At 36.0% G+C, this 144,179-nt stretch overlaps 1 protein-coding gene and 1 non-coding gene across 2 annotated transcripts; both read left to right on the top strand.

Moving 5' to 3' along the window:
* The first annotated feature begins 2,499 nt into the window (after positions 1-2,499).
* LOC131159056 (small nucleolar RNA R71) lies at positions 2,500-2,605 on the top strand. The gene has a single exon (XR_009137670.1). It is a non-coding gene; the product is annotated as a small nucleolar RNA R71 (small nucleolar RNA).
* A 24,462-nt stretch (positions 2,606-27,067) lies between these two features.
* Positions 27,068-85,947, top strand: LOC131158290 (putative clathrin assembly protein At5g35200). Its single transcript, XM_058113050.1, has 16 exons — positions 27,068-27,316; positions 40,263-40,365; positions 40,445-40,514; positions 41,203-41,300; positions 45,394-45,535; positions 45,621-45,721; positions 60,426-60,509; positions 60,604-60,654; positions 60,742-60,807; positions 60,898-60,963; positions 61,099-61,179; positions 61,297-61,374; positions 62,811-63,008; positions 63,093-63,168; positions 63,262-63,377; positions 85,238-85,947. Exons 2-16 carry the CDS (start codon positions 40,264-40,266, stop codon positions 85,562-85,564), a joined length of 1,656 nt encoding a protein of 551 aa, XP_057969033.1. The 5' UTR covers positions 27,068-27,316; position 40,263; the 3' UTR covers positions 85,565-85,947.
* The last annotated feature ends 58,232 nt before the right edge of the window (positions 85,948-144,179 follow it).

The raw sequence follows: 144,179 nt of genomic DNA, 5'->3' as shown, positions 1-144,179 counted from the left end.
CAAGAAGGAAGTGCGAAGGAACAAGAGAAAATGGGGTTTGAGCTTCAGGGGAAGAGAAGTTTAAACATGATTTTTAACAGGTTCAATTAGGTCACACCAGCTTTGTGCTGGTCACGCCCTGGTCGCACCCCCAATTGAATTTGGAGGACAAGTTGTCAACCAGGTCATGCTAAAGAGGATTGGTGGTTGTGCCTTTGTCGAACTCCTCGATATTTTTGGAAGTTCAGAAGATTTGGTTGCTCAACTAGGTCGCTCCAAGGAAGTGTTGGTCACACGCTGGTCGAGCTTCTTGGTAATTTGAAAGCTCAATAGATTTAGAGTTTTGAATTGGTTGCCCCAAGGTAGTGCTGGTCGTGCCCCTAGTCAAGTTTCTTGGGACTTTGAAAGTTTAGAAGACTTTTAGGTCTTCGACCTGGTTGCACCCCATCTAACTAAGGACCTACTCTAAGGATCCTAAACCCTATCTACTCTACAATGTACAACCTATGGCCTTAAAGAAGAAAGAAAAAGAAGGGATACAACTGGGTTGCCTCCCAGGAGCGTTAAGTTTACCATCTTCAACTATATACAATGAATGCTTATTTCAAACTCACCCCGGTTCAAAGATAGGAGTTTCTTCCACCATTTCCTCATTAAACCACTTTTCACTTACCCAAAGCCCTCCCTCTTGACTAGAGACCACGTCATAAAAGGCAAGGATTTGCTTATACGGGTCCTCTAGGCTAGAGATAGAGGGGCTATCGAGCTGAAGCATATCCTCTAGAGGTTCCCTCCACAAAATTGAGGGAGCCACTTCCTCAACACATTCATTAATCATGTAAACGTCCACAACTTGGACGTCATCGAGTGGATATTAGGAAGCATGAATTACATTCAACCGGAGTTGCATGTTACCAAAGGACACATCCATGATCTTATTCATAAACTGAATGTAGACATTAGTCGTAGCTAAGAATGGTCATCCTAATAGGACAAGGATCAGATCCTTGGTTGGGGCGGAAGGTTCCTTATCCAAGACAACGAAGTCAACAGGATAATAGAACTCATTGACTTTGACCAATATATCCTCTATCACACCCTAGCACCTTTTCATCAATCATTCGGTGAAACTCAAGGTGATCGGGGTGGGCTTTAACTCTCCTAAATTGAATTTCTTGTAAACCAAGTAAGGAAGTAAGTTCACACTCACTCCTAAATCTAAAAGAGCCCTATTGATAGTGTAATCGCCAATTACACATGAGATGGTGGTAGCGCTGGGGTCTTTAAGTTTTGGAGGAATGTGACCTAAAAGAATTGAGTTCATATGCTCGATCATCCTCACTTTCTTGTTCATGTGCACCCTTGACTTGCGCTTTTGTGTGCACAAGTCGTTAAAGAACTTGGCATACATAGGCACTTGATTGATAGCATTTTAGAGAGGAATATTGACATTGACTTGCCAAAAATGTGTCTATGATGGACTCAGTATTGGTTTCTTTATTAGATTTAGAGGGTGTGTGAAGAGCTGTAGGGAATGGCACTGCAGGGACATAATGGGGAAGTGCTCCATCATTGGAGAGGGTAGGTGTCTCAGTATCAGCTACCGGATTAGGAGAAAGAGGATTACATGGTTCATCATCGGCTTCTTCCCTCATCTTCTCCCTACCCTTTCCTTGGTCTAACTTCTCCCCAACGCTATTGTTTACCTCCCTACCACTTGAAATAGTGTTACAACCTAGGCTTACTCATGATATGTTGAAGGACTAGTAGCCGGCTCACACTCTACCCCGTATTGGCCCTTAGGGTTTACTAGAGGTTGACTTGGCAACTTACCGTCATCTCTCATACTCAAAGACATAGCTAGTTGGCCCATGTTGGCTTCTATCTTGGTAATAGACTGGGAGTAAGAGTGGAGTAATTGCTGATCAACTTAGCGATCAGCCTCAATGCCCTTAAGGGCTTTCAACATTTTCTCTTGAAAAGATCTATCTTTAGTGGGGTTGAGGAGGAGATGGTGGTTAAAATATTGATTGTCTAGGAGCAGATGTAGGAGGACTCTAAGAGTTTTGGAATGAGCAAGAAGGTGGAGTAGTGGGTGATTGCTGAGGTTTTTAAGCTTGGAAATCCATAGCTTGTGGCCTTCAGGAGAAGTTAGGATGTTTACTCCACCTAGTATTGTATTTGTTAGAATAAAGGTTATTGGACAGCATGTCATACCAATTATAGGTGGCCTAAACTTCCTTCTACACAAACTCAGGTGGGGGAGGCGCATGGGGGCAATTATAACAAGTGCACGACGGATCATAGGAGATGACTCCCTTAGGATAGGAAAAGGAAGGTTGAAACGGTCTACGAGCAGCAACAACATGTTGCTAAGAATTCTTAACGAGGTTCTCAAAGAGAGCCTAGGCTTCATTCTCGTGTTTCATGAGGAAAGTATCTCCACAAGATGCCTTTACCATGATTCTATCACACTTAACTAATCCTTCATAAAAGGTCTGAACTAATTGCCACCATGGGACTTAATGGTGAGGGCATTTACGCGAGAGTTCCCTAAAGAGCTCCCATGTCTCGAAAAAATTTTTCTCGTCCAATTGGGAGAAACTGGTGATTGCCTTTCTCAGCTGGTTAGTCTTCCCAATGAGGAAGCACTTTTTCAGGAATTCATGTTACATGGTGGCCCAGTTGGTCATCGAGTTTGGTTCTAAGGAGTTCAGCCAATATTTGGCTTTATCCTTCAAAGAGAACATGAATAGCCTCAATCGGAGGGCATCATCACCAAAGTGAGAAAAACAGATGGTGGAACATATTTTAGGAAACTCATCTAGATGCTTGTATGGATTTTCTGTCAAATTCCCAAAGAAATTGGGAAGCATCGAGATGATAGAAGTCTTAATTTCAAATTGTGATGACTCGACCTTAAGAAAGCGGATGTAAGATGGCGAGGTGTATATGTTGGGTGTAAAGTAGTCTCTAAGAGACCGAAAAGATTGCTTTTCCACCACAAGTTGGTGGGGATCTTGGGGTTCTGGGCTTTAAAAGGCAGGAACTAGTTAACATATAGCCATGAATTTGGGTTCTAAAGACTCAGCTAACTCGGGACTAGAGTGTTGACCTTATAGGTCACACCCGATTTTGATAATGACAAATACTTAGATATTTGATGGTTGTCAAGTGTTTGTGCAGGCTTAGATGAACATATCAAAGAATGACACTTGAAGCAACATGAAGACCCTGAAGATTTTAATTTGTATTGTCAATCAAAATTATTGTAATATGGGTCTGTAATAGTAACCTAGGATAATTATTGTAATATGGGTCTGTAATAGTAACCTAGGATATGGTCTGTATTTTCTTACCTGCATTTCATGCATATATGATATATGGTAAGCTCAGTATGACCACAGTATGACTTTAGGTCCCAACACTCACACACATATCATATAATATAAAAGAGTGTTGAAAATGTGCTTCAATTGAACATTATTAGATAAACTAAGAGAGCTCGGGCGACCGAACCACAGGGGTTCAAAACTCCTCAAGCGCCCGAACTGTTGATAATTCGACAGTTGACTTAGGCTCTCGGGTGACTGAAAATATTTATACACACTGTCCTTGGGCACCCGAACCCTTTGAAAGGGACATTCCACCAACTCGGGCGATCGAGTTATTTAGTTCAAATTGAGCCTCGAGCGATCGAACACTCGAGTTCGGGCCAACAAATATATGACCGGGCACCCAAAGTTATGAAGCAATGCTACTGACTTTGATTCGGGCCACCGAACTTGAATTCGGGCGACCGAACTGATTTAAATGACTTTTATTGTTGTGTTTGATTGGGTGACCGAACCACGGTTCAGCCACCGAAACCTCAGCGGGTTAAAATTATTTTAATCGCGGTAAAATTAGATTAAGTTGGGTTAATGGTTTAACTATTTGAAATTTTTTTAATAATTCCCAACAAGTCTCAAATGGTTATATTTTTCACCTTGCCTATAAATATAGGCTCATTTGTGGGGATTAGTAATAATTAGCAAGTTGATTAGACAAAGAATCCTCTCTTTTCAAAAATACACTCTTTGTCCAAATACTCTTAAAAGTGCCTGTGATTGCTACACCTTACTAGAAACTCCCATTTAATTGATTAAGTGTGATATTATTTTTGGAGAGTTTAGCTTAGGTTTATCCCACAGATTTTGATATTATAAATCTTGTTCTGGGATAAACCAATTGAGCTTAGGATATTTGCATTATTATTGCAAGTGTCCAATAGCTTGAATTTTTGTTGTGCAAAGATTTTTCAAACAGGTAAAATATTTTCAAACTAGTATTATGCTTATTTCATTGAGGAAATTCTTCTTGAACTAGTTTGATTATTTGATTCATATCTTTGAAATATTGATTTGCTATTGAACTGTGCTTTGTTAGATTCCAAGATATTGCTTGTATTGAACACTCTTGAGCATTTCACTGATTATACCATATTGAGTGTTGATAGCACAATTATTTGCATCACTGAGCTTACACTATATCCATATCATTGATGTGTATGTAACTGCGCGTATTGGGTACATGTCTGCTTTACATAAAAGCATAATCACTATACTATTTGATTTAGATAATACTTGTTGTATTCCAAGTGTGGCATGAGGGAGCGGTAATTTAGCCCGGTAAGGATTGTCTAAAGGTTGAAGTCAGCCTTGTGCTAATTGACCTGGTTGTTTAGGTGCCGCTCCACCCATTTAAGTGAGCATTATAGTGGTAATTCTTGTACTTATTAGCCAAGGTGGGGACATATGCAATTTACCGAACCTTGATAACACTTCTGGGTGTCACTTCCTTTACTGCTTTCTGGTGCATGCTTAGTTGATTAACTTGTGCTATTTAATTTCTACTGCGTATTACAGTTGATTTACTTTACTTGCACAAGATTGACTTTAGGGTTGTGAATATACTGGTGTTAGGATATTTTCCTAGAGCTTTAATTTTAAAAATACCAGTTCACCCCCCTCTTGGGATCACGGTAAAGCTAACAATTGGTATCAGAGCCACGTAACATAGAATAGTAGTTATTTTGCAAAAGATCTTATATGGCTCATAGCTTCGTGATCCCTTTCCCTGAGGGACCATCTTCCACACGACCTCCGATTTTCAGTGGTGTTAATTACACCTTATGGAAACAGAGGATGCATATCTACCTTCAAAATATTGATTGGAAGGTGTGGAGGATCGTCTCTAAGGGAAATTATGTTCCTATGAAAACAGAGGGTGCAACTAGAGTTCCTAAAACTGAGGAAGAATATGATGATGATGATGATATGGAAGCTGTTAGTTTGAATGACATTGCTATGAACATTCTGTATTTTAGTCTTGATGTAAATGAATTTAATAGAATAATGGCATGTTCTATTGTAAAAGAAATCTGGGATAAGTTAGAAGTCACATATGAGGGTACTAGGGATGTGAAAGATAGTAGAATATATATATTGACTAGTGAGTATGAGGCCTTTAGGATGAATGTAGGTGAGTCCATTCAAAGCATGTACACTAGATTCACACACCTTATAAAATCACTACATGCATTAGGTAAGACCTATCCCACATATGAGATGATTAGGAAGATTCTTAGAGGCTTACCTCCTATTTGGGAAGCTAAGGCTACAACCATTTATGAGGGTAGAGACCTTAAGGCCATGACTTTACATGAATTAATAGGTTCCATGATCACCTATGAACTAGTTATAAATGAGAGAGCTAATGAACACAATAAGGCAAAGAAAGTGACTGCATTGAAAACCTCCACTAACACATCTAGTGAATGCAGCAAATCTGACACTGATGATGATATGGCCATGCTAACTAGAAAGTTTAGCAGATTCTTCAGGAAGAATAGAAAGCCATACAAAAGATATAGGGAGTTTGCATCTGAGAAGGGAGAGCCTAAAAACAGAAAAGAAAAATCAAATGCTCCCACATGTTACAATTGCAACAAAGTTGGGCATATCAAGCCAGACTGCCCACTACTGAAAAAGGAGGCTAAAAAAAAGAAGAATAGCCATGAAGGCAGGCACCTCATGGGATAAATTAAGCAGCATTGACTCAGGTTCAAACCATAGCGACTCAGAGGTTGCTAATATGTTCCTAATGGCACATGGTGATGAGGTATCGTCCTCTTGTTCTTTATCTTCATATTATTCATCTAATGATTGTGCTTCTAATTGCATGCCTACGTTTAGAGAATTACAATGTGAATATATTCGTGTATCTAAACTGTGGAGTAAAATGACCAAAGAAAATGATGAGTTGAAAAAAAAATGTTAAATTTGGTCAAAATTGTTTGGAATTGCAAAAACCTCTCATGCTTCTATTTTGAAAGAAAAAGATATGACTATTGCTGAACTTGAGAGGAAATTGGAGGATAGCTCCAAAGTTATTTTTAAATTCACCGAGGGAAAATGCAATTTTGAAAAACTACTTGGTGCCCAAAGAAGTTCTCTAAGTAAAAAGGGTCTAGGTTTTAATGGTATTGAAAATGTTAGACGATATAATCTCTACTTGGGACATTTCACGCGTGAATCAAAATCTCAAGTCCCTCCTAAAGATCCTAAGTGTAGAATGAAATGTTTTAAATGCAAACAAATTGGACATATTCAATTTGATTGTTCACTTAGGAATAAGCATGCAAAAATTAGAAAAGTATGGGTAGTTAAGGGTGATCTAACTACTAACCCCCGTGGACCCAAAAAAATTTGGGGACCAACATCAGTTACTTAGCCTATTTTGCAGGAATGCTTGAGATCGTCTTCCTCTAAGGGCAGGTGGTACCTGAATAGCGGGTGCTCACGGCACATGACTGGCGACAAGGCAAAATTTGCCTCAATCATTCCCAAGGATGGAGGATATATGACGTTCAGCGACAATGCATAGGGATGCATCATCGGCGTAGGTAAGGTTGGTAAGGATCCTTCCCTCGTAATTGATAATGTTTTATTAGTTGATGGGCTAAATTATAATTTGTTGAGCATAAGTCAATTGTGTGATAAAGGATATAAGGTATCATTTGAAAATGATAAATGCATAGTTGAAAGTAAAATAGATCATAAAGTGCTCTTTATTGCAGATCACCATGAAAATGTGTACACTACCAATTTTGATAACTTAGCTTCAAAACAAGTAACTTTTTTTTATGCAATAAATGAAGCTTATTGGTTATAGCATAGGCACTTAGGACACGCTAGCATGGACTTATTGTCAAAACTAGTAAGAAAAGAATTGGTAAAAGGCTTGCCTAAAATGTCATTTGTAAAAGATAAAATTTGTGATGCATGTAAAATGGGTAAGTAAACAAAATCTAGTTTTAAGAAAAAGAAATTCATATCTACCACTAGACGACTCAAAATGCTTCACTTGGATTTGTTTAGTCCTAATTCTGTGCAAAGTATTGGTGGTAAATCATATGTTTTTGTTATTGTTGATGATTTTTCTAGATTCACATGGGTGTCATTTCTTTCACATAAAAATGAATCATGTGAACAATTTACCAAGCTTTGTAGGAGAATTCAGAATGAAAAAGGCTACAAGATAACTCATATAAGAAGTGATAGAGGCACTAAATTTAAAAATGAAGGCATAGAAAATTATTGTGACCTAAAGGAGATATCACATAACTTTTTTGCACCTAGGACCCCTTAACAAAACGGTGTGGTAAAAAGAAAGAATAGGTCATTACAAGAAATGGGTAGAACTATGCTAAATGAACATAATTTACCTAAATATTTTTGGGTCGAGGCCATAAATACTGCTTGTTATGTCATGAATAAGGTATTGATTAGACCATCATTTGACAAAACCCCTTATGAATTGTGGAACAACCATAAACCTAATGTTTACTATTTTCATGTTTTTGGTTGTAAATGTTTTGTGCTTAGGGATAATGAACATTTAGGGAAATTTGACTCTAAATCTGATGAAGGCATTTTCCTAGGCTACGCTCTTAATAGTAAAGCATATAGGGTTTTCAATAAAAGAACATTAACTGTCATTGAATCTATCCATGTTGTATTTGATGAATCTAATCCATTTTCTAAGAAAGATGATGAAGATGATATTGATATTAGAAAATGCTTAGACAAATTATCTATTGAAAACAATGCAAGTAAAAGTTCAGAAGTAAATGATAAATCATCTGAAGATAATGAGAATGAAAATGAAATTCAGGATTTACCTAGAGATTGGAAATTTATTAGGAACCACCCTGTAGATCAAATCATAGGTGAACCATCCCGTGGTGTAGCCACAAGATCTTCCTTGAAGAACCTAGTGAGTCATTCTGCTTTCTTGTCTCAAGAAGAACCTAAAAATATTAAAGAAGCTATAGAGGATGAGTCTTGGGTGATGTCCATGCAAGAAGAACATAATCAATTTGAAAAAAAGTAGAGTATGGACCCTAGTTCCTAGGCCTAATGGTCATACCATTATTGGAACCAAATGGGTATATAGAAATAAGAAAGATGAGAATGGGGTAGTAACTAGAAATAAAGCTAGACTAGTTGCCCAAGGTTATAATTGAGAAGAGGGAATAGATTTTGATGAAACATATGCTCCTGTTGCTAGGTTAGAAGCCATTCGTATGCTACTTGCTTATGCCACTTTTAAAAATTTTAAATTGTTTCAAATGGATGTTAAAAGTGCTTTCCTAAATGGCTATATTAATGAAGAAGTATATGCAGAACAATCACCCGGTTTTGAAAATCATAAATATCCAAATCATGTTTACTGGTTTTCTAAGGTCTTGTATGGATTGAAACAAGCTCCTAGAGCTTGGTATGAGAGGTTTAGTGGTTTTCTGCTAGAAAATGGGTTTATCTGTGGCAAGATTGACACTACACTCTTCATCAAATCCAAAAATGATGATATGCTTCTTGTTTAAATTTATGTTGACGATATCATTTTTGGAGCAACTAATGATGAGTTGTGTAATGAGTTTGCCAAATGCATGCAAAGTGAATTTGAACTGAGCATGATGGGTGAGCTTAGTTTCTTTTTAGGGCTGCAAATTAAACAAGCTGAATATGGAACTTTCATATGCCAATCTAATTATGTTAGGGACTTGCTAAAGAAATTTAATATGAAAGATTGTAAAATTCTTGGTACTCCTATAAGTTCTTCCATTAAACTTGATAAATATGAGCAAGGGATCCCTGTTGAAGTGAAATTGTATCGTGGCTTGATTGGGAGTCTTCTATATCTCACTGCTAGTAGGTCTGACATTATGTTTAGTGTGTGTATGTGATCTAGGTTTCATGCTGCTCCTAAGGAATCTCATCTATTAGTTGTTAAAAAAATACTTAGGTATCAAGTTGGAACCACAAAGTTAGGCTTATGGTACCCTAAGCATACTACCTTTGAGATTGTGAGCTATACTGATGCTGATTTTACCGGTAGTAAGGTTGGTAGAAAGAGCACCAACGACACTTGTCACTATTTAGGACAATCTCTTGGTTCTTGGTTTTCCAAGAAACAAAACTTAGTTACCTTATCCATAGCTGAAGCAGAATATATTGTGGCTGGAAGTTGTTGTGCTCAAACTCTTTATATGAAACAATAACTTATGGATTTTGGATAGCACTATGATACAATACCAATTAAATGTGATAATACTAACGCAATCAACATCTCTAAAAATCCTATCTCACATTAATGAACTAAACACATTGAAATTAGACATAACTTCCTTCGTGATCATGTGCAGAAAGGAGATATGGCTCTTGAGTTTGTATGCACTAACGAACAGTAGGCGGACATTTTCACTAAACCACTTCTAGAAGATAGGTTCATACAAATTAGATGTGAATTAGGTCTCATACATAGTAGAGATGCTTCCTAGATATTTCATAGTTTGCATAAATTCAAGGGGAGCTTAGATACCTAGCCTGACAATAGTTTACCATGACTTTCCTGAAATCGTCACCCCAAGAAAATCACAAAAACCATCACTAAAATCCTGCATCTAGATCACAAAACTAGACCTCAAATTCCTTTATCCTATACTCTGGTATTATTATTGCTGCAGTCTAAAGTCTACATAACCTAACATCCTAGGCTATGATACCAAACTGTAACGACCTGCTCCATTTACTATATAATTAATTACATTAACACCCTAATACCACTAAATAGCCATAACATCAACTTGAACCCATGGGTAGCGGGGATACACATGTCATACACAGCGGAAACCTAAGCAACAATAAAAATAAAATAACATTCTCCAAACCATAAAGTGCATAATACCAAAGTTATCAATAGTCCACCATAATACTACCTGTATACACATATACAATCCCCAAAAACATCAAAAGATACATCTAGGATCTAATATCACAACCCATTGACCCTAGTACAAAAGACTCACCTTCCTAGTGGAGTGATAAATACTGCCTCAGCGGCGACCTCGGTCAGCCGGTATATCTGGGTTCCCTAAAATGATTAAAGCTAGGTGAGACACCTCTCAGTAAGGGAAATAAATTAAATACAATTGTGTGGCAACATGAATATTTAATGCTATAATAGATATACAGTACATGTCACATACTTAAAAACACTATTAATAACATAACTGAGTAAACATATAAGTTCATAATTCGACTAAATCATATAGTTCATAAATCGTCTAATATAACTAGTAATTCTGAAATTTACCCAGGATGAATAGCTAGCTGATGTCATGTATTACCCCTCATGACGGGTTGTGCAGCCCAAAGGCGAGGCCCAACAATGGCTGGCTGACCACTGCTGAGTCAAAAAGTTTGTAAGTACGATAGGCCTGCCACACCCTGGTTCAGACTACTAGGTGGACGTCTACAACTCTACACTGGAAGTCACATCAACTATCTATCTCCCACCCCCTCTACTAGCAGGGGTGGTTAGCACAAGTCTGAACTGAACTGAACTTTCATATATAACTATGGTACCATGCTCCTGTAACTGATCTGAACTATCATCCGGGTTCTGCTAACATATAATACATGATAATATACTATTTAACGTAAATAGATTGATAACATGTTCTTATTTCTGTAATAACATAAATAAATGCGGCCTTGCGCCGTTTACATTCACATCTGCGGCCTTGCGTCGAAACATTCACAATTACGACCTTGCGCCAAAAACATACATAATTACAGTCTTGCGCTGAAAACATACATAATCCACGACCTTGCGCCGACTATCAATTACAGCCTTGTGCTGAACATAACATACATACTGATTTGAATAAATATATTATTTATCATGTATTCTGAAATCATAATGTGTTGTATTATACTGAAATAACTGCAAATATGCTTTTCCTTTAAACTTGATTAACATAATACAATTTGAGTAAAATATTATTCATGTCACACAATGCTGAATAAAACCATAACTTCCATTCTAAAAATCATATTTCTTGTATAACAACAGTATTTTCCCAAATATGCATTTTCAACCAATATACTCGTACATATAATACATGCTTTCTGAAAATTAATTTGCTAATAAGTAATAATAATTTTCATGGAAAATAGCTGCTTTAGTTTATTCCCTTACCTGACTTCTGAAAAGCCCTGTAAAGTAAACTAGTCCTACACCTGTAGGGTTCCCCGTTTAATACCTTAAAATCAACATCTTCCCAAACAAAACTTCATTATTTTCTTGATTATTACAATTTCTACAACTATAGGAAAGCCAAATACTGAATATAAAGTCTTACCCTAAACTTGGGATGAAATCCAAGGCAGTCCCACCAACGATCCACTCCAGTCGATTTGTAGAGAACTTTCCCAAGAGTGTTGTGGTGGCCCCGGATGGTCAAATCGACAAGAATCCAGCCTGAAAACTTAAAGAGAAGGAAGATGGGTCAAACATGAGAGAGAGAGAGAGAGAGAGAGAGAGAAGTTTGTGTGTGAGATTTCAGCTGAAAATGAAGTTTAGGCTATTTATACACTGACCTTCGTCGACGAGCCACGTCACTTCGTCGACGAGGTCAAGAAGGAAATTCGTCGATGAATGGTCGCTCCTCGTCGATGAAATTCAGAATTGAGATATATCCTCTCGGTATATTCTCATCGATGTGACATGTCCTTGTCGATGAGCCCCTCATGTGTACTCATCGATGAATCCCCTGTGTTCGTCGATGAGACCCTGTTTAATTTCCTTCTTTAATTCCTTCTTTCCTCTCCTCCTCCTACTATTAAATTACGATAATCATTCGGGTCTCCACATAACTATTTATTATACACCTAGTTGATTGTTTTTTTTAAAAAAAAATAGTATTCAGAGATCCCAATGGAGTGAGGGTTTTCTTTCTAACTAAAAAGAACTCATACTTGACATCTTGAGTGCTTGGGAAAGGATAGAATTTGGGCAAATGTTTGGGGTTGTAGCAGTGATGGAAGAAACATATGAGTTAACGAATCTCAAGCTTCTTTACCTATAGGTGATGAATTTTTAGATATTCTTTCCAGATGACTTATCGGGACTATCTTCAAGAGAGATTGAATTTAATATTGATTTGGTGTTAGGAGCGGAGCCTATGTCAATTGCTTCCTATATAATGACATCAACTGAACTAAGGCAACTTAAGGTGTAGCTAGAAGATTTCCTTAACAAGGAATCTGTTCGACCTAGTATATCATTATAGGTTGCTCCTATGTTATTCACTAAGAGACATAATGGGGTCTTGAGGTTATGCATTAATCATTGGAAGTTGGAGCACGTTACAGTGGGAATCGGTATTGACTTCCAGGGAATGGAGGATTATTGGAATAATTGATAAATCCCAAAATTTTTGAAGATTGATTTGTAATTAAATTATCACTAATTAAGAATTGGAAATTATACACCCCAAAGACAGAATTGAGTACACAGTAAGATCACTATAAGTTTCTAGTGTTACCAATTGAGGGTTATCAATGCACCTTACATTTTCATAGATATAATGAATCAAGTCATTCAACCATACTTGGATTAGTGTATTGTAATATTTATGAATGATTTTTGGGGTATTCAAAGACTCAAGAAGAGAATGAACAACATTTGTGATTAATTTTACAAACATTATGAGAGCATCAGTTACATGCTAAATAGGAAATGTGGGTTCTGGACAACTAATATGGAAATTTTAGGTCATATCATAATCAAAGGATAGTTATCTATTGATTCTTCTAAGGTTATGTTAGTGTTAGACTTTTGGAAGAATCGAAGTAAAAATTGAAGTTGTTGAGTGTTGGAGCTGAAGCAAGGTGTATTAGGATAAGATGAATACCTATCGATTTATGTTAGTTACCAATTCTAATAGGGCAGTTTACAAGATTAACTCAAAACTTGTTAGGTTAACGATGGGTTTTACTTGAGTTCTATTCAACAAATTTCGAGGACGAAATTTTTATAAGAATGGGAGAATGTAACGCCCCAGAAAATGATATGTTTGGGAATATAAAATAAAAAAAAAATAAAAAAATTTAAGATTTCAAATTAAATTGAATAATAAATTAATTAATTAAATAATAAGAATTATGAATTAAGTAATATAATATATATAGATATATATATGTTAAAAGTTATTACTATTATATATATATATATATATATATGTATATGTAAAGGTTAAAAGTTATTATTATTATTATATTATTTACATATATAAGTTTACCTGAAGCTTCTTGATTTCAAAATTTTGAAGGAAGTAGAACGCCACCCCCCACCTTGCTTCTCACGCTCTCCTTTCGTCTCCTTTGTTCTCTTTCCCACTCTCCTCAATTTTTAGGCTGATATTCACCTTATCAAAAGTAAAAAAATACCGCTGGACTTCATTCTCTGCCACCGACATTTCTACATGAGCGGATGTCTCATAAAAATGACATAGGCATTTCTCCTGGGGTAACTCCATTCTCACTTTTACCTCTATTTCTCGTAAATCTTAAGCGCAATTGACGATTAGACACCACCATGAGAATCTAGGGATGATTCTCTACAAGTCTAGTAGAGCAGATTTTTCGTGGAGTCGTCGTAGGCATAACTCCAAAATTAGGCTAAAGGGATTATTAAGGGGCTAATTATTATTTAATTATTGTAGATTTGGAAATGTTAAATATTGAACATTCTGAGGTTGAATTAGGGTTATTGAATTCAGGGCTCGGGTAAGGGCCGCGGTGCAATTTCGGGACCTTGCAGGCATGGTTCACAGAAATGGAGGTGTTGGCCTTACAAGGCTTAAAATCTTATTTTGATGCTAACAAACAAGTGGAACTTAACATATTTGTTTAGTGATGTCTTTTCAGGACTCAATGATGAATGCAAGGTTAAAGAATTCATGGAAACTTGTACTTCAAAGAAGGATGATTATATCAAGCTTAAGGCATGGATTAAAACTTGAAGATCATGAGAGCATTGATATTAAAGAAAAAGCTTCAAGAATGAAAGCTCAAGTGATCAACATGGAAAGCTCAAAGAACAATGAAGCTTAAAATCTAAAGCAATATTAAAAGATCATAAGTTTTGAAAGCTCACATCAAATTCAGGATCATTGAAGCTCAGCAATAAAGAGAACTCAAAACAAAGAAGATTCAAATGAGTCTTTAGGACAAGCTTTGTAAGTACTTCAAGTACATTTCAAGTATGAATCTTCTTTTTGAAGCTCTTAGGAAAAACAAGAGTTAGAGACCTTATTTTTAAATCTTGGGGCATATTTTGAAAAGAAAACAAATTGATATTCCAAGAAATAAGTAGACAAAGAGAGAAAGAACAAAACTAAGTTTGAAACTAGATTTTTTACTTGCTAGATGACTGACTCTAGATGGACAGCCTACTGTCTAGGACTTGATAGGCGACTGATAGTGTATTTTGAGATGACTGACTGAGCTTTGTTAGTCAACTGTCACCCTTCTATTTGTTTTTAAAAACTGAGTTATTTAGTGACAAGCACCTGACCCCATATTGATAGGCGACTGTCACCCTACTGTTTGTGTATATTATATGAGTAATGCATTAATAGGCGACTGAAAGAAACCTCATAATCAATTGCCACGCGGCAGATTTCAAAATTCATAATGGACATATTTTGGAAAATTCAAATTACTTAGGGCTCAAACTTATTTAAAACTTGGACCCAACTCCAAGTAAACTTGGGGAACAAGCTAGATACTTTTCTACCTCTATAAATACACCCAATTTCAATTGATTTAATCACCAAGAACTAAATTCAGCATTCAATCTTTCTCAATTATTTTCAAAATTCTCAAAGGCTCTCTTACTCTCAGCTTGCACGAATTCTACTAAGAATTTGCTGATTCCAATTCATTAATCTTGTGCTACAAGTTCGAATTCTTTCATCCATTGAAAGAACCATTCAGTGATATACTTTTAAAGCTTCAATCTGAATTTCATATTTTGAATTACATTGAAGTATATAGTTTTGAAATTGTACTAATATGCTCTTTGTGAGAGTATACTTGTACGTAACTTGTATCTTGTGGTTCTTGTAGTTCTTTGACATTCCAAGGTATTTGGATCGTTGGCTAAGTATGGGATATCGCTTAGAGAGGTGCTGCTCTAGCCTATTAAAGGGAGTGACCGAGTGAGGGGATATCACTTGGAGAGGTGGGCTCCAGCCTACTGAAGGAGTGTGTAAACGGTGTTGTTTCGTCAGGAAAAGGAACTGGTTTTAGTGAATCCTTTGGTGGTTTGCCAAAGGCGAGGATGTAGGCTATGGATAAGTCGAACCTCGTAAAAACTCAGTCTCATTCTCTCTTTCCCTTACTCTCTTTACATTCAGCATATATAAATTGCATGGATGATTTAATTTTCTTAATTATACAAACTACATAATTTAGAAGTTAAATAAACTTAAAGTTTAATTTTGATTTGGGATTGCGGAAACTAAAAGGGAGTACGTTGGTTGATCAAAATTTTGCGTAAATCTCAAAAGGAAGTACGTTGTTTGGTTAACACCCAAAGACAAATTAACTAAAGAGTTTATTTAAATTCTGAGTTGTTTAGGAATTGAGTTGTGGTTTGCATTGAAGGAATGATTTCATATATATATAGAGTTTGGTTCAAATTCACATTCACTATAAAGCTTGAATATAAATCATATACACTGGGCTACATAAAACAAAGTTGAATCCATCAAAGTGCTGCATCTTGATTGATTGAATATATTTTGTTTGATTAAGTTTTGTGTGATTGTTAAATCAACAAGAGGTTAAGAATTCTTAAAAATTTGAATGAAAATTTTTAAAATCCAATTCACCCCACCCTCTTGGGACTACACCTTTGTTTTCAGGAGGTAAGTTGATTATATTGGAGTTTAACAATTTATTTAGGTTATTGGGAGCTTAGGAAATGTTTTATGAAAACTATGTTGGAATTTTGTTAAATGTTCTGGGGAAATGGAAATTTTAGTTTTTTGTGTTGTAAATGCCACGGGCTCAGGATTGAACTGTGGAGGCATCTTAGTAAGATAGGTAAGGGGAATAAGTTATGGTAGTTATTTTTATGAAATTATAGTTGAAATTTATGTGAAATGAATTATAGTATTTTCCCTGAAAATATTATTATGATGATATGGATAATAGATGAGAAATTGTGTGGCATATAATTTTATGAAAATTATGAAATGTATTGTGTAAAATATGATTTGAAATGGGAAATCTGGGAAAATGATATGATGATGAATATCCCTGAGGAAATGAAATGTAATGTGGAAATGTTATACGATTTTTTTTTGGAAAATATTGAAAAGGGATAAATGTATATAAGGAAATGATTTTATGGGAATAGTGGAAATAAAAAACACTAATATATATGTGAATATTGAGAAATGTAGAATATGGGAAATATGGAAATGATTTTCTATGAAATGGGAAAAAAATGAAATACTGATATGTGCATACTAGAAATGATGAAATATATGAAATGTGATATATTCCCATATTTGCTTATATATTATTATGAGATGAATTGTGAAATTAAAATGCTGAGAATGAAACAGTAGAAAATGAGAAATCTACTGAGAATATTGTTTTATGAATATTGAATGAAAATACTGGACATGTGAATTTTGATGTACGAATGTGGAAATATTGCAACGTGAAATTCTGTAATATGAATAATGAAATATGGGAATTGATTTGTGAATGATGAAGTGTGAATATTGGAAATGAAATGTGAATACTGGAATTGTGAACATTGCAGCGTAACAACTACAATGAATATATGTATAGATGTGGGAAACGTTGATATGAAAAAAGTGAAATAGTGGAAATGAAAACCCTAATGGATGGATATATAAACCCTAAGTGATGGGTTATGATATCAAGCACGGTACCGATGCTAGCGGTTGAAAAGGGCAACCACACGGACTCGTGGAGCGTGTGGCAAGGCAGTGTGAATGGGCTAGAGAAGAACTGTCCCCAATTGGGTAAATTAGTCTACAAATTGAGTCAAATAGTCGACGATTTGCATCGAGATTTAGTCCCCAAAGGTTCTAAACAGCTAGTTTTCAAAGAAAACAATTATTTTACATACCCAACAACCATAAAATGGCTAGTACTCCATTTTACCTATAAATACAAGTCCAAAGACTTGTTTAAACATTGATCGTAATAGTTATATATCATTTGCAAACACACTTCAATTAGTTCATCATATTTGTGCTCAACTTCTCCCTTGCTCCTTAATCATAGTGTGATACATTACTTTGAGAGAGATTGTGTGAGGATTTGATTGTATAAAATATTAACTCATTGAAGGAGCATTTGTATTTGTAATTGTTTTCTTCCATTTCTTTGTAAAAGGGTTCTTGGTGAAGCTCGCGGAAAGGCTCTTGGTGAGCAACTGGGATTTGTTCCCATGTGTAAAGGCTTTTGGTGAGTGAAAGGGATTTGTTCCTGTGGTGTAAATGCTTCTCCGCTGGTAAAGGAGGTCATGATAGTGGATTGAGAATCCTTGAGTGTGTCTCAAGGAGTGGACATAGGCAAAGGGCCGAATCATGTTAAAATTGTTTGTTAAGCTTTTCTTCCCTGAACTCTTTAATTTATTTCTTGTGCTTGATTTATTTTATTTTACATTGTGATATAATTACTTGCATCTTGCCAAGAATTATATTTTGTTGAAGAAAGCCTAAATACGCAAAAGAGTCCATTCACCCCCTAGACTCTACTCCCCAACCGACAAGTGGTATTAGAGTAAGATGCTTATTTTATCAGAGTAAAATCCATAGCAGAAAGATCAAATGGTGTATTTGGTGGACACTTCTTCCCAAGGACAATCTGTGACCAGACCACCAATGTTCATTGGCTCCAACTATCCAGGATGGAAGAATTGAATGGCCATCTTCATTCAATCACATGATCTGGAAATGCGGCAAGTCATCACAGAGGAAGACTTCATCTTCAATAATGATAAAGGGGAATAGAAATCAATAGATGAGATGTCAACCATAAAAAGAGGTTATTACAACTTAACTTCAAAACAAAATATTATCTCTATTGTAGCTTAAGCGATGAAGAATACAATCACATTTGTGGATGTGAAACCGTGAAAGAAATTTGGGACAAACTCAAAGATACATACGAAGTTAAAAACAATGGTGATATGGATGCTGCAACAACTTGGGACGAATTTGATGGAATTTCCACCCACAATGAAGTAGAGGAGGAAGTGGAACATTCTTATCTCATAACTAATGAGCAAGAAGAGGTAAGTTCCGATGATGATCAATATACTCCTTCATATGATGAATTAGTGAATAACTGTGCTAAATTATTTGATGAATTAGATTTAGTTAAAAAGAAGAACAAAAATTTTGAGAAAGAGCTTGTTTTATTTAAAAAAATCTCTTTGAAAGAAGAAAATGATTCTCTTAAAAAGAAAAATAAGGAGTTCTTAACTACATCTCAAAAGAACCATGAAAATTTTCAAGTAGAAGTAGGAAATTTGAAATTTCAAATTGAAAATACTTTAAAGGAAAATATTCTCTTGAAAAATAAAAATGAAGAATGTAGTAAATTCATTAGTAGGCTTGCCAAGACTTGGGTCCTTAACTTCCAAAAATAAAATTTATAAACCTAACTAACCCAAGTTCAGTGAAACAGTTAGTAAGTTGGATGTCGATCTACAAGGACTGGTGTGTAGTTGTTTACCACTTCTAGCCTAATTTACCACACTTTTGTGTAAAAGAGAAAATGACGAGTGATGAATCCCTAAAATGCATTATTTTATGCCCCCATTTACCTTTTTTTATCCTCATTTATCTTGTATGTAACCCTTTGTTAACATAGTTCGGAGTTATGCAAGGTTTGTTGGTGTTTCAGGAAATACAGGTTAAAACCAAGGAGTTAAGCATTACTAGAAGCCAAGGGAGTAATTGGAGTGCACAAAGTAGGGATAAGCTGTTCAACCAAGCTCCTAGAGCCTCAACACACATCAAAAGAGAAGAAGACTTTGTTTGACCATGTGGTGCGACTAGTAAACACAGGGGCATCCAAGTCATAAGCTGCTAACTCCAAAGTTTAGGCTGAAGAAGAATTGCTATAAGGTTCGACCAAGTAATTGACCAAGTAACCCTAAAGGGCAACCAAGTCGAGATACTAAAGCTGACTGAGCTAAGAAATACCGAGAGTCTCGACGAAGTGTTAAACTAAGAAACCTTGAGGGGTGACTATGTCGAGTTCTTGAGATTTCCTGAAATCGAGATCCTACAAGTCTCGACCATCAAGACCCATTGGCACGACTTAGTCGACGATGCTGAAGATTTAAATCCCTAATTCCCCGCGAGCCTCGATCAAGGCGAGACCAAGGGAAAGCATGGGTGCGACTTGGTCAACAACGATGATCTTCTGCACCAGATTTTCTGCAAACTTTTCTATTTTTGAATTCAAACCTTGTACGCCTTAATGGGTATAAATATTCACTTCAAAGATGTTTTTAGGATTCCTTTTTGGCCTCTTTTGGGTTAGTGACAGACCTAAAACGTCATTGAGAGCCACTTTAGATTAGATTTACTACTTTCATTTACATTCCTGTTTTGGTTCTCTATTGTAATCCTGATTGTTAATGACAAACTCTTGAGTTTGCAATACGAAACCATCTTTACTGCTTTCATTTATTTGTTTTGATTTACTTGCTTTCATTTAAATGCTTTCATTTACATGCTTTGATTTACTTTCATGCACCTTTACTGCTTTGATTGTGATGAAGTCTTAGAGATAGGATAGCATTACTACCGATTTAGTCAAATATACGTAGTAGGCTATGGACACCAAAAAGGTTTCTCGTGATCATTGAGATAGGGTATACTCTAGTTCCCGATCATGCTCTGAATGATTAGTGCACCCTTTCTGCCCTATTACCTCAAATGGTTCCTTCATCATTTAGCCTAATATGGATAGCTAACCGAACGTAGTTTACGCACACGACATCCTAAGTATGATTTATAAACTGAGCATTGCTTTGTAGAAGTAGAGATAATTTAAATTTACATGCTTTCAATTAGTTGTTAGAAAAACCCTTTTAAAAATCTCTCTTTTTTACTTTCTTTTTACACAAAGCTATAATAAACTAATCTAGAAGTGGTTAATAATTGCATCTAAATCCCTGAGGATTGACACCCGACTTTCTCACTTTCTACAGAACTTGGGATTAGTTAGGTTTTATAAATTGTATTTTTGGTAGTTAAGGACCCAAGCCTTGGTGAGCCTACCAAATTTTGGCGCCATTGTTGGGGACTAGGTAATAGTTATAAACCAATTTCTAGTTTAGCATATTATTGCTTTGTTTTCCTTTATTTTTCTTTTATTGTTGCCTTTATTTTATATACTGAAGTCTTGATTCTGTGTGCTTTAAGTATGTATATTTGGTCCGCGTTCTCTAGATCCTGACCTAGTACCTATAGACCCCAAGATTGAGAGATCTCGTAGGTCCCTTAGAAAACTCACCTCTAATCTTGAGTGTGTTGAGTCGTCTGAACCAAAAGTAATGACTGAACACAATCCAATTCCCGTCGTTCAAATCTCGAAACCCCAAGCTCCCCACCAACCTATGATGGATGAGCAACATCTTAGGCCTCTTAGGGACTACTTTGTACCCAATACATACACTTCGTCGTCTTGCATTCGTTTCCTGGATGTCTAGGTGGCACAATTTGAGATAAATACTTCTATCATCTCAATGCTACCCATATTCTATGGGAATTCCAATAAAAATTCTTACCAGCATCTAGATGAACTCCTCGAAATATGTTCTTCCATCCGCATCCACAAATTTGATGATGATGCCCTCCACTTAAGGCTTTTCCCGTTCTCTCTGAAGGATAAGGCCAAATATTGGCTAACGTCCTTAGAGCTGAACTTGGTGACCACTTGGGCCACCATGCAACACAAGTTCTTGAAGAAGCCATTTTATGCTGTTTAGAACCTTTGGGGACTAAATCTTGATGCAAATCGTCGACTATTTGACTCAATTTGTAGACTAATTTACCCAATTCGTCGACTAATTACCCCAATTAGTCGACTTTTTTAGCTAGGCTACATTCTCCCTAAAATCGTCAATGAATTACCCAAAATTGTCAACTAATTACCCAAATCAAAAAGAGTCATCAACATGAAAGTTGTGAGATTTTTTTCTTAGCTTTCCAAAAATACTAAGATCGTCCTTTTTAGATTTTTCTAGTAAAAGTTATGCCCCAAATACTAAAGGGTGTTCAAGAAATTTGAGAGGTATATAACTGAAATTTTAAACCCAACTAGGACCAAGTTTGTAAAAGATTATAACACTAATATGATTTAAAACTTGTTCTTATGAAAATATACTTGATTTTTTGAATCTTTAGGTACATAAAAATAGTTTTGACTCAACCTGGACCAAGTATATTAAAGTTCACAATATTAGAACCACTTAACACTTGTCCCATTTTAATCAAAGTTGAGTATAAGATATTTTGATATGAGTCATGATTTTGCCTTTGAAAAATTTTAAGTATGAAACAATGAAAAATTTATTTTTCATTTAAGTGATGTCCTATATATTCTTATGTCATAGTATGCATATGTAATTCGCTCAACTCTTGCTCAATAAACATGCGTAAAATAGAACTGAAATACTACCTCAAACACTCCCTATTTCACATGATTCTACATTAGCTTCCTTAGATGTACTTGAGTTATTTTGAGTGAGTGTCTTTTTTATCTTTCTTACTCGAACGTCTATTCAGTCCGATCTTTGCCTTTGATTCAATACCTTTATATATTTGTCATTTGTACCAGTTCTTAACGTGATCTGCAAAGATAGAATACATTTGGAACAATAATATCATCAAAACACATTAAATATGATTATATAGTGACTAAGGCTACCAATGTCATAATATACACAATCAATATTTCTTAAAATTTAAATTATTTTTTAACTTTACATTTGGAAGTATTGAATTTAGACATTGAATTTCATAAAATACAGTATAGAATTATATTTAATTTATCTAAATTTGCATATATTCAAATTTAAGACTTGAATTTATGCTCTTAAGGACTATTTAATCATCCATTTAGTTTTGAAAAATGTTTTCCATTTCCAATTTTTAGTAAAGAATTATTTAAATTTTAGTTTATTTTTAAATTTTTCAAAATTTGTACTAAAAGGTAGAAAATAAAGTGTTTGCTTAAATGTGTAAAATAATTTTTTTTCAAAATAATCATAAAAAAGACAGCTTGTCTTTTAATTTTTCAAAACTTAAATAAGGTAATATTTGGAATTGTGGATTTTAGGACTTAAATTTGGATTTATGTTGAATTTATACATAATCCACACAAATTAAAGTCTAAGATTCAAATTCCATGCTTCCACTTGCAAAGTAAGAGTTAGAAATTTACAAAAAATAAAATAAATAAATATTTTTCAAAATTTCTATATAAACCTCAAAATTTTTAAAAAATCAGGAGGTATTTTTTTTTTTTGTAATTATTTTAAAATTTTTAAAATAAAAAATAAAATCATGTCCACAACAAATGGTGCCAAAACTATCTATCATTATTTATTTATTTCATACAAATGTTGTAGAAATTGTCACACCCCGAACCTGGAAATGGGACCCGGGGGTGAATTTAAGTAACCTAACCTGTCTTTATATCAATTAAACATACATGATACAACATACAATGAGGGTCCGACCCCGTGGGGTACACGGTTGCCCTGTATACATACATACAATCATCCATACTCATCGACATACGCAGTGGAATACGGTCTTTTATTCAATAACAGTATCATACCAGAGTCTATACAACTAAAACATACATTTCCATAATACAAAACATACCGCAGGTGTCTACAACTATCCCCACAACCTGGATACGAAAACTCGTACCTAGAAGGTACTAGTAGTAGCTACGACACCCTTACTTCCACCCGCTAGGATGCTACTTACTACTACCTGAAGGCCCTGAAAAATATTGTACGTACATTCGGGGTGAGACACCTCCTAGTAAGGAAGAAAGCAGTTTATATCAGTGTGTGGCATACCAGTGTTATTTTACATACGTCATAACACTATACATACGATACAGTTTGAAACAATTCATACAGTTTCATACTTTTCCATACAATTCCAGTATTTTAAGAAAAACCATTCCAGTTCATATGATACCCAACATACATACATATGGTCAGTGTCGTCACACTAGTTCGCAACTACACCAGATCACCCCGTCTCACAGCAATTACATTGTTACATACGCAACTACGTTGCGACGATCAAGGCCCAATGGTGAATCCATTGCATCATACAGAACTACACAAGGTCACCTAGTCTCACAACGATACGTTTCTACACATGCAACTACGAAGATCTACGACTTAGGCCCAATAGTGAATCCATTGCTACATACGCAACTACACAAGGTCACCTAGTCTCACCCCGATTACATTGCTCTGTGACAACTATGCTGCGACGACCTAGGCCCACAGTGAATCCATTGCAACATACGATGTAGATCACACCTTCGGTGACAAGCCGAACCATACTGGTGTTATTTCACACCCTGGATATAGAGCCAGCCATTCTCAGTGTACGGTAATTAGCCGCCACTAGCCGATTTCACAAAACCTGGAATCATTTTGAAACTCACGTCCCTATACATTTCAGCGTACGGTAATTAGCCGCCACATAACTGTTTTACAAATACCTGGAACAACATACATACATCCATACGTACCACACTTATTTGGTTTATGGCAAATCATATCATTCACATTTTCAAGTATATAGTTTATGCAAATATGGATTACGGTCACCTCAATAATATAGTTTAAACAAGACAAACTGTTTTCCCAACAAAATAGAGATGACACCCGAAATCCCCAATTTTCCCGAAAAACTGTAACCTAAAAATTTCGCAATTTTACCCGATAGATTTCCCCAAATAAGTAGTCAAAACATACATATGATCGTAGCCTACAAGCTTACAGATCCTGATTTCGAAAATGGACTGATATAAACAGAATCCTTTTACCTTAACCCGAAATCCAATTACGAACTCTACGGTCCTCAAAACCACAAACCGAGACTCTGAAATCTACAAACCACAGTACTAAGCATACTTACAATTCCGTACTACTACATATATACCGAATCATAAACGAAAACCGAGCCTTACCTCGATTTTAGTTCGAAACCCGAAATCGCTCGAATCGAGATTCCGATTCACTAGAAACGTAGAGAATCCTTCGCTGATCCTCGCTATCACTTTGGATTTATGAATCTGGTGACAAACGGTGAAGGAATCGAAGAGAGAGAGAGAGCTTCAAATCTTAGAGAGAGAGAGAGAGAGAGAGAGAGAGAGAGAGAGAGAGAGAGAGAGAGAGAAATCAAAACTTAGCTAAGAAGAAACCCCAAAAATCCTTTTATAGATCTTTGACTCGAGGGATTTCGTCAACGAAGTGGTCTTCTCGTCGATGAGGTCTTTAGATATTTCGTCGACGAGACGGCAATTTCGTCGTTGAACCCTTCTGAATTTCGTCGATGAGAAATCTACTACCTTTGTCGACGAATTCTGGCTTCGTTGACGAAGTCTGCAGAATTCCCATTTTACCCCTCTTCACATACTTATCCCGTACAACACAAATTTGGGTTCTTACAAAAATAAAAAAAAATTAGATAATTTTTTTAATAACTTATTGAAAAATTAAAATAGAAAACAAAAATTGTTTTCTACAACTAAAGTGACCTAAGTATTTTAGGAAAGTTTGAATTAAGTCACTAATTTTTAATTTAAAATCATTCAAAATTTAAAAGATAAATGATTTTCTAAAATATGTTGTGCTAATGTGAGTTAATTTAATCAAATTTTCTTATTTTGTGATTTGAATTGTTGATAAGTCGTTATGTTAATCATGTTATATTTTGGATAACTAATGCATGTTTGAATTTAATTTATTTTTTTAAAAAATTATTTCAATTATTTAAGTTTAAAAATAATGTTAATTATTTAAAATATAACATGACCAAAATAAGGGTAAAATCTAATAACAGCCGTTGAGTTTTTGGAATAAGATGCTCCATCTCTTGAATTTTCAAAAATTATCACAAAGCCCTAAAAGTTTAATTTTGATGATAAAATGAACTTTCCGTTATTTGACCATTACGCAATTGTTAAGTTTAGTAAAAAAAAAAAACTAAAATCTTATTTTTGATAAATGACAAATTTACCCCTACACTCCATTTTGATAAGATAAATTAAGAAAATAATAATAATTTAATGAATCAAGTTGGAAAAATTGGTCAATTAATTACAATATATTTAGCAAATTAAACTTATAAAGAGGGTCCGGTCAACCAATTGAGATAAGTATGACAACATAATTAAGTTATTAGTTTTAAAAAATTTTAGAATTATGAAAAATAAGTAATATAAATTATTTGTAAAATACTTAAGTAATTATATTATTCAAAAATAATTGTTATATCATGCAAATTAAATGACAAAATATACCTTTAATAAATAAAGTATAGTTTTAAAAAGTTGGTTTGGATAAGATGATTGATCAAATTGCGGCTCCTTTTTTAGGTTTGGTCGATACATATTTAATAACCTAGTAAATTAAATAAAATTAGAAAAAAATAGTAAATTGTCTTAAATAAAGGTCAATCAATTAATATAATTATACAAAATTGAGTTTTCTTTATTCATTCATTATTCATATATTTATATATAGAACTAACATTTAATTTCATAGCTTTAATTTTGAATGGATGAATTTTGAAAATTTAGTTTACATTTTTAACACCTTGTTTGATAAGCCACTTGAGTTTATAAATATTAAAATATATTTTATTTATTTTACGATGTGTTTAATTGTTAAATTTTTATAAAAGAATATATATCTAACGAATATTTTGTAACATTATAATTGCTTGATATTTTTGATGATTTATTAATAATTTTTTATTTTTTATATTTTTTAAAAATTAAAATAATAAATTATTTTTTTGTTATGCTGATGTCATTAGTTAGTTCGAAATAATTAAATTAAATGAATCAATTAATTCTAAAATTCATTTAGCTTTTTGAATTGATTAGTTTTCGAAATATTAAACTAGCCAATTTTTAAATTTAATTTATTAAACTCATGTCATTTTAAATTATTATTTTACTATAAAAAAAATTATTTTTTATGTATATTTAATGGTTGATTAATATTTAATTAAAAAGTATTATTTATAAATAAAATTAAATTTTAAGAGATTTTTTGATAATTTTTTAAAATTTAGAGGATGAATTGTCATTTTTAGAAAATTCTGATAGATTTCACGCTTAAAATAATTTTACTGTATTAATATATTCTAATGTGGGGGAGTCGTGGACAGCACGAGCCGGGGCCCACAGAGAACTATCTGCGTAAGCCCATAATTTTTTATGATTATTTGTAGTCACAGACTCACAGGCACATCTCCACCTCACACGCAAGACACCATGCGGGGCCCAGCTATCATGCCGAGCCACGCATATCGACCGACCTGGGCCGTGAACATTTATTTCACGAGGCACCGTGACGCTAGCCTTACCGTCGTGGTAATTAACAAGGCTAGTGCCGATTCATGCCTCTCATAATCTCATTGGCCGGTGATTTTCTTAGAAAGACTCAAATGGTGGGAGCATGATGCACACAACAGCTTGTCCGGCTGGCAAGCGCTCCCGATTCGTACGTGTAAGTTCTCTCCTCCGGCGAAGGCTCTCTCCGTATATTTACCGCAACTTCTCCGGCGATTTCCGGATGTCTTGGCCGGTGATCAGTCTCTGAGGTACGTCGATGCCTTCGTCCTGGCTCCCGTGTATCGATTGTCGTTTCTTTCTGCAAGTCGCCACATTGCTTGTCAATGGCATCACGTGAATTTCGGTCTTTTGTAAGGAATAGGTGCCGTGTCTATGGATTCATTCGCTATTGAAATTTAAAACTTTGATTATGGATTCTCATTCGGGGTTGAAATTTTAAATTTTTTAGGCAACCCGGGATTTCTACTGTTACATTGCGAACACAACGGCTGTATTTCATTTTAAAAATAATTCTGTTAATTTCTTTAATTTTTTTTTTTGGGTTTGGGTCAGTGATTAGTGAAGGCACTGCGGCAGAAAAATTGTATTGAAACCCAATATAAACGTGGAAGAGCAACAAAATATGAAAGCTGAAAATTAGTCCTGCAGTTATTAGAATTAAGTGTAATGAAATTTGCTGAGCCTTGTAATCGAATGTTCGGATCTAATGCTTAAATCTTCATCACTCTAACATAGATAACACACATTTGATACAGGCTGTTCCACTTACATGTTACGACATTCCATTGTCTCTCTGCTAAACAGATTGTTCTTTCTTCATTTCATGGGTTTGCATAGATCATATACACTAGTTGGCTTGAATAGGATCTTCAAGTGCAATGCAATTCTGTCAGCAGGTTGGAATTTACTGTATCAGATTACAGACAACTATAAAATATTAGAATCCGAAGAAATTGTTGATTCAAAAACATTATTAAGACGTTCATTCTTTTTCTTCTTCTTCCAGTAGATTTAAATTTTCAGATACTGTCCGTTTTGTTTTGTATAATGCCACAGTTCCCCTGGGGATCTGGTGGGTCATCAAGACTGGTCCTAATCTCCTACCTATCTCACTATAACAAAGTTTCATTCTCTCTCTCTCTGGTGCACATGCTTACACTGAAAATTCCTGCAGATAACTGTAGAAGTTCCATTATAAGAGGTTTTACTCTCCAAGGGAAAGCCTCTAAATTATTTTCCTTCACTATTCTCATCCCAATTGCCTCTAGCTCATGAAATAACACACGGTTCACTAAGGTAGAGTTTGCCACCTTTTCTGGAGGAGCTTCTCTTTTTTCTTTTTTCTTTGTTTCTTCTTCTTCTTCTTCTTAAAAGAAGTCTAGCTGGATGCTTTTTGGTAAAATGATTTTGTAGCATTTTAAGAGCTAACTTCTAGCATTCTGAGGGCTTTTAAAAATTAGGAATTTGAAATTTTTAAAAAAGCAGAATAGGATGGATTTTTAAGTGAATCTGCAAGTCTTGTATATGTTCTTAATTCTGTTACAGATATTATGGACTTCTCTATTCAAATATTTACGCAAATTTACAAAGCTGTTTAGTCGTTAAATTATTTTACCTTTTTTACAAAACACTTGGAGATGACTTCTCCTTTTTTAACAGCATTTTTGCACAAGATGCCCAAACAATGTTTAAACACAGACCAGCTCCTTCTCATCAGCTCTTTCTCAATAGTCATAAGGGGGCCAAATGAAGCCTAAAACTACTAAACACTGCAAAGCATGATCTCTAATAACATACTTAGAGCCTCCCCTTTCTAGTGCCAAAGACCATCAATGGCCAGACCCTAGGGTGGGGTAATCTACCTCCTCTTGAGTTCCTTTTCTCCTTTGGAAGAAGTTTTTCTAATGTATGTCTTGTTTACTTTTGTTCATCTAATGGAAGTCAGGTGGGTAATCCTTTTCTCGATTTGAGCTCCTTTCCACATTTGGAAGAAGTTTTTCTAGTGTATGTCTTGTTATTAGATGGGCATATTATTAAAGGGAATGCCCTTGAAAAAGCACTTCAATTTTATTTTTGGATAGGAAAAAAGATTCTCCTAAAAAAGAGGAAGACTTACAAATTGTAGATAACAAGACAACCCTTTGAAGATGAGCTGAAAGCAATTGCAAAAGTACAGCTCTCCAATCCCTTTGGATATTAGACAATGAAATCCCTTGAAGAATTCCAAACCATGTGCCCAAGAAGAAGCAAAGAAAACAACTATGTTCCATAACAAATGAGAACATATTGTTTTGGCATTTAAAATTCTTCCATTTCTCTCAAGCCACAAAGTCTAAAGAGAACAGCATGCACTGGAAAAGTCCACAACACCACCATCCTATTTTTGGTTCTCTCAAAACCCTAAAACTGCACCAAGTCATCACCATTTTATGTTGTTACCCATGCTTCACCATATACTAAGAAAAGGGTGGTCCAAAGCTATCTAGCTACCCAACGATTGTCCATTGGTCTCAAAGACTCTAGACACATCGTATAAGTATGTGGGGTTGATGGTCTTATACTCTAGCGAGTCATTCATATTAATTCTGCTAAGAGTCAAAGTCCAAATGAAACCCTAATCTTAAAAGGAACCTTAGTCTTCCAAATAACGTTGTTTTAAGGATAGCAATGGTAAGATGAAGGTTTCAAAAGTGAAGGAAGAGTAACATCAAAGGAAAAGAACTAGGTGTATCCGCTAGACAAACTGTTGAATCACATCTTGTTTGGGAAGCAAAAGAATCTAAGACTTCCAACAAAATAGCAAGCTCATCAACCACCTCTTTTATTAAGACTTCTAAAAAATGGAAATCTAGGAAAGAGAACTGCCCTCCACAGAAAAAAAAAGAGAAAGAAAAAGAAAGACGCTAAGGTCCCTAAGCAATCACTTAGTGGAAAAGGAAGTGATTGAGCAATGACAACTAGGAGGTGGGCTTGGAAGCAACAATCCTTTGAAGAAAGCATAATAGCTCACTAGTCTTGCTCCATGGCACCGAAAATGTATCAAGGCTCAAGTGATTCACTAAAGTGACGAGACCTTGAAAACTGCTTTTTCAAGTGTTAGTAGCGGGATGTGGAGCATTAGGCATGGCGCAAAAGCCTCCAAAAAAACTTTTCCCGATCGAAGATTCTCCCAAAATCATACTTACCAACTAATAATTAGGTAAACAGAAAGAACAAAAGAACAAAGGAACAATCTAGGAATTTGCAGAGGCTTGCATGAGAAACATTGCAACTAGCTTCAGTATTCTACCCATTCCAATCAATTCGAAGTCACATTAGGAATTAAACTCTAAGAGAATTCTCCATAACCATTTCTCAACTAGATAGATTTTTTTCAACAACTCCCAGAGCATCTTTTGACTTAGATTTACTAATCACATCCCAACTAACAAGATGCTAGCTCTCACTTGTACTAGACCATAAAAAATCTCTCATAAACCTCTCTAAAGCCACAAAGACACTCAAAGGAGATGTAAAAAGGGATAAAAATAATTAGGACATTTTGAAGAGATAAACATGTGGGCCTATTGGACTTATTGTGGCTTTTCTTGTGACTATTAGGAAATTTTGAAGAAGGGTCTTTTAGAAGTATTTAATTAGTATTTGGTGTTGTGGTAAGCTAAAAATAATAGATTAATATTGTTAGGATTTTTGGCCATTATGTTGGGGGCGAATGCATATAAAATTTCGTATAGGGTGTTAAGAGGTTGGCCCATCAGAGCAATTTTATTGGTGATCACAATTGTACTTGATGCTTTGAGTAAAAATGATTGGAAGAATATACGGAGGCTTGGTAGATAGGATTAAGGTGGGTTAGAGAGATTTTTATTTCTCATATTTTTATATATTGAAGATGATAGTATTATGTTTTATATGAGATGTGGATAATTTTTCTAATTTCTTAACCATTAAATATATATATTTTTAAGAAAGTTTAGGAGTTGAGAACTAACATTTTTTGTGGGCGAAATAGTGGAAATTGGTTTAGAGTTGCTTGTTCTTTTTTTTTTTTTGTTTTTGCTTTTGCTTTTGTTTTGTTTTTCTAGTTGTGAAGTCGTGAATTGGCATATTAGCTACTTTGATGTTCCTTAGGTGGTAATCGTGTTTCATTGTCATTTTGGGCCCAGTTTATGAGAAGGTTTCTAGGTGGTTGGATGAGTGGAGAGGAGCCTTTTTATTTTAGTTGATTGTTTTACTCTTATTCAATCTTGCCTGTCCTCTATTTTGTTGTATTATTTGTTGATTTTTAGTATTCCAATGAGGGTCATATACTAGAGAAGTTAATGTGTGATTTTAATGGTCAAGAATGGGTGTTGAAGGTAAAGAAATCTTGTATGCTGTAAGTTAGTTGATAGATCTAAAAGGGAGGGAGGTTCAGATCTAGTTAAGTTGGTGTCCAAAAAAGTTTCCTTTTTGGGAAGTGGAAACGGTGGTTTCCATAAGAATTAAACTTTCTTTTGCATCTGGATGCGTTCAATTTGGTTGCTAAGATTTACAAGACTAGACCAGACTGAATTGGACAAGCTATGATCATTATTGTGTCCAATATTAGATGGTAATGCTCAAAGGATAGGTTTTGCAGTGATCGATGAAGAAGAAGAAGGGTGGTTGGTGGGACAATCTCAAATTGTCTTTGTTGTTATTTCACCACCAATTCAGTGACTTACGACGGGTGGGACAATCTAAGACTCGTTGGTGGCTTAGATGGTACCTTGTTTAGAGGCCAAATACCCTTCAATAGACCTTTCTTGTATCCATCCTCATCTTTTCCTTCTTCCTCCTCACTTGTATCCACGAAGAAAAAGAAGATCTGTGACCCCTAATCACACAAGTTAAGTTTTCAATGTCCAACTCAACAAAGATCACTATTCCCCAAACACAAATCCAAAAAAAACTCAAATTCACAAAACCCCAATTACACCAAACAAAAAATGAAGAATCTTTGCTCAAGAAATTAAAGGCTCTAGATATAAAAGACAAATCAAGGGAGGTTGGGTGTTATGCTAGAGAAGACGATCTTTGGGGTGGGGGGGTGCATCCTCATCCATCTAATTTTATTTTTTTGTCTAGTTGAGCTTGGCTAGTAGGGGGCACTGGTCAGTTCACCCCACATAAAATGGCAGGGTGTTTTGTGTTGGAGAAGATGGTTTGGGGTGGGGGTGGGGTGCATCCCTCATCCATCTAATTTTATTTTTTGTCTAGTTCGGCTTGGCTAGTGGGGGAACTGGCCAAACCCCGTACCACATAAAATGGCTAACTACTCCTTATTGGCTATGCTTATTCCATTGGTGCACCAAACATGGGCTAAGGCCTAAGGGCCACATGCCTATGATCCGAACACACCCTTAGGTAACTTGTATTTAAGTCTGGGCTTCAATAGAATGGGTGGATGCATGTTGGAGCTAATATTAGTATCATGTGTCCTTGGAAATATGTTTCACAAATATATCCCCCTTGTGTTTCATTCTAAGGTTGGTGGTGAGAGTATAATTTTGGAAGGGTCATTGGGTTAGGATACTATTTCGGTTAGAACCATCTTTCTTTTTATTTATCTACCCTTTACAATGCTCATATTTGTATTTTTTTTTTATTTAATTTAGGAGTGTGTAATCTTAACATTTTTATTTTGTGAGGAACTTCAATGAGAAAGAGATGAGTGATCTATCTTCTTGTTAAATTTGTTTGATTCTCTCCATACATCTTAGGGAAGGGATAAAAGAAGTTGGTTTTGGATTCTTTTAGTACCTTTTCTCTCAAGTCTTTTTTTTTCCCCCTCTAGTTCTCCCTTGCTCTCCTAGTGCTGAACTTTTACTCGGATAGCTAAAATTCCCTAAAAGGTAAAGGCTTTTATTTGAACTATTGATACTATTTGATAGGAGAAGGCCAAATAAGGTGGTCTGTGCATCATTTACTTTAGGAGTGGTGAGACTTGTTAACATTTGTTCTTACGTTGACCTTTGTTGAGAGTTAGATTTGTCCTTCTTCCTTGGATTACATTTTTGCTGTTAATTTTGGAGGCTCTGGGAAGGGGAAGGAGAGGAAAGCTTTTTGATATGTATCGTTACAATTATACTTCAGTTTGTAGTGGTGTAGTTTTCTTGCATTGCTTTGGTGATGTGCAAATCATTTCTGTAAAGGTGTCTCTCTAGATTATATGCTGTGAGATTTTATTGCATTGCTCCTCTAGGGTTGTTTTGTGGATAATTTTTCATTCTATTTTGTTGTTTCGTTGAATTGTTGGTGAAGGATTTTTGAGAAGAAGAATAACCATTCTTATTATTTTAAGACACACGATTACAAGTTAAATAGTAGAGGAAGGCCACCAAATTAGGAAGGCCACAAAATCAGAAAATCAAATTACCACAAAATCAGCAAATCAAATCACCACAAAATCAGCAAATAAAATCAGCAGATCTATAGGCTAGAAAACAGGAAACTAAAACTACTAGAAACTGAAATAGTAATTTCATATTTTAAAAAATAGAATTTCCTAATTTATTCCCTAGAAATCCGACACTCCCCCTCAAGTTGGAGCGTAGATATCTATTATGCCCAACTTGCTTACAATGAGCTCAAAACTAGGTCCGAAAAGTCCTTTGGTGAAGATATCGGCTATTTGTTGAGTAGTAGGAACAAAAGGCATGCAAACAGCTCCACTATCAATCTTCTCTTTTATGAAGTGTCTGTCAATCTCTACATGCTTCGTGCAATCATGTTGTACTGGATTTTGAGCAATACTTATGGCAGCTTTGTTGTCACAATACAACTTCATTGGCATGTTCACCGGCATCCGCATCTCTTTAAGAATTCTCTTCAACCACAGCATCTCACAAACTTCGTTAGCCATAGCCCTATATTCTACCTCGGCACTGCCCCTTGCAACCACATTCTATTTCTTGCTTCGCCATGTGACTATATTTCCCCAGACATAAGTACAGTATGCTGACGTGGATTTCCTGTCAATAACCGAGCTTGCCCAATCTGCATCAGTGCATGCCTCTATGTTCTGCTGTGTGGTCTTATGGAAGAGTAAACCCTTTCCTGGTGTACTTTTAAAGTATTTGGGAATCCGATAAGCTGCTTCAAGATGTTTATCGTAGGGTGAATGCATAAACTTACTTACCAAACTCACAGCAAAAGCAATATTGGGCCATGTATGTGATAAGTAAATTAACTTTCCCACCAACTTTTGATATCGAGTTGTATTCATTGGATCACCTTCCTTGTCATCTCCAAGTTTCTGATTGGGATCTATTGGAGTGTCTACTGGCGTACAACCGCTTATCCCAGTCTCCTTAAGGAGGTCAAGGACATACTTCTGTTGGGAGACAACAATCCATTTCTTCGACCGAGCAACCTCCATTCCATGGAAATACCTCAGAGATCCTAAGTCCTTGATCTCAAATGTTGATTAGAGGGAAGTCTTCAATCGGTTCATCTCAAGTACCTCATTTCTAGTGAGAATTATATCGTCTACATACATAATTAGTATCGCTATCTTCCCATCCTGTGAATGTTTTATAAACATCGTATGATCACCTTGCCCTTGAGTATACCCCTAACTTTTAACAAACTGAGTGAATTTCTCAAACCAGGCTCTTGGAGACTATTTTAACCCATATAAGGACTTCTTCAGTTTACACAACTTTGTGCCAAACTTTTCACCAAATCCTAGAGGCACATCCATGTACACTTCTTCCTCCAAGTCTCCATTAAGAAATGCATTTTTTACGTCCAACTGTTGTAGAGGCCAATCACGATTAGCTGCAAGTGACAAAAGACCTCTTACAGAGTTTAGCTTTGCGACTGGGGCGAATGTCTCCAAGTAATCAATGCCATAGGTCTGAGTGAATCCCTTGGGGACTAATCGAGCTATATACCGTTCTAAAGAACCATCAAATTTATACTTGACTGTAAACACCCATTTGCACCCTATAGTCATCTTTCCTCTTGGTAGATCAACTAACTCCCACGTGCCATTTTTTTCAAGAGCTTTCATCTCCTTGAAGACAGCCTCCTTCCACTTAGGAACTTTCAGAGCATCCTGCACAGTATTAGGAATCTCCATGCAAGACAATTGTGAGGTAAAAGCACAAAAAGCAGGTGAGAGATTTTCATATGACACATAATTGGACAATGGATGTTGGGTGCAAGACCTCACACCCTTTCGGACAGCAATGGGAAGTTCAGAATCATCGAACTGAGGATTGGAACTAGACTCCGGTTTAGAACTAAAGGACTCAAAACTCAAAGATGAAATGGACTGAACATGAGGTAAAGGCTCGGTGAGGACATTACCTAGAGGGTTTACGGATTTTGGACAGTGTAAAGGATTGGAAGACCCTTTCTTTCGAGTTGTCCTCTATCGCGAGTAGACAATGTCAAATGGTATGAACGCTGTTCCTTTGTTAGTCATTATAGGATCATGAACATCATGAGATGGCACTGTAGGAAGACCTGCCTTTTAGTATAAAAAAAAAAAAACTTGACTCACTTTTTCTTAGTATAATAAAGTTTGGGTTTTCAGGTTGAATAATCAAAATTGGAGAAGGATCATTTTGCGAGTCTTCAGTTTGGAAAAAAATCATGAAACACAACCGAATCTTTGTTTTGGTTCTCCCTCTGAAGATGAGGTGTAAAATAGGGATGTAATTCAAAGAATGTAACATCCACGGTAACAAACATTTTTTAAGAAATGGGATCAAAACATTTATACCCCTTTTGAGTGGGAGCATAACCAACAAACACACATTTTGTGGCTTGGGGTTCAAGTTTTCCTCAATTATGACTATGAACATGAACAAAAGCCGTACAACCAAATATCTTTAGTGCTAAAGAAGAAGACAACTGATTTGTTGGATAAAACTTAGGAAAAACATCAAAAGGTGTTTCAAAGCTTAAAACCTTATTAGGCGTTCTATTTATGAGATATGTAGCAATAAGAGTGACTTCACCCCAAAGATATTTAGGTAGCAGTAAGTGTCTGTTTTTTCTTTCAGCCAAACCATTTTGTTGCGGAGTGTCGACACAAGAACTTTGATGAACAACTCCTTTTTCAAGAAAAATTGGCCCAAAATGATTTTGAAATATTCTTGACCATTATCACTCCGCAATATTTGAATATTTTTTGGAAATTGTGTTTGCACCATGGTGTAAAAATTTTTGAAAATTGTTTCCACTTCAGAATTTTTCCTTTATCAAATAAACCCAAGTTAATCTGGTGTGATCATCAATAAAGGTCACAAACCATTTTTTGCCAGAATACGTAGATGTTCTACATGGTCCCCAGATTTCACTGTGAATCATAGTAAATGGTATAGTTGGTTTGTAGGGTTGGGTGGAAAAGGATGCACGATGATGTTTAGCAAACTAACAAACTTCACATTGAAAAGAAGATGGACTTTTGTTTCGAAATAAATTGGGAAACAAGTATTTTAAATATTGAAACCTAGGATGGCCTATCCTATAATGCCATAACATGATATCATTATGTTTGAAAATAGAAATAGAATTTAAGCAAGTAATTTGACACTGTCTACTTGAGTTAGGTCCATCGTCAAAATAATAGAGTCCATCTTTTTCCTTAGCACTGTCAATGATCCTCCCCGTGGTCAATTCCTGAAACTCACAATAAGAAGAGTAGAAATTAGCTTGACATTGATGATCAGAGGTAATTTTTTTTATGGACAACAAATTGCAAGGCAAATTTGGAACATGGAGCACATCATGGAGAGTTAACAATGAAGTGAGTTCGATAGTTCCTATCCCGGAAATTACCGAGAGTGAACCATATTCAATTTTGACTTTTTTATTGCCTGCACACGGACTATAGGATGAGAATAATTTGGAGCAACCAGTCATATGATCAGTTGCGCCAAAATCAATTATCCAAGAATGAACAAAATTAGGAATAACACCTAAAAACGCAGTAGCAAGAGAGTTACCCTTCTGTACCAAAGAACAAGATGGAGTTGAGGACAGTTTTGGAGATTGAAACAATTTGTTTAGGTGCTCTAATTGCTCCTTGGTAAAAGGGACTACATCTGAGTTGGTAGAAGGCTCCTGAGTCTCTTCAGCAGTGGCTTGGTAGGTGTGACCGTGTGACTATTTTGTGTGGATTTTGGCTTCCAATTTCCTGGTTTACCATGAAGCTTCCAACACGTCTCCTTCGTATGCCATAGTTTTTTGCAATGCTCGCACCACGGTTTCTTACGCCCATCGTTGTTAGAATTAACACCTCTTGACACGAGCAGAGCTCTCAGGTTCCAGGTTTAAACTAGGTTCGGTGTTGTGCAACATGATTTTTCTCCTTGACTCCTCACATCTAACTTCAGAAAAAACTTCCCGAATAGAGGGCAATGGCTTCTTGCCGAGAATGCGGCCTCGGACCTCGTCCAAACTCCGATTAAGGCCAGCTAAAAACATGTAAACCCTGTCATTTTCCTCTCTCTTCTTGTGGCGAGCGTGGTCATTCGAATTCTCCCAAACATCATCATTACACTGATCAAGTTCCTGCCATAACGTTACCAATTCGTTGTGATAAATAGTAACATCACAATCATTCTGCTTGGATCTCCAGAGTCAAGTTTTCAACTCAAATATTTGAGAAGAATTCTCTAGGTCCGAAGAAAGATCTCGAACGGCCTCCCTGATGTATTTAGCAGTGGGAAGAAATAGGTGAGGTTTTCCAATGGCAGGTTACGTGGAATTAATGAGCCAAGCAATAATAAGAGAATTTTTGGACTACCATTTTTTTAGATCAGGGTCACCAGCAGCAGGTTTTGATATTTCGCCAGTCAAATACCCTATTTTGCCTCTGCCGTTGATCGCCGATTTTACGGACTGAGCCCACTCAAGATAGTTGTGCCCATTGAGTTTTGTAACCGTGAGATAAAGGGCTGAATTCTAGGAATATTAATCAGCAGATACAGACCTGGGAGGAATAGTGGGATTGGGTGGAATGGTTTCGGAAGTACTGGAAGAGCCAGTAGGATTTCTTTGGGCGCGGGTCATCGCCGACTTATACGACATCATCAGAAGAAAGAACAAAATAGAAAAAGAGCACGAGGCTCTGATACCATGAAGGATTTTTGAGAAGAAGAATAACCATTCTTATTATTTTAAGAGACACGATTACAAGTTAAATAGTGGAGGAAGGCCACTAAATTAGGAAGGCCACAAAATCAGAAAATCAAATCACCACAAAATCAGCAAATCAAATCAGCAGATCTCTAGGCTAGAAAACGGGAAACTGAAACTACTAGAAACTGAAATAGTAATTTCAGGTTTTAAAAAATAGAATTTCCTAATTTATTCCCTAGAAATCCGACAGTTGGAGGTTTTCTTGTTCTTCATTTCATATTTCTCTCTTCTAAATAAACTCCTTTGTGTATTTTTAAAAAACAAAAGTACAGGGGCTCATTCCTATTTTGAATTTTCTGCAATCTCTAGTCCCTAAATCTCCAATGTTTGGTATGGAACATAGATCAACTTTCTTTTTCTTGTCTAATTTAGGTGATCTTTTCATTATGTTCTTGATGCAACATTTTTTGGTGGTTTGTTGGAGGGAGTATTCCTATTCTTCTAGTAGGATTTGTTGATTTCTCCTCTATTTGTTTGCACATTACCTTTCAAACATCAAGTATGCATTGTGTTCGGTTGGTTACCTTTACACTAATAGCCATTTGCATCAAACAGCTGTGACTATTGGATGTTCATGAACTAAAGGGAGAAAGGTGATATTTTGGTTTTAAGTAATGACCACATCTGTTACTTAATTCGGTTATGTAATGGGGTCACAGGGATTTTGGGTCCTTGATACTGTTCGACACAAGCACACTAAATCAGTGGGAATAAAAATCACAACTATAGCAACCATTATGAACATTGCTGTCACAATGATTGCTATGACTGATACAGAACTGCTATAGGACTGTTACAGCAAATGTATAAGTTTTCTACTTATTTTTTTCTCATTTTCTACAAGGGCATCCCCGGGCCATAAGGATGATAATGTTATAATTTTTTTTTTGTTTTTTGTAATATTCACGAGATATGAATTGATAAACAATTTTATATGAATAATTTTTTTTTTTTTTTTGTGAAAAAAGTATTTATTTTGATCAAATTATTAATTTGATATTTCTTTTCTATATTGTTCATTTTGATCTTCTTTTCATTTCTAGTCTTGTCATGTTCTAGTTGGCAACAGTTTATTTTTTAATGATAAAATTATTGTTATAATATTATAATTTTAAAGCTTAGGTTATACAATGCAAATTGTAGGTCTAAATTTATTAGATTTTTATTGCTTTGATCGATAAACTAGTAGAACTTCTTTAGTTAATTGCATGTCTTATGTGCCTTATAATTATTGCAGTGTACAATATAGCTTGTTGACTTTGTTTCTATAATAAATTTACCACACATATGATCAATGAAAATTGAAAAAAAAAAATTATAATTTTTCTTTCAGTAGTAGTTTAAAAATAATGTAAAATTTATTGCCCTTTACTAAACAATGTTAGTGAGTTGAACTGGAGGATCCAAAATGTACTAAAAATCTTTTTAAGGGTAAAGAGCTTAGAAATGCAAATATACCAATATACATAAGGTTGTGGCGCTTGAAAAAACTTCACAGCCATTGCATTCCTGCTACATGTGTTACCTTTACACTGTGCTACCTGCTACCACTATTTAAAATTTAAAGGATGTGGCCTGAGGTAAAAGGAATGTTTTTTTTTTTTGGGCAGTCCATTGTGGCGGCCATTAGGCTGCCAAGTGGAGGATAGCCCATCCCTCTTCACAAACCTTGTCACCCTATCCCAAGGTTTGAACCTATGACCTTCAAGATAGTGTCCAAAAGTCAAAGCAAAGGGGGCAGCAAGAATGATTTTCTAGAAACATGCCACAACATGGGATATCACCCTAAATATGATGGGCCAGGCCAGAGCAGTGGTGTTGCCCTAAAATATTCAAATGGTTTTGGAAAATGAGGATCTTGCACTCATGTACTTTCTATAAGGTACAAAAATGCAATGCATTTTGCAATGACTGTTATATCGTTGTTGATGGATACTCTTTACCACTTCTAGTCTTTAAGGTAGTCATGGATAACTTTATTGGGGCTTAGAAGATTATCTGTACTTGAAATAGAATGGCGGTGGGTAGTAATACTCAGCAGAGCTTGAGGAAAGCGCTTGGAGCTTTGAAGGACTCCACAAAAGTTGGGCTGGCCAAAGTAAATAGTGAATACAAGGTAATTTTAAAATTTTTTTGTTTATCATATTCCTTGTGATTAAAATTTACTTAAAACCCAAAATTATTTGGTATTCCAGGAATTGGATATTGCCATTGTGAAGGCTACAAATCATGTTGAAGTAATTGCTAAGGAGAAACATATTCGGAGTGAGTGAAATCTTCTCTTGCTTGTTAACATGCAATATTTAACATTTTCTGTTGATGGCTTTTCTTTTAGAATATAATGCCTTAATCCCAATTTGTATACTTAAATAGACTTAGAAATTTCCAAAAGTGGTGTGAAAATATTTGTTCAATTTAAAAATTTTTATTCTGGTGAAAATAATATTGAATTTATAAAGAAAATATTATTAAATGGAGAGATTTGCTGAGATGAGACAAGACAGTCTTAAATTCTGAAGTTCTCTTGTGAAATTAGACAAGTCAATCTCAATGAACGAATCTTGAGTCAATAGACTTGTAATGTGAGTACCAACAAACTGCCTTAGATGAGCTTTGTTTTTGTAAAACTTGATATACATTGTTAGCTCACAACCTAATAGCTTAAGCTTTTAGGTAAATTGGTAATCTAACATGGTATCAGAGCTGGCTGCCAGGAGGCCCTGGGTTCTAGTCTTGTTGCCTGCATTTATTGTGTGGTATATAAAAAATTATTATATTCCCTATAATGGGTGATATTATCATGTCTTTATCTCTCCACTTGCTGTCGGGCTGCACGTGCGGGGGAGTATTAAAGCTTGATATACATTGTTAGCCCACAACCTAATAGCTTAAGCTTTTAGGTAAAGTGGTAATCTAACAATTTTCATATGCTACTTTATTCTTGTGTTTTCAGCTATCTTTGATGCAGTTTCAGCTTCAAGACCTCGGGCAGATGTTGCTTATTGCATACAGGGTCTTGGCAAGCGTCTAGCAAAAACACACAATTGGGCTGTATGCTTCTAAAAGACTTGTAGACTTTTAATTACTTTATGGTTTTATGTTGGTTTCATTTCCTTTTCATGAGATGTTTTTAAAAAACCATAATTTTGTCAATATCCTGGAAATTTAGGGGAAAAAAAAAAGAAGCAAAAACAGGCCAAAGTTAATACTGTTTCTTAAATAAGCTTAGCTGTGCGCCTTTTTGTTTGATGGTCAACTTAGGCTTGTGTTAGTCACGGCTCCTATCAAGAGAATCGACAATGAGATATTGTACATGGATACAACTTAGGCTTGTGTTAGTCACGGCTCCTATCAAGAGAATCGACAATGAGATATTGTACATGGATACAATAGTATGTTTGTTTCTTCTGACCTTGAGCATGATTTTACAAATATGATAAAAATGTATTTATTTCAATGAGGGTCATTTTATCAGTTTATCCACACATTTAGATTTCCACATTTATAATTTTTGTGGGCATCTGGGAATATTTTCTTTGGTTTTGTATAATTTATTTGGGCATGAAATTCTACAATAAAAATTTCTTCGTTCTTTTCCTTAGGGAAAAAAAACTTCATATTTAAGAGAAAGAAAAAGACTACAGGAAGGGTAGTGTTAAGCAACAACCGGCCCTGGAAACTTAAGTCCAGAGGCAGTAGGCTGACCCTATACTGGGCTAAACATCCCCACCTTGTGTAGCCCCCCAATTGCTTATGGAGCGGCAGATGGCAAATCAATATCATATAGCTGAAGATGGTGGAGCAAGGTTCAAATTTAAAGCCTCTAGAAACAAGAGCTCTAGTACCACACCAAGCTATTAATTTGCCCCACAAGGTTAAGTTGTTAAGGAATGGAATGACTAAAAAGGTAACCAAAGATCAATAACATGAGGAAAAATGAAATGAAAACAGATGTGTGGAACCTACCCAAAAGGGGCCAGAAACCAAAAAATAAACAGTTCTTTCCTTTATTTCTATTTCAGTGTTCATTCAAAAATTCCTGCACTGTTACTAAATTTTGGTTGATCAGACACCACAATAACATACAAGGGATAAATGTTTAGTTACATTGGCCATTGAGGATGCATGCAGATTCTTAAGAGATACCTGTAGGAGTCCCAAATAGATCTAGCATTTTCCTATAAGAGGACTCAAGTTGCCAAAGAATAAATCTGTTATAAATACTGTTTAACTCATTAGAAGTTAAGAACAATTAATATGAAAAATGAAATGAAAACTAACAAGTAAAACCTACCCAAAAGGAGCCAGAAACCATAAAATAAGCAGTTTATTTCTTTTTTATGATTTCATTCAAAAATGCCTGTACTATCTTGGTCATTGAGGATGCATGAAGGTTCTTAACATCTACCTGTGGGAGTTCCAAATAGATCTAGTGTTTTCCTCTAAGGACTCAAGTTGCTGTAGAGTAAAGTTCTTATAAAATACTAATTATCTCAACCTCAGAAGTTTTAAGGAAGCAAGCAACCTAATATGCCTCTGCTGAGGTAATGTGTTATTATCAAACCCCAAATTAATGTGTCTGTAAAGCAGAAATCAAGTCAAACAAAAAACAGAACCAAACAAACACCAAGATTTATGTGGTTTGGCTTTAAAGCTTATGTCTGTGTGTGAGGGAGGAGAATTTTTTGATGGATCAATCAAAGTACATTTAAGATCAGAATCATAAAATGCTCAAACCCTGGCCCTAGATAGATCCAATCTCACACAGATAAAAGAAAAAAATGTCATGCAAACCTATGAGCATAACACACACATATATGACCAGCAAATTCAAGATAGATTGGGTTGGCCTTCATCTCCATCTTGTCAGGAAAGGGACCATATAGTTGTCAGGGCACAAGAATTCAAGCAATATCTATTGTCCATTGTCCTACTGTGTTATTTGGAATTTGGCCTTGTTTTCTGTGTTCTCTTGAGGTATAACTGGACCAATTAGCCAGAGGAGTTCACGCACTTATTATTGAATATTTAGGACCGCCTATTATTGTATGCTTATCGGTCTAAAGATTCATATCATAGAGATCTGACAAGTTTTATGCTGCGTGTTAGCTACCTAATGCCACCCTTCTCCAGGCTTGGGGCTGGCAGTGTGTGAAAAGAATGAGGACATTGAGTGCAAGAATTAGGACAGGTATTTATGCCTATTGAAGCCCAAAATTTCCCCCAACTGACCCTGCTACTGCCCAAGAGGTGCCAATAAGAGGCAAAGCCAACTCCCACTTTCTAGCCCAATTTGTGATGGAACAAAATGTGATTCACAGATTCTGCTTTATTTTATGGAGGGAATATATCTTCACCAGAATTTTACCCCCTTCTTAAAGGTTAACGACCATCAAAACCTTTCCCCAAATTGCTTTCCAATCAAAGCAAAGAGATGGAGGAGAGAAGAAGACAAGAGGAGAAGAATAGTAGTACAGAAGAACTAAGCAAGAGAAAGAATGAAGCGGCAGTTTCCTTGAGACTTACCCACAGCGCCAGGTCTGCCCTCTTATATATTATTAACAACAAAAGTCTTAAGGAAAAAATACCCCACTCACACAGCCTAACTGCTGAAATAACCTATTCTCTGCTAACAGGAATTATTTTATTTTCACAATTGAAATTGGAAGAAGCTTATGCTGATCTAAAAAGTTCTAAAAAATATGATAATTTGATATGGAGTAGAGAATATGATAATTTGATGCTGAGAGCAAGCCTTGACCCAGTAGTAATAATGCTACACTGCAGCCTGAAGGTCACAAGTTCTAGTCATAGAAACATGCTCTCTAAATGTGAGATAAGGTTGAATACATCATATACCCTCCTACAACTGCCAATATAACATATGGCATGAGAGCCTTATGCATTGTGTGTTTTCTACGATGAGCCTTAACCAAATTGTAATGGTGTTGCACACAAGAAAAGTCACAGGAACAGCCTCCTAAATGTGGAGGTAAGGCTGCATAGATCATACCCTTCCAGATCCCTGATATGGTCTAGGAGTCCTGTGCACTTGTTTTTCGCATATTTTTTTCTTTCTTTTTTCTTGGGTGATAGTAGTTAGATGCAATGAATATTTATTCTTATTTTTTCCCCTTTATTGGTAGATTAAAGCACATTAAGAAATATGGTTCCAAAATTATAAATTGAAAACACCATACTTGACTATCCTTCAATTTGACTTCCATCAAACTAGAGATCATCTAACACTAGCAGAAAATGCAGATCCAAGTTTTAGGAAAAGACACAACGAATGAAACTCAACGGTCTTAGTTAGGAATATCATATAAGAGCCAAAGAGGTGATAGAACTAATACTAAATGCTTGGATTAACACTGTGTTGTGTCGAGTTGATTTATTGTGCAGGCATTTGCTGCACATGTTGTATGCCTTGTTTTCACTATATATATATATATCATCTACAGCTTTATATTTGGTTTGTAATTATGTTTTGTTTATGCCTTCTTCATCTTAGGAGCATATTGTTCCAACTGTTTAGCTTAAATTATAAGAATTAATGTTGGTCTTCCAAATTGAGAGTATGAAAGTTGGTCCTGCTCCTGAAACTGTGTTACAAGGTTGCCTTGTGGATTTGGTACCCTGACAGTGAGCAAAAGCTGGTAGTTATTTGGATTCTTTGTTTCGTTCCCACATTCTTGAATATCATGACTTCTTTGTAAATCCTTCCACACAGTTGAAGCTCATTTGAGGTGAAATAATTTGGACTTACTCAGTTGTAAAAAACAATTTTCTTTTTCCATTTTTAATTTTCTAAAAAACTACAAAAATGCTACCTTGTTTTTGAGTTATCTGAAATTTGTATGCAGAACTTCAAAAACAATACAAAAAAAATGTTTTTTCCAAGTTTCCTATACAGATGGTTGGAAAATTTGAAAGAAAGGTATTTTTAAAAATCTTTTAGAAAACTAGAATGGAAACAGAAAACTGTTTTTGATACTAAATTTTTTTAAAACCCTTTTCATGTCATATTTTATGTTTTATTTAGGTTTAAATCCCATCAATAGTTACAATATTTCACACTAGATTTTCTCCCTATATGATCAGGTTTGTTCACTACTTTTCTTATTTATTGTTGTCTTCTTAGGTTGCATTGAAAACTTTAATTGTTATACATCGTGCACTAAGGGAGGTTGATCCTACATTTCGAGAAGAGCTCTTAAGTTATAGCCGGAGCAGAGGTCTCATGCTGAATCTATCTCATTTCAAGGATGATTCAAGTCCAAATGGTATCCCTGATTCTGTTAGCTTATCTTATCTGTCAAAGATTTGCAGTATGAACAACTGACCATGGAGGGATTTTCTGGTTTCAAGCATGGGATTATTCAGCTTGGATTCGTTCATATGCTCTATATCTTGAAGAGCGCTTGGAATGTTATCGCATACTAAAATATGATGTTGAGACAGATCGCTCGGTATGCTGTTGAATTAACCATAGCAATTTGATCTTCAATTTTATTTGCGTGTTAGTTGAATGTCCTTCTGGTGTTTTTTGTCTTGCTTTCTAAATTGTATTGTTTTAAGTTCCATGGACAGAATTAAGCCTAATCCAACCTACCATACCTGCACCTGGTGCTGCCCTTTAATTTTATATTTTCCCTATTATTTATATTTTAACTTGACCTAGCCCAAAGGAAATGAATATTCTATAACTAAGCTTCTTATTTTTTTGAATTTATTCAATGTAATTCCTTGAAGTAGAGGTATTATACGAAATAAAACTCTTTAAACGTCATGCCAAACTTAATATGAATTCCTTTCTTGGTCCCCATATCTTTTGAAAAAAGCAATAAATCATGAATCCTTGCCAAATTCACCTAGGTCAAGGGAATAGACCTGGTCAGTATAGGAGGGAGAGGGCTAGTAAGTTAGTAGAAGAAACTAAGATTAGATTAGAAACTTGGAATATAGGGACTCTTATGGGAAGAAGTACGGAAATAGTGGAAATAATGTTTAGAATGAAGATTTACTTAATCTGCATTCAAGAAACGAAATGGGTAGGAGAGAAAATTAGAGAAATTGAAAAATCAGGATTTAAACTTTGGTGCACTAGAAAATAGAAACATAAAAATGGGGTGGGAATTATTGTAGACAAAGATCTAAAAGATAATATAGTGGATGTTAAAAGAATATGGGATAGGATCATTAAATTCAAGATAGCTCTAGGCCTTGAAATAGTGAACGTCATTAGTGCGTATGCTTCCCAAAAAGGCTTGGCAAAACATCATAAAAGACAATTTTGGGAAGATATGGATAGTATTTTACAAGGGATACCAACATTTGAAAAGACATTCATTAGATTTGATTTGAATGAAAACATTGGAAAGGATAATATAGGCTATGAGAGGATACATGGAGGCCATGGATATGGAGATAAAAATGAGGTTGGTGATACAATCTTAGATTTTGTCATGTCTTATGATTTGGTTATTTTGAATACTTGCTTTATAAAAAGAGAGGAACATTTAATAACTTTCAAGAGTGGACATAATAAAAGCCAAATAGATTTCTTCTTAACTAGGAATAGGGATCGTCTATCTTGTAAGGATTGTAAATTTATCTCAGGTGAAAGCAAGGTCTTAAATTTCAATTTTGACTCAAATTTCAAAGCTCCAAAAGTACGAAAATTTCAACGGAAATTTCGATTTTAATGTCAATCTCGATTTCGATTTGAAAAAATAACATAAATCAATAGCAAAGCATGAAATTCTTTGTGAAACTTTAGAAATGGTTAAAAAACATAATAATGTAAGTTTTAGGACTAATATATTTAAAAGTTAAATACATCTATGTTGTGTATAAGGTGGAAAAGTTATAATATAGTATGTATATCAAACATATTTGTAAGATATGTATAGTAAACATATTCAGCTAATGCAAATAAAATATATAAATCATATAAATATTATTTATTATACAAATAATGATAATTTAGATAGAAATGGTTAAATAAAATGCTACAGTAAGTTTATTTTTTCATATAATTTCAAGAGCATTTGTAATAATATTTTGTTTCGATAAAAATAAATAAAATAAATTAAGAGAGAAATTCTACTTCACTCCTAAATCTCTTATTTAATTCGAAGGAAATTTCATTCTATAGTTAAAATTTCGACAAGTTTTGTTGAAATTTCGAGATTTCGATAAATTTCGGGATGATTCATTGAGATTTCGATGGAAATTATGCAAGACGGAAATCAACTGCCATTTTGATTTTGAGGGTGATGAAAGCTGGAAATTTTGACAATTTCGTGGAAATTTAAGACCATGGGTGAAAGTTTGGCTACACAATATAGAGTCTTAGTATTAGATATACATATTAAAAAATGGAAGAAAAAGAGTAACATAAATCAATTTAAAAGGATTAGATGTTGGAGCTTGAAGGGAGATAATATAGTAAAATTCAAGGATAAAATGATTAAAGAATGTGATTGGATTGTAGGGGATAAGGTAGATGCAAATACTGTTTGGAATAAAATGGCTAATGCTATCGTACGGATTGCAAAAGAGGTTTTAGGTGAGTCCAAAGGAAGATATTCAGGTAGTAAAGAAAGTTTGTGGTGGGATCAAGAAGTCCAAAAAGCTGCTAAGACAAAACGAATTTGGTATAAAATATGGCAAAATTGTAGAAATATAGAAAATCTTGAAAAATATAAAGACACAAGAAAAAAGGAAAAAAAAATACTATTAGTAAATCTAAACATGGAGCTTATGATACTTTATATACTAGATTAGATACAAAAGAAGGAGAAAAAGATATTTATAAACTTGCTAGAGCTATAGAAAGAAAATGCAAGATTTAGGTGATGTAAAATATATAAAGGACGAGAATGATAATGTCTTAGAAGAAGACATAAAAGAGAGGTGGCGATGATGCTTTGATAAGTTGTTTAATGAAAACCAAAATGAAAGATTGAAGTTAGAAGTGACAAATGTGGAGAAGACTAAAAGTAGGAGATTTATTCACAAAATTAATGTTCTTTAAGTCAAGATAGCATTAAAAAATATGTAAAGTGGGGAATCTATAGGACAATAAAATACCAATTGAAGTTTGAAAATGTTTAGGAGATAAAGGAAATATTTGGTTAACTAATCTATTCAACACTATTGTAAAAACCAATAAAATGGTAGAAGAATGGAGGAAAAGTACGTTAGTACCTTTATACAAAAACAAAGGCGATATTCAAAATTGCGATAACTATCGTGGAATTAAGATTATGAGCCATGTGATAAAATTATGGGAAAGGGTAATTGAACATAGAATAAGACTAGAAACGATGATTTTAGAAAATCAATTTGATTTTATGCTTGGGAGATCAACAACAGAAGCTATTTATCTTTTAAGAAGCTTAATGATAATGTTTAGGGAAAAGAAAGGGGATTTTCATATGGTTTTAATTGACCTAGAGAAAGCTTATGATATATTACCGAGGGAAGTTCTTTGGTGGGTCTTAGAAAAGAAGGGGGTTTGTAGTAGATACACTGAGGTTATTAAGGATATGTATAATAGAGTAGTGACTAGCACTAGGACTGTAGGAGGGGGATCTAGAGATTTTCCAATCACAATAGGTGTACATGAAGGTTCTACTTTGAGTCTTTATCTTTTTACTTAAGTGATTGATGAACTTACTAGGAATATTCAAAATGAGATCACTTGGTGTATGTTGTTTTCAGATGATATCGCGTTGATTGATGATAGTAGGAGTGGAGTGGAGTGGAATCTAAGCTAGAACTTTGGAGAGCCACATTAGAGTCTAAAGGGTTTAGGATAAGTAGAAATAAGACAAAATATATGAAATGTAATTTCAATAATGTGAGCAGTAGTGGAGTGAAGATTAAACTTGATAATCAAGAGATTAGTAGCACTATTAGATTTAGATATCTTGGATCTATTATGCTAGCAGAAGGGAAAAAATGAAGAAGATGTAGTACATAGAGTTAAAATAGGTTGGGTAAAATGGAGAAGTGTGTCAGGTGTGTTGTGTGATCATAGAATACCCTTAAAATTAAAAAAAAAAAAAAAGTTTTATAAGACGACTATAATGCCAGCTATGCTTTATGGTTCAGAATGTTGGGCAACTAAGAAATTACGCTTACAAGAAGTAAAAGTTGCTAAAATGCGAATGTTAAGGTCGATGAGTGGTATAACATTACATGATAAAGTGAAAAATGAGCATATACATAATAATTTAGGCATAGTACCAGTCAAAAACAAGATAAGGGAGGTGTGGCTTAGATGGCTTGGGCATTTGAAACGCAGAGCCTAGTAGAGCATCTGTAAGGAGGAGTAAGTTAGTTATTGTTTCTGGAATGAAAAGGGATAGGAGTAGACCTAAAATAACTTAGAATGAGGTAGTGAGGAAGGATTTAATAGCCCTTAGTCTAATAGAGGAAAACTCTCTTGATTGGGTGAATTGGTTGAAAAGGATTCATGTAGCCGACCCCACGTAATAGGACTTAAGGCTTGTTGTTGTTGTTGTATGCCATAACATTTTTCCATTTCCAATTCTTTGCGTAAATTTATTTGTATAACATGAACTTTGACCGAACTACAGTAAACTCAGGTCTCAAGCCTGCTAGAACATGAAGAACTGTCATGTGCTGTCTCTGCTTGTGTATCCCACAAATGTTGGTAGTTATACGTTGCACGACGTTAAGCTCCTTATGAACACACTTCATCTCTCCAAAATGATCTGCAATGCTCCTATCTCCTTGTTGTAATTGAAAGTACTCTTGGGATAAATCATACATACATGTAATGTTATTGGAGTATAGAAGTTTGACATAATCCCAAATCTCCTTGCACGTATCTAGATGCATACAAATTCGTGCAATTTGTGGCTCCATTGAATTCCATAAAAGGGAAACAATCAAGGCATCTTCTTGAATCCACACGTCTTTTCTCTTCTCATCAGAAGAATTAGATTGGAGCAAGTGATCAGATTTCCCTACTCCTGCTAAATAAATCCAGACAGCTTTAGACCATTGAACATAGTTCTTTCCGTCCAACTTTTGAGTTGTTATTTGCGGCAGCGATGTAGGAAACAAATTTTTGGGATTCATAGATTCCATCCCAACACTCACAAATCAGAAAACACACTAAAAACAAGAAGAACAATCAAAACTAATTGGGACAATCACAAACTATGTCATGCACCGACACTACGGCGGACAAGGTGAACAACTCACCGATGGATATAGCGGTGCCACAGCACTCACAAATCAGCAACCACACCAGAAACAAGAAGAACATTCAATAATCGGAGCAATCACAAACCATATGAAGCACCAACGCAACCACAGACAAGGTGAACAACTCACCGACGGACTTAGCACTGTGACAGCCTCACAACTGAATATACAAACACTGCCATGGCTTCAAAACTCACAAAGAAGCCTTCACCACCCCTGAACAGAAATTAACGGAATACCGTGAGTACATGGTAAAAAAAGGTTGAATTTTTGAGCAAAAAACTGGCCTAACAGCTTGATAATATAGTCTAAAGAAGGCATTGGAGCATGGCAGAAGGAAAAAGAATAAAAATGGCCAGAACTGCTCTCACGTGCCAGTGTGTAATGTCGGCCCTGTCGGCATTTGGCTGGCGTGTGGGGGCACATGGAGTGCCCTCCGGTGATGGGGTTTTGTGGGGTGGGTCGTCTCCGGGGGGGGGGAGGGGGGGATTGTGTTCTGATTATGGGTATATGGTTGGTTTTATGATTTAATATGGGATGGAGGTGGATTAGGGAAGAACAGCTGCCGGAAGGGTGTTTTATGGCGACGGCTGAGGGATATAGGATTTAGATAGGATCATGCTTTGATACCATGTTATGATTTGATTAAAAATGAATGACCTAACTTGAAGATAGGTCTCCCCCTCTATTTATAATACAAATTTAAATACATTCTAATGACAATAATACCCTTACTAATTCTCACTACACACTCAATAATAATAATAATAAAAGACATATAACCTCTAACAGTTCTGAACTGGCAGTGGTGTCCAAGACTTTTACAATAACTGCGGCGTTTTCTAGAAGTTGCTGGAGTTGTTTCAGGACTTTGGTAGTGTGGATAACCCTCCTACATTGGCAGAAATGCATACAATATGGGGTTTAGGGCTTGACTTGGTAATGGCTGTGGCACTTAAGGTTTAGGTCTTAAGATCATGCTCTTATGCCATGCAAAAAGTGTTGTAAATTGGAAACACATGAACAAGGTGGGCAATCACAACAACCATGAACTAGTCACAAACAAACTAGCATAACACTGTCACAGCCCCAAGGAACTCAGCTATCATTGACAAACAACTCTAATGGCACCAAACCAACATTAACAAAGTGCTGCTGGTGATTGACTAGTTGGATACTTGAACAAAAAGCATGACTCGCAAACTTGATATATGATGGATTATAGAGGGATTCAAGCCACATGGGAACAGATCAAGGCAAAAACAGGCTTAACAAAGACTCAATGCTGCCATGGCTGGCGTTGGAGCAGTTGGCCTTCAATTGGCATGTAGAAGCGCGTAGATGGCCCTCCAGCGAAGAAATTTCAGGGGTTACTAATTGGCAAGGTCTGTGAGTAACTGCTAGGTTGGTTTTATAAAATCTAAAGAGATTCTTATCGTTCTGAACTGGCGGTGATGTCCAAGACTTTTACGGTGGTGCTGTGTTTTCCAGAGGCTGCTGGAGTTGTTTTAGGGATTTGGTAGTGTGGATACCCTCAAACATCGGGAGAATGCATAGGATTTTGAGGTTTAGGACTTCGTTTGGTAGTGTCTGTGGCACTTAAGGTTTAGATCTCAGGATTATTTTCCTAAACCGTATAAAAAGTGTCTAATCACAGCAGTAGGTCTCTGCATTTCATCTTTCTATTTTCTACCTCTTCTCTTCTCTGTAGCTGTCCTACATGAATCGACATCAGAGCATACTCTTTTCCAGCCACAAATCCTACTGTTGCCACTACAACAGGCCCCTTTTTCTGTCCAGCACATCTCCATCCTCAACCATCTCATCTACCCTTTCCTGTTCAGCAAAAGCCCCAGGGAAAAAAAATGTTGCTGCTGCAAAGACTAAAGAATCTGGAGATATCGGGAAAAAAAAAAACTGTTCCTGCTGCAGAGACCGGAGAAGAAAGCTTTAGAAAGCAGGAAAAGAAATTGTACTAAATTTCCGAGAAGGTTCCAGAAACTATGAAATAAAAGGGGCTGCTGCTGTTGCTGCTTCAAAGTTATGTTAGGCAAGAAGTTTCATCACTAGAACAAGTCTTCAATCAGAACCTTTGGTGGAACTTCTTGCTGTCAGAACCGCCATCGAATCTGTCAACCCATCATTAATGCTCTTCACCTCACCTGAAATCCCTTCCTCTATTGCAAAACCCTCACTGTGCAGCCATTCAGTCATTGCCAAAAGCCCCTTTTGGCCTTGTCCCCAATCCCCATTGCAGCCCATTGCAGTCCTCACAACCCCAGTCATGCTGCAAGTCCCAGTAGCCCAGTTGAGTTCTGTGTCCAAAGAGGAGATACTGACTGCTGTCTTGAGCGATTTTGGGCTGCAGCAAACAAAACCGAAGATATACTGAATCTGACAATGAGAAATTGAGGATTTCTCAATTTTCTCACGAGATTTTGAGGTGAAAAGAAATTGTATCTGATCACAAAAAGTTAGAGATATGCTTTATATTTTCATTAAATTTGATAGCTGTGTGTGTGCATCATAATAGCCAACACATAAATACACTCAATGTATAAACCCTATACTGTAGGAGTAGCCAAGCAATTGACTGTGAAGCTAGGACAGCAGGCAGGACATGTTAATTTCACCATCATGCCGATGGATGTTTTCCAAGTAATACTTGGAATGAAATTCTTGAGGGAGACTAACGTGGTACTGATGCTGTTTGTTGGATCCCTTTGTCTGAGAGGAGATCACCCTTGCATGGTGCAAGCCATTGCAGATAAAAGGGACAGCAAAAAGTTCCTCTCAACCATGAAACTTGAAAAGGGATTGAAAAGGGTGAATAGACATATCTCGTCACTTTGGTGGTAAACAAAGAGGTAGGCCAAGAGCTGAAGCCTACTGCCATCCAAGCTGTGTTGAATGAATATAAAGTCTTGATGCTAGACAAGCTACCTCACAACTTTTCTCCACGACGGGGTGTGAAGCATGAGATCAAGTTGTTACCAAGGGTGTAGCCTCCTACTAAAGGGCCATATTGGATGGCGCCTCTAGTGTTAACAGAGTTGAGGAAGAAACTTGACGAGTTATTGGAAGTGGGCTATATACGTTTTTCTAAGGCATCGTTTGAAGCATCAATGTTGTTTCGTAAGAAACATGATGGGAGCTTGAGGATGTGTGTAGACTATTGTGCACTCAACAAAGTGATTGTGCGTAACTAGTGTCCCATTTCTCTTATTGCTAATTTGTTTGTTCAGCTAAGTCATGCCAAGTACTTTTCTAAACTTGAGTTGCCATCATACTATTATGAGGAGAGAATAGCAGATGATGATGAGCTGAAGACTACTTGCATGACGCGGTATGGGGGGTATGAATTCTTGGTGATGTCCTTCGATTTGACAAATGTGCCAGGGACATTTTGCACGTTGATGAACTAGGGGTTTCATGAGTACCTTGACAAGTTTGTCGTGGTATACCAAAATGACATTGTTGTCTATAGTTCCACTCTAGAGGATCATGAAAAGCATGTATAGAAGGTGTTCGATATGCTAAAGGAGAACAAGCTTTATGTGAAGAAAAAGAAGTGCTCTTTCATTATGAGCATCAAATTCCTTCATAATGTGATTGAGCAAGGTCATATCCATATGGATATGGAGAAGATGAGCTATTCAAGACTAGAAGATTCCAATAACAATAAAGGAGCTACTTTCCTTTCTTGGATTCGCCAACTACATCGCAAGTTCGTGGATGGGTTATTTGAGGTTGCCTTGTTGACAGAACTGTTGAAGAAGGCATAGTGGAGTTGGACAGAGAATAGCCAGTGAGCCTTTGACAACTTGAAGAAAGCTATGATGCGAGATCCAATATTTGCTCTTCCAAACATCGTGAGGTCTTTCATGGTACAAATATAAGCATTAGACTATGTTGTTGGTGGAGAATTGTTAATAAGCTTAGTGAAGCTAAGTAGAGGCACACAATTTAAGAGAAGGAGATGATAGTGTTGATACATTGTCTTTACCTATAGCAGCATTGCCTACTTGGGTTGAAGTTCGTGGTGAAAATAGATAACTCAGTTGTCAGTCAATTCTTTACACAACTTAAGTTATCATCGGACAAGAATTTCTTGTAGAGTTTGATTTCTCATTTGACCAAAAGGGGGGGGGGGGGTTGCGGCGGATGAACCAAGACGTTGTTACACTAAGCAAGAAGGTTGAGCTCGTGGCCTTATAGATGGTGACACACTTGACAATAAGTAAGGTTATCATGATAATGTGGAAGTGCATTAAGGAGAACCTTATCCAAGATCTAGTTGCCCAAAACCTCATGAAATTGGTGGTAGAGGGAAAAGCATGTTAGTTCTGATTAGAAGATGGATTGCTGAGACACATAGTAAACAACTCTTTATGCCTCAAGTTGGAGATCCAAGGAAGACGATGTGGGTCATCCATCCAGAGTAGATCAAGTCCTTGCGGGGTTGGGCAATAGGAGATTACGCCACAAATATTTAGGACTAGTCCCCATCTTGGCTAAAGTTAGGAAGGCCTCTAACAATGTTGATCTTCCAATTTGGATGAAGGTGCATCCTTACTTTCACTTTAGGTTCATCAAGCTATTCAATGCTGACATTGAAGATCCAAGTAGAAGTCAATCAACTAGGGCACCATTGAAGATAGTGCAACCTGGTAGAAGATAAGTTGAAGTCATCCATATAGATAGAGTGTTCACTCATCATGGAATAAGTGGCACAAGTCAATGAAGTGGAAAGGCTGTGGAGATGATGAAATCAGTTGGATGTCAATAGAAAACATGGAACCATTCATGAACAAAATTGAAGAGTACTTAGCATCAAAGTCTACGAGGATGTCGCTCGCATAAGGGGGGAGGGGGGAGGAGGGAGAGAATGTCATGAGCCAAGCTTGTTCATTGCCTTGTGCACATAGGGTGGGCGACCATCATGTAAATAGTAGTATAAGTTTTATTCATTGAGTGTGCTTATGCCTTAGTATAAAATGCGAGTATGACTTATTAGTTAATTTTATGTTTCCTAGTGCCAAAGCTAGAATAGCATAGAAAGCTCTTTAGCGGAGTGTGAGTGTTCATTAGTCATTGTAAATATCACTAACATTTTGTAAATGTGTTTAGCCTACTTGCTTCCCTCGTTAAACACACATTGCCTATGGAGGTGTTGATAATGAATTGCGTTGCTTTAATGTTTACCACATGATATCATTTACTTACAAGATTGCATATTGCTCTACTTACTTTGCATTCTATGGTCATGAATATGTTATTATGGTGAACCATGTATACTTTCAACTGACTGGTTAAGCAAGAGTGGTCTAGCTATTGTCTCTTGGCTCTTCACTAGGCATGAAGAGTTCATCCCATGACACAAGCCAACAACAAAACTGTTGACTCCACTTGACATGAGATCTCACAATTTGACCTCCAGACCTTGTCCTTTTGTTTATACACCGAGACCATCAATTTGAGCAACTCAATGAACCGATTGGGGAAAAATCTTGTGATTTTTTGGGTAAGCACCATGTAAATGAAGGGATAGATGAGCCTGTTAGGCAACCAAAGGGATATCCTTACTTTGCAGGGTCAACCCAATGTATTCTCCTCATTCTTGGAGTCCTAATAGCCACCAATAGGGTGAGTCAAGACTCTTTACCTAGATATGTTCTAGATTTGGAAGGAATTATAAGCATGAGGGTTGATCCCATAGAGCATCAACATACCCCTAGGCGACCAATGTATGAGTATCATAGAATGAAGAGCCTCACATCCTCTGCCAATTGTCTTCCTCGTTTTCAAATCTTGAATAACTACAAAATCAAGAAAGGAGGTTGCAAAAGAATTTAGTTACTTTATAAACTTACTATTGACATGAGATTGAAAGGGGACTTAGGAATGTACAAAATAGAAAAAAGAGATGCAAAGAGTAGGATTTACTATTCCTATTACCTTAATTGTAGTAGTGAACTCATCAACAAGAGTGACTTAAGGTAGGTTTTTAGGATACTAGAGGGAAAAAAAGAATTTTGTTACACTTGTCATATTGCTAGTAGCAGTAGAGTTGATAACCTAGGGACTAGTGGGGGAGATATACTAGATGACATACAGACAGTAGAATTTACATTCTGAGCAAAAGATGCAATGTGATGAGATGCTTGTTGAGATGCCTAATACTGTAGGAACCTTGGAAACTCTTTCTCGAAGATAGTTATAGCACACTGTTCACTTGAACGAGTTTTTGACAAAGGAAACACACTTTTGGGATTTGAGGATGTCATCCCAACACACACACAACCTCAATACAGCAGCAAACAAAATGCTCTTGCAATTCCAAGAGTGAACTTCGGTACTTGTTAATGGTTATTTTAGTCATTTAGCATTATTAGCGTGTTATTGTTATGTTAATAAGTGAAAGTTAGTAAGGGTATTTTGGTCATTAGAATATACTTGATGTATATTATAAATAGGAGAGACCTATCGCTGTGTTAGGTCTTCTGTTTTACCCCAAATTCAACATGGTGTCAAAGCTAGTTACCAAGAGGTCCTGAGTTCAAGTATCGTTGCCCGCGTTTAGTGTATGTTGTTTAAAAAATTATTATATTCACTGTAATGGGTTGTGTGTTTTTCACTCCACATGCTGTTGGGCTTCACGTGCGGGGGATTGTTAAAGCGTGATATACATTGTTGGCCCACAACCTAATAGCTTAAGCTTTTAGGAAAAGTGGTATTCTAATAGGACCAACAAAAGCAACCACGAGTGAACTTCCACAAGCTTCCAGGCCAACTGAAACAACCACAGACAAGTCAGCCACTGATTCAACCATGAATGAGTCACCAACAAGCAGACATAGCACTGCCACAGCCCCCAAAAATTGGCCTATACACACTGTCACTGCCACATGGAACCAACCGATCACCTTAATAATATCAAAGAACAACGAACGGATTGCCATGAGTGAGTGATTGAAAAAGGTCGAATCCTTGAACGAAAGAAAGGACTAACAACTCGATATATGTTCTATGAAGAAAACCAAACCATTCTGGAAAATCAGAGCCGAGAACTTGCTCAAAATACTCTCATGTGCCAGCATGTGGAATTGGAGCTGCCGGCTTCCGACCTGTGTGTGGCAGTATGTGGGGCACTCCTGGCTATGAAATTTTACAGATTAGTAGATCAGCAGGTTCTGTGTGCATCTGTGTGGTTGTTTATTTGCAAAATATGAAAGATTTCTTTGAGTTTCTGAGAGGGCAGCAGTGTCCAGGATTTTACGGCAGCTCCTGAAATTTGCTTCTGGTCTTTGGTGCTGTGAGTAATCCCTCTACAGCTGCAGGTTTGAGGTTTAGGGTTTGGTTTTGGTATGCACTTGAGAGTTTTAAGTCATAGCTTGTTCTAATACCATGTTGAATAATTGGGTAAGATGGAAGACCTAACCTCAGTGAAAGGTATCTCCCTCTATTTGCCATATATGCCAATTACATACCAATCACCATGATACCCTTACTAACTCGCACTTACTAGCATAACCCTAGATATACTAATGCTAAATGAAAAATAACCATTAATAGAGGCATTATCCTTGAATGTGTGAACTTTATGCTTTGATGGTTCTAAGATTAATTCCCACCTATTTTTGCATTGTACATTTGTTTGAAGTGTGTGAACTAGATTGTTTGATTTCTTTGGAGAGGATTATGTTTGTCTAGAGTTGGTGGAAGATTTTTTGCCTATTTCTTTTGGAGGTTTTTGTAGGAGTAACCTAGTAGCTTGGTTAGATGTGTGGTTTTTGTTGGTTTGTAGGGGATTTGGTTGGAAAGAAATGTGCTTATTTTCAATGGAAAGAGTTTGAAATTATCATTGCTCTAGGGTTGGATGCAATTTGGTGCTTCACTCTGGGATTCTGAAATGATTTTCAATGCTCTAGGATATGCTCTCTTCATATCTTTCATTTTTTTTCTAGCAGGACTTCTCGTGCTCAGCTTTCTATATGCTTTCCTTAAAGAAATTTCATTTTTATCATTTAGAAAATAAAGATTCAGGGCCATTAAACTTTGAAGTATTTCTTTAGAATTGAGGCAGATCTTGTTTGAAGAATTTCTTGTGACAAAGAAAATATGTTCTTGATTTGTTGGATAAGACAAGTTTGCTAGGATTCAGACCTGTTGATACACCAGTGGATCCTAATATTGAACTAATGTCAAACCAGAGGTGAAATTTTTCTTAGCTGATCCTGGATGATCCCAAAGACTTGTTTGGAAGTTAAATTATTTTATACTTATCAGGCTAGATATTATTTTGCAACTAATGTTTTGAGTTGGTTCCTTGAATCTTCCTAGTCACTTGGATGTTGTTATCCATGTTTTTAGGTATTTCAATGGTGCACCTTGATTTGGCCTTGTGTATAAATATAGGATCCATACACTTGTTGAGGGATACACTGATGTAAATTGAGCTAAATCATCTTTTATAGAAGATCCATGACTCAATACTGTGTTTACTGGAAACATGGCGTCTTGAAATAGGAAGGAGCAAACAGTAGTTGTGCTATTTAGTGCATAGTCCAAATATAAAGCCATGACTCATACAACCCATGAATTGATTTGGTTAAATAACATGTTAGAAGAGCATGGGTTTCAACACTCGCAGTCTATGTAGTTGTCGATGTATGATAGTTGAGCTATTGTACATTTTTATTCAAATCCAGTTTTTCATTAGAGGACAAAATGCATTGAAGTTGATTGTCACTTTGTCAAAATAAATAAATAAAAATTTAAAAACTAAAAAAAAGAAAAGAAAAGAAAAGGCTTTTGTGATGGCTTATTAAAAACACTCACATGAATAAGTATCATTTAGCTGATTTTTCTGTCGAGTCTTTGGAGGTATTGTTATCTTTATTGTCATGAGCACACAATATTTGTTAATCATGTCTTTGGAATCAGCACATGATATATATATTAGGCGGAGTCTTACATGATTACCATGCATTAAGGCTATTGTCATCTTTTTATGCATACGATATATATTATAAATGCAGCAGGAGATATAATCATTAATAGGTTCTCCAATTAGCAGAAACACTCTTTCTTTTCTTTTCTTTCCTCTATACTCTTCAGGAATTAATGAAATAGAGCTTGACTTATTTTTACATGAAATTTTCAATTCCTTTGCGGATACTTTAAACATTAATCATTAGTTTATTCTGAGGCTTTGGACTTTCTAGAGGAAAGTGTTTCCTGTGGGTCTTTGGATTGCTTGTGCAGTGCACTTGTATTTGCTTCATGCTTGACAGGTAACATATTAGGGGTTCTATTGACCCTTTCTTTTTGTAGGTACTATTCTTTCTAAAGAAGGACAAAAAAAAAGGCAATTTATTCCAGCACATTGACATATAGAAGAGTTTTTCTTGTCTTCTTATGAGGTTGATGCTCTGCAAAAGATGGGGTTATTAGGAGGAAAATTGGTTCTTAATGGATTTTTATCTTTGTCAGATAGCGCATGGCATATATCATTTAGTGCCATGCCATTATTGGAAGCTTTGTTCAAATTAGCTGTAACGAAATTAGTTGTTTTTACATGAAATAATTGAAATGTATAAATATGAGTCTGAGACATGGGTAGATGACTACTGGTGATTTTTCTTTCAAGGTGTTGACTCATGTTCTAAAAGGTCATAAAGGTAGCTCCATCTGACAACTTTGGTTGCTCAGATTATAGGTGGACAGTGAGCTCCTATGGGGGAGGCAAGAGTATGACTTGGACTATCAATTTTTTGAGTTTTCCTAGCATACATGTGTTATTATTAAATCAATCTTGTTTCTACTTATATATTCTATGTTTTCATGGTACATCACCTACTATTTGGGACAGCACTAAGGATGATAGACCTACATATTTTTTCTTTTCCCATGTGTCATCAACAGAGAACTAGGATGCTTGACACACCAAACATGCTTGAGCAGCTACCTGCTTTGCAGCAACTTCTTTTTCGCCTTCTTGCTTGCCAGGTGATTATCAATGAATTCTACATGGACTTTTTCTTCTTGTCATAATCATGAATGTGATTTTATTGATGAAACTTTTACTCTGCCATTTTTTCAGCCAGAGGGTGCAGCTGTATATAATTACTTAATCCAGTATGCTCTTTCAATTGTAACAACCTATCCAATGCTCAGTAAGATTAATAGTGGTAAACTGGTTTGATTTATTCAATTTTATCTTAGCACCTACCTTTTTCAGGTTGCTGGTGAAAGTGTTAGGTTATATGTTGCAATTACTGATGGAACTCTAAATTTGGTTGACAAGGTGGGTTTACTTGAGTGTATTGCACTTGATGGGTGCTTATGTATCTTACCATTTGTATAAAATTGGGAATGACTTGTACTCTTATGACAGTTTTTTGAGATGCAACGCCATGATGCTGTTAGGGCTCTGGAAATTTATCAGAAGGCAGTTGCTCAGGTATATGTTTTCCTTTTGTGCATGTCTGTGAGAAAATGTGGTTCTGTATGCTGTAAGATTCGTTAGAATCCTGACTTATCCAATTCTTTTTTTAATATTCTTAATGAAGATGTGGAATGCTGCTAAGTTTTGCAGGCAGAGAGATTATCAGAGTTTTTTGAGATTTGCAGGGGCCTTGATTTTGGACGTGGACAAAAATTTGTCAAAATTGAACAGGTAACTACTATTGTTTCATTTTATATGTAAGAATCCAAAACATATTAGTGCCAGCCAATGCCCTTAATTGATTTCTAAGGGATTTTAGTTCTCTCATTATATCATGTTGAATTGCAGCCTCCTGCATCTTTTATGGCATCAATGGAAGAGTATGTGAAGGAAGCCCCACGCCGTTTGATGCTTCAACAAGCTACAGTATGCCTCAATGCTTTTGATATGGGGAAGATTATTAGTCCCCTTATATTTCAAGGAATTTGTCAAACTTCTCAGTATGGAAATACTTTGTCTAGACAGGAGTTTTATATTATTGCATGGCTCTAAGAAACCACTCTCTATGACTGCATAGATTGGTTAAAATTAAGGGGTTGTTTCATATCATTTCTGTTTTTTGTTTTCTGCTTTTGTTTTTGAGTTCTGTCATGAAATGGATGACAAGAGCATGCTCATTTGCATGGTTAGTTTTCAATTTTGTTGTCAACTTTCAGCTATTATAATTTTTTTTTTATCAAAAACTACATTGTTTAGTTCACTTTTGTAATTTCTTTTCATTCTCTTAGGTTGTGTTTGGGAGCATGAATTTAATGCTTTTGGATTTGGATTTTTATGGATTTGGACGAAACTTAGTACAATTTTGTATCGCATTCTATCTAAATTCTAAATCCACAAAAATCCAAATCCAAGGTCCAAATTTCGAGCTCCCAAACAAGGGGTTAATTCATTTCTTTGGTTATAGAAAATTAAATAAAAATATCACTGAAATTTCTAAAATTTTGAGAAAATAATAGACTCATCTGAAAAATGTTTTCACCAATTTTTGCCCTTCCTATGCAATAATACTATTCTTTGGAGTTTTAAAAAGTCAGTTTAAAAATATAACAATTAATTAAAATAGTTCTAGTAGATTTTTTATTTTTATTATCGTATCTTTTGTTTGTATCTTTTTGCTGTATTTTATCATAGTTATTTGTTGTTATTTGATTGAAGGACAAAAAAGCACATGTGCAATTTGATTTTTAAATTTTTTTCTATTTTGGGCCAGTTTTTGTTTCTAGTTCTCATTTTCATAATTATTTGACAATGATACCAAACAGCCCCAAGACAATCCACATATTTCCCAAATTCATCTTCTATGGAGGAAAAAAATCAATTTAAGCACTATAGTCTTAGTTTTATAAAGGTTTTCCATTGATGTACTGCAAAATAAGGTTTGAATGATAATTGTTCAAGAAAAAATAGTGAGTGAGTTTTCTAGAGGATTATAGAAAAATATTAAGCATATGAGGAAAAGGAGTCATGGTCAAATGTTAAATTTGAGCATCAAAATATTTGCAATCATATATGATAAAAAAGATATTTCATCTAGACATAACAGTTTTAAAAACTACAAATCCTGTCGCCTCATCTTCCCCCCTCACTATGCGAACCAAGAAAAGGAACGCAAAGGAAAAATTAATAAATAACACTGACACGTTTTACTTGGCCATTTATTACTTTTACATTGAAGTGTAGTACATTAGGTGCACAGAAGCCATTTTTTAAGGACAAGGAAATTTTGAATGTTGAGATTTTGATTGGTTTATTTATGAACACTTCTGGACTTCCATGGATTTACCATTCTCATTTATTATCAGACTAATGATGACAAAAGCACTACTCCCAAAGCAATCACTGCATCTGAAGCTGATCCAGTGATTGATGAGAAGAAAGATATTGATGTTGAAGAAGAAGCATATCCATCTGTCACATCACCTGATCCTTCAAAGGATGAGCAGAGGGAGGCTGCAGATCCACCACAAGTTGTAGATCCACAACAAATTTCTGATCTATTGGTAGGAGTTTCCTTAAGCTAACACATTATTTGAATGGACCATATTTAATCTCTTAATGTGCCACCAATCTTGTGTTTCTACCAGCGCATGGATGAGTTAATTCCCGAAGCGTCTGAACTGGATGAAAAAAATGCCCTTGCCCTTGCAATTGTAACACCTGGTGAAATGATCTCTCTTATGAAATACCATTTACTTCTTTAAATTGATTTGATTGGTACTTCAATAATCCTTTTACTTTTTTATGTTACTACAGAAAATCATTCAAATTCTGCAAATGATCTTGACCTGATGGGTCAAACTTCTGGGTGGGAACTTGCTCTTGTTACTGCACCAAGCTCTAATAATGCTGCAGTTGCAGATAGTAAATTGGTCAGTCTTTCATGCATCCAATGGTTATTTTTAAGATTGAGCTTTGTATGGCATTCTAATGATGTCTTACCCTTCTCTTATTTCTTTTCGTTCATTATACATGCATTTTTCCTAACAATATAAAGGTTAAGCTTTATATGATACATTCTACTTATGTTAAGGGACAAATTTCTTGTTCATATCATCACCAAGAAACCAGTTCTCAATATATTCACCTACAATTATTTTTGCCTTCTCTTTTGTTAGAGCCATCAGCCCGCTCCAGTTGTCTTCCCCTTGTTGTTTCACTAGTGGTTTCTTGCATATTTTTGAAATAATCTCTAGTCATTTGGTGTTGCCATTTGTTAAGGACATCATTGGCTCATTTGTATATGTTAATGTATTATAAATACAGCTAGAGACCTATTTGTCTAGGTTTTTAGTTCCAAAAAATTTCCTTCTTCTTTGTTCTCTCACACAATATCAAGGCGTCAATTTAAAATCTATACCCATACAATTTCCCACCACAATCACCTTATCCAAGCAAACACTAAGCCTAAACAATGACTCTTATTCGCCCATGTCAAGGCATTGCCAGAACCTCATCATTGCCATTCAAATCTGAGACATCTCTGGTTTGATCTTTTGAAAGACCAACACTTTATACCACATTAGAGACTATTGGTTGATCAAGCTGACAAGCTCATCGCCCTTTGCAACATTTGTGGCAACTCACCAGCATGTGAGGCTCCATTGAGGCCTAATTTCAACCTAATTCGTCCAAATCAGCTTCAATTCAATCTACAAGTCATGTTATTAGGTCAATTCGTCCCTGGGTACCTTTTTTTCATCATTGTAAATCAGGTTTCATATGTTCTAGTTCATTATCAGGAAATCTAGGTGTGGGTACGAGGCTATGAGTTGTATGCCTCTGCCTTGGTATTATTTTGTTGATTGTTTTTTGTTGTCAATGAATTATTGTCTTGTGTATTGTTCTTCCTTTCTTGTTGACAATCAGTTCTCTATGTGCATTGATCTAAGGCAATCAGATTTATATGTCTGTCGTAGGTAAGTATCAGCATTTCATTTGTACTTAATTCCTTGTGATGACAACAAAAAAGAGATATGGGTAGGGTTCATGAGGATACGTTGATTGTCTCAGTTATGCGGAACTCTTGGAACCTCAAATTTCTAGCATGTGTGTGCATCTTTTTGCTTGTAAGGAGATATGGGATTATATCAAACTCTTGTATTCTATTAATATAACTAGCATGTATGATTGTTTCTTGGAGTATTTTCAACTGCAACAAAGGGATAAGAGTGTTACTGAGTATTTTCCAGATATGAAGTGTGCATTTATGTGGATTAATGTTGTGCAACAAATGACTACATATGTCCATGAGAGGCAGAAAGAAAGCAAGAGATGACACTGTGACTTTTGATAGGCTTGAGGCCTGAATTTGAGCTAGTTAGATCATACATTCTTCGAAGTGGAGAACTGCCATCCTTTGCTGAAGTTTATTCTAGTGTACTACTGCCTCCTTTAGCACTCCTAGTTCAGGCACCAGGAAATCTACTTTTGCACACTAGGTGGTACTACATGCACACAGTCTAGTTTAGTAAAAAGTTCCTGGGATGGTCGTGAATTGAGGTGGTTAAAAGGGTGTTGACTCAGTTCTAAAAATGAGTAGCACTAGGGCTATCCCAAGTATAGGAGCTACGTCGTGTAATAATTAGCTCAAATAGGCCAGATCGTCTCCACGGCGAATGTAGATTAGTTTTAAACTAGCGTGAAATAGAAGAAGAAAATAAGAAAATAAATTTTACTGAACATGGTTCAGATTCGAAGTTTTGGGTTTTTAGAGAATTTGTGATGGAATTTAAATGACGCAAAACTTAAACTATGAACCTAACACGCATGAACAATAAAATAAATACTATGAAATTAAATAGTCCAAATAACTATGCCAACCCATTATAATCTATTTAATAACTCAACAAAAATAACTAGACTCCAACTCAACACAATAATGACTTGAATAAAATAAATAGATCCTACAATCTCTAAAAATAAACTGAACTTAACAATAGTTCAACTAAAAATGAACTTAATCTAGCAATATCTTAAACATAAACAAACCTAACACTAACGTAAACAAAAATATCCAATTCAATAATCAACTCAACCAAATATTAAAATAAGGAACAGAAAGTAAATAAACAATTATGAATTCTTCAACAATGAAATATACTAAACACACTAATTAACTTAAACAAACATTTAGTTCCAACACTAATTTTAAATAAAAACAAGCTAAACTCAACAATAAATCTAACTCAAACAAGATTTAATGACTTTAAATAAAAAAAGACAAACTGACTTCTATAATAAGAATAACCCAAATAAAATTTCATTCCAACACTGATTTTAAATAAAAAAAAAAAAAACTGAACTTAATAATAAGAAAAACCCAAATAAATATGTAATTTCAAATAGAGAGAGAGAGAGAGATGAAAGATGGCTGTGAAGAGAGCTGGAGAGGAGGAGCAGCTGTTCGGGTCTCCACGCACAGTAGCAGTAGAGCAGCATAGATACCCCCAGAGAACCCCCCACAAGCAACACTGTCCAAACCCTAAAGAAGCCTACCCATCAAAACTAAAGAAAAATAATAATAAACAGATAAAAGCCTACACTTTTTGACTTTTCCATGCTTACATTCACTCAAAATCCCATTGCACAATTCAGCTGCCCAGAGAGAGAGCCAGCGTATGGGTTATATGCATGCCATGCCTATCAAAAAGCCCCTTCATTTAATGGCCCACAAAAATGAGCCTCCCTTTTTGACTTTTCTTCTTCATTTTGTTTCTTAAAATCAACCACACGGCCAGCCCATGTTTGCTTTTAATTTTTAATTCTTTTATCTTTCCATCCTTCCAGCTCACCTACTGCCTTTGGGTTTGTTTCAGCACATGCGATAGCCCATCCTCCCAGCTTTCCTTTGCTGCTGCCAGCCCAGCGCACAAGCACGATTTCGATCATACTGAAGCCCATATCTCTCAAAGCTCAAACACGAAAGTTGTAAAGCTCTTTCTCAGCTTTCCCTAGAATTTTGAATCATCTCGATCGGAGTTCGGATGGAAAAGTTTTGTGCAAATTACGAATTGATGCCGGTTTTGGCTCCCGAGAATTTTTGCGATAAAAAAAAAATTGCCAAAAATTCATAAATTGTTCAATGAAACTCAGAAATTATAAATATGGCACTTTGTTAAAATATTGAGAGTAATTAGGCATTTAATTTAAAATATAAGCCCTAATGCTCGGATTAAAACGTCTAATTACGCATTTAAAGCACGTAATCACACCCCCCAACTAACATTTTGCTAGTCCCTGGCAAATAACGTGAATGCAATCAAACTAGGGAGAAACACTAAAATTTCAACACTTACGAAAGTTACATGCCATGAGATATGCTTAATGAGTTTAGGAACACAGGATACAGATTAATCCAAGTTACGTCTCAACTGGAAGATTTTTACACCATTTAGTAAAACACCAAGGTAATGGAGTGTAACAAAGCTTACGTGTACAAGAGAGGATCAGAGTTCCAAGATTGACCACCAGCAAACATTAATGGTTTCAAACACTATCAATTAGTCTAAGATAACTGCACGGTCTTACTCTAATTCAAAATCATTGTACTGGCGGCTTTCACACTATTACACTTTAAAAGGCACCCACTTTTTTGTTTAGTTAGGACCCCGGTAGTAGGTAGTCGTTTCCAGTGCATGAATGTATAAAGGTGGCTTTCACGCTACTACACTTTAAAAGGTACCCACTTTTTTGTTTAGTTTGAGCCCCAGTAATAGGTAGCCCTTTCCAATACACAATTGTTTTTTTTTTTTTTCCTTCTTTTTGCAATTGATCCCTGACTCGTTTCTTGTTTTCATTTGCTTCAAACTTTTTATTTTTTTTTTCTAAGCAATTAGGATATGGTTCATTAGAGTCCCAAACAAATGAAGTGTATATCAACCAGAAATGGTCTAAGGTTGTCTTTCTAAGTCTTCTAACCTGTGTAGTGTGTGTAGCAAGACTTTCAACATTCTTCTTTTGGTTACAACTAAATAAAGTGGGTAAAATTCTCTTTTGATTCAAACTTTGACTGCATTACATCCTACATGTTCCATATCCTAAAAAAAAAAAAAAATTTGGGCATGTAACGTTCACAAATAAGGAATTCAGCATGCTCTAAGCTCAATAACAGTATTTCCCAAATGTGGCGTAATTGAAATGCAAACATCACATGCAATTTTCACATTGAATTTTTTTTTTTTCACATGGAAGCACAATACTGCACATGCAAATTCTCTCCCCTAAATTAAAATGAGATATTGTCCTCAATGTGAAAGCATAGGGGAAAATGGGAAAAGATATGCATGGGGGAAACAAACCAACAGAAAAAAAAAGAACAATAGAGAGTCACAACCAACAAACACAGTAGAAAAAGAGAAGAAAGATGCAAATAAGAACAAATAAAACGAAAATAAAAAGAAAAGAGTTAATGAGAAAGGTCAGAGGACTCCCCTGGGGTCTTGCAGAAGTAAGACCTCCTTGTGTGGATCAAATGGAGTCATGAAAGGCTTGAGACGCTGGCCATTGACTGTGAAGCCGTTGCCATTCTTTGGATCTACAATTTCTACTACACCATGAGAATGAACTTTTTCAACGATGTACGGGCCACCCCATCAGGACTTCAGTTTCCCAGGAAACAGATGCAATCTGGAGTCATAGAGAAGCACTTGCTGAGTAGGGAAAAGTTGTTTGTCTTTGATTTTCCTATGATGTAGCAACTTTATCTGCTCCTTTGCTAAGCGGGCATTGTCATAAGCTTCCCTTCTGGACTCTTCAAGCTCACATACCTACAATTTTCTTAAACTTAAACTTTTGGCATCATCAAGTGAAAAGTTAATCTGTTTTATAGCCCATAAAGCATGATGCTGAATCTCAACAAGTAAATGACATGCCTTACCATAAACTAACCTATAGGGAGACATCCCTAAATTTGTCTTAAATGCAGTTCAGTAGGCCCAGAGTGCATCAACAAGTTTTTCTGACCAGTCTTTTCGATTAGGACACATCGTTTTCTCAAGTATGATTTTGATCTCTCTATTGGCCAACTCAGCTTGACCATTAGTCTGAGGGTGATATGGAGTAGAGACCTTATGGGTCACTCCATACTTTTGCATGAGTTTTTCAAATGGTTTCTTACAAAAGTGCAACCCTCCATCACTAATGATCGCCTTGGGCATGCCAAAACGTGCAAATAACTCCTTGAGAAAACGGATAACAACCTTGTGGTCATTTGTTCTATAAGGTATAGCCTCCACCCATTTTGAGACATAATCCACAGCAACTAAAATGTAAGAATGCCCAAAAGAGTTTGGGAATGGTCCCATAAAATCAATCCCCCAATAATAAAAAATTTCAAGAGTTAAAATGGGAGACATAGGCATTTCATTCTTTGCTGTGATTTTCCTTAATTTTTGATAAGCCTCACAGGTTTTACAAAAATTCTCAACATCTTTGAACATAGTAGGCCAGTAAAGTCCACTTTGCAAAATTTTTGAAACAGTTTTCTTTTCAGAAAAGTGGCCTCCACACGCTCCACTATGACAAAAATGCATCACAGAGGTAAATTCATCATCGGGCACACATCTGCGAACCAATTGATTAGAACAATATTTAAACATATATGGATTGTCAAAATGGTAGTGTCGTACCTCTGCAAGGAACTTACGCTTGTCCTGAGTTACCCAATGGTTTGGCATTCGGTCGATGACAAGGTAGTTCACAATATCAGCAAACCAAGGAGCGTGCAACACTGTAAAAAGATGCTCATCAGGAAAATCATCATTTAAGGGAGAAATGGATACAGATATATCAGGTAGTTGCAAATGAGAAAGATGATTAGTTACAACATTTTCTACTCACTTTTTATCTCGAATGGTGATGTCAAACTCCTGAAGAAGTAGAATCCATCTGATCAACATGGGTTTAACATCTTTTTATGCCAACAAATATTTCAACGCAGAAGGATCAGTAAAAATAATAACAGGAGATCTAATGAAATAAGAGCGAAATTTTTCCAAGGCAAACACAACAGCCAACAACTCCTTCTCAGTGGTGGTATAATTTTTCTGAGCAGGTACAACTTGCATAATAGATGACAGAAGGTTTGTTATCAACTCTTTGACCAAGAACAGCCCCAAGAGCGAAATCACTAGCATCGGTCATAATCTCAAACGGCAAGTCCCACTGAGGGGGTTGCATAATGGGTGCCATGGTCAAATATTTTTTTAGTGTCTCAAAAGCCTGTTGGCGTGCATCAGTCCATAAAAATTCAGTCTTAGTTTGCAATAAAGAACACCGTGGTTTAGCAATACTACTGAAATTCTGAATGAAATGCCTATAGAAGCCGGCATGGCCAAGGAAAGAACGAATATCCCTCACTGTCTTAGGGATAGGTAATTGGGAAATTAACTCTACCTTGGCTCTGTCGACCTCTATACCACGCTTAGAAACTAAATGGCCAAGTACCAAACCACTACTTACCATAAACTGACACTTTTCCCAATTCAACAACAAGTTCTTTTCTTCACATCTTTTTAGGATAGCAGTCAAATTTTTCAAACAGGTGTCAAAAGACTTACCAAACATAGAAAAATAATCCATAAAAATTTCACACATCTCATCTAACATGTCGGAGAAAATACTCATCATGCAGCGCTAGAAAGTAGCGGGTGCATTGCATAATCCGAATGACATCCTGCAAAAAGCATAAGTACCAAAGGGGCAAGTGAAGGTAGTCTTCTCTTGATCCTCTGGTGCTATGGAAATTTGATATTACCCAAAAAAAACCATCCAGAAAACAATAAAAAGCATTACCGGCTACTTTTTCGAGTATCTGTTCTAGGAAGGGTAACGGGAAATGATCTTTTCGGCTAACCAAATTTAATTTACGATAATCAATGCACATTCTCCAACCCGTTACTTTCCTAGATGGGATCAACTCTCCACTAGCATTCTCAATAACAGTTAAACCAGATTTTTTTGGTACTACCTGTGTCAGGCTTACGCACTTGCTGTCGGAGATAGGATAGATGATGTCAGCAACTAATAGTTTCAGCACTTCTTTCTTTACCACCTCTTTCATGGTTGGATTCAATCTCCGCTGTGCATCACAAACTAGCCTTGCATCTCCTTCTAGAAAAATATTGTGAGTACAGATTGCAGGATCAATACCCTTGATGTCCGCAATAGTCCAACCTATTGCTCCTCGATGCTGCCTCAATACCTGCAATAACTCAGTTTCCTGCTTCAAAGTAAGATGAGAAGAAATTACCACAGGAAATGTGCCCTCATTTGGGCCCAGAAAAACATATTTCAAGTCCTCAAGTAGTGGCTTCAACTCAAATGTAGGGACTTCTTCTGATGACTTCATGACTTCTGGTAAGTCAAGAGCTTCAAAAGTTGGTTTACACCAACTACTCATATAACCTGCATCTAACAACTGAGGGGAACCATCTATCTCTGTGCACTACCCCTCAGATTATGTTAACTCTCTAGAAAAAGGAACTGTCTCATCAAAAACATCAGGCTGCTCGGGAGAGTCATTCTTAAATGCACTGTCAGAACCAAACACTGATAACAACTCTGATATCAAAATCATCTATCACATCAACTGCACGTACCTCAGAGTCATCACAACCACAAGGCATCTTGCAAGCATTGAACACGTTCATCTCCAATGTCATATTCCCGAATGTGAGCTTCTGCACTCCATTGCGGCAATTGATCAACGCCTTGGAGGTAGCAAGGAATGGGTGTCCAAGTATAACAAGTGCCTGGGAAATGATAGAGATAGGCTGCTGCATATCCAAAACCACAAAGTCCACCGAGTAGTAGAATTTCTCGACTTGAACCAATACATCCTCAATAACACCCCGTGGGACGTTCACTGATCAATCAGCCAACTGTAGCACAATAGAGGTCTTCTTCAGCTCACCTAACCCCAACTGCTCATATATCAAGAATGGTAGCAAGTTCACACTACTCCCCAAATCAAGTAGAGCTCTCCCAATACAAGATTCACCGATCATAATAGAGATGGTAGGAGAACCAGGATCTCTGAGTTTCTGAGGAGTTTCACTCAATATCAATGCACTAACCTGCTCTGTCAAGAAAGTTTTCTTCTTTACATTCAATTTCCTCTTCACTTGTGCACAAATCCTTCAAAAATTTTGCATACAAAGGAACTTGCTGAATGGCATCTAGAAGCGGAATATTAATCTTCACCTGCTTGAAGATCTCCTGAATCTCAGTATGGTATTTGTTCTTCTGACTAGCTGTCAACCTCTGAGGATAGGGTACCACAGGTCGGTACTCCTTACTAGTCTTAGCCTCCATGTCGACTGACTTCTTCAATTCTGGACTTACTTCCTCTGATTTTTCCTTGGCCTTATCTGCCTCAACTGCAACTTCTGGTGTCGGGGCAGCTGTTTGCCTCTTAGTAGATATCTTGAGTCGGGGGACTTCCTTCCCACTTCTCAAAGTAATGACGGCCTTTGCCGTCTCAATGGAATCTCCTGAAACATTATGCACTGGCCGCTATTGCTGCCGGTATACCTGAGGATTAGGCCGAGGCTACGTTGGAAATTTCCCCTTCTCTAAGGTACTCAACTCTGTACTGATCTTATTAATGGTGCCTCGCAGTTCATTGTTAGTTGTGGCCTAAATTTGCATGAACTGCTGAATAGTATCCTCAAGAGACCTTTTCGGTGGAACGGGTGCAACATTAGATGGAAACCTTGGAGGTGAGTAGTGCTGAGAAATCGGATGTGACTGATACGGATGCTGAGACTGTGGTGCAAAAGACTGGGGAGGCTGCTAAAACTGTGAAGAAGATTGACCAGCTTGATCATTCCTCCATGAAAAATTTGGTTGATTCCTCCATCCCGGATGGTAAGTGTTTGAGAAGGGCTGATTGGGAGCTTTGTTAACCCAATTTGCTAACTGAATCTGATCAGACCTAATCTCCTGTACTACCGTCATGATTGGACAATCCTGGGCCTTATGGCTAGAATCGGCGCATAGAGAGCACACCTCAACTGATTTCGCTGCTTTCACCTTCTTTAACTCCATAACCTCTACCCTCCTAGCTAATGCAGCAATATGAACCTGGATATCAGTTTCCTCCTTTACCTCATATCTACCTCCACCACCAATTGCCCTGAAACGTTGCACTGCCGTGTATTCCACTGTTGTGCACTTTCAACTAAGTAATCAAAGAATGCTAGTGCCTAATCTGGTTCCTTGCTGAAGAACTCCCATTACACATAGTCTGAACAAACTGCTTACAATCAGGAGTGAGGGTAGTATAGAAATAATTTACCAGCCTCCAAGACTCAAACCCATTATGCAGACAAATATTAATCAGCTCTTTGAACCTTTCCCAACAAGCCTAGAAAGTCTCATTGCCTCTCTGCATAAACTGACTGAATTGCTCCTGTAGGAACTGGGTTCTCTGAAAAGGAAAAAATTTATGTAAGAACTCACGTTGCATGTCAGTCCAATCAGAAATAGAGTTAGGTCTTAGAGAATTAAACCAGATCTTTGCTTTATCCTTTAAGGAAAAAGGAAATAAACGAAGTTTAATGTATTCATCAGTTCCTACTCTAGTAATGAAGGTAGTACATGCCAACTCAAAATCGGTCAGATGCTGATAAGGACTCTCAGAATCCATCCCGTGGAACTGAGGTATTACTGACAACATACCATGCTTAATGGTGAAATTTGGTGCATTATTTGGCAAAGCAATACAGGATGGTGTAGTGGTACTTGTAGGCTGCAAAAAGTCTTTCAAAGTGCATGGTGTAGGTGGATGTTCAGCCATGGTTTCCTCAAAATTCTCTTCAAAAAGATCACTCAAAGCAATTTTAGTGTCCTCACTTACAACAAAAACAGGAAACCTACTACCTGTATTAGGTGACAATTTGTATATCTTATGTGAAATGTCTCTAACCCAAGGCATCAAACATCAACTCAAATAGCAGATAGTCACCAGCAGTCAAGCATGATCAAAAAATTATTTTTTTTTGCTTTTTTTTTTTGAAAATATTATATATATATATATATATATATTTTTTGTGTTTTAAAATTATGAGAAAAATCAAAATAAATAGAGAAATACTAGATTAAAACTAATTCTGGCACTCCCCGGCAACGGCGCCAAAAACTTGACTCACTTCTAAAAATGAGTAGCACTAGGGCTATCCCAAGTATAGGAGCTACGTCATGAAATTATTAGCCCAAATAGGCCAGATTGTCTCCACAGAGAATGTAGATTAGTTTTAAACTAGCGTGAAATAGGAGAAGAAAATATGAAAATAAATTTTACTGAACATGGTTCAGATTCGAAATTTTAGGTTTTTAGAGAATTTGTGATGGAAATAAAATGACGCAAAACTTAAACTATGAACCTAACACGCATGAACAATAAAATAAATACTATAAAATTAAATAGCCCAAATAACTATGTCAACCCATTATAATCCATTTAATAACTCAACAAAAATAACTAGACTCCAACTCAACACAATAATGACTTGAATAAAATAAATAGATCCTACAATCTCTAAAAATAAACTGAACTAGTTCAACTAAAAATGAACTTAACAATAGTTCAACTAAAAATGAACTTAATCTAGCAATATCTTAAACATAAACAAACCTAACACTAACGTAAACAAAAATATCCAATTCAATAATCAACTCAACCAAATATTAAAATAAGGAACAGAAAGTAAATAAACAATTATGAATTCTTCAACAATGAAATATACTAAACACACTAATTAACTTAAACAAACATTTAGTTCCAACACTAATTTTAAATAAAAACAAGCTAAACTCAACAATAAATCTAACTCAAACAAGATTTAATGACTTTAAATAAAAAAAGACAAACTGACTTCTATAATAAGAATAACCCAAATAAAATTTCATTCCAACACTGATTTTAAATAAAAAAAAAAAAAAACTGAACTTAATAATAAGAAAAACCCAAATAAATATGTAATTTCAAATAGAGAGAGAGAGAGAGAGATGAAAGATGGCTGTGAAGAGAGCTGGAGAGGAGGAGCAGCTGTTCGGGTCTCCACGCACAGTAGCAGTAGAGCAGCATAGATACCCCCAGAGAACCCCCCACAAGCAACACTGTCCAAACCCTAAAGAAGCCTACCCATCAAAACTAAAGAAAAATAATAAGAAACAGATAAAAGCCTACACTTTTTGACTTTTCCATGCTTACATTCACTCAAAATCCCATTGCACAATTTGGCTGCCCAGAGAGAGAGCCAGTGTATGGGTTATATGCATGCCATGCCCATCAAAAAGCCCCTTCATTTAATGGCCCACAAAAGTGAGCCTCCCTTTTTGACTTTTCTTCTTCATTTTGTTCCCTAAAATCAACCACACGGCCAGCCCATGTTTGCTTTTAATTTTTAATTCTTTTATCTTTACATCCTTCTAGCTCACCTACTGCCTTTGGGTTTGTTTCAGCGCATGCAATAGCCCATCCTCCCAGCTTTCCTTTGTTGCTGCCAGCCCAGCGCACAAGCACGATTTTGACCATATTGAAGCTTGTATCTCTCAAAGCTCAGAACACGAAAGTTGTAGAACTCTTTCTCAGCTTTCCCTAGAATTTTGAATCGTCTCAATTGGAGCTCTAACGGAAAAGTTATGTGCAAATTACGAACTGATGCCGGTTTTGGCTCCCGAGAATTTTTCTGCAATAAAAAAAAAAAAATTGCCAAAAATTCATAAATTGTTCAATGAAACTCAGAAGTTATAAATAGGGCACTTTGTTAAAATATTGAGAGTAATTAGGCATTTAATTTAAAATATAAGCCCTAATGCTCGGATTAAAACGCCTAATTATGCAGTTGAAGCGCATAATCATCAGGTGTGGTAGAGGTACTCACAAAATTGCACTTATTGTGGACATGGCTGTAACACAATTGATTGGCTTTTGGAGCTTCATAGGCAAATCCCCTTGAGTTCCTAACGACTCTAACCATTGATTCTGCTCCAATTTCTTTAACAGTTGGAGAACAAAGCACTATTTTGATATTAGAGGATGAATATTCCAAGTTTATACAGTACCATGCTTCTCAGCAAGCATCTCTTTTTACTGCATCTCTTGCTCAGTAGGTAAACCTGCAGTTTCCCTTTCATCCAGCACTTTTCTTCTAGAACTTGAGTTACAGATTTTGTACCACTGACCATATGACTGTTATACCTGATCTTTTTTCCAAACTCCTTCTGATGCATTGTGTAGACCTACCCTTGCAAATTGGACTACCACTGCAATTAGCAACATGGGGATGGAAAAACTTAATTCTTCTATTCCTATCCTTTTTTTTTTTTTGGAGGTAGAATTATGCTTATCCAGGCTTGTTTCTCTAGTGTTCCATTATATATATTTTATTTTTTTTAGAGTTCTAGTGGTAGTTTCTAGCAAGCTTGAAAGAATTATGAGAGATTTTTTGTTGTCTGGTCTTGGGGGGGGTCATAAGGACCATTTAGTAAGCTGCATGGAGGTTTGTAAGTCGAAAACGGAGGGGGGGGGGGGGGGGTTGGGCTTAGGTCTTCATAACTTGGTGTCTAAAAAGACCGCTCATTTAGCTAAATGGTTGTGGCACTTCCCTTAGAAAATAATTCCTTGTGGCATAGAGTTATTTGTAGCAAGTTTGGGCTGGATGAGAATGGGTGGGATGCCGATGCCAGTCTGAGATGTTCTTTGGGGAGTCCATGGAGGTCTATTTTCCCAATTTTACTCTATTTCAGCCCTCAAACTAAATTTGTTGGAGAGGAGGGGGAGTTCTCACAGTCGTATTCGGAAAGACCCATGGCTCAGGAACAATTCTTTTTCCAGTTCTTTTCCTTATTTTTAGATCGAAGTCTAAGTCAAACAGAGATCTGTTTCTTTATGGACAATGGGAGTGGCTTTTTCGGTCTCTTGGAATCTTCATTTCAGAAGACCTCTAAATGATAGAAAGATGGTGGAGTTATCTTCCTTGTTGTCCATATTGAACAATTGCAGATTATCCTTGGGTAGGGATGTTCATTCTTGGTGTCAAGATCATTTAGGGGTGTTTTCTTGGAAATTATTCTTTGAATTTTTTACCTATTCAGACTCCCTTTCCTCTTTATCATGTTATTTGGAAGGTTAAAGTTCTCTCCAAAATTAAAGTGTTTACTCGGTTGGTTGTGCTTAACAAAATTAATACCAATAACTTGTTGCAAATCAGGAGACCTTTGAAGGCTCTCTCTCCAGATGTTTGCATGCTCTGTTATAAGAATTTTGAAACAGCCTCTCATCTCTTTTTGCATTGTGATTTTTTTTGGAGGATTTGGAATAAATTGTTCGGTTTTATGGAAGAGAGTTGGGTATGCCCTTGTTTAGTGGACACTTGTTAATCCCTTCTTTTGCTGGATTTGGAAGGAAGGAAGTATAAGGCAGCTCTATGGAAGGGCATCAAGTATGCAGTTTTATGGGGTTTACAGTTGGAACATAACGAGCGGATTTTTTCTGGGAAAAAGTTGAATTTGTATTTGGTGTGGGAAAAGATTCAGTTTTTGACTTCTTCATGGTGTGTTGGGTTTGGGATTCTCAGGGAAGCTAACTTTCAGGATTTAAATAGGGATTGGAAGAATTGGTTGGCTCGATTTCTGATTTTTGTTTAGTTTTCAGCATTTTTTATTTTTTTTTTCTGGTTTATTCCAGATTGTTTTGGGAGATGTTTTACTCTCCCTCCTTGTAAATTCTTTCCCTAATAATAAAATTTTTTTTTCTGTAAAAAAAAAAAAAAATCATTCAGATTTGTTTACTATATTCTGTGTCTCCTGAAATTAAGTCTTGGTTTAATTTACATGAAAGTATTCTTCTGATCTGTGTGATGTGCTACGACGGTGGAAAGACACATGCTCATGTTTTTCTTCACTGTTTCATGGATTGGATTCTATGGAACAAGCATTTTGGTCTCTCCAGAGAGTGCTGGGTGTGCCCTAATTCTTCCTTGAGAATTTTCTCATAGCTAGCTTTAGAGATTTGGGAGGCAAAAAGATGCTGGTATGCAGTATTTCTGTCTTTTGGGTGCTTTTTTACGGAGAGGCTCATAGTTTTAAAGATCATGCTTTGTCCTTTGAATTAATCTACGATCAGATTGTCTTTTTCATTTCATTGTGGATATTTTTGTGCAATTTCTTTGGTAGCATGGGTTTCTCCGATGGTTGGCTCAATATGCTTTTCCTTTACTTGATATACATTCCTGGGCCACAACCTAACAGCTTAGGTTTTTAGGTAAAATGGTATCCTAACATGGTATTAGAATAGAACCATGGTTTCCAGAAGGTCTTGGGTTGTTCTGTCTTCCACTTTATTGTAAGTTTATTAAAATAAAAATTGTCGTGTTCCCAATATGGTGTTATTCATTGTTTTTTTATCTCTCTTATTAAGGCTTGATATATATTGTTGGTCCACAACCTAAAAGCTTAAGATTTTAGTTAAATTGGTAACCTAACATGTTTTATCTTTCTTTTTGTTTCATATTTTTGTTTTAGGATGACTTTTTATCCTCCTTGTACATTCTTTCTTCTTCCAATAAAGTTTCTTTTTTCTATAAAAAAAAAAAAAATGCTGAGAATATTTCAATACTCTATCATGGTTTTAAATAGCAGTAGCAGCAGCGTAGCCATAACAGGTGTAGTGAAAAGTGCGAGTAGTGGATGTTACATAACTAGAAGCGTGTGTAACTACCATGAATTTGTTTTCAAGCACGCACAACCTTATTTATATTGGTATGTTTGCATGTCTTAAGTTCTTAGCCCTTCTTAAAAAGAGTTTTAGTGTATATTGGATCCTTTAGTTCAGCTAAGTAAGTTGTGCGGTATGGGCAACATATTTACATTTGTTTAAACCACCATTCATAGAAAAAATATGTGTGCGTATGTGCATATTTCTACTTTTTCACTATTATTATGTTGTGATAAATCAACTAATAAAAAAAATATATTATATACCCCAATAATCTATTAGATGCATAAGACATACAAATGATACAAAATATACGATAAATTAAACAAGTTCTTTTATTTTATTTGATAAAGTATTAAAAATTTAATAAATTTTGACCAACAAGTTATATTGTATGATTATAACTTAGGCTTTAATATTATTATTTGTAATAATATAATCATAAAATTTATCATTAAATAAATGAAGTAACAACTTGAGCATGACAAAAATTGGAAAAGAAAAATTAGGTTAAAGTTGAAAAGTATAGAATAGAATTATCAATTTACTAATATTATCAAAATAAAATATTTTCTTAACAAATTAGTGTCACGAGTATTTAAAAAAATTGTTGATTTTGTTTCATTATCATCCTCATAATAATCTTCTTCCCCTCTCTTTATGTAGTATATTGAGATTGATTTATGAAAGGGGAAGAAAATGAAAGTGAGAAAAAATATATACATACATACATATATATATATATTTGTGATAACAGTCTTGCAGCGGTATGTAATGACTGTAGCGGACTTTATGTAATAGTTGTGGTCTGTAACAGCCGTTGATTTTTCTTCCCACTGATTTCATGGTGTGTAACAGTGTTGGAACCCAAAAAACCGTTACCCAACTGTGTTACATAATGGTCAGGGCCACTATTTAAAATCATGCAACCCTTTTCAATAACTCGATGACCAACTTAGGGATAATCCATCAAGCATCATGTGCACACACTCCACAACAAAATGGAGTTGCTAAAAGAAAGAGCAGACATGTTTTGGAACTAACTCATACCCTACAACTTCAAATGAATATGCCTAAATAGTTTTGGAGTGGTAAGAGTCCCTACAGCTTACTATCTTATCAAAAAAGGCTATCATCTACTCTTAAGTCTTAATGGTAAAACACCATAATTTTTTTTCCCCTTATCAACCTTTATTTACCTTCTTGTATATTTGGTTCCCTGTCCTTTATTCATTTATTAACAACTGGTACTGGTAAATTGGATCGATATGCTATTAAATGTGTTTTTATAGGATATTCCCATTCTGAAAAAGGTAATAAATGTCACTATCCCACCTTGCATCATTTATTTGTCTCTACAATGTAACTTTCTTCAAGTGTACACCATTCTACTAAGTCTTTGAACCCAAAAGACCTTGATGATTCTTTTTTACTTCATAATCCTATTTGTTTATGCCTAGCTCTCATTCTTCTAGGTCTTCACCTTCATTTTGTTCCTTTGTCATTTAAATTGTCCTAATTTGCAAGTATACACAAGGCAGTGATTCATTCTTCTAGGTATTCACCTCCATTTAGTCCCTTCGATCATTTGGATTGTCCTAATTTGCAAGTATGCAAGGTGGTGAAACTAGGTAGTTGAGAATTCCCCTAGATTGAAGTGTTGCACTTTCAATTCCCTTGTCCATAAATATCATCTTCCATGACATAAATATTCCTATTGTTGTTTGAGAAGGTCAACGCACTTCACCCTATCACTAAACTTTGTGTCTTATTATTCTTCGTCCCATCATATTATTGTTTTTTAACTTTGTTATCACCCATCTATATTTTTAAGTTTGTGTTAGAAGCCTTATCTCACTTTGTGAGGAACGCTACAATATGGAGAGAAGCATGTTTTGCACAAAAATGATACTTAGGAACTCCTGAAGCTTCCTGGAGATAAGTCTGCTGTTGTTTTTTGTTGGGTGTATACTGTATGCTATATATGAAGTTGAAGGAAAGAAGGTTTGATTGATGGCTGAAGACTACACTCAGGTATATGGCTTAGAACATTCAATACATTCTCACAATGGCCAAAATTGCAATTGTGCTATTTAGCTCTCTAATAGCTACTTTTCATTGGTCATTATTCCAGTTAGATTCTTAGAATGCCTACTTACATGGTAACCTTCAATAGAAGATTTACATGGAGCAATCTCTAGAGTTTGTTGCCCAAGAGAAGTCAAAGCTGGTGCTTCATTTGAAAAAGTTTTTTATGTGTCTTAAAAACAGTCTCCTAAAGCATGTTTGGGTAGATTTAGTAAAGTTGTGAGATTTTGATTTCCAGAGAAGCGTGTCAATCATTTTGTACTATTATCATTGCTGATGCTAATAAGATTTTGTTGATTGTTTATGTGGATGATATTTTAATCACAATTAATGATAGGCAAGGCATACAATATCTAAAATAGTTATTGCAGATAGGGTTCCAAACTAAATATGTGGAACATCTAAAGTACTTGGGAACTGAGTGAGTCAAATCATGATTTGGAATTGTCTTATCACTAAATAAAAGTGTCCTTGATTTGTTGAATGACGTAGGTTTGTTAAAATCCAAATCTACTAATAACCCTATGGATCTTAGAGGTAAATTAATGTTTGGTGAGGATGAACCGATGGTTTATCCTGGGCCATCGAAGACTAATTGAGAAATTGAATTTTTTTATTGTCACTAAATCAAATATTTCTTTTGTTACTAGTGTTAGCCACTTTTGAATCCTCCTCAAACTAGTAATTAGGATGTCATCTTCATCTTGAGATATCTAAAAGGTGGGCTTATTCAAGATCTTATATGTCAATATTGTTGTAAAGTTTGAGATGGAGGTGAGAAGAAGAAAGGGAAGAGAAAAGAAGGAGGCGAAAATTTCCTGGAGCTACATTCAGCTCTAGGTCTTCTTTTTTATATATTGATAGAAAAATCTCTTGAAAGAAAAAAAAAAATACCCTTACTTACACCACATAATTACTAAAAAAACCTCTTTTAACACACAAGCTGGACTTGTAAACCCAACTTGAATCATTGGACAAGGCAGGCTTAAATAAAGCCTTGGTGAAAAAATTGCTTATTTGATCCACAAATTTCACAAATATAGTTCTTACAACCTTCTTCAACACAACAGTCCTCACAAAATGACATTCAACTTGAATGTGTTTTGTCCTTTCATAAAACACTTGGTTGCTAGCAATATATTGGAAGCTTGATTATCATAAAACATATCTATACGTTTCTTGACCAAGAATCCTATCTTTGACATAAGAGACTTCAACCACATAAGCTCACTTGTAATATAAGCCATAGCTCGGTATTCTGCTTCAGCACTAGATCTAGCTATAGCATTTTGTTTTTTGCTAAGCCAAGTAGCAAGATTACCTCTGACAAATGTACAGTATCCTGTAGTGGGAATTTGATCATCATTTGAGCCTGCCCAATCTGTATCAGAGTATCATATGATCTTATAGTTTCTATTACATTTATACAGCAAACCTCTATCAGGGGAGCCTTTGAGATAACATAGAACCCTACAAACAGATTCTAGTGTGGTTTGGGTTTTTCCATAAACTGACTCACCACATCCACAACAAACAGTATGCCTGGTCTAGTGATAGTCAAGCAGATAAAATTTCCAACCAACTGCCTATACTAACATTTATCTTCAAAAAAATCTAGATAAAATATTTCCCTTTTCATTAAACTAACTAATAAAATGGGTTAGGTCAATCCTTTTAGCACTTTTTACAAAGCAAGAAATCTATTAGTAGTTGTGAAACCTATTCCTTTGATAATTTTTTACACCCATTTCATTTTAATCCAAAAAATCTAAAAATAAATGATAAAAATTCTCTATACTAGTAGTTTTGAATTTTTTGATGCATCAATTATGCATTTTACATCATTTAACTTTAAAAAATATTTAAATCATTACATTGCAATAGTCAAATTATTTACTTAATTCCATACATACAAGGTCCACATTTTCTAAATTTCTTACATCAATATTGTCATGACCTCTTTTCTTCAACAATCTGCTAATCTCGATGCCTTATTTTCCCTCTCCAAATATGAGTTATAGTTCATAGTATGGCATTTAGACCATTTTCTTGGACTATTATTCATCCTTTCTTCTTTATTGGCCTCAATATATTTTGTTTATAATTTTCTAGTTCTAAATCTTGGGTTACTGTATTTAATAATAGTTTCTAAGAACTCATAAAAGAAATTCATGCTTTGCTATTAATTCTGATCAATTTTTAAAATCAATATTGATGTTGGCATCAATGAAGCCTCAAAATTTTAGTAGAAATCATGATCTTAAATTTCCTGAAAATTATCGAAATTTCCATTGAAATTTCCACTTTCCACCACCCTCGAAATTGAGATAGCCGTCAAATTCAATTTGACTAAATTTCTCTCAAAATTTCGGTGAAATATGTCGAAATTTTAATTACAAATGAAATTTCTTTGAAATCTAAATGAGATTAGACACCAAATTCCAAAAATTTTTCTTAATTTATCATTTTATTTTATTGAAACTAAATTTTGTTACAAGCAGGTTACACTTTTGAACTTGTATGAAAATGTGAACTTAGGTATTAGCTACGATATTTTATTTGATATGAAAAATATGAACTTAGGTATTAGCTATAAAATTTTATTTGACCATTTATATCTAAATTATTTGTATTTATATAGCAAATAATATTTAACTAATCCATGAATTTCTTTTATATAACTATATGGTAAACACTTCAACTCATGAGCCAATGCCCTTGCAGGCCCATGTGCAATAGCAGAGAGGATCAGGCGGAGTGGGTGGGATCCGCTTGTTACACCCTCTTTATTGCTGCTACGTGGGCCTATGATGCTCACGGACCGTGCTGAACAACATTAGTCTAACTGTATATGTTTATATGAATAATATTGCAGTTATTGCACCTTAACCTGTCCTTTATGTATTTATATATTGTACTATAAAGTCAATTAATAGTTTTAAAGTTTCATAAAAGAATCTCATGTTTTACTCTTAATTTCCATCATTTTTTAAAATTTAAATTGACATCTACATCAAAATTTCCATTTAAAATGCCATACTTTTGAAGCCTTGAAATTTTAGTCAAAATCAAATTTTAAGATCTTGGTCAATATCGAAATTTAAAGCCTTGTTTGTAACAAGTTAGGAGCATACAATATATATAATCTGGCTTGAGGGAGAGTGTTAAAATGTTAATCTCTGTATTATGTTAGTCATGTTATTGATTTTTATGAGATATTATATACAGTGGTAGACCTAATTGTGTGTAGGCTCTCCAATTCCTAAAATTTCCTTCCGTCAATTCTTTCTTCTCTCTATTTTCTAGCAGGATGCCATTTGTTTTGTGCTAAGTGCTTTGGCTCTTGCACATTAGGCTATACCATTTCATATAATGAATTATTGCAACCTTTCATTGTATTAGAGTTACTGCTATCCAGTGCATATCAGCACCATCTATCTAGCACCTAGGACAAACAAAACAACAACAACAACAAAACCAAGCCTTAGTCCCACTAAGTGGGGAGGCCAAACAAAACAGAAAAAAAAAAAAAACCCACTCAGGGGCATGGCACATTGATAGTCATACTAGTGGGAAGAAATTCTTTACCATAGTCAACAGCCTCCTTTGCGTGTATACATCTCAAACTTTCCAAATAATAATTTGAAGCTGTCTTTGAAATGCTATGTAACTTTAAGCGTCAAGCAGCTTTACGCTGCTTTTGGGAGCATGGATTCAACTACTGGATTTGGATTTTGTTTTGAATAAAATTTAATATAATTTTGTATTGAATTTTATCCAAATCCACACAAACCCAAATCCAAGGCCTCTCCCAAACATAGGATTACTCTTCTTCAAATGGAAATAAATACATTAGCGTTGCATTTGGGAGCATGGATTTGGAGTCTTGGATTTGGATTTGGGTGAATTTAGATAAAATTCAACATAATTTTGTATCCAAATCCATATAAATCTAAATTTAAAGTCTCTCCCAAACATAGAGTAGAAGAATATTTCCATCTTGACAGTTTTACACATCCTTGTTCCCCCTTTTTTTTCTATTAGAAAGTCTTGGGAGGAAACTCTTACTTGTCAACCCAAATGGAAATCCTCCAAATGTCTACTGATTTTTGTTTATTTTTTATGTATATATTTTTTGCAGAATTCAGATATATTATAGTCTTAGTATCTGATTGCACTGTTTTCTCTATAATCATACTGAAAACATAAACAACCCTCAAATATTGTGTTTTGATACTAATATTTTGTCAGTTTACCTGTCTGAACTCAGAAGGTGAAAACAAGTACTGTACTCACAATTTTGAAAATGGGTAGAATTCCCGGTGAAATGCTAACAGGACTAATACATCAGAAAGCTTGTTAGTTTCTGAACAAAATTATTTGTTGAAATCATTCAATGATTGGCTTTGGCAGGATCACCATCATAGCATAATATCTTGGTTATATTGGTCCAGGGGAACAATTTTAACTCTGATTCAGCCTCTGGTGCCCAGTTCAGTTCATGAGGATTTGGGTTTTTTTAAAACAAAAAAAGTGTAAAAAATGAAAATGAAAATCGCTACTTGTTACTCCCTCCAACTTTTTACATTTATCCTACTTTTGTGGTGTGATCCTCACAGGAGACAGGTCTTCCTTCTAATCTACACAGCATCATGATACTAAATTCTTGTTTAATGCTTGTGAGCTTTCCAGTTGATATTAAATGGTGGAAGGCTATATATGAGTAAAGATATTGAGTCTGAGCTACTTAGCTAATTTGGAAAAACTGAGTTTTGGGATTCCTCTAATTCACAGAAAGTGAATTTTTCTCTTAGCAAATGTTCTGAATACTCCTAGATCTTGTTGCACTACCTGCACACAATACTCTTGGATGTAAGCCCACACATGTTTTCTTTTGTGCTTAACTCCTTGAAATGCCAGGCTGGTGGGCTGGACAAGTTGACACTCGACAGTTTGTATGATGATGCAATTGCAAGAGGATCGAACCAGAATGGGGGCTACCACATGGGACAGGCATCAAATCCTTACGATGTGGCTACCCAAGACCCATTTTATGCTTCCAACAACATAGCACCCCCAACTAATGTGCAGATGGCAACCATGTCCCAGCAACAAGCCTTCATGATGCAGCAACAGCAGCAGCAGCCCGCGATTGGCCAAGATTCAACCAACCCCTTTGGAAATCCCTTTGTTGGGGCTGGAGGCCCATCTCATCCACCTCATAATTCATACACTGGCTTAATTTAAGGGAGTCATTAATTAAGATTACACCATTACACCAAACAAGTCCTGGGTTGTATACCCTCATTTAGTGGCAATGGAAGCAATAGTTTTGAGGCTGCAGCTGCAACAGGTGAGGAATTTGAAGTGGAGGGCTGTCTTCTCTTTTCTCCTCAAGATTTTTCGTTGTGTATTTGTCAAAAGTTCAATCATGCATACATCTCCGATTGGCAAGTCCAGATGGCAAAAATTTTGCTGTAATATTTCTCATTACTAAGCCCTTCTTCACCATTGAGGTGGCTTGGCATTGCTGTAAAGGTGAAGTAATTTCCTCTCAGAAAAGAAGGTTCTCTCCATAATTGCAATTGTATGGACAATCAATATAATAATTCAAAAGCTGTTGATGTGCATTTTATCTCCTTTTTTACTTCATTTTTTATGTGCTGCTATCGACAAGTGCTATTGCACAAATAGCCATTTACAAGCTCTACAATTAACTCACCCTCCAAAATACTACCAAAGGGAGTCCAACCCAGGCCTCCTACCAAGAGGGAAAGAGATGGCCACGGGATCAACTACCAAATCACTATGGAACAGAATTTGACTACAAGAAAGCTTTGTTAGTTGATATTGCTACCATTAAAGCTTATGATAATGAAAAGTTAACTTGGTCATCTCTTGATTAAAGGCCAAGTCATATTGAAACACAATTATGCAACACGATCAGACAATGAACTGACTTGTAGAAATGTTGTAAATGGTACGGTTGGGTTCAGTCTGTAAGAGAAATAAGAACCGAACCAAACTACTTCTGTCCTGTAACATTAGAACCAGTATCTAAAATTAATTTTAGGCATATAAGGGCCTTCTGTAAGTATATTTAGTTTATTATAAAAATCATGGATTGCAGACTCAAAATACCAAGTTTTTTAGCCATAGAAACAAGATATAACTGAACAGAATGTGCAAACTTCATTTAGAATAATACTTAAAGCACACCTCAAAATCCAAATTTGCAAAATTGCAAATTAAAATCATATCATTTTCAAGTTATTATAAAGATAGCTTAAAAATGCAAATGGGTTAAAAATGCACTAACCAACATAATTTAACTCAAAACCTGTTCAAATTCAAATTTTCATCCCTTGAGATTTAACAAAAAGATAGGGACTTTCCTTGAGATTTCAAAAATCCCATTGACTTCCCCTAAGATTTCACAAATGCCACATACTTGATTTTTAAGACACTTGCACACTTCAAAAGACATGTCTTTTAGTAAAATATAAGGGCAGATTTGTGTTTTTTCAGAAAACCTCTGGGAGGTTTTTAGAATTGTTGAAACCACTGAAAAGGTTCCTAAAATTTTTGAAATCTCAAGGGAGGTCAATATATTCGGGGAGGTTCAGTGTTTTTAACCTCAAAGAAAAGAAAAAGAAAATCCTACTTCAAGTCTTTGGTTGACCTTAATGATTGTGTTTGTTTACAAGTTTTGATTAATTTATGTAATCTATACTATAAGAATTATATAAAATATAAATTCAGAACACAATTAGGTTAACTAATTATACAATTAAAAACTTGAAACTTTAAGACTCTATGTGGAACTTAGAAAATATTGAAGGAAAGAAAAAGGTACAAAAAAAATCCACTCTTTTTATATTTGGCTTTCAAGAAAAGTGACTAAGAGCATAAAATATATATCAAATGAATGAACAAATTTGATTTTGTTCATCAATAAAAATTTATATTTTAAAAAATTGTAATTCGTATACATTTTTTTATTTTTAGTAGTATATGATATGGAGAAAAATATAAAGAAAGTGAATTTCCTTCTTATTTTCTTTTCTTTTCCCATACAAAAATTTTTAACCCAAACATACCCTAAGGGCTCAAGTTTAACTCTCTCTCTCTCTCTCTCTCTCTCTCTCTCTCTCTCTCTCTCTCTCTCTCTCTCTGTTTTCATTTTAAAATTTTGACACAAGGTTCTTTTGGTCAATTTGGTTTAGACAAGTTCAGATATATCCAATTTTATTCAATTTGGTTCTTTAGATAGGACAATTTGATTCAGTTAAGGCTTAGTTCATCTTACCAGTAACTTATTGTTATTACTATAAGTTGGCGAGTAAAGGTATGATGGCCACTGTAATGTACGTGATATATCATAAATATATACATGAGAATTATCATTGCCTCAAGTTCTTACATTTTAGCAAACTCTTCTATTATGTTTTTAAATATATTATGTGTAATAATTCCAAAAATAGTTATACAAGATAGGTGAAGTGATTTTAAAAATAAAAAATAAAAAATAAAAGTAAATAAATAAATAAATAATTATTATTATTAATTTAATAATATAATATAATAATATATTAATATAATATTATATAATATAATAACAATAATATAAGATTATTATATATATATATATATTATATATAACATCTCCTGAAGCCTCGCTTCTGGAGAATTCACGCAGAGCGCCCCCTCTCGCCTCTCATGCTCTCTCTCTTTCTCTCTCTCTCCTCGATTTTTTCAGTCAAACGGGCACCAATCGAAAATTGAAAAATATCACTGGACTCCATTCTCCGCCATTGACATTTTCTAGCGGAATGGATTTATCGTAAGAGTAATGTAGGTATATCCCCTAGGGTAAGGTAAATTCTCACTCTTACCTCAATTTTTCTTAAATCCTAAGCCAAATAAACGAGCAAACACCATCACGAGAATTTAGGAATAATTTTCTACAAGTTTAGTGGAGCAGATTTCTCGAGGGGTCGTCGTAGGCATAGCCCCAAAATTAGGATAAGGAGGTTATTTAGAGATTAATTGTTATTTAATTAATATAAATTTGGAATATTAGAATATTGGGCATTTTGAGGTTGAACTAGGGTTATTGAATTCAAGGTTCGGGTGAGCGCTGCGGGTATAATTTTGGGATCCCAACAGGCGTAGTTTAGAAAATCGGGTAAGAGAAATAAATTATAGCAATTATTTTGGAGAATACTGAATGAATTATTTTGTGAAAATGGAATATGATGAGTTACCTGAAAAATTAGTATATTATGAGTATTAGACAAAAGTTGTGTGGCATATGATGTATATTGAAAATATGAAATATAATGATGGGTAATTTCTGATAAAATAAAAAAATGAGAATTATTAATATGTTAGTGGAAAATGATGAAATGTGGTATTTATATGTGAATAGAAACGATTTCTATGAAAATAAGAATATGTGAATTTTTTGGTATGAGTATTTTCAGAAATATTAAAACACGTGAATCATGATATATACTATTATGAGATGCTGAAATGTGTGAAATGATATATATATATTAGTATGAGATGAAATGTGAAAATTAAAAATGAGAATATTGCAATATAAATTCTATAATATGAATATTGAAATGTGGAAATTGAAATGTGAACATTGCAAAGTGTGAAAGCTGCAATGTGATCATTGAAATATGATTAATGAAATGCCAATACCGCATAATTATTGTGAGTATGTGGTAAAGATAACCCTAATGGATGGATATAGAAACCCTAATGATGGGTTGTGATATTGAGCACAGTATCGGTGCTAGTAAGGTGTTAGTGCAACCACACGATCTCGTGGAGAGTGTGGTGTGGGCAGGCGATTGAGCCGTTTAGTAGAGTTGTTGTGCCCCCTGAGTCCGAATCAGGTCTATAGGTCGGTCAATCGTACTACAAATGCATGGATGGATTTCCATTTTGATTTAATCGGGTAGGTCAATCGTGGTTAGATCCAACCTTCAGGCCGCACAACACTGACCATGGGGGGGAAGCATGGCATGGAAAAGAGATCCTCAGGGCAGCCATGAGTTACAGACGTGATTTTGGTACTAAATACCAAGGATACTCATGTGTTGGATAGTGAAATGGAAATGGAAATAGAAAAAGGAAAGAATGATGAAAATTGAAATGGAAAAGTGTGAGTTTAATAATCTAAATAATTAAGCGAAGTAAAACTCTCCGCCTGAGGGTTTACCGAGTAAGGTGAGTGCCCTGATAAGTATCAGTTGTGGCCGCACCCGAACTATTCGGGTAAGGTTACAAACGATATTAGGGCAGAGGGAAGCTACTTGTATAGGCGGGTAATCTTCCCTATTCTTGGGAACTTCGTTGTTAAATATGGATTACATGCGAATGAGTAGAAAATGAAATTAAAAGCTTATAAAAGCTTGTGTTTTATATCTATATGATTATGAACATATATATATATATATATATATATATATCAGTGTATTTTCTTAGATGAATTGATGATTTGAAAAGTAAAATGTATTATAACTAAACTCATATGTCACACACTGCAAATAATTTATTCCGTCTTATTGAGATATGTCACCCAAATTATCTAAACTTTTTAGGGAACAGAGACATACCAGGTGATAGAGTTTCGAGATAGTAAGGAGCTGAGATCCTGATATATAGGATGAGTTTTGGACTAAGGAGGTGTGATTCCTCGAGGGTTGTATTGTTTTTGGGTATGAGATAGAAATGTATGTTTATGAATATTGATACTCTAGGTATTGTATTATAGATGATATGTACATTGTGTCTTCCGTTGTTAGGTTAATATAAATAAAATGCCTGTTTATCTGGTACCCAATGCGAGTTGGGTCATGTGAGTGGTGTTAGAGTTGTTGATGTGACCGATGTGATAGTTGATGAATATTTGCTATTTATTTTTTTTTAAAAAATTAGTACGAAAAATTGGGGCGTCACATTATGATAGTAATAATCCCATAACCATAAAGCCCTAAAGTTGATGTCATCATTGTATATAATATTGCACATGCCCAAATCCTAAACAACATCATGACCCATCAAGTTTATTCACTTGTCATTGGAAACTAGTCTCGCCAACAATAGTTTTAGGCCTTCTTTCGACAAACCAATACCAAGTTTGTATTCAAAGGATGTCAATTATGGTGCTAAAGAAATTTTGTTCCTTACTATCGACATATACACCATCCATATCTAGTAGTTCAATGCCTCATGTTAGTGCATAAGGTTTTTTTGGCCATTTTTTTTAGTACAACTTGATTGGCTTTGACCGCTTTGACCTACATAACGTGTTTTCCAAGTAAAAAGGCTTGTGGGGGTGCTCTTATTTTTGCCCAATGTTCAGATTTTGAACAATTATGTTTGTTTGTAAGCATGAATTCTAGCACCTTTGTAATTATGATATTGTTGATTGTGTGTGATTGTTAGTAGTATAAAACAAATGCATTATAGTCTCTTATATTTTGATATGGAATCGATGAACCCAAAGAGTCTTGTTCCCTCCACATTGATGTAAATTACAACTGAAAAGCCAAATGGGGATTACCACTTGCAATGGTCTAGGGGAGTGAAGATATATATATATATGACTAGGTTAGATAAGTTGAAGTGCCTTCTTTAGCTAGATCACCATGAAGATATGTTGGTTATTTTCTTGTTATGGAAGTCAATGACACCGCAAATTGTTAGAATGCATTTGTATCTTGATATTGCAAAGGAGATATTGGTTTGTGCTCAATTGCTAATTTTTTTAGCAATCTAATTCACAATATGTATGGCTTATTATTGGAGCATTTTCAATTGCAATAGGGATGTAAAAGTGTCACTCAGTACTTTGCTAAGATGAAGCATAGCCATGCAGAGTTCAACATTGTTCAAATAGTAAAAAATAATGTCCATGAGATGCGGAATTAAAGGAAGCATATGATCCCCAGTCATAGGCTAGGTATCTATTTTGAATCTTCAAAAGTTATTGCTTTTAGTAATGTTAGTTTTGATGATTAACAAAAAGTGATGTTTAGCAAATAGACTCATATAGACTCTTGAATAGACTCACACACAAAATCTTGAATAGAATCACGAAAAACTCGCACACAAACTTATGAACAGACTCGAGCAAATTCACATAAATGCACTTACAAATTCAACAACAGACACATTGTAATTTTTACTTTCTGTAATAATATACTGTTTGGCCACCTTCCTATGTTTACATGCTTTATATTATCTATTATATTGGTGATTAATATCCTAGACAAATTCTAGGTTCTCCATATCCAAGATTCAACCTTTGAATTTCAAATTAGAGAATCGAGCAAGGATTTTTCAAAGGTTAGAAATTTCCTTCTTCAACCTTCATTAAAGTCAACCTTATGGAATGATATCTTCCAACTCATTTAAGAATTTACTTCCAAAATCTAAATAAATTTTGCTATATGTCATCCCCTCACCTATAAATATTGGTTGTAGGTTGATTGATTAGAAGAACATAATAGGCACAAGCTCTGAACTCTTGCTCTACACTTACACGCAATCATCTAATTAATTTGGTAGTTTTTGTTATTATCATATTTCGTGCTTATTATTGTATATCACACCTAATAGGTTGACTTCTTCAAGGCTCTCTAGTTTCATGATTCTGATTTTCAGAACTTGTTCAAGTGAACTAGAAAAAGACCTTGGAGGTTTATCTTGGTTGTGTTTAATTGATTTAGGTGTTATCTTGAGTTGGGATTGGGTTCCCAAAGTGTAAGGCACAGTGTTTTGGCCAAAGGGCGTGTTGAGGATTGTGTTGATCCCATATGGCATTGTTCTTAGTGTTATGACATGATTGTTAATAGGTTTTTAACAACGTTGGACTATTGTTCAAATTTTGTCATATTGTGAGTTTTAATAGAAAAGCTCAAATATGTTCTTTAGGGAGTGGACATAGGTCAAGGACTAAACCACTATTAAAACCCATATCTCTCTTATCTCTCTTTAACTTACAGTTTGATTGTGCACTTTAATTTACTTTATTGACCAATCAATTAAATGGTTGTCGTGTGGACTTATATTGCATCCATCATTGATCAAACACACATACAAAGTTGGTTTACAATCACAAGTTTAGCAGAAAATTAACTTAGTTATAAACCTTTATGACTGAGAGTTCTAACTTGAGTACTTCTTTTAGCAATTTAGTTCAACCAAGATTCCCAAAACAAGATTTACAATATAGAATGAATTCAACAATGCTTCCAAGATTTAGCACTTGAGTAACTCAAAGTAGAGTTTCAGAATGTAGTTGATAAAAGCCTTGTATTAATAGATTTGATTTCTCAATATGAAGCATGATTGAAATTTCCAGCACTTTTCCAAAACTCAGAATTTAAATAAACTTTCAATTAATGAGCCTTGGGTGTTAATCAATCAACATACTCCCTTTTGGTTTCCACAATCCCAAAGTCAAATTAATTTTTAGCTTATTTAATATCCAATCAACGTAGTTTATATGAGCAAAAATTAAATGAGAGTAGGGAAGAGAGTGACACCACGAGTTTTACAAGGTTTGGCTATACTCGCCTCTGTCCTCACCTTAGGCACACCATCTAAGGATTCCACTATACCACTCCTTTACGGGTGGAGCAACCTTACACACTCCTTTGTGGGCAGGAGCAGTATTTTAGAATCTCTCCTTCAATTAGGGTGGAACCCCCTCTCCAAGCGATACCCCACGCTCGGTACAACGATTCAACAATCATGAACTGTCAAGAAAAATAAGAAACAAATTTGGTGTACAAAGACACTCTCAACAAGAGCTTATTAGTACAACAATTAAGCACTACAATACACTTCAACTCAAAATAACAATTGAAATAATTTGAAGCCTTAAAAGTATATCACTGTGAGCTTTCTTTCTAAATTGAATGAATTCAGAGTAGGCTCAGAAATTTTGTGAGATATTCACAATAAAACTCAGTAAGGAACTTTAAAGAGTTTGAGAGCAAGAGAGCTTTGAGAGTACTGAGAGCAAGAGAGCTTTGAATGGTGTGTATTTGCTTGGTGTATTGAATCCTTAGCCTTGAGGGTATTTATAATATTTAAACAAGAGTATTTCGTGTTCCCCAAGTGACTTGGAGTGTTTCCCAAGTTTTCATAAGGTTTAGAATTCAAAAAATCAAATTTAGAAACTTCTCGTTATATTTAAAATTTGAAATCTTGAAGAGTCAGTCGATTAGAAATAAAAAGTCAGTCGCCTGGATTCATTAAAAACTGAAAATATCACGACTTGAAAATTTAACCTACTATAAATATAGAAATTCTCTCTTATATCACATATATACATATATTGCAACCCGCCCTAACCAAGGAATCCCAGGTGCATCTGCCATTATTGGAATTTAAAACCATACAACGGAAGATGCTAAAACATTAAAACACTTTACCAGAGTTCTAACTATTACCAAATACATACGTACAACTACCTGTCTATATAATACAACCCAACAAAATAACAAAATGTAACAGCTGGTGGCTCACCAGCTCTGTCTATCACCCCCAAAAGTCTAATCCTTGCCCCATAGTAAGCTAGGCATGGTTCTCTAAGGACCTGAAAAATGATTTGTATAATGGGGTGAGACACTTCTCAGTAAGACGGATTATATTATTATCAATGTGTGGCTAGCATGATTTCCCGTGTGAATATAAAACTTCTATTATTTAACTATATATAAAAATAGCATTTAAAATGTACTGTCGGCTCAATATAGTCCACAAATAGTAAATTTGCCCATACATGCATAAAAGACACAACCTGGATTGCTAAATTAGTGTCGTCTCGCTATCACATACTCATATGATATGCTTCCCCCAATGACGGGTTGTGCGGCCCGAAGGCTAGACTCAACATATGGCTGACCGACCATATCTGAGTCAGAAAAAAGGTTGTAAGTACAATTGTGCCTACCCTTAAGGATCACCTGAAACTGCAATGGAATGGCCCCCCAGAACTACCTCAGGGTAATACTGTACCCAGGTCTCCAATCAACTATCTCGTATCACACTTCCATCCCCGTGTGATTGCACTCACTGCCAACTTATAGCTACGGTATGGTACTCATAATATCACATTTCATATCCACAGGGTTCTTAAATCATATTTGGCAATTTACATAATAATACTAAAATCATAATTCATTTTTCATAACACTGTATAAAACATATGTTGTTCATAATTTTGTCATTTTCTAATTCTGTATAAAATCGGCATATCAAATCTCGGCTTATAGCCATCACATCACATCTCGGCTTATAGCCGTCACATCACATATCGGCTTATAGCTGTCACATCACATATCGGCTTATAGTCGTCACATCACATCTCGGCTTATAGCCGCCACATCATACTATATTATATTAGTTAAAACATTTTGTTCAAATATGCCAATTAAAAACTGTTCTCCTGCCACACAATTTTTATTTGATAAACCATAAATAAAATAAATTGATGGGGAACCATACAAAATGCTGAAAATAAGGGTATGAGCATCTCCAGGGTTTTATTTAATTCAAACTACATATTTTAATGAAAAATAGGAGATGTTTAAACCATTCACGTTAGTTTTCCCCAAAAAAGTATAACAGTCAAAACAACCATTCCTATATACCCGATTTGTTTAGAAAATCATATATACTGTTTCTATAAACATAAATTTCAATTTTATCAGTCTATAATTCAAAAACAACTGACATAATATAATCTTCTTATCTGTTCCTAAAGAAAAAGCCTTAAACCTCCAAAACTATGAAAATATAACCGCACGAATCCGCCAAAGATCGACGGCCTATGTGCTAGGAGAAGGGAGAGAGGACCGAAGAGCACTTGCGGAGAGTTCCCGAGGCAAGAGAGAGAGAGAGAGAGAGGGTCTCTAAAAAGCCTCAGTAGAGAGAGGGTGACTTGTGAGAGTTATGAAAATAGAAACATAACCTAGCCCTTAAGTAAATAGGCCCATAGGAAAACGGTCACCGGTTTTTCTGGGCTTGAAAAAACCATCGATGGTTTGGCCTTTAAAAACCTCTCGGTTGTTTACTTACAGGAAAATCGTGGATGGTTTTTCTAATCCTCACAAAACTAGCGACGGTTTGGTACTGGCCAAACCAATTTTCTTCTTTTTTCCTTTCCTTTCTTTTTTCTTTTATTTATTTCTTTATTTTCTTGATTCGGGTTACTACAATCTCCCATCCTTACAAAAATTTTATTCTCAAAATTTTCTAACCGATTTCCATCACATCCACAGAATGATTACTGATCTTCTGATTTGACTCTAGCAAGAGCCGACGACCATCCACATAGCAGCCCCGTTCCAAATTTATTAATTATCCTCACTTTTGGCGGAGGAATACTGTGGTTACACGTAATGTCTTGGGAGATTACAGTATCCATAAAAAACTCTTCTAAAGGCTAACCATGAACAAAAACAGTAAACAACTGATAAAGCTAAATAAGCCTACTTCAATCAATCTCTATACAAAACCAACATTTACCTATTGTTCTACTTACCTGTCTAGCACTAAGCCTCTCTGAATAATTATGGATACTTCTGACGTATCTCCGTCTCTAATTCCAATGATTCTTCTTCCACTATATGATTACACCAAAGCACCTCTACAAGCAGAATTTTCGTAGTACGTAGCTCTTGCTCCTTATGGTCTAGGATCTGTACTGGTATCTCTTCATATGCCAAAGCGTCCTTGAGCTCCAAAACTCGTAACTGATCACATATGAAGGATCTAGAATGTACTTCCTTAGCATGGACATGTGGAACACGTCGTGAATCCTAGACAGTGCTCGGGGTAATGCTTTTCTGTACGCCATTGAAATCAACTCTCTCCAAAATCTCGAATGGCTCAATGTATCTAGGGCTTAGCTTCCCCTTTTCCCCAAATCTCAATACCCCTTTCATTTGAGCAATCCTAAAAAATATAGCATCATTTATCTCGAATCCAGCTCTCGCCAGTGTATATCCGCATAGCTTTTATGCCAATTCTGTGCTGTCTTAATTCTTTCCCTAATAAGTTGGACCTTCTCAGAGGTTTGCTGAATAAGCTCTGGTCCCAAAATCTGCCTCTCACCAACCTTATCCCAGTACAATGGAGATCAGCACCTTTGACCATACAGTACCTCAAACGGTGCTATCTTGATACTGGCCTGATAACTGTTATTATATGCGAACTCAACTAACGACAGATATTTAATATAACTATCCCTCAAATCCAATACACACACCCACAACATATCCTATAGAATCTGAATGGTCCTTTTTGACTGACCATCGGTCTGCGGGTGAAAAGTAGTACTGAAAGTGAGTTGAGATCCCAATACTTCCGGTAGACTCTTCCAAAATCAAGAAGTAAATCGTAGGTCCTTATCTAAAATGATGGACACAGGCACCCCGTGCAATTTGACTATTTCCTGCATATAAAGTTCTACCAGTCTATTCATGGAATAACTGACTTTAACCATAATGAAATGGGCAGTCTTTGTCATTTTGTCAACAACTACCTAGATAGCATTTTCTCCATGAAGTGTCGATGGCAATCCCATGACAAAGTCCTTGTAAATGTGCTTCCACCTCCACTTAGGAATGAGAAGTGGTTGCAATAGTCCTACTGGCCTCTGGTGATTAGCCTTCACCTGCCAATACGTCAAGCACTGCTTAACAAAACAGGCGATCTCTCTTTTCATGTTAGACCACTAGAAAGATTTCCGCAGATCCCTGTACATCTTTGTGCTCCCTGGATGTACTATATATAGAGGGCGATGTGCCTCTTCCAGGATGGTTTGTTTAATCTTATCATCATTTGGTACGCATATCCTAGTGTGAAATCTTAACACTCCATCATCTGAGATATTGAAATCTGCCTTCAACCCATTTTGTACTCCATTCACAATCTCTACCAGCTCTCCATCTTTCGTCTGAGTTGTCCTGATCCTTTTTTGTAAGGTCGGTTGCACTACCAAGCTAGCAATGAACCCTTGGTGATTTCCTTCCACTAACTTCATACCCAACCTTTCCAAGTCCATCATGATCTGACGTTGAACTCCAATTGCTAATACTAACACATTCACTGACTTCCGAATCAAAGCATTAATTACCACATTAGCCTTTCCTAGGTGGTAACTGATGGCACAATCGTAGTCCTTTATCAACTCAAGTCATCTCCGCTGCCTCATGTTTAACTCCTTTTGAGTGAAAAAGTTACTTAAGACTCTTGTGATCAGTAAAGATCTCGCACGTTTCACCGTACAGGTAGTGCCTCTATTTTTTTAATGCATAGACTACTTCTTCCAATTCCATGTCATGCGTCGGATAATTCTTCTTGTATTCCTTGAGTTGGCGAGAAGCGTATGCGATAGCCTTTCCCTGCTGCATTAAACACACTCGAGTCATTTCTGAGATGCATCACTGTAAATCACAAATCCACCCTCTCCTAATGGGATGGTCAATACTGGGGCAGTAACTAGTTGCTGTTTCAATTGCTGAAAACTCTACTCACACTTACCAGTCCACTCAAACTTCATGTTCTTTCTCATGAGTTGTGTTAGAAAACCTAATAGTTTAGAAAAATTCGTTACGAACCATCGATAATAACATGCCAAACCAAAGAAACTTCTAATCTCATGCACGTTCTTTGGTCTCGCCCAAGCAACTACCACTTCTATCTTGATCAGGTCTACTGAAACACCTTCTCTAGACACTACATGTCCTAAAAATTCCACATGCTCTAACTAGAATTCGCATTTTTTGAACTTTGCAAACAAATTTTTCCCTCTAAGTACCTGAAGTACCAACCTCAAATGAGTTGCATGCTCCTTTAGACTCCTTGAATAAATCAATATGTCATCGATGAATACCACGACAAACTGATCTAAGTACTTGTGGAATACCCTGTTCATTAGGTCCATGAATGCCTTAGGAGCATTGGTCAATCCAAAAGGCATAACCAAAGGCCATACCTAGTACGGAAGGCCATTTTTGGTACATCCTCTGATTTAACCCTCCCCTGATGATACTTGGATCGCACATCGATCTTGGAGAAGACCTGTGTGCCTTGTAACTGGTCAAATAGATCGTCAATTTAGGGGAATGGGTACTTATTCTTTACTATCACTTTATTAATATCCCCGTAGTTGATGCACATCCTCATCAACCTATCCTTTTTCTTTACAAACAACATCGGTGCTCCTAGGGTGATACGCTCAGTTTGATAAACCCTTTTTCAATAAGTTCCTATAGCTGTTCCTTTAACTCCTTTATTTCAGCTGGGGCCATTTTGTATGGAGCCTTAGAAATAGACGTTGTCCCTAGAAGTAACTCAATGGCAAACTCCACCTCACGATCAGAAGGTAATCTTGATAAATCCTCTGGAAAAACATCTCAGAACTCCCTTACCACGGGGATGTCCTTTAGTTTAAGTTCCTCCCTCGGTGCTTCTTTTAAAAACGCTAGGTACCCTTGGCATCCCTTTAGGAGTAACCTCTTTGCCTGAATGGCTGAAAGAATCCGTGGTGCAGAGCATACACACGAACCGATAAATTTAAACTCTTGTTCCCCTGGAGGTCTAAACACTACCTCCTTCCTGTGGTAGTCAATACTTGCATAGCTGGCTGCTAACCAATCCATCCCCAAAATGATATCAAAACCATGCATGTCAAAGATAATCAATTTAGCAGGCATCATTCTCCCCTGAATCTCCACTGGGCAGTCTTGAATCACTTTACTACAAACTACCACTAACCCTGTTGGTGTGACTACCTCTAACTCAGCATCTAACAATTGTGTTTCTACCCCGCACAATTTGATGAACCCCTGAGATACGAAAGAGTGTGTTGCACCTCAATCAAACAACACTACAACACTATTTGAAAAAATAGAAATAGTACCTGTCACCACATCGCCGACGTTCTCTACATCTCCTGGCCTAAGCGAGTACACCCACGCCTGGGCGGTTCCCCCTAGTGACCACCTCGGGATGCCTGGTTACCACCCCGATACTGACGTTGTGGAGGTGCGAAATTCAACATCATGCATCAATCTCATGCCATATGTCCCAACCTACCACATTGGAAACAGTCAGCTGGTCTGTTCCTGTACTCTCCCGAATGCCTCTTGCCACATGTAGGGCAAACAGGGTATGATGGGGTACCCTGAAATGCTCTACCACCCGTATCCCATTGCTGGCCTCCGCCGTTACTATACCTCCTCCAAGGACCCTGCCTCGCACCCATATGATAGCTAGAAGACATCAACCTCTTATTCGAGTTCTGAACCTCCACATCTCCTTGTAGGCTCGTCTCTACCACAGTGGCCTTATCCACCAGTGTAGTGAACTCTTGCACCCGTAACACAGCCACCTACTTTATAATCTCCTTCCTCAGACCCCTCTCAAACTTCCAAGATTTTGTGGACTCGTTAGGTACCATATAGGGAGCAAAACATGACAACTCCAAAAATCGGGTAGCATACTGCTAAACCGTCAATTGTCCCTGAGTCAGGTTCAAGAACTCCTCTGCCTTTGCTTTCCTAACAGAGGTTGGAAAATACTAATCAAAGAAAACCTCTTTGAAGCGGATTTGCATCATCACCATAGGTACCAGTTTTTGCTCCTCTTGCAGCTTTATTGCTTCCCACCATCTCTCGACCTCTCTAGTCAGCTTAAACATGGCATAGGGCACCTTCTACTCATTTGTGCATCACAGTACAACCAAGATCTTTTCGATTTCCTGAATCCAATTCTCTACAAGAATCAGTTTGGTACTTCCCATAAAGGTATGAGGCTTTAGGTGAGTGAACTGGTTAATATAACCTCCCAACTCACCAGTGGGACGATCCTACCCCCGAGAACTCCGCATAACCTCGGTCATAAACTACTAGGTGAAATCCTAAAGCGCCACTGTAGAATCGCTACCACCCTCATGGCTTGCCCCCTCACTACTACTCCCTCCGATGATAGCGTTACTGTCCCTGGGATCCATCCTAAAGATAGAACCAACACAACTTTAGAATTCTAATATCCTAACATGTCTAGTGCAATTATAACACTAAAATGCTCACTTAAATAAATTTCAAATACCGACCTAAATCTTCTCCCCTAATTTACAACATACTCTGCTAATTTCATATTCCCGTTCTAGTTTTCAAGTACTTGCCGCTCCGCTCGGAAACAAAATCATCAATGGATTGCGATGGTTTTATAAACCCATCTACTCATCCAGAAAAACATAGAAGTTCGTCAAGGGATTTCTGCCTCTAGGCTTACGAAGCAAAATTCAAAATTCCTATTCTACCAATTCCTATCCTCATCTCTCATCTAAACCTATACTTTAGTAAAACCATGACCTAGTGTGCAGAACCTAGCAACCTAGAATTTGATACCACTTATCACGACCCAAAAATTTAACCTACTATAAATATAGAAATGTTCTCTGATACCTCATATATACATATATTGCAACCCACCCTAACCAGGGAATCCCAGGTGCATCTGTCATTTTTGGAATTTAAAACCATACAGCGGAAGATGCTAAAACATAAAAACACTTTACCAGAGTTATAACTGTTCCCAAATACATACATGCAACTACCTGTCTATATAATATAACCCAACAAAATAACAAAATGTAATAGCTGGTGGCTCACCATGTAGTGACCTAGAGAAATTATACATATAAATAATAAAAGAAGGGGGAAAGGAAAAAGGAAAATAGGGCTTCGTTGACAAATTCAGGGGGTTCTTTGATGAGAGAGCATGAGGGGCTCGTTGACAAGGAAGCATTTCGTCGATGAGAAAAATACCGAGAGGATGTTTTAGGCATCTCTAAATTTCGTCGACGAAGGAAGAGTTCGTTGACGAGGTGATGTGGCTCGTCGATGAAGGCCAGTGTATAAGTAGCCCTAAATGCCATTTCTTGGTTGATTTTTGCCGCAAAACTTCTCTCTCTTCCTTTCTTCGGTTCTCCTTACTTCTCTTTAGGATTTCGGGCCGATCTTTTGTCGGTTCGACGATCTGAGGCCACCACGATGCTCCTGGGGAAGTTTTCTATATATTTACCAGGCTGGATCATTGGTGGGGTTAGTTCAGAATCCATCCCAGATCCAGGGTAAGGCTTTCTACTCATTTTTTGACTTTACGATTGTTGTAGAAAGCGTAGTACGTGTAGAAATACTGAAGTTTAGTTCTGGAAAATATCATTTTCAAGGTGTTGAATGGGGAACCCTACGGGTGCGGGACTGTTTATTTTAGGGGCTTCTCAGAAATCAGGTAAGGGGATAAACTAAGTTAGATTTTTATGAAAAATAAGTATAATTTTATAGTATTTGATTTCAGAAAATATATATTTATATAAATATATATATGTATTATGTTGGGATATACTGTTGAAAATGATGATATGTTTTGAATATACATAATACCCATTTTGTGTGCCATGAGTAGAATTTATGATGAATTACTGTTTTTTCGGAATATGATAATGATATGGATTTTTATAATGAAAAATCAGTGTACGGTCGAGAATTTTATATATATGTTTTGCCGGCGTACGGATCGAGAATTATATATATATATATATATGTTTTACTGGCATATGGGTCGAGCTATGGATATGTTTTGCCAGTGTACGGGCTGAGCTATGGATATGTTTTGCCAGCGTACAGGTCGAGCTATGGATATGTTTTGCCGGCGTACGGGCCGAGTTATGGATATGTTTTGCCGACGTACGAGTCGAGCTATGGATATATTTTGCCGGCGTACGAGCTGAGCTATGGATATGTTTTGTTGGCGTATGGGCCGAGCTATGGATATGATTTACTGGCGTATGGGCCGAGTTATGGATATGATTTGCCAGTGTATGGGCCGATGATTTTCATGATGTATATATATTCAAAATGATGTGATGATATTAACTTGGAAAATATTAGTATGAAATATCCATGTATCACAATTTGATTATATGATATATGTTATCAAAACCTGGTTGGCTTGGTTTAGACTAGCACTTGCACGGTACCACTGATATGTGTTCATGATCATTGTGATATTGTGTTAACACTGTTGTACGGAGCAGCATGAGGATGGATAGTCGATGTGGTTTTAAGAAGTGTGGATGCCCCTGGTCCACGGACTAGGTCTGGCAGACCCATCGGACTTACAGACTGTACTTTTGACTTGGTAGTGGGGGTAATACATGACAACAGCCAGCTAACCTACCAGGGTTGTTTTCGTATTATTATTATATAAGATGGATTATGCTATGAAAATCCAGTATGTTCTGCCATGTTATGATTATACCTGTTTTTCCTAGAAATGATATAGACACATTTACTAGATATGCTTATATGTGCTTTTATGTATAACACCAAAAACTCGTGTTGCCATACACTTGTATTAATTTATTTTCCTTATTGAGAGGTGTCTCACCCCAAAATTATGTGAACATTTCAGAAACCCCTAATAGGAGAGCGGATAAAGCTTCGTTGAGATAGATACAGCTGATCTACCCTTTCTAAATGGTAAGTGTTTTGATAGTGTTAGATGGATTTTGGGTGACGACCCTAAGACTGGTCTTTGACTGTTTGATATGTATATGATGGTTATAGTAACTCTGGTATTGTGTTAAATAGTACGATGGAATGCATATTATTTTATATTTCCTGCTGCTTAGGCTTCTGTACTGTACTTATGATGTATCCCTGGTACCCACAGATTCAGGTTGATTATGATCTGCTAATTATGTGATATTGGTTTTATTATACTATGATATGAAAAAAATAATATATGGAAAATAAGCAGGTCGTTACAGTTTGGTATCAGAGCCGAGGTTGCTAGGTTCTGTAGACTTTAGAGTGCAGCGAAAACGATACCAGAGTATAGGAAAATAATTTAAGGTTTTGTTCTACAGTCTAGAGGTAGGACTTTTGTGGTGGTTTTTGTGTTTTTCCTAGGGTGACGATTTCAAGAAAACCATTGTAAACTATTGTCGGGTTATGTTCCTAGAATGTAGGATTGGGGTTAGAAATAAGCTAAGAGTGTTGAGATAAGAGGCTAAGTTAAGTGGATAAATTATAAGGATAGGATTACGGAGTTGCATTTGTTGTTTTCAGGATGGATCCAAGAGGAGGTTGTGCCCATGCGAGCGGCAGTGATGGGGCAGGGCCCTTAGGTATAGGTGGGACTGACTCTAACGTAGTACTACATAGTGTGGCTCAATAGGTTATGGCAGAGATCGCTAGGAGCTCTAGGGAGCAGAGTGGTCCATCTGCAGGCCATGGGTGCACTATAGAGAAGTTTACAAAGATGAATCCTCTGACATTTTCAAGAGGAGTCAATCCTACAGCTGCTGAGAAATGGATGCAGAAGACCGAGAAAGTATTGGTTGTGTTACAGTGTACTGAAAAATAGAGGGTCCTCTTCCCCACCTATAAACTGACAGGAGAGATCGAGAGGTGGTGGACTTTTGTGAGACTTTTGGAGCAGTAGAGGACGACGCCGATAGCCATGACTTGGGATTGGTTTAAGGAACTGTTCTTCGATAGATATTTTCCAGCTACTATCAGGGAGGCTAAAGTGGAAGAGTTCTTGAGTTTGAAGCAGGGACAGTTATCAGTCTAGTAGTATACGACGCGTTTTATTGAGTTCTCTTGTTTCACTCCGTATATTTTCCCTAATGAGGTGAAGAAAGTGATATAGTTTGAAAGAGGCTTGAGGCGAATCATATTTAAGCAGGTGGTAGTGCTACGGATTCAAGATTTTGCTAAGTTAGTCGATAGAGGAACCTTGGCAGAGGTTGGTGAGCATTTGGATGTAGAGGAGCAAGGACAGAGGAAGAGATCTGCATCTTCGAGCTATCAACAGGGTCCTAGACTAAATTAGTGGAGGAGAGGAAACCATGGTAGAGGATGGAGGCTAGAGACTGGAGGACGCGAGGTGTAGGCAGTGTAGGGTCCTCCTATCTGTTATATTTGTGGGAGGAGACACTGGGGAGAGTGTCGAGCAGGTGGAGCTATCTGCTATCGTTGCGGTAGGGGCATATGGTACGAGACTGTCCTACACCACCAAATGCAGCTCCTGCTCCTAGACCATACCAGGAAGGTTATCAGGCACCACGCGGGGGCTAGCAGAGGAATATAGCTCTAGCCAAAGTGTTCGCTCTGACGCTGGTGATGCTGAGACATCCGGTGAAATGATGACATGTATGGTTAGCATGTTTTCTTTTAAAGTTATTGCATTGTTTGATTTAGAAGCCACACACTCGTTTGTGTCTTTGGAGTGCACTAGATTGTGTGGGGCATAAACACAGTTGTTAGACACTGAACTGTTGGTACTGATTGGGTTGGAAGTGAGGTGTAGTAAGGTGCTCTGAGGTTGTTCAGTTGATATTCAGGGGAAAATCTTATCTGCTAATTTTATAGTGTTGGATATGCATGGGTTCTATGTGATATTTAGTATGGATTTGTTAGCAATTAATTTTACCAGCATAGATTGCCATGCACGAGAAGTGATATTCAGACCTCTGGGAAAAGCAAAATTTTGATTTGTAGGGTTGTGAGTGCAATCCTTGCCTCAGTTAGTTTCAGCTATTCAGGCAAGAAGACTCCTACTGAGTGGTTGTCAGGGGTTTGTGGCTTTTTTGAAGAAGATGTCTGAGAATGAATTGAAACTTGTTAGCACGTCTGTAGTAAAGGAGTTTAAAGATGTTTTTCCAGATGAGTTTCCACGCTTGCCACCTGATCACAAGGTTGATTTTCCTATTGATTTACTTTTAGGTACATCGCCGATTTCTAAAGTACCTTATCGAATAAAGCCAGCAGAGTTGGCAGAACTGACGAATCAGCTGCAAGATTTGCTTGATTAGGGCTTTATACGACCTAGTGTATCCTCATAGGGAGCTCCAATACTATTCATGAAGAAGAAGGACGGGTCTATAAGGATGTGCATAGATTACAGGGAGATTAATAAAGTGATAATCAAAAACAAATATCTTCTACCCCGTATAGATGATTTGTTTGACCAGCTCCAGGGTACACGGGTGTATTCGAAGATTGATCTTAAATTCGGCTATCACCAGGTAAAAGTGAAAACAGAGGATGTCTCGAAGACAGCATTCAGGACCAGGTACAGACATTACGAGTTCCTTGTTATGCCATTTGGTCTGACGAATGCTCCTGCTATATTTATGGATTTAATGAACAGGATTTTTCATCTATATTTAGATCAGTTTGTTTTTGTTTTTATTGATGATGTATTGGTTTAATTTGAGAATCTATGAGGAGTATGAGATGCACTTAAGGCAGGTTCTACAGACACTTAGGGAAAAGAAACTGTACGCTAATTTCAGTAAACGTGAATTCTGGTTTGAGAAGGTCGTGTTTTTAGGGCATGTTATTTTCGGAGATGGTATTTCTGTGGATCCTAGTAAGATTGAGGCGTAGTGAATTGGGCTAAACCGAGGATGTCCAAGAGATCAGAAGTTTCTTGGGGTTAGTTGGGTATTACCATCACTTTGTTGAGGGATTCTCAACATTATCAGAGCCTTTGACATGACTGACCAGGAAGAATGTCATATTTGAGTGGGACGATAGTTGTAAGCAAAGTTTTCAGGAATTGAAGCAGAGGTTAGTCACAACACCAATTTTGATCATCCCATCAGGGGTGAGGGTTATGTCATTTACATTGATGCATCCTTGTAAGGACTTGACTGTGCATTAATGCAGCATGGCAGGGTGGTGGCGTATGCTTCTAGATAGTTGAAAGAGTAAGAGAAGAACTACCCTACCCATGATCTTGAATTGGCTACAGTGGTACACGCACTTAAGATTTGGAGGCATTACCTATACGGCGAGCGATGTGAGATCTTCTCCGACCACAAGAGTTTAATGTACTTTTTCACCCAGAAGGAACTCAATATGAAGCAGAGAAGATGGTTGGAGCTAATTAAGGATTTCGATTATACCATCAGTTATCACCTAAGGAAAGAAAATTTGGTAGCTGATGCGTTAAGTAGGAAATCTAGGGAATCAGTGTTGGCGGTTATTGGGATCTAGTATCCGATCATGATGGATCTGGAAAGACTCGGCATCGAATTAGTTGAAGGTGATTCTCAGGTATATATTGCCAGTTTAGTAGTGCAACCTACTCTGCAGGAAATTATTAAAGCTACTCAGAAAGAAGATCCAGAATTAGCAGAGGTGATGGATAGAGTGCAAAGTGGTCAGGGGGAGGAATTCAGTATTGCAGATGATGGAACTTTGCGGTTTCGTTCTAGATTATGCGTTCCTACTAATACTAAGATTAGGAAGACGATTTTAGAGGAGACTCATAGATCTTTGCATACGGTTCATCCCAGAAGTACAAAAATGTATAGGGATCTATGAGAGTCATACTGGTGGAGTGGTATGAAGAAAGAGATTGTTGAGTATGTAACCCAGTGTTTAGCATGCCAGCAAATAGAAGCTTAGCACTAGAGGCGAGCAGGGTAGTTGCAGCCGTTATTTATCCCAGAGTGGAAGTGAGATCATATATCTATGGATTTTGTGTTAGGACTTCCGACGGTGTTACACGGCCAGAATGCCATTTGGTTGATTGTTGATCGTTTGACTAAGACCGCCAATTTCTTACCTATCAAGATCAGCTACTCCCTCAACAGGTTGGCGGAGATTTACATTCAAGAGATAGTTCATTCACATGGGGTGCCAGTATCTATTGTGTCATATCAAGACCCACACTTTACATCACGTTTTTAGAGAAGCTTGCAGGAAGCTCTAGGGTCTCAGTTATCATTTAGCACAACATTCCAACCTCAGTCAGATGGGCAGACTGAGAGGACGATACAGATACTAGAAAATATGCTCCGAGCATGCGTATTAGATTTTGGGGGTAGTTGGACTCAGTTCATGCCGTTGGTGGAGTTTGCGTATAATAACAGTTATCAGACCAGCATTGGCATGGCACCATTTGAAGCATTGTATGGCATAAGATGTCATTCTCTTTTATTTTGGAATGAAGTGGGTGAGCGAAGAATTGTGGGACCAAAGCTTGTTCAGCAAGCATGTGACAAAGTTCAGCTCATCAGAGAGAGAATCAGTGCAGCTCAGAGCCGAAAGAAGAGTTACGCTGATAACCACTATAGGAAGTTAGAGTTTAATATTGGCGACCATGTATTTCTGAAGATAGCTCCATTAAAAGGGGTTATGCAATTTGGAAAGAAGGGTAAACTTAGCCCTAGGTTTATCGGTCCATTTGAGATCCTAGATAAAGTGGGGATGGTGGCCTACAGGCTAGCTTTTCCACCTGTGTTATCCATAATTCATGACATGTTTCACGTATCTATGTTGAGAAAATACATCCCAGACCCTTCTCATATTATCATTTATGGTAAATTAGAGCTTAATGATTCACTAGTATATGAGGTGCCATTACAGATTCTGGATAGGAAAGTGCAGGAGTTACGTAATAAGAAGATTCCTTTGGTAAAAGTTTTGTGGAGGAATCACACAATGGAAGAAGCTTCTTGGGAGTCTGAGGAGCAGATGAAGCAGAAGTATCCGCAATTATTTCAAGAAGCTTAAGTAGTTAGGTAATATTTCTTTTGCATGTACATGTAATAGTTAGTAAGTAGCATTTTAGTTTTGAGGGAAATTTTCTTTTGTGTATGTAATCTCCCAGAACTAGGAATGTAACCACGATATTCCTCAGCCATAAGTGAGGGTAAGTAATAAAATAAGTAAACCCTTTTTCTTTTAAGGGATGATGAGTTACACGAATAGTAAATTTCGAGGACAAAATTTTATAAGGAGGGGAGAATGTAGTGACCCAGAGAAATTATATATATAAATAATAAAAGAAGGGGAAAAGGAAAAAGGAAAACAAGGCGTCATCAACGAATTCAGGGGGTTCGTCGATGAGAGAGCATGAGGGGCTCGTTGACGAGAAAATACCGAGAGGATGTTTTGGGCATCTCTGAATTTCATCGACGAGGGAAAAGTTTGTCGATGAATTGTCTTCTTGACCTCGTTGATGAGGCGATGTGGCTCGTAGATGAAGGTCAATGTATAAGTAGTCCTAAACGCCATTTCTTGGCTGATTTTTGCCGCATAACTTCTTTCTCTTCCTCCCTTCGGTTTCCCATCCTTCTCTCTAGGATTTCAGGCCGATCTCTTGTCGGTTTGATGATTCGAAGCCACCACAATACTCCTGGGTAAGTTCTCTGCATATCTACTAGAGTGGATCATCAGTGGGACTAGTTCAAAATTCATCTCAAATTCAGGGTAAGGCTTTTATTCAATATTTAGCCTTCCCTACAGTTATAGAAAATGTAGTACGCGTAAAAACATTGAACTTTAGTTCTGGGGAATTTCATTTTCAGAGAACCCTGTGGGTGCAGGACTATTTATTTTAGGGGCTCCTGAGGAATCAAGTAAGGGGATAAACTAAGCTAGTTATATATATTCTGAAATCAAATGCTATAAAATTATACTTATTTTTCATAAACATATATATGTATTATGTTGAGAAATATTGTTAAAAATGATTATATGTTCGGAATATACATAATACTCATTTTGTGTGGCATGAGTAGAATTTATGATGAATTACTGTTTTATGAGAATATGATAATGATATGGATTTTTATAATGAAAAATCGGCGTACGAGCCGAGAATTTTATATATATGTTTTGCTGGCATACGGGCTGAGCTATGGATATGTTTTTCTGGTGTACGGGATGAGTTATGGATACGGCGTATAGGCCGAGCTATGGATATGATTTTCCGGCATACGGGCCGAGTTATGGTAAAAATATGAAATGTCGGCATACGAGTCAATGATTTTCATGATGTATATATATGCAAAATGATGTGATGATATTAACTTGGAAAATATTAGTATGAAATATCCATGTATCACAATTTGATTATATGTTATATGTTATCAGAACCTGGTTGGCTTGGTTTAGGCTAGCACTTGCACGGTACCGCTTCTATGTGTTCATGATCATCATGATATTGTGTTAACGCTACTGTACGAAGTAGCGTGAGGATGGATAGTTGATGTGGTTTTAAGAAGTGTGGACGCCCCTCGTGTACGTACCAGGTCTGGCAGACTCATCATACTTACATATTGTACTTTTGACGTGGCAGTGGTCGGACAACCATTGTTAAGTCCCACCTTCGGGCCACACAACTCAGTCATGTGGGGGTAATACATAACAACAGTCAGCTAACCTACTAGGGCTATTTTTGTATTATAATTATTGTATAAGATGGATTATGCTATGAAAATCCAGTATGTTCTGCCATGTTATGATTATAACTATTTTTCCCAGAAATGATATAGACATATTTACTAGATATGCTTATATATGCTTTTATCTATAACACGGAAAACTCATTTTGTCATACACTAGTATTAGTTTACTTCCCTTACTGAGAGGTGTCTCACCCCAAAATTATATGAACATTTTAGGGGCCCTTGATAGGAGAGTAGATAAAGCTCCGCCAAGATAGATATAGTTAATCTACCCTTTCTAAAGGGTAAATGTTTTGATAAGGTCAGATGGATTTTAGGCGACGACCCTAAGACTGGTATTTGACTGTTTGAGATGTATATGATGGTTATAGTAACTCTAATATTGTGTTAAATAGTACGATGGAATGTATATGATTTTATGTTTCCTGCTATTTAGGCTTCCGTACTATACTTCTGATGTATCCCTAGTACCCACGGGTTCATGTTGATTATGATCTATATTGTGTGATATTGTTTTTATTATACCATGATATGAAAAAATGTATATATATGAAAATAAGTAGGTCATTACACACCAGCTCTGTCTATCACCCCAAAAGTCTAATCTTTGCCCCGTAGTAAGCTAGGCATGGTTCCCTGAAAAACCTAAAAAATGATTTTTATAATGGGGTGAGACACTTCGCAGTAAGACAAATTATATTATTATCAGTGTGTGGCTAGCATGATTTCCCGTGTGAATATAAAACTTCCCTTATTTAACTGTACATAAAAATAGCATTTAAATTGTACTGTCGATTCAATATAGCTCATAAATAGTAAATTTGCCCATATATGTATAAAAGACACAACCTAGACTGTTGAATTAGCATCGTCAGGCTATCACATACTCATATGGCATGCTTACCCCCATGATGGGTTGTGCGACTCGAAGGCTGGACTCAGCATATGGCTAGGTGATCATTTCTAAGTCAAAAAAAGGTTGTAAGTACGATTGTGCCTACCCTTAAGGGTCACGCGGAATTGCATCGGATGGGGCCCCTAAAATTGCCTTGGGGTAATACTGTACCCAGTTCTCCAATCAACTATCCCGTATCACATTTCCATCCCTGTGTGATTGCACTCACTGCGAACTCATAGCTACGGTACCACGCTCATAATATCTCATTTCATATCCACAAGGTTCTTAAATCATATATAGCAATTTACATAATAATACTGAAATCATAATTCATTTTTCATAACACTGTATAAAACATATGTTGTTCATAATTTTGTCATTTTCTGTCTCGGTATAAAACTGACATATCAAATCTTGGCTTATAGCCATCACATCACATCTCGGCTTATAGTCGTCATATCACATATCGGCTTATAGCCATCACATCATACTGTATTATATCAGTTAAAACATTCTGTTCAAATATGCCATTTAAAAACAATTCTCCTGCCACAATTTATATCTGATAAATCATAAATAAAATAAACTGATGGGGAAACATTCAAATTGCAGAAAACAAGGGTATGAGCATCTCCTGGGTTTTATTTAACTCAAACTACATATTTTAATGAAAACAGGATATGTTCAAACCATTCACGTTATTTTTTCCCAAAAACATATAACAGTCAAAACAACCATTCCCATATAACCGATTCGTTCAGAAAATCATATACACTATTTCTGTAAACATGAATTGCAATTTAATCGGTCTATAATTCAAAAACAACTAACATAATATAATCCCCTTACATGTTCCTAAAGAAAAAGCCTAAAACCTCCAAAACTACGAAAACCTAACCGCATGAATCCGCTGAAGATCGACAGCCTACGTGCCGGGAGAAGGGAGAGAGGATTGAAGAGCACTTGCGGACAGTTCCCGAGGCTAGAGAGAGAGTGAGAGATGAGAGAGAGAGAGAGAGAGAGAGAGAGAGAGAGGTCCAAAAACCCTAAGTAGAGAGAGAGTGACTTGTGAGAGTTATGAAAATAAAAACATAATTTTGTCCTTAAGTAAACAGACTCACAGGAAAACTGTCGCCGATTTTTCTAGGCTTGAAAAAACCATTGATGGTTTGGCCTTTAAACAACTCTCAGTTGTTTACCTGTAGGAAAACCGTCGATAATTTTTCTGATCCTCATAAAACCGGCGATGATTTGGTACTGGCCAAACCAATTTTCCTTTTTTTCCTTTCCTTTCTCTTTTATTTATTTATTTATTTATTTTCTTGGTTCGTGTTACTACAATCTCCCCTCCTTACAAAAATTTCGTCCTCAAACTTTGCTAACTGATTTCCATCATATACACAGAATGATTACTGATCTGCTGATCCGACTCTAGAAAGAACCGACGACCACCCACATAGCAGCCCCATCCCAAATTTATTAATTATCCTCACTTATGGCGGAGGAATATTGTGGTTACATGTAATGTCTCTAGAGATTACAATATCCATACAAAACTCTCCCAAAGACCAACCATGAACAAAAACAGTAAACAACTGATAAAGCTAAACAAGCCTACTCCAATCAACCTATATACAAAACCAACACTTACCTACTGTTCTACTTACCTGTCTAGCACTGAGCATCCCCGAATAACTATGGATACTTCTTATGTATCTACGTCTCTAATTCCCATGATGCTTTTTCCACTGCATGATTATGCCAAAGCACCTTTACAAGTGGAATTTTCTTAGTACGTAGCTCATGCTCCTTATGTTCTAGGATTTGTACTGGTATCTCTTCGTATACCAAAGTTTCCCCGAGCTCCAAAGACTCGTAACTGATCATATGTGAAGGATTCAGAACGTACTTCCTTAGCATGGACACAGAACAGATCGTGAATCCTAGACAGTGCTGGGGGTAATGCTTTTCTACTGACTCTGTGTTGTCTTAATTATTTCCTTGATAAGCTAGACCTTCTCAGAGGTTTGTTGAATAAGCTCTGACCCCAAAATCTTCCGCTCACCAACCTTATCCCAGTACAACAAAGATCAGTACCTTCAACCATACAGTACCTCATACGGTGCTATCCTGATACTAGTCAGATAACTATTATTATATGCAAACTCAACTAATGGCAGATATTTAATCCAACTACCACCGAAATTCAGTACACACACTTGTAGAATATCCTTTAGAATCTGAATAGTCCTCTCTGACTGACTATCAGTCTGCAAGTGAAAAGCAGTACTGAAAGTGAGTTGAGATCCCAATGCTTCCTGTAGACTCTTCCAAAATTGGGAAGTAAACCGTGGGTCCCTATATGAAACGATGGACACAGGCACCTCGTGCAATCTGACTATTTCCTAAACATAGAGTTTTGCCAACCTATTCATGGAATAACTGACTTTAACTAGAATGAAATGGGTAGTCTTCGTTAGTCTGTCAACAACTACCCATATAGCATTCTATCCATGAAGTGCCGATGGCAATCCTGTGAAAAAGTCCATGGAAATGTGCTCCCACTTCCACTTAGGAATGAGAAGTGGTTGCAATGGTCCTACTGGCCTCTGGTTCTTGCCCTTCACTTGCCGACATGTCAGGCACTACTTAACAAAACGGGTGATCTCTCTTTTCATGTTAGACCACCAGAAAGTACTTCTTTGTGCTCTCTAGATGTACTATATATAGAGAGCGATGTGTCTCTTCCAGAATGGTTCGTTTAATCTCAACATCATTCGGTATGCATATCCTGGTGTGAAATCTCAACACCTCATCATTTGAGACATTGAAATCTACCTTCAACCCATCTCGTACTCCATTCACAATCTCTACTAGCTCTCCATCTTTTGTCTGTGCTAACCTGCTCCTTTCTCGTAAGGTTGGTTGCACTACCAGGCTAGCAATGAATGCCTGGTGATTTCCTTCCACTAACTCCAAACCTAACCTTTCCAAGTCCATCCTGATTCGATGCTGAACTCCAATTGTTGAAACTGATGCATTCACTGACTTTCGACTCAAAGCATCAGCTACCACATTAGCCTTTCCTGGGTGGTAATCAATGGTGTAGTTGTAGTCCTTTATCAACTCAAGTCATCTATGCTGCCTCATGTTTAACTCCTTATGAGTGAAAATGGTACTTAAGACTCTTGTGATCAGTAAAGATCTAGCACCTTTCAGCGTATAGGTAGTGCCTCCAGATTTTTAATGCATAGACTACTGCTGCCAATTCCATGTTATGCGTCAGATAGTTCTTCTCGTACTCCTTGATTTGGTGAGAAGCGTACGCGATAACCTTTCCCTACTACATTAAACACACCCAAGTCCTTTCTAAAATGCGTTAATGTAGATCACAAATCCTCCCTCTCCTAATGGAATAGTCAATACTGGGGCAGTAACTAGTCGCTGCTTCAATTCCTAAAAACTCGGCTTGCACTCGCCAGTTCACTCAAACTTCATATTCTTCCTCGTGAGCCATGCCAGTGGACCTGATAGTTTAGAAAAACCTGCTACGAACCGATGGTAATAACCTGCCAGACCCAAGAAACTTCTAAACTTATGCACATTCTTCGATCTTGCCCAATTAACTACCACTTCTATCTCACTCAGGTCCACTCAAACACCTTCTATGGACACTACATGTCCCAAAAATTCCACTTGCTCAAACCATTCACGCTAGTTTTCCCCAAAAACGTATAACAGTCAAAACAACCATTCCTATATACTCTATGCGTTCAGAAAATTATATATACTGTTTTGGTAAACATATATTGAAATTTAATATATTCATAATTAAAAAACAACTCACATAATATAATCCCCTTACCTGTTCATGAATAAAAAGCCTAAAACCTCCGAAAACCTAACTGCATGAATCTGCCGAAGATCGACAACCTACGTGCCGGGAGAAGGGAGAGAGGATTGGAGAGCACTTTCGGAGAGTTCTCAAGGCTAGAGAGAGAGAGAGAGAGAGAGAGAGAGAGAGAGTTGTGAGAGTTATAAAAATAAAAACATAACTAAGCTCTTAAGTAAAAAGGCCCGTAGAAAAACTGTCACAGATTTTTCTGGGCTTGACAAAATCATCGATGGTTTGACCTTTAAATAGCTCTCGGTTGTTTACCGGTAGGAAAACTGTCGATGGTTTTTTTGATCCTCACAAAACTGGCAATGATTTGGTCCTTGCCAAACCAATTTTCCTTTTTTTTCCTTTCCTTTCTCTTTTTTTATTTATTTCTTTATTTTCTTGGTTCGGGTTACTATAGAAAATTTCAAGCTCAGAAAGGAGTCAGTCGACTAGGTCATCACCAGTTAGTCGCCTCGGTCCTCTCGGATTGTCTCAAAATCAGTTTATTTATTTGTCAGTCGCTTGGATTAACTTTGTCAGTCGCTTGGAAAGACCAAAAATCTGATTTTTAATTTTGTTTCCAACTTCTTTTTGCTCTTTTGCTTTCCCCAAAATAATTTAATACTTTTGAAAAATATTTTATGGGGTTTTTCAAAACATGGTCTCTAGTTAATGAGTTTCCTAATGAGCTTCAAATTCTATCAAATTATCATTTGAATGAAGTACTTACATAGAGACTCTCTTAAAATTTAATTCTATTCTAAGCTTGGAGTCTTCATGCTTGTTATTTGTGTAGTCCATCATGCCTTTGAACTTAAATTCTCTAAGCTTCCATCAATTCTCTAAGCTTTCATCAATGTGTCTTTGGAATATGTTCTTTGAGCTTTCATTTCTTTTTCATGTATTCTTACAATGAGCTTTGTGATAACTTTGAACTTGAACTTAAACACCTGATTCCTGAACATGTTAAATTACCTTTTATTTGTTATCATCAAAACACGATTAGTAAGTCATGTTAGGCCAACAGGTAGGCTCGCCAAGGCTTGGTTCCTTAACTACCAAAAACAAAATTTATACTACCTAACTATCCCAAGTTCTATAGAAAGTGGGTAAGTTGGGTGTCGATCCATGAAGACTTAAAGCACAGTTATGAGACCTCTTTCGAATTTGTTTACTAAAGCCTTGTTATGAAAATAAATAAAAATATGAGATTTTTGGTGTTGTTTTCGATCCAACTACTAAAAAGCATTTAAATGAAAGCACGTAAATTAACACTACTGGAAAGCAGGTAAATTTATTTTTTACCCTACTCCTACAAAGCGATGCTGATGGCTGAATCAGGCACTAGACACCATGCCTTTGACTATGCTCCTTTAGGCTTCGATAGAAGTACTAACCCAAGAATCTTAGGCCAAAGCGGGAGAGGTACGTACAAGGGCACATGGTAGCAAGACTGCACCAATTGTTTGGAGCACGGTCGGGAACCGGAGTACACCCTATCTTAATGATCACATATACCTCTGGGGAATCCGTAGCCAACTATTTCCCCCTGACGGAAACGTAGTAGTGCTTATCCTTATCTACAACATTTCATCACACACACGGTAGTAAATGGAAATCAAGTAAAGAAAGTAGTAAATGGAAAGCAAGTAAAAAGATCATTCCTTTGCATTCATCACATATGTCACTAACGCCAGGAAGTACAAAAGAAGACCATGTAATATACACTGGAAAACACATAAACGCCACCAATTGTCATAGGCCGTCGGGCACTTCATGCACATCCTAGAAATTACACTACTCCTAATATAACTTGGCTCTCAATGACATCCTAGGTCTGTCACTAACCTAAGAGAGGCCAAAGAGGAACCCAAAGCTTGTGTTTGTAGCGAATACTTATAGGCTCTAGGTTTTACAAGGTTTGTTTTACAATTTATGAAAGTTTGTAGAAAATCTCACGCAGAAGATCATTGCTGTCGACCTAGTCACCCCTCTGTCATTCTTGTGCGTGCCTTAGTGAAGACTCATGGGAAATCAAGAATTCAAATCTTTTATGTCTTCAACTACGTCATGCCTTAGGGTCTTGCTGGTTGAGATGATGTTCGAGACTTGCAGGATCTTGATCTTCAAGAAATCTCAAGAACTTGACATGGTCGCCTTAGAGAGTCACTTGGTCGAGTACTTCGTTGAGACTTGCAGTATTTTTGTTCTCAGTTCTGTCTCAGCAGCTCAATGTGGTCGCCTTGGAGAGTCATTTAGTCAAGCACTTGGTTGAACCTTGCAGTATTCTGATCTCAATTTGAGCCTTGGAGCCTGCGATGGAAGACTAAGTTGCCCCTATGTGTTGCTTGTCTCACCACATGGTCGAGCATCATCTTCTTCTCCTCTGATGATCTAAAGCTTTCGAAGCTTGGCTAAGCATTTTATTTTGAGCTTAAAGTTTTCCAAATCCTCCTTGGCTTCTCGTAATGCCTAACTCCATGGTTTTAACATGTTTTTCCTAAAAAGACAAACAAATCGTGCATAGCTCTGAACAATGATAACTCTTGGAAAATACATAGTAAAATGAGGATAAACAATGATAAATGAGCGTCTAAAATCATGTATTTTAGGGACTCATCACAACCCCCAACTTACACTTTGCTAGTCCTCGAGTAAAGCAAAATCTAAGGAAACTACTAAATCCTACCTACATCCTCTTTCGAGGGAAACACGGTTGCATTATTGTATGCAACAAGGCTTTAAACCCTTAGGTTGATCCTAGTGGACAAGTTCTAGTCATGTGAGGGTTTTCAGAGCGATACCCACAAACACTAATTCAGTAAACAAAATATAAGAACACATGCAGCATAATCATACCATTTTACATATAGATTTATAACCTTATTACATATAAATTCCTTTATACATGACTCTATTATACGCACACTCCGCAGCAATTCAATCATGCAAAGCTATACACAACATAGCTATCTCAAGAAATAACTCATAGAGAATCAACCCATGATTATAATTCAGAGTTAATATTAGCATGTAAATCCAAGTATGAATAGGCCACTTCACAAGGCATGTGTAAGGTATATGATTTGTCTCACTCAGAGTGCTCCAAGACACCTACAGAATGGTCGTCTTGACTTAGCCTCACTGATTTATTCCCTCAAAATTCACTCAATAAAATGGGTTCACTCTCATATGTGAGGAAGAGTGTCATAATAAAATGTCTCAAATATTTGAAGAACTAACGCTAGAAATGTGGAGTGAACTAGTCTTGGAGGAAAGGAATCCAGCCCTTATTGAGGTGTCGGGTCCTTCACCCTAGCATCTTCTCACTTACTCGCCATATTTAATCAAGACCACCCTAGATGAACTTATTCTCAGACTAAGCATGAATTCATAAAGTGCATTGGTTAGCAGAAGATCCTTCAAATGTGCAAAATTGTAGTGTCGTGTCCTTAGCTTGACCTTTTTATATTTGTTTGGAGTAGGTGTATGTTTTTGTTTTCATTTTCTTTGCTCAGGCTTTTCTTCCTTTTTCATTCTCTTTCTTTGCATAGTCAGCTGAGACAATCATCACATTCTTAAATTTTCTTCATGTTTCCAATGGGAATGTAGCTCGAACAAGAGTCCATGGAAAAGTCTGTCTCTAGAGGTGGCTTAACCTTCATGGCTTGAGTAAGCTACAAGACCTAGATTTATATATTCTCACTTGATGTCACCTCTAGGCTAGGAAGTGTAAGAACAAAGACTAGTTGACAAAGGAAGTCTAGCAAAAGAAGGAAAGTTGATTTATATAAACTCAGAGTTTGACGTCAAAACCTCGAGAAATGAGTGAACGACTCAATAGTACTTCACAAGGTGTCATAGTCGCAACAGTTGTTCTCTCAGTACTCTCAAAGAACCCTAAGTGCTACAAATCACGTGCAAGTGTGTTTTTGGCCCCATGAAATACCATTTAAATACAAGAGTTTACACAGCAATATTAACCCAAACAAACCACTAGTCAACTACCTGGAGTAATATCAAGTTATCGGTCATGTTATGCGAATTTTACACAACTAATTCACTACACTGTTAGTGAGCATAATGAAATCATGTTGCTGAGAAGCCTATGCATGTAACACTAGGTTATATAGGTGTATGTAGAGAGTACAAAATATATGTTAGCAAGGTTCACTAGAATTTTTTATCCAAAATTTTTTAAAATGTGTCATTTTTGTGCATGAAATGTGCCATGCAATGTGCCACCCCCTACCCCCCAACTTAGAGCTTTAGTATCCTCACTGAAGTACAAAAAGAATAGAACTCGGGCATGGGAGAGGACAGCGCATGGTGCCAGTAATAACAAACAGTGTACTTGCAAATTATAATGCCCAGAAAGAGCATGCACAAATACATTGTAGCACAAAAGACATGTAGTAGCCAAAAGCAGCATGAAAGCTTTCATTCTTTTGTAAAACGGCATTACAAAGTAGATAAAGTCATTACTAGCATTAAAAATGCCACAAAATCATGCTGGGATAACAATGAGGAAAAGAAAAGAAAACAAAAGTGTGCCGCAGAAGCACAGTATATAGTGTAGGCGTACACAAAATATTTGAACCGACTAGTCCGAACTCTATCCTACTCATCGTCAGCTGCCCTTTGAGAATGGCCACTCAAATCTTAACTTCCTAAATACTTGGAGTCTGTAGATGGGTGACCTGCCTCTATGTCTGAATAAAGCTGGCTAGCCCCATTAGAATGAGTAGGTAGAGATTCCTCCGACCCATGGACAGTCACCTCCATCGAAAAGGCGAATGAGGGTGGGTTCAGTGCTTCTGAGTTGGAGCCGATATGATGAATAAGTGTGAGGATGGTCAAAATCCCCACTCAAATTGTTCCCGTATCTTGGTCCGAGACTGAGGAAACGAGGATTGAAGGAACTCAAATTCTTGGTGTAGAAGGCATAGTTCCTCCCATATTTGAGATATAGGAGGAGTTGGTGACGGAGCATGGGACGAGTCTGGAGAAGGGTTTGGGGAGGAACTTTGCCCTAGGTTGGTGGGGAAGACATTGTGGCATGGGAGATTATGACGAAGATGAAGGGTTGCACAGGAGGTGGGAGAAGAAGGGTCGGGTGCGAAATAGGTTTTAAACATTTTCTTGGTGTTTTCGACCAAGGCGTACCCAACTCCGTGTTGGGCGATTGACCCTCTTAGTAATTTTCAAATCTCAGTACAGTGTAGGGACTGGATCGGGTTGCCCAGACTGTGATGGTCACCCCATTAGTTGCACCCCCAACTTATCCTAAGACCTACTCTAAGGACTTTAAATTCTAGTTAGTTTACCTAAACAACTTAAGAACTCAAAAAGAAAAGAAAAACTATCGGGTTGCCTCCCGGAAGCGTTAAGTTTACCGTCTTCAGCTAGACGCATTAAAGCTCAACCCGAACTCACCCTGGTTCAAAATTAACATTGGTTTCCCCTTTCTCTTCCTCAGACCCGAAGTTGTATACCCCCAACTTGTTTTTAGAATTGGGGACCCAATCATGTGTTGTTGTAAATTGCTCAAAAGGGTCCTCTAATTCAGCAGTGGTGGGGTTTCCAAGTTGAAGTGCATTATCCAAAGAGTCCCTCCATATCATTGAAGGAGCTACTTTCTCAACAATATTGTCAATCACGTCTTCATCCACAGCTTGGACAACATTAAATTGATGTTGGGAAGCATTAAATATATCCAACCAAACTTGTTTATGGCCCCATGAGATATCCATAATCTCCGTCCTACATTGAATGTATGCATTGGCTGTTGCTAGGAATGGTTGTTCTAAAAGGACAAGGATCAGATTTGTGGAAGATTTCATATCTAAGATGATGAAATCGATAGGGTAATGGAAATCTCCCACCTTTACCACCACATCTTCTACCACACCCTTAGGTTGCTTAAAAGATCGATCGGCAAGGCTTACTAGTATCAGTGTAGGCCTTAGCTTCCCAAGGATAAGTTGTTGATAGGTCGAGTATGGAATACTATTTATACTTGCCCCTAAATCTAGAAAAGCCCCATCAATGGTGTAACCGCCAATTACACATGAAATAGTGGGTGAGCCTGGGTCTTTTAGTTTAGGAACAAGGTACTTCAGTATTATGGAACTCACGTGCTCGCCCTGCTTAACCAAACCATCCATATGTACACTTGACTCTTGCTCCTGCGTTGATAAGTCTTGAAGGAACTCTGTGAACATAGGTGATTGCTTAATGTCCTTTAGGAGAGGTTTGTCAATTCTTACTTGTTTAAACATGTCCCAGATGGACTCAATTGAAGCCTCTTTCCTAAATATCGAAGGTGCAAGAGGGATCGTAGGGTGTGACACTAAGGAGCCGTGAAAAGCCCTATCGGGGACGAAGTGGGGGTTGGTCCTTCCAGTTGCAGGTGTGGGTTTCAAGGGTTTGTGTTCCCCACTAGTGGAAGATAGGGTGCACGAATCCGCATTGGGCACTACCCTCTTTTCATCCTCATTCTCTCCCTTGCTTGGTTGCTTCTTACCTTGTTTGTCTATCATCTTGCTACTTTGGAAGGTGGTCACCACTTGGGCTTGCCCAAGGAATGATGAGGGACCAGCTTCTGATTAACATTCCACCCCACATTGTCCCTTAGGATTCATTATAGGATGACTTGGCAGCTTGCCCTCATCTCTCCAACTCAAGGTAGAAGCTAGTTGCCTCAAGGTGGCTTCTAGCTTCATGATGGATTGGGAGTGAGAGTGAAGGAGTTGCCGATCCTCTTGGCAATCAACCTCAATATTTTTAAAGGTTCTCAGCACCAGCTCTTGAAATGTGTCATATTTAGGCAGTAGTGGAGATGCCTGCTGAACGGTTGAAGATTTGGGGACTGAATTTAGATGATTTTGGAAATTTTGGTATAGGCGTGGAGGCAAAGCATTAGGGTTTTGTTGAGGTCTTTGACTTTGAAAACCCAAAGCTTGTGGCCTCCAAGATAAGTTAGGATGTTGTTTCCACCCAGAGTTGTAGGTATTCAAATAAGGGTCGTTGGATGGCTTATCGTACCAATTGTGGGAGGCCTTTACTTCCTCCTACACAAGCCTAAGATGGGAATGCGCGTGGGGGCAATTATAACATGTATAGGAAGGGTCATAGAAAATTGCACAAACCTTTGCACACGTTGTTGTCTACAGTCCTAAGGACAAGCATTGATCAAATTTTTTAGATATGGCATACAGGGTAGGTGCTAGGTCTTGGCTTGTGGCTAACTCGTAAACTCCCTTAGGTTTAGAGGTTTGAAAGTTTAGGTGTAGTCCCAAAAGGGGGGGGGGTTAAGTGGATTATCAAAATTTTCTTTTAATTCTTTCAAAAAATTCTTAACTTCTTGTTGATTTAGAAATCACAAAAAAACTTAATTCTTTATTCAATCCATAACCATATAATTAAACAAAACTTAATCAACCAATCAATTTACCAAACACAAGTTAACGTATGAACTGCAGCACTATCAAGATTGGTTGAATGGTAGATTTTGAATATAAATGTTTTGCAAGATTCAGAACTCAAGGTAAAGATTGAGAATGTATGCTTGTTGATAAAAAGCCTTGTATTAATGGATTTGATTCAAGCCCTGTAGATAATGAAATTGATTCAATCCTTGTATTAATGAATTTGCTTCCTTAATATGATGCACAATTTAAAATCCCATACTCTTTCCAAAAGCTTAGACTTTAAATAGACTTTTAGTTAAAGAGTCTTTGGGTGTTAACCAATCAACATACTCCTTTATGGTTTCCGCAAATTATTAATCAACTAACGTACTCCCTTTCAGTTTCTGGAATCCCAAAAAAAAATTAAACTTCGGTTTATTTAATTTCCAAACTACGTAGTATTTATGATCATGAAATTTAAAACATCCACGCAGTTTATAAGTATGATGGAATTTAAAGAGTAAGACAAAGAGAGAATGATACCACATTTTTTACGAGGTTTGGCTTATCCCCAGCCTACGTCCTCACCTTTTACAAATACCACCAAAGGATTCCACTATGTCGTTCATTTCCGGGCGGAACAAACCTTTTACAATAGATACCTCGCTCAAACACACCTTAAGTAGGCTAGAGCAACGCCTCTCCAAGTGATACCCCACACTCGGTCACTCCTTTAATATGCTAGAGCAGTGCCTCTCAAGTGATACCCCACACTCAGTTAACGATCTAACAACCTGGAATCATCAAGAAACAAGAAAACAAAAGCTGCGTAAAAGATCACTCTCATATAGAGCAGATTAGTACAAATTCAATCACTATGCACTTCAATAATTAAATATAAATATGAAATACAATTGAAGCTCACGAGAAGAATTCACCAAGTTCATTCTAGATGAGAATTAGCAACTCAGAACTTAGTAGTGTGATGACCAGCACTTCAGAAATTCAACACATCAGTTGAGTAAAGATTTGAGCAAGAGAGAGCTTTGATTATAAGATGGCTTTCAGCAGATTTTTCAATTCTTTCTTTCTTAATGTTGGTGTTATTTGATTTGCAAAACCATGTATTTATAGGCTTCTAAAAGTGATTTCGTGTTACCCAAGTTTTCTTGAAGTATCTTCCAAGTTTTAAGAAAATTTGGGGCTCAAGAAACCTTGATTTGAAATTTAAAACATTTAAAATTTTTTATTGTTAACAGTGTTCAGACGACTGTGCTATCGGGTTCAGTCTTCTGATGTTTCTTAAAGCGCTAAAAAATATAGTCTAGACATAGGGTCAGACGACTGAACTTCAGGTTCATTCTTTTGAAGTCCCAGCTTAGACGACTGAACTAAGGGTTCAATCTTTTGAGGATGTTCTGCCTGTTCTATGTTTCAACAGATAAATCTTCAATTGACTGAAATAATTCTTCAATCTTCTTGAAAAATTCTTCAGACGTCTAAAGTAAAACTTTAGTGGTCTGAGGGTGCATCTTTAGACTTTTGAGGGTACACCTCAGTTGTCTTGGCAAACCAACTTTAGATTTTTCATTTTAGGTTTCAAATATCCTTTTTGCTCTCTTACTTTGATTTATTATAAAACATTTTCCAGGGTTTTAAATAAGGTCTCTAAGTCCATAATTTACCCCAGAAGAGCTTCAAAAATATTTCAAGAGATATTTAAACAAGAAGTACTTACATAAAGACTTTTTATGACTTTTGACATTCTAAACACTTAAGTCATCATGCTTATCTTTCTTTGAGCTCTCTTGCTTTGTCTTTCTTTGGCTCTATCTTGACTTCAAGCTTTAATATTCTTTAAGCTTTTTAGCAAGTCCTCTTTAACATCCATTGTCTCATGATCTTCAAGCTTTGAATCATATTTGAATCCATGCTTTGACTCTTTAAGCTTCATTTGTTCATCTTTCTTTGAAATAAGCTTTGAATCATCCATACAAGCATTTTACCATTCTTGAGTCCTGAAATATCTCCACTTAACCAAATATGTTAAGTTCATTTTTTTTTTTTTGTCATCAAAACAAGATTTTAAGCCTTGTAAGGCCAACAATCTCCCCCTTTTTTATGATGACAAATAAGGAGCAAAAAATTGAGTAAGCCTAAAAAATGCTCTCCCTTTCAATAAGCACCATCTTAACAATATTTGCAATTTTAAGATCAATTTTAATATTAATGCCCATATATCAATAATTGTATCATTCAAGATCAAGATACCAATATATCATCTTAAGTATACAGTAGTATCATGCTCAATTTTTGCCCAAAATTTCTCCCCATTTTGAAATCAATCAAAAAGAGTAAGATATCAAGAAAAATATAAATATTAAGGCATTGAGCAACCGTTATCAAAAGTTTGCAGTCATCATGCATGAAAAGATAGACAACAAGATAAAGTAGCTTGAGAAAATACAAACGATTTTATATCATAATTTTCAATGATTTCCATTAATAAGCATATATCATGATATCTTTATTTAACAAGTCTAACTCCTCCTGAATGAAATGTATCTTATATTCAATAAATTCAAATTTTCATTTGTAATACCAATTGAAAACTATGTATTCATAAAAATACCAATTGTGTTTTTAAATTTATCATGCCATACTCAAAAAAATTTATTTTCATGCTAAGTACTAATGGATACCAATATCAAGAATAGTACCAATATTTATTTAAATATCTTCTATGTCATAACATGCTTATGTTTATCCATTAGTCAATCATGCAAGAGATATATAAAGTGATTTATCATTAGCATGTAAACTGATATGGTTAAGAATTAATCTCATACTCATATATCAATATCATCGCATGCTCATGGATACAAATATGCTGTCACACTCAAGTATCAATTATCATACTCATATATACCAATATATTTCAAAGATACCAATACTAATATCTTATCTTGCCAAGATTCATGTTTTATCACCATGCTCAATAATTTCATGCTCAAATTTGCAATGTATAGTGAGCCATAAAATCATTAACATACATCAAGTCAATATCATTTCTTTGGAAAAATATAGATATCATGCATGTTAGCATTTTAGCATGTAGCATATCAGCATATAGTTCATATAAGCATAGAGCATATTATTGCATTGTGCTATAATTTTGTTCAAATTGTTTCTGATGTTTCTTAAATATTTTTCATTGAGCTTAACTACCTCTCATTTTGATCAAATATCTTTTCTTAATCAAAGTTCTCATGCAATAAGCTTAATTTTTCTTTTTCTTTCTTTTGATTTCATTTCATATTGCTTTCCAAACCTCAGAAAGTTAAGCCTTGTACAAACATCCTATGATTTTGGCCAACAATGCCATTTTTGTGTTTGTTATAATTGTTATAGTTATCAATAAGCTCAAACTCATCTTTAAGTTTTTCTATTTCAACTAGTTCATTTGTTGAAAAATGAATTAAGTGACTTTCTTAATTTCTAAAAGGGAATACTTAAAATCTATGGTTTATGAACTAGTCTTTCATCTTGGTACCCATATTTTCTTGGGTCTGAATGGTTTAACAAAAGATGTTTCTTTACTTTCCAAACTTGTTTAACTTTCACATCTTTCCTCTTTAATGAACATTCAAACTTTATATGTCCCTTCTTTTTACGTAGGTAGCATATAGTGTGAGTATAGGCATTGGAAGAGGTGCTGGCATGGTTTTTGGATGCTTTCGTAAAGTACCCCATATAGAGGTTCTTTTTCCTTGTATTTTCAACTCCATTGAAACCTATGCCCTCTTTATTTAAAGACATTCTTTGTGCACCTATCATTTTATCAAAGTTTTCTTTTCCTCTTGTGAAGTTGTAAATTATTTTTGCTTGGTCTTCAATTTTTCCTTTAAGGTCACAAATTTCTAAATTTTGTATATTTTTGCCCTTTTCTTGTAGTTTTACTTGGTTTAGAGACATCTTGCTAATTTTATTTTCTAATTCAGAAATATATAAGTCTTTTTCATTATCCATGGAAGGTTTGGACTTTATAACTTCTAGTTCTTTTATCACCTTTTCATTCTTACTTTCTAATATATGGAATTTTTTACTCTTTTTCACTTTCAGCAAGTCTTAAAGATTCTAACTCTTTCATTATTCCTTCATTCTTGATTTTCAATGACATGTATCAATGATAGCTTTACCGTGATCCCAAGAGGGGGGGTGAATTGGTATTTTTAAAATTTAACCCCTAGGTATACTTCCTAATAGCAGTATGTTCACAACCGTCAATCCAATGCGAATAATATAAATATATCAGAAATTAAATGAAGCAGTTTAATTAATCGCACAAGCACTAGAAAGCAGTAAATAAAGGGTGACACGTAGATATGTTATTGAGGTTCGGCCAACTACCTACGTCCCCGCCTTGGCTAACCAGCACAAAGATTATCATAATAACTTGCTCACTTAAAAGGGTGGAGCGGCACCTATACAAACCAAGTCAAATTATCACAGGGCTGACCTCAACCTTTACAACAATCCTTACCGGACTGGATTACCGCCCCCTTAGGCCACGCCTGGAATCTCTCAGATATACAATTAAAAGGTACAATGTATGAGTGCTTTCACGTAAAGCAAATTTGTACCACAAATGCGCACAATCACAAACACCACAGATGATTTAACAATGTAAGCTCAGTGTGGTCTAGATAATTTAACTCTCAAAGATGTTTTCTATCAGTGTAGTGAGTACGTGAAAGTATCAATAACAATCTTTGTATTTCAAAATGTTTCAATCAAATGTGTTCACACAGAATACCAAGCAAGCATCAAGAATATCAATCAATAGAATATGTCAATCACATGAATATGTATATGCTTGGATTGCAAAATATATATGATCTTTGTTTTCAGCAAAAATATATGAATGAATAAATATTGCAACAAAGATGTTTCACATCAAACACAAATATCTCCTCAACTGGTTTTCAAAATAAAGAACAATAGATATTTGTAAATGATTTTAAAAATATTTCGCAACCAAAAGCAAATATGAGCTTCTCAAGATATTATAATGAATATGCAATCTCAAAAGACCTAGTAAAGTCTTCTTAGGATGAACTTATAAGACTAAGTCCCCTAAGAATCCTTTTGGTTCAGCTCTCAATAAAAATATATCAATCTCACAACCAAGAGAGAACAAACCTTCCTATCTAAACACTCAAGAACACTTACAGATGATTTAATGAGTTTTGAATGTAAGCTAGAGTGTATTTGGAAGAGTATGAACAAATGGGAATCAAAAGAGAGTATTTTTGCTTGAGAGAAATTTTCTTAATCTTTTTTCTAATCGATGCTTAATTCTCCCAAATGAAAGAGTATATAGAGACATACAAAAATATTTGACCGTTGGGGACTTATTAGTAATTATTGAAAAAGTTTAATGACATTTAAATCAATTTAACCCTGTTTAAATATATTTAACCCACAGTAAAAATGATGGCAACCCGAGAGGTCCGGTCGACCAGAAATGTTTCGGTCGACCAAGTCTCAAATGGTTCGGTCGACCAGGGAAATATTGAACTAAGGGCACGGTCGACTAGGAGAGGGCGATTTCCCAATTTTCTGAGTTTCGATCGACCGGGCCATTTTGAACTGGCTAGTTCGGTCGACCAAGAAGCTAGAAATTCTCCCGAGGACCCTCCGGTCGACCAGGTAGTTGGAGTATAAAATCACTTGGTCGACCAGGAGGTCAAAATGTTGACTCCCAGGTGGTTCGGTCGACCGGGGTCAAATGAACTGTACGAGCTCGGTCAACCGGACAGTGGTTAACATGTTGACCCGGACCGATTTCGGTCAATCGGGAGGAAATGACCTGTGTGGGTCGGTCGATCGAAAGTGCAAGACTTGTACATTTCTGTCCTTTTTCAAGCACGCAATTACCCAAGTCAAATATTCAAACATATGTATGCATGAGTGAGTGTCCTAGGGTTATTTGGTCCAAAATTAAGACACCGAAAAAGTTCGGTGTCGGTTGATCGAAGGGTACACCCTAAGGTCATGCTACGGTCATTTTGCATTATGATTTGGTTTGAGCTTACAAGATAAACCATGCATATGTTGTGTGTGCTTATTACAAACCAAATGTCCTAATTACTATTACAATCCAAATAGACCACTAAATATATTACAACTGAAAATACGAACTGGTCTTCAAGTTTTAAGCTTTTCACATGCCATTAATGTGTTTGCTAATATAAACCTGCACATGAGCTAGATACTGATTAGATACAAGAGTATTTGTCATTATCAAAACCGGGCGTGACCTATAAGGTCAACAATCATTTAGTCACATTAACTAAGATCTTATGTACCTTGAACAGATCATTTTGAAGTTCTTCATAGGAAGGCATACTTTCATCATCGGAATCAATAGATGACTCACTGCAAGATTCATTAATTGATTTGGATAAGGAGATTTCCTTATTGTCCCAAGCCATATAGCAAGTATAATCAATCTCTTGGTCACTTGATTTGTTATCGGAACTACTTGTACTCATATTGTCCCAAGTAGTGGCTTTCATTGCCTTTTTCTTTTTCTTTTTGGAATCTCTCTTAAGTTTTGGACAATCTGGTTTTAGGTGTCCAACTTTCTTGCAATTATAGCATGTAGGTAGTTCTTTCTTTGCTTCTTTCTTCTTAGTTTCTTCCTTATCTAAACTTGAGTTTTGGATTTTTCTTTTGAATTTATTTTTTCTTCTTAGTATTCTTGCAAGTTTCTTGGATATGAAGGCTAGTTCATCTTCTTCATCTTCATCACTAGAGTTTTCTTTTGATGCTATAAAGGCTATAGATTCTTGAGCTTTATATTTACCATTGCTTTCATTCATGGACATCTTATATGTGAGAAGGGATCCTATGAGTTCATCTAGGGATGTATTTTTGAGATTTCTTCCTTCCATTATAACTGTGGCTTTTGTTTCCCATATTGGAGTCAGTCCTCTAAGGATTTTCCGAATCATCTCATAAGTGGAGTATGTTTTTCCTAAGACATTTAAGGAGTTTATTATGTGTGTGAACCTAGTGTACATATTAGTGATGGTTTCATCCGAGTTGTAGATAATGAAATTGACTCAATCCTTGTATTAATGAATTTGTTTTCTAAATATGATGCACAATTTAAAATCCAACACTCTTTCCAAAATATTAGCCTTTAAATAAACTTTTAGTTAAAGAGCCTTTGGGTGTTAACCAATCAACGTACTCCCTTATGGTTTCTGTAAATTATTGATCAACCAACGTACTCCCTTTCAGTTTCCGCAATATCAAAAATAAATTAACCTTCAATTTATTTAATTTCCAAACTACGTAGTATTTATGATCATGAAATTTAAAACATCCACGCAGTTTATAAGTATGCGGGAATTTAAAGAGTAAGGGAAAGAGAGAATGACATCACGTTTTTTACAAGGTTTGGCTTATCCCTAGCCTACGTCCTCTCTTTTGGCCAATACCACCAAAGGATTCCACTATGTTGTTCCATTCTGGGCGGAAAAAATATGTTAAAAGTGATACCCCACGCTCAAACACTCCTTAAGTAGGCTAAAGCAATGCCTCTCCAAGTGATACCCCACACTCAGTCACTCTTTCAATAGGCTAGAGCAGTGCCTCTCCAAGTGATACCCCACACTCGGTCAACAATCCAAAAACCTAGAATCATCAAGAAACAAGAAAACAAAAGTTGTGTACAAGAACACTCTCACATAGAGCATATTAGTACAAATTCAATCACTACGTACTTCAATAATTAAATATCAATATGAAATACAATTGAAGCTCAAGAGAAGAATTCACCAAGTTCCATCTAGATGAGAATTAGAAACTCAGAACTTAGTAGTGTGATGACTAGCACTTTAGAAATTCAACACATCAGTTAAGTAAAGATTTGAGCAAGAGAGAGCTTTGATTGCAAGATGGCTTTCAGCAGATTTTTCAATTCTTTCTTTCTTGGTGTTGGTGTTATTTGATTTGCAAAACCATGTATTTATAGGCTTCTAAAAGTGATTTCGTGTTCCCCAAGTAGTATCTTCCAAGTTTTTAGAAAATTTGGGGCTAAAGAAACCTTTATTTCAAATTTAAAACATTTAAAATTTTTTACCATTAACAGTGTTAAGATGACTAAACTATCAGGTTCTGTCTTTTAATGTTCCTTAAAGCACTTAAAAATATAGTTTGGACATTGGATCAAACGACTGAACTTCAAGTTCAATCTTCTAAAGTCCCAGCTCAAATGACTGAACTGAGGGTTCAGTCTTCTGAGGATGTTCTACCTGTTTTGTGTTTCAATAGATAAATTTTCAGTTGACTGAACTAATTCTTCAGTCTTCTGAAAGAATTCTTCAGGTGTATGAAGTAAAACTTAAGTCGTCTGAGGGTGCATCTCCAGACTTCTATGGATACAACTCAGTCGTTTGGGTAGACCAACTTCAAATTTTACATTTTAGGTTTCAAAAATCTTTTTTTCTCTCTTGCTTTGATGTCTTATAAAACATTTTCTAGGGTTTTAAATAAGGTCTCTAAGTCCATAATTTACCATAGAAGTGTAACGCCCCAACCTGGGTTTGCCAAGGAGCACTGCATCTCTCCTCCTCCACCTGGACCAAACAACAGGGGGGTGGGCCTTATCCAACTAATGACTAGCCCCACAAACCAACCCGTGTCCTTTTCAGTGTGTTTTTTCCTCACTCACTTACTTCTTGAGAAAACTTCCCAGGTGGTCACCCATCCCAAGATTGCTCCAAGCCAAACACACTTAACTATGGAGTTCTTATGGGAAGGCTCCTAAAAAGAAAGGTGCACCTTATTGATATGGGTAGTAAAGTCTAATCTTTTAAGTCTTTCATCCATGGGGTATCACATTCTCCCCCACTTATAGAACGCAATGTCCTCGTTGCGAACCCACATTTCCAAACCCAGGCGATGTGAATCTAATCACACTTCCGGCTGGGTGTTGGCTCTGATACCATTTGTAACGCCCCAACCTGGGTATGCCAGGGAGCACTGCGTCTCTCCTCCTCTACCTAGACCAGACAACAGTGGGCGGGTCTTATCAAACTAATGACTAGCCCCACAAATCAACACGTGTCATTTTCAGTGTGTTTTGTCCTCACTCACATACTTTCTGAGAAAACTTCCCAGGTGGTCACCCATCCCAAGATTGCTCCAAGCCAAACAGGCTTAACTATGGAGTTCTTATGGGAAGGCTCCCAAAAAGAAAGGTGCACCTTATTGATATGGGTAGTAACATCTAATTTTTTAAGTCTTTCATCCATGGGGTATCACAAGAAGACTTTAAAAAATATTTCAAGAGATATTTAAACAAGAAGTACTTATATAAAGACTCCTTATGACTTTTGACATTCTAAACACTTAAGTCTTCATGCTTGTCTTTCTTTGAGCTCTCTTGCTTTGTTTTTCTTTGGCTCTATCTCGACTTCAAGCTTTAATATTCTTTGAGCTTTTTTGCAAGTCCTCTTTAACATCCATTCTCTCATGATCGTCAAGCTATGAATCATATTTGAATCCATGCTTTGACTCTTAACTTATGATCTAAATAATTAAGATACCCTTTGAAAAATCCTCTATAGCTTACTCCAATGCCAACCTTTAGTCTTTCCTTTCTTCCAAACTCTACCAGCTAGCTCCTTGGCCTTGCCTCCCATTGCTTTAATCAATTTTTGTGTAGGACTAGCATCTGGATCAAAGTTAAAGACTCAATATTGAGCTAACTTTGGCATTTAAAGTAGCTTTTATATTCCTTCAGTCAACATCCACCCTTAAAAAATTTATAATATGGCCATAGTAAATTGTGAATCTCCTCTGATTATCCTCGGATAAGCAATTCCAGCAATTCAGTACCTCACTGACGTCCTATTTCTTCACTTATAACTTCATCTTATTTAGTAGTGAAATCTAATAACTTCTCTGAATGGTATGCCTCCTCTACAAATCTAACTATCCTTACAAGCATGTTTTATACTTATGCTATTAAATTCTAAACAAATAAGGACAAGATGCATGTAATAAGAGGTTAACATGCCCCTGAGGATCATGTCTATGGCTCCATGTGTCTTAACATGTCATTCATCTCCAAACGCAGAGTAAGGTTCTATCACAAGGTGTATAGGATAGAGTTTTCTAATTCATAGGTAGGCTATATCCAACACACAACAATGAAAGACTCGAATTATCTTCGAAGAGAGTAAACTGAGTAAAAAAAAAAAATTTTATGAGACCTACATAAAAAACAAAGCCCAATGTAGGCCGCCCCACTACTTCTTCCCTCTTCTATTTATTAAAAGGTGGGAGTCCATAATGACATGTGTGTGAATAGTAACAATATAAAAATGTAAGATTCATGAGGACGACATAACATACATAAACACACATGAGGAGCTCAACCCTCACAAGTCCCTTGTGGAGTCACCAAAAGCTATCGACATCAGACTTTCGCGGCTCGTTTTGAAGACAACTAGTTTGTTAACCATTTTAAAAAATGGTGAAGTGTATAAAATCAAACCACTGGTTATCTAACCTACATCGTTATTTATAAAATTGAGTCGTTGTTGACTTTTTGAGTTTGCCTAAGTACTTGAATAGTTTAATCATTCAGAACACACACACATGAAAGTGAAGTGGATGCCAGAAAGACCTTAAAGAGCACATGCTCCTAGCATATTCAATGGGAAAATGAAGAGCAAAAGAAGAAGACATGTTGCACTTCATTATATTGCATTTCAGTTTATTTTGGGTCTGTAATATTTATATGGTCTATAATAATGCATCTACATACATGATAGGGTTTTAATGCTCAAAGGTCATAGACTGACCATAGGGAACCTGACCAGACTTCCGTCGACCGACTTTGAATTTTTAGGGTCAAATTGAGGGCTAAAATTGTACCTCTAAGTAGCTTCGGTTGATCGAACCATTTTGGTAATAACTGGCTTGGTCGACCGAATAATATGTTGGCTGAAAAGACTAAGCCTCGGTTGACTGAATCCCTAGCACTGTAAAAGCCTTGGTCGACTGAACCAGTCAAAGGTCAACAGTTGACTTCTCGCGACTGAACCTCTTAGGTTGCCAAAATTTTTACCGAGGTAAAATAGGGTTATTTTTAACAAAACATAATTAAATAATTTTCTAAAATTCCCCTTGAGTCCCAAATGGTCATGTTTTACAAGAGGTCTATAAATAGCCCCTCATAAATCATTTTTGAATTAATGCTTAGATTAGAAAATCCTCTCAGAAAAAGTTTGTGTTTTTAATCCATACTCTCTCATTCTTATTGTATTGAAAATCATTTTAAGAGAGATTTCATTTGGGCATCGATTTTTCATATCTACATCATTTCACTTTCTTTCCCATACTCATTTGAAAAATTCCTATGTGAAAGAAAGCAAATCATTTGTGGGCATTCATTCTTCATTCAAGGCATAATACTATCACGCATATTTATTTATTGAAAATTATTTTTGAGGGTATTATTAAAGGTTACTGCATATATTTTACTTGATAAATATCTTTGGGATGATTATGTTCTCAGTACAAAATTGCGTTTGAGCAAGAATCCTAATTCCCCTAAGCTTTATTTGAAAAACTAGTTTTGGGAAAATTCTTGGCATATTAAAAGAGCACCTTGAGCATATTCTTATTTTAATATCTTTGCTTGGAAGGTCTCTTACTCTTTGTTAGTAAGAAACTTATTTTTCACACTCGGTCGTTATTGAGAAATATTTTTCAGTGAAAAATACACAATCTCACATTGAGCATTAATTCCTTAGAATACGTGAGTGTTTTCAGCATATTGTTGTACATCATTTGCTTAGTGTTAGAAGCACATTTGTTTGTACACAAAAATTATTGATTATCTATTGTATTCCCTTCAAGTAGTTGAAAGAGGGAGACTAGCCCAGTGAATAGTCCCAGGCTTGCTCAGACTTGATTAGGAGGGCACCGGACCAGTTCAGACCCGGTTAGGAGAACTAGGTGCACCATATTGGTAAGGTGTTGTAAACAGTGTCGCTCCACCCGAAAGTGAGCAACTAGTGGAATCCTCTTGCTTGTGAGCTTGAGGCGGGGACGTAGGCAATATTGGCCAAACCCCGATAATATATCGTGTGTCTGTTTTTAATTTCTTGCACTTTATATTCTGACGCATGTATGTTATATTCGATATATTGTAAATGTTGCACATGATTTAATTACTACATATTACATTTATCTGCGCAATTGGTATTTGCTTAGGAAGACCCTAGGTTGTGTATTACTGTTGCTGGTTTAATTGAACCTAGGAGAAAAATTCTAAAATTCCAATTCACCCCCCTCTTAAGAATACACCATTTCCAACAATCACTACTTTATTTTAAATTTTAAAAAGGGCAAACAAAGGGAAATTTTTTTTCTTAAAGAGTTATAAATTTGAGAGTACAATTGTGAATAGGGAAGGCAATTTTTTAATTCCTTTCAAATAGAATAAAATGACTAACACCCTAAAGCACCCATTCCAAGAATGATTACCACTCTTACCTTGTCATTCTGTTTGTGTATGTGTGAATGTACCTTAAGAAAAATCATTTTTAAAACAACTTTCTATTTTTATTTTTATTTCAGAAGACTTTTTAGTTATTTTACCCTTTGAAAAAGCTTTCATGGTATCTATGGAGAGGACAAAGCAAGACAGAGACCCCACTACTCAGTGCCTTTTCAAATGATCACACAAAAACACTAAAATGCAAAAAACACAAAGTCAATACAAAGGACATTTATTTTTTTTTCAAAAGGTGCGGCTGCATCTATATGAGAATGAATTGCCTACGATCGCATAAATTGACAAAAAAAGGATTTATGTACCAAGCCTCACCTAGTGGGATTTAAGGCTTGGTTTTGTTATTGTTGTTGTTGTTGTTGTGGTCGTAACTATATGAGAATGAACTAGCTATGTCCCAACAAATGGGATTAAGCCACTTTTAGTTCCTCAAAATATTTTCAATTGCCAATTCAAAACATTTTGAAGTTTTTAGAAAAGCCCTTGAAATCTTGGGTGAAAATTTCATATTTTAATATATAAAAAAACATTGATTTTTCAAAAAACTCTCTACAAAAGTGAAGCCTTAAAGTCAACTAAATTTATAAAAATTGGAACTTTTCTACCCTCAAGCCACTTCTTAGGTGATTAATTTGAAAACTAAGTTGAAAACCTTCCGAAAATATCCAAAAATGGCATCATGGACATGCATTTCAGAATTTTATTTTTTGAAAATATTTATGTTAGTCTAACAAGGCTTAATCTCATTTTGATGATAAAAAATCAAGGTTACTTAACATGTCTTTGTGAGCATAAGTTTCAAGACTTAAGTGATCTTATGGTTTCAAGTAGATATACTTGAAGAATCTGAATGGAAAATCACACTTAATGCTATGAGTCATGAGAAACATGAAAGTTCAAGTTATGTGAGACATGAAGCTCGTTGAAGCAACGCATAAAGTTTAGAAGACATATTGGAAGCTTCACAACAAGAAGACTCACTAAGATAGGAAAATCATGTGAGAGTCTCATGTAAGTATTTCAAAACTCAATACTGATTGATTTAAGATACTAGGAAAAGTCATTGGACTTAGATACCTGATTTTATTCATGGAAAATATTTTCTCAAAGTCCAAAATGAGTTTTCAAATATATGAATTAAGTTTGGAACCAAAAATCATTGAAAAACGAGTTTGCTGAAAGGACAAGCAACTGATGATAAATCATCAAGCAATTGTGGTGCTTCTGAGTTTGATAATATTCAAATAGAATAGGCACAGGCAACTAACCTATCGGGCACAGTCGACTAACCTTATTCTAACTTTCAAAATATGCTAATTTAAAATGAGCACAAGTGACTAAACCTTTGGGGACAGGCGACTGATGCGAATGTTTAAATGTTAAACAACGCTAATTTTATTTTCATATGTTGTGTGAATGGTTTCCAAATTAAGATAAAGTTCAAGGGAAAGTTTTTGAAACCTTAACGCTCTATTTAAATGTATTATTCTCGCACATTAGGGTAATTAGCACAAATTGAAAAGCAACGACATGCACAACTCTTTTGTATTCTCTTTGCTGAAAGGCTACTACTGTGTTCTTGATTCTTTCACTTGGAAAATACTGATTTGATCTTCAAAACTCACATCTTTCAATAAGTTCTGGTGATATACTTTAAGCTTCAACTTTAATATTATTTTTGAAGTATTATTTTTGAATCTAATGTGTACTAATCTGCTTGTTTAAGGAGTTTTTTCTTGTACAAGCAAGTATTTAATAGTTCTTATATTTTTGACAGTTTAGGGGATTGAATCGTTTCCTGGCGGGCGGGAATTCTCATTAGAGAGGTGAACTCCACCTTTGAGGGAGAGAGGGTGTAACTTCACCTGGTAACAAAGTTGGTAGAGGAAATGCTCGCAGCGTGTTGTTGGAGGCAAGGACGCAGGTTGCGGCCAAACCTTGTAAAAACAATGGTGTTCAGCTTCCTCATCCCTACTCTTTTATTTTCTGCAAGTTATAAATTGCGTGCATGATTTTGTTTTTATAAGAAGTTGTTGAATATTATCTTGTGCTTAATATTAAATCTTGTTGAATATTTGAGGTTGAGCTAAATATTTGAAAATCTGTTGAAAAGAGGAATTTTGTTAAACATAGTGAACTTGCTGAACATATTCTATTTGAGATAAAATATATATATCAGTTGTATGAGCAAAGCTTTGATTTGACCATTCAAAAGGGTTTACAACTTTGAGTTTGAAAATAAATAATCTAAGGAATAACTTCTCTATGAACATATTTTGTGAATGAAGTATATGTGCTGAAGCTAAACAAACATTTTATAAAATCGGTTTTGAAGGAAAATACATATGCTGAAAGTTAGATCTTAATATTGATTTTCATTAAGGCATAAATCAATCACTGAATTTATTATTGAGTACATTATTATGAATCTTCTTGAATTAAGCTGAAAGTTATAATATGAACAAGTGCTCAACTGAATGTGTTCTCTTATTGTAAATTCAGTTTGTATATCCATATTTGTATGTAAAGGCTTGTAATTAACATAGTTCTGATTGTTGTATATCTACATATATACATATATTGGAAATTTGAATAGTTAAGGGTTAAAGTAATTAAAATTTCGCGAATAATTTTTAAATAACTCAATTCACCCCCCTCTTGGGAATACGTCCTAATTTCAATTGGTATCAGAGAGTAGGTTGTAGTATATCCTAACAAGTAGCTACATAAATATCCCTGTGGCCAAGTAAGGAGTATCCCCATTTGGTGAAGGCCAATCTTCATCTTGACCTCCCATCTTCTACGGTGAAAACTACACCTTCTGGAAGCAACGAATGAGAATCTTTTTGCTAACCATGGATTACAAAGTATGGAAAGTAGTCACACATGGTGACTTGATTCCCAAAAAATCTGTAGACAATAAAGAAGTTCCTAAAGAAGAGAAAAAATGGAATGATATAGACACGAAACAAATTCAAATCAACTCTAGTGCAATGAATGTGTTGTGTTGTGCCTTAGATGTAAATAAGTTCAATAGAGTTACGAGCTGTAAATCAACTAAAGAAATTTGGGACAAGTTAGAGGTTACCTATGAGGGAATCGTAGATGTTAGGGATAGTAGGATTGACATGCTTACCAGCGAGTATGAAGCCTTTAAAATGAACCTAGAAGAATCCATCACTAGCATGTACACGAGGTTCACCTATATAATTAATTCGCTTAATGCACTAGGAAAGAGCCATTCTACTTATGATATGATTAGGAAAGTGCTTAGAGGACTTTCTTCTATTTAGGAACCTAAAGCCACTGCCATACTGAAGGCGGAAATCTGAAAACCACTTCTTTAGATGAATTAAGACGGAATGAATGGAAGAGCTGCTGAGGGTAATAAAAAAAAAAAAAAAAAAAACAATAGCCTTAAAATCTTTGAAGGAAAGTTCTAGTGAGGAAGATGATGATGTGGGAAACGACAATGATCTAACCTTGTTCACTAGACGCTTAGGAAAATTCTTTAATAAGAACAAGATATTTGCTAGAAAATTCAAAGGATCAAAAATAGATAAGGGTGAGACTAATAAGAAAAAAAAAAAAGAATGAACCCCCTTCTTGTTATAATTGTAAGAAAGTGGGACATATAAAACCTGATTGTCCACAGCTCAAAAGAGATGCAAAGAAGAAGAAAAAAGAGCAATGAAAGCAACTTGGGATGACTCAAGTTCAAGTGACTTGGAGAGTGAACCAAGCAATCATGAGATGGATAACCTGTGCTTCGCTGCAAGAGAAAATGAGGTAAATTCCTATTCAACCTCATTTTATGAAACTAGTGATGAATCTTGTAATGAATCATTTGAAAGTTTACCTTCTTACAGAGAAATCCAATTTGAATTGTTTTCATTACATAATAGATTCATAAAAGTGTCAAAGAGGAATATAGCTCTAAGACAACAAAATGAAACACTCGTGAATCAACTAGAATCCTCTAGATAAATTGAAAAAGAAAGGGACTCAACTATTGATGAACTCAGGGATAAAATAAATAAGATATCCCAAGAACTAGTTAAGCTACAAGTAAATGGAAAAAGTGCAAAAGACTTAGAAATTTTTAGTCTTAAAAGTAAAGTTGAAGATGTTAATTCAAGTGTAATCCCAAGAGCCGGGGGGGGTGAATTAGGTATTTTAAAAATATTTAAGATTATTTTACCACTTAATCCCTATTTCTATATTTAACAAATTAATTGCAGGGGTTCGAAATTGATTCAAATTATTATCTCAATAAATTCTATTTTACCCAATTAATTATAAAGTGCGTATGGGGTTATTCAACATACATACATGCAAGATAGGTAATGAAATGCGTTGCGAAAATTAAAAGAAGTAAAGGGAGAGAGAAGGCAAACACAATTTTTACGAGGTTCAGCCAACCCAACCTACGTCCTCGCCTTGAGCAACCCACTTAAGGATTCCACTAAATCATTGCTCCTTTAATCGGGACGGAGCTTTCCTTACATCCGCTGCTTACAAGAGGCACAACTTCCTCCTCACCCAGTTCACAACCCGAACCATGTTTACAATATAGAATTTCAAATATGCAAAACAACTCAATATTACTTCGAACAAAGCTAGTGAGTATAATGGAAAACCTAACACTTATCCATATGATAAAACTTGAAGCTCAATATGTATGTAACAATGTAATCGTTATATGAATGGTATGCTTCACAAAATTTCCCTTTGATCAAATCTCCCAAAATAATTATAAAAGTAAATGCTTTTGAGAACTTAGGGTTTTAGTTCAACTTACTAGATATAAGAATACCGAATGTGATCTTATTAAAAATTGGTCTTGAATATTATGAAGATCTAAATTCTTGCTATCAAATAATTTGTGAAGTTGAATATTTGAATAAATAAAAGACCTTGAGTATTGCAAAGATTTAAAAACTACTTGTCACAACAATATTTCTCACAAATATATATATTGAGAACCTTTAGACTTTTCAATCAAGTAGATTTTGCAATAACCAAAATATTGACTCTTTGAATGAAAATAATAACTTGAAGATCACCAAATATTCAATGTTTAGAAAATCCTTTCACAATAAATTTATATGTAACAACACAAGGATTTTTCTTTTTCAATAAGAGTAAAAGATGTATGAGTATGAGATATAAAAAATCTTCAAGATATCTATATATTGAAAACGCAAACCAATCCCTTGTTTACCAAACCTCAATCACTAGAGCTTGCTTTCAAGATGTGAAAATGAAATCTCTTCGAACAGCTGAGATGATTTGCCTAAACTTGATGGATATATGTGGAGTAGAGGCAATCGTATTGCAATATGTTCAATACTTTAATTATTATCCAAAAACTTTAGGCACTAGGGTTTAGAGGTTGATTATATATCTAATATTGGCCTTAGGATAACTCCTGACCGTTGGATCAATTTGATCAAGTGTAAAACCCGCGTGTTCTCTCGCTAAAGATCAAATTTTTAAACTTCTCACAGGTTTAGACGACTGAAGATTAAGGTTCAAACGTCTAATGTTCCTTAAAGCATTAAAAAAATAAATTGGACACAGGTTCAGACGATTGAACTTGAGGTTCAAACTTCTGAAGTCCCTGCTTCAGACAACTAAACTTAAGGTTCAAACATCTGAAGGTGTTCTGCCTGTTCTATGTTTCAGCAATTAATTTTTCAAATGACTGAATTAAATCTTCAGTCTTCTGAGGAAATTCTTCATACTTTAGAAGTAAAACTTCAGTCATTTGAAGTTGCATCTTCAGACGTTTGAGGGTAATCCTTAGTTGTCTGGGCAGTACAACTTTAGTTTTTTTTTTTTTTTAAATCATTTTTGCTTTCTTGCTTTGCTTCTTCATAAAATATTTTTCGGGCTTTTAAATAGAGTCTCTAAGTCGATGAAGAAACCCTAAAAGATTTTCATGAGATGTATGAGTCCAAAGATCAGTCTAGGGTATATTTTGAGTTTCAAATTAAATCATATGAAATATGTAAATACATTCAGTTCTAAATACCCATTCTCATGATGATCTTGAACTTGTCGCTTACATCTTCATTCTTTCACTCTTTTATTTCCATGGATTGTGCCCAGATGTATATACTTTAATCCTTATGGCTTCCATGACTTTCTAACCTTCCGTTCATGCTAAATATTGTTTTTTTTTTACAATCTCAATGCACAGATCAAATATCAAGTGATTTGTCATTATCAAAATAGGATTGGACTCATAGAGTCAACAATCTCCCCCTTTTTGATGATGACAAATACACGAACAAAAATATAAAATTTGTTTCTCCTAACAAGACAACCCCTCAAATAAGGCATAATCAAATATTCAGCAATATGAAATATGTTCATACACAATTAGTTTTTCCAACTATTTTTGCTATAACCTGATATTCTTCTCCCCCTTTTGACATCAACAAAAAGGTATATATCAAAACATGATCGGACATAACCTTATATTATTCTCCCCTTTTAAATCAAAAATTTCTTAAATTATTCAACCGTCAGATTTCAAAAATTGTACTGTGAAATATGTCTCCCTGTGTTAATTCAATTTACTTCTCCCCTTTGCTAATGCAAAAAGTTGTGTTGCTGAATTAAATTGCAATGTGAACATACACAGTGTGTCAAATTTCATAGACATGGATAAACAAAAACAACCACTAAAGTTCAAAGATTATGTGAGGATTAACATGTGTAAGTTAATATGCACTCATCATTATATGAGTTTAATACCAAATGTACCAAATGGGAACAAATGAGTCGAATTTGAAATTTTTAACCAATTGTGAATATTACGTGACGTTGCTCCCCCTAATTTATGTCATCTAATATAATTCTAGGCAACCTCTCGACTCCGTATCAGGCCTAATTCATGCCTAATTTGGATAAACCTATCCTCCGCAAGTGGTTTCGTGAATATGTCTGCCCATTGTTCATCTGTGCATACAAACTCATGGGTCACATCTCCTTTTTGCACACAATCATGAAGAAATTTAGTTCACCCATCATGCTCATCTTAAATTCATTTTGCATAGTGCTTGTAAACTCATTGCACAAGTCTTTATTTGTGGCTCCAAATATGATATCATCTACATATACTTGAACAAGGAGCATGTCATCTTTCTTAGACTTTATGAAAAGTGTTGTGTCTATCCTCCCTCTGATAAATCCATTTTCTAGTAGAAAACCACTTAGCCTTTCATACCAAGCTCTAGGAGCTTGCTTTAAACCGTACAAGGCTCTAGTTAGTCTATAAACATGTTTTGGATACTTATGGTTTTCGAAACCTGGGGGTTGTTCTACATATACCTCTTCACTTATGTAGCCATTTAAAAATGTGCTTTTAACATCCATTTGATACAGCTTCAAATCCTTAAAAGCAGCATAGGCTAAAAGCATTTGAATGGCTTCCATTCTAACTACAAGTGCAAAGGTTTCTTCAAAATCTATTCTTTCTTCTTGGTTATATCCCTAAGCTACTAATCTTTCCTTATTTCTAACAACTATCCCGTGTTCATCTTTCTTGTTCTTATATATCCATTTTGTTCCAATAATTGTCTCATCCTCAGGTCTAGGAACTAATGTCCATACTTTATTTCTCTCAAATTGGTTTAACTCTTCTTGCTTGGACATCACCAAAGATTCATCCTCAATTGCTTCACTCACATTCCTAGGTTCTTCTTGAGACAAAAAGGCATAATGACTAATCATATTCCTAAGTGAGGATCGTGTGGCTACTCCACGTAATGGTTCACCTATTATTTGATCAATGGGATGACTCTTTATGTACTTCCATTCTCTAGGTAGTTCATTAACCTCATTTTCAATTTGATTAGTTTCAACAGATGGTTCCTTAATTTCATTTCTCTTTTCTAAATAATTTTTAATGGATAGTTTTTCAAATTCCTTATTTATCTCAATTTCATCTTCATCAGTTCTTTTAGAGAAGGGATTTGACTCATCGAAATACTACATTAATGGATTCTATAATGGTTAATGTTCGTTTATTATATACTCTATAGGCTATACTATCTAAGGCATACCCTAAGAAGATACCTTCATCTGATTTCACATCAAACTTCCTAAATGTTCATTGTCTCTAAGCACAAAACATTTACAGCCAAAGACATGAAAATATGATATGTTTGGTCTATGGCCATTCCATAATTCGTAAGGAGTCTTATTTAGAGATGGTCTAATCAAAACTCTATTTAAAACATAGCAGGCGGTATTTACTGTCTCAGCCCAGAAGTACTTAAGTATTTTATGTTCGTTAAGCATTTTTCTAGCCATTTTTTGTATGAACCTATTCTTTCTTTCAACTACTCCATTCTATTGTGGTGTTCTAGGAGCCAAAAACTTATGAGTTATTTCTAATGAATTGCAGTAGTCTTACATGCCTTGATTTTTAAATTCTCTACCCCTATCACTTAGGATTTTAGTGACAGTATAACCCTTTTCATTTTGAATTTTCCTACACAGTTTAATGAAATGTTCACACGCTTCATCTTTGTGACCTAAAAATAGTTCCCATGTATATCTTGACTAATCATCAACTATGATGAATGCGTATAATTTTCCCCCTAAACTCTGAATTGGGTTTGGACTAAATAAATCTAAGTGTAGCATTTGAAGTGGCTTAGTAGTAGAGATTACTTTCTTCTTCTTAAAGCTAGTTCTTGCTTGTTTTGATTTTATCTTTCATGAATTCAGTCTTTGGCAATCCCTTAACTAATTCTTCCTTAACAAGTTTAGATATTAAGTCCATGTTTGCGTGTCCTAGTCTCTTATGCCAAATCCAACTAATCTCATTTATAGCAAAAAGACAAGTAACATACTAAGAAGCAAGGTTGTCAAGGCTAGTGGTGTAGACATTTTCATGATGATCAATAGTAAAACAATATTTTGTTTTCATATTTTTTCTTTACAGTGCATTTGTCATGTTCAAATGAGACTTTATAACGTTTATCACATAGTTGACTTATACTCAATAAGTTATGTTTCAATCCATCAACTAATAACACATTATCAATGACAAGTGAAGGTTCTTTACCAACCTTACCAACTCCAATGATTTTACCTTTAGAGTTATCCCCAAATGTAACGAATCCTTCATCTTGGATTATAATAGATGCAAATTTAGCTTTATTTCGACAATATGTCGCAAGCATCCGCTATCCATATACCACTTTGTTGGCCTAACAAGGTCTTTCAATTGATTTTGGTGATAACAAACAAAGGATGATTTAACTTGAAAAAGGTTGAGTTTTGATGTTTCAGGAAATATGGATTAAGTGTGGTTCAAAGCAAAGCTCAAATTTAGATCAAGTATGGTTTAAGAGAAGAATAAGTATAAGTCAAGTATGAAGATATCTTCTCAAAGATTCAAAAAGGGCCTGATATATTTGAAGCTCAAGAAAATTGTTTAAAACATCTCAAGAGCTAAGAGAACTCAAGCTTGAAGGCCTAGGAAACATATTTGTAAGTATTTCAAAAGGCAAAATATCTTTGAAATATATTTTGAAGCTTTTTCTAAGAGATTATCAAGGGGTAAAGACTTATTTAATTAAGTTTTTATTAAATTCATAAGAGAGAAAAAGAGTTTTAAAGAAAGCCTTTTTATAAAACAGATTTCAGTAAGATCAGTTGACTGAACTTTTCAGTTCAAATGACTGAAGTAGAGACTTCAATTGTCTGAACATTAAGTTCA

This window comes from Malania oleifera, chromosome 6 (genome assembly GCF_029873635.1).
Source record: "Malania oleifera isolate guangnan ecotype guangnan chromosome 6, ASM2987363v1, whole genome shotgun sequence".
Classification (NCBI taxonomy): Eukaryota; Viridiplantae; Streptophyta; class Magnoliopsida; order Santalales; family Ximeniaceae; genus Malania; species Malania oleifera.
Note: the sequence above shows the minus strand (reverse complement) of the source record. Positions and strands in the feature narration are given on the sequence as shown.

What these genes read in the sequence shown, in the direction of transcription:
- LOC131158290 (XM_058113050.1), top strand. Translation starts at nt 40,264, where the DNA reads ATGGCGGTGGGTAGTAATACTCAGCAGAGCTTGAGGAAAGCGCTTGGA. An exon ending in AAGTAAATAGTGAATACAAG is followed by an intron (nt 40,366 to 40,444) that starts GTAATTTTAAAA and finishes TTGGTATTCCAG; the next exon opens with GAATTGGATATTGCCATTGT. An exon ending in TTCGCCTTCTTGCTTGCCAG is followed by an intron (nt 60,510 to 60,603) that starts GTGATTATCAAT and finishes CCATTTTTTCAG; the next exon opens with CCAGAGGGTGCAGCTGTATA.